This window comes from Coptis chinensis, chromosome 2 (assembly GCF_015680905.1).
Source record: "Coptis chinensis isolate HL-2020 chromosome 2, ASM1568090v1, whole genome shotgun sequence".
Classification (NCBI taxonomy): Eukaryota; Viridiplantae; Streptophyta; class Magnoliopsida; order Ranunculales; family Ranunculaceae; genus Coptis; species Coptis chinensis.
In genome coordinates this window covers 926,319-1,068,863 of record NC_141457.1, presented here as the reverse complement: position 1 = coordinate 1,068,863, position 142,545 = coordinate 926,319, and the positions used below count along the sequence as shown (strand labels likewise).

Below are 142,545 nucleotides of genomic sequence, written 5' to 3'. Positions count from 1 at the left end.
AGAATGGAAATTTGACTGGCTGAGATAAATCATTTTATTGTGATGTCTAACTCTGTTTTGCAGGAGGGTAGAATCTATTAATCTTTTATTCAATGACTTAAATATCCTACCCTAAGACGATGTGTTGGCTTAAAGGTAAGATGTATCAAACTCATATTTAATTAGGTTATCATATGTGCATTTACTAAGTGGAATGTAAGTGGTATTTATGTTGTGAGTTATTTTGGAAAGTGGAAATGATGAATACTGTTATATGAGATTCTTGAAATTGTATATTGGGGGTAAAATCTTATGTTGGAAGAAACTACATGCCGTTTTGAGAAAACATAACTAACTTGTCTTTCAAGTTGAAATGATTGTAATAGTATATTCTTTTATTTGAAATATTGAACATATTGTTTTTATATTTAGTCTTACTCATACCAGCAAATTCAATTTGCTGACCCATGTTTGTTTTATTTTGCAACGTGGGTGTGTTCTTGAAAACATAGATTGTGGATTGCAGTGGATGAGGACACGTGATTTGGATTTGATCTTGAAGTCTTCTGGTTTAAGTTTTTATGAAGTGTACGGTTTTGTTTTTGAGACAGATGTAATAGAGTTGATTAGTTTCTTTGTAGTTTAATAATGTGATTGAAGGATTGTTCCTTTTGGTTTTAAATTTGATATTAGATTTAAATATTGTTGTTGATACTTGATAATATGTTATTAGGGTTTCATTTCACCCCTGGGTTTTCAGTTGATTGAATAGGGTGACGATTTAGGGTATGACAGCAATTATCTAGTTCCCGTTCAGTTTTACTGATCAAACATTGTTAGCGTGCCATGCCATTACATTCACGGCTTCCATCCAAAGGAAAATTACAAAAACTACGAAAATCTGAATCATATACACCAAAGCGGACCAATTATTAGATATTGAAATGGCACGTAAATTAAAAATATGAGAGCCCTACTAACTAGCAACTCGCAGTATATTTCATGCATTCTTACTAACATGACATCTACAGAGTTTGGGCCTAAAGCCCACAGTTCCAGTTTAATTATGGATAAAAGACACCTGATTTTTTTATTTATGTGTAAAGCCCATCCGGTTGACTTTTGAGTTAGATTACCACTTTGCCCTTTAAGACAAAACAAATAACGCCAAATATGAAACCCGGCTTAACTTTCTCATGTGAACTTTGTCTTGAAATTTTGTGAAATTTCAATCGGTAATTTTGTCCTTAAAATTTCCTATTGATTTCTCTCCCGAAATTTCTCCCAAACACTGCAACATGGATGTCTATTAATATTACAACAACCACTGTCAACTCCCACTGCAACATGAATGTTACATTGTCAACTATACTGCAACATGAATGTTGCACTATCTATTACTACTGCAACAACCACTGCAACATGAATGTTGCACTGTCGACTATACTGCAACGTGAATGTTGCACTGTCTATTACTACTTCAACAACTACTGCAACATGAATATTGCACTGTTAACTCTACAGCAACATGGATATTGCACTGTCTATTACTACTGCAACAACCATTATCAACTCTCACTGCGATATAGATGTTGCACTATTAACTCTTCTACAACAACATGGATGTTGCACTGACTATTGCTACTGCAAGAATCACCACTGGCAACTCCTACTGCAACATAAATGTTGCACTGGCAACTCTACTACAACATGAATGTTGCACTATCAACTCTAATGCAACATGGATGTTGCACTGTCTATTACTATTGCAATAACCACTATGAACTCCCACTGCAACATGGATGTTGCACTGACAACTCTACTACAACATGAATGTTGCATTGTCTATTACTACTGCAACAACCACTGTGAAACTCACACTACATACAAGTCATTTTATTATACTCACACTAATGGACATACTTAGTAGAAAGTTTGTCGCAGAGATATGGATTAAAACAGTGACAGAATCAGTTGCAGTATTAAGGGCTCCAAACATGAGACATTCTACAAATGACAATTTGTGCATGAGGAAAGTACTTGTAACAAAGCGTGGTATTAGAAAAGCAAATTAAAAGCTTGATTTTTTTTAGTATAAAACAAAAAAAAAAGATGTTAGCTTATCTAAGAACAAGAATGTGTTTTTTATAGAAGTATCAGGATCACCAATTTTCTCGAGGATGACTCCTACAATTTCATACAAGTTTCCATGGTAAATAAGTCTTACTTGCAAAAGATTATCCAAGACTGGCGCAAAACAAGACCTCACTTTTGGCTCCTTATCTGAAATGCATTCAAATGCATAGTAATCAAATTATCACATATATTAACAAAGCCACTTTCTTCATGATGATTTTTTTTATGAAACTCACATCACCCTTTACAATTACCACAACCTTGCAAAAGCTATGAACCCATCGCAGGGCTTCTAATTTAACTGCGAGAGGAGAAGAAGCATGGAGAGACTTAACAAGGAACATGTTGTACTTCTTTAAATACTCAATAGCCAAATTAGAAGCTACATTCTTGGAAGAATAATGACCGACAAACTTTTCAAAGATCAAGACCAAAGACGAAGTCTTCTTGCTTAAATTTTTTCTTACAAAGAACTTACTTAAGAGTTCAACTTTACAAAGCTTGTTTAAGGTCCTTAAAACACTGACTTGAACCTCAATGCAATCTTGAATTGGTAACTCGAAAGGATCAAGCTTTTTAAGAATACTAAATGCCATTTTCATTAATCTCTCGCTATAGCAGCCCCCAATGGCCGGTGGCCCAACAAGCTCCAATCACCACTTCCTAAGGAAACATTGCCCAACAAGACCTTCAAATCAAACTTAAACACGAATTAAGCTCTTTTTCAAAATCCAAACTTATTTGAACCAGCAACTTTAATAGTTTTAGCTTCTCAATCAATGATGAAATCGACTATTCGACAACTTCATTACTCCCATGCTTAAGCAAGAACAGATACGTAGCTGCACAACCCCTTGTCACAAGGTGATTCGGATGCAAACGCAGCTGACTAACTAACGAATCTAACAATAGTATTTTCACCACAGCCAATGGAAGAATACCAAGCTTTTGTAAAGAAAGTAAATGCAGGTTCGTCTCCAAAATACCATGGATCTCAACAGACGAAACCTTACTAGACTCAATTATCAAAAAATTGACAAAGATGCAGAAAGAGATCTAGAAAAATTACCTCAAACTTACGATCTCTAAAAGAAGATCTCAATAACAAAGTCAAAAGAAAAGAATGAAATCATGACCACAAAATCTCATTAAATCACAAATCACGATCTCAAACTCAATAAAAGAGTGATCTTTTTGAAGACGAAACTACACTAAGAACTAAATAGGTAAATTGAGAAGAAAAGGGTAAATTTGGTATAATAAAAATCTCTAATTGCGTCAATGACCTTATTTCGCAATTTAACGTGGCCAGACATTTTTAATTCACATCTAAAATAAGCGGGTGGACTTTAGCCATAATTCCAAAAGTTAATGGGTTTTAGGCTAATAAAGACCGGAATCAGGGTTTTTACCCCAGTTATATGTGACATCTATATATTTCAATGAACGACAGCATTCTGGACTTCTAATATAATATAGTAGTACAGCAAATGGGGCATGTTCGACTACTACTGGTTCTGATCCATTCAAGAATGCAGATTCTATGTGTGGTTGCAGTGTCGAAGAAGCAAGATCTTCAGCCCAAGTTCCAAGTGACTCGAACAAAGTTTGCACCCACTATGCTCAGACGATGCATGGTTCACTAGATGATGATAAATTACTATTAGAAACTGGTGCTCCTTGTCGAGACTCAAGAATCTGGATTTCTAATATAGTACTGCGGCAGTTGGGGCACGTATGACTATTTTGGATCCTTTTCCATTCTTTGATACAGTATTGTAGACACCCCATTTTTGCACTCCAGGCATAATTCATTCACAATTTTGCCTTGAATTAAATTTGATCATATAAGGTGATTTGCTTTCTAGAGTCTTCTTTTCTACATCAAAACTCTTTCTTTTCATCTTCTTTTAGTGTCTTTAGACTCTCCTCATCATGTTCTAGCTATGGCTGAAGTTTCGTTGCTTTCTGAGTTTTGAGATGAAAATGACCAAAATGCCCCCGTAACCCTTTGGAGCCCAAATCTCATTTTTTCCACTCTTTCTTTGGATGAGATTATTTCATATTTGAATTCCCCTTGAAAAATCCTTCGAAATGAGTACAAGCTTGCCTAGGTTCCTTTTGGATTTTAGAAACCCTAATCTTGCCCTATCCCGTTTCAGCCCGTTGTGCGCACTGTAGGGTGCAACGATTTTTTGGAGTAAGATTTCGACCCAAGGGTATTTTTAAAAGTTCATGGACCTTCCTAATGGATTAATTAACAATTTTTGTGAAGAAGAGTTTGCCTAATTTGGACCCGGTCAAAGGGAATTTGCAGTATTTGAAAATATGGTCAAAGTGGGCCTTTTTGTGGATTTTGGACCCGTGCTCATGGACTGTGGATACAGCTCGAGTTGGACCTTTTTATTAGGGTTTCTAGCCCATTTTCAAGCCTCTAAAAACCTAGATAACCTTCCTTAATTGTTTGATTTGATTTGATCCCTAAAATCAAGAATATTTTAGAGAATATGCCATTTTGAAGCCAAGTTTGGAAACCCTGGATTATGGGCTCATTGAGGACGTATAGGGCTTGTTTTTTTGCCCTAATCCATCTAAAATATCCAAAGATCAAGGGCCAAGATCGCACCCCTTATCCCACCTCTTGAATCAAGGGCCAAATTTAAGAGGTGCAACCAAAAAGATATCAAGCCATTGGATTTTTTCTTCATCAATACTCAGCCATTGGATCAAACTCATTACCATATTTCCATCCCAAAAATCTATAAATATGGGTCTCATTCACTCATAAAAAAACAATCTAGAGCAAGCTAGAGCTAGGAATTCGGAGTTAATAATCTGGACCTAGTTATTCAGAGCTAATAGCCTTCTTTTCTTCAGTGTTCTTCATTTTTTCTTTCTAGTTCTTCATTTTAGCCTTCTTTTTCTTCTTGTCGATCTTGAGTAGAAACTTCTTTTCACCAAAAGTTGTTTTTTTTCCTCAAATCACCTGTTTCAATCCAAAAATCACAGTTGTCAATTCAAGATCAAGTTTATCATCAATCAATCAATCTACAATCAAGTATGAGGCAATATTCCAAATCAGGTGACATCTTTCCTTTTCCTTTTATTTCCTTTAGCATTGCATATTAGGTTATCTTTTTTTTAGTTTTATTATAGCATATAGTTATTAGTTTTTAATCCAACTTGGTAGATTAATTTTTCAAGCTTTCTTCGTTTGCCTATCTTAACACGCGTTACCCTCAATAGAAGTAAAATTTGGTTTTACCAAAGCGATTGTGGGTGCCTAACACCTTCCCACATCGTACCTTGACTCCCGAACCCAATAATCATCTAGTTTCGAGGGCTAGTCCTTCACATAGGTTTTACTCAACTTTTCCTTAATAAAGTTAGTGGCGACTCTAAAAGCAATTGCATAGACCTAGGTACACATTTTTGCGTGTACAAGTATGTATGAAACTTGTGCTTGCATTGTACAAGACGGCAGATTTCCTAGCCATCTTCCAGTTCGTCTAAACAGATTATGCACTCACTAGGCTCAAGCAATGGATTACCTGATGACGCCGGATCTTTGTTGACGACAACTTAATATATCCGAAACATAGCGGCGTGGTGTTGTAGTACTTCCTTCTATGCCTGACTCAAGGTTTATTACAAAGTATACTGGAGGAGCAGTTGGTTGTTGATAAGCACTAGGTATATGTGTAGCCGACGGCTGTGTTCTTGTTGGGGGACATGATTCTGTTCTGGTTGTCTATGGTTGTGACGGTTGTGTTCTTGTTGGAGGGTTGTGTTGTGATTGTCCATGTCCTGACGTCGTCTGTGTTCCCGTGGGAAGGTTTTGTTGTGACAACTCACGTAGAACTTGTTGGTATACGACTCAGATTTGGATAAACCACATAGTTAAGGTTTTGGTTTCCTATTCTAAATAGAATTCTAATTTGATACCCACCTCTATAAATACGAGACCAGTTGGTGGGATTTGTAAGGTTCAATTTGTGAGAGAGAGTTTGTGAATTCTTCGGGATTCATTTGTGAGTGATTATACTCTATTTGTTTATCTCTTGATTAGTAAAATTCTCCTCTTTTGCTTGGTGGATTAGGCTAACGCCAAACCACGTAAATCTCGTCTCCACTTCTATTGGTTATTCGCTTTGCATTGGTAAGTGTTTTAATTGATTTGTTTTTGTCGATTTCTATCACCACATTCAATCTTCTTTGTCCAATTGTCACGCTTCGCGATTCGTTTACGTAACAAATTGGTATCATAGCCAAGGTTCTACCTAGGGCTTTTGTTTGTTTTTTATTGATTGTTTTGTGGTATATGAAAGTTTGAGAAAGTATGGCTTACGGATCCTCCATCGAAAGTACTACTTCTATGACGCCTAAGGAGAAATCACCTCATACGACTTTGAATATTAACCATGCAAGGATTGATGTGGAGAAATTCGATGGATCTAACAATTTTAGTATGTGGCGTTGTGAAGTTATAGATGCACTATGCCAACAAGACTTGGATGATGTGTTAGACGAAAAACCATCGGATATAGAGGAGAGTGTTTGGGTTAAGAAAAATAGGCGAGCTTGTGGTATCATAAGATCGTGTTTGGCTAGGGATGTGAAGTACCTTGTTCTCAATGAGACTTAGGCCAAGGAAATCTGGAGAATCCTTGAAGAGAAGTACTTAGATAAGACAATAGAAGGTCGTGTCTTTATGAAATCAAAGTTGTATGATATGAGAAAGAAAGAAGGTATTTCATTGTCCCAGCATATGAACGAGTTTAACAAGTTACTTACCGACTTGTTGAACATTGAAGAAGAAACGAATGATGAAGACAAAGCTTTCCATTTGTTGAGATCTCTTCCCAAGGAGGAGTATGGGCATATAAAAACCACCATTATGTTCAGGAAGAAAGCTTTGAACTATTCTAAGGTGTAGTCTGCATTGACAAGTTGGGATATGATGAACAACAAGGAAAAGGAGTCAAGAGAGTCGACGAGCACTGCTTTTGTGGTAAGAGGGAGGTCTAATGACCGTCCAAACTCTGGTGGTGGAAGAAGTAAATCTCATTCCAAGTCGAGAGGGCGAAATCTAGCCCGTGATGAGTGTGCTTTTTGTCATGAGGTTGGACATTGGAAGAAGGACTGCAAGAAGTTGAAACACAAGCAGAAAGATACTGAGCAGAAACAGTCTAATGTCAACTTTGCTCAAGGAGGTAATGATTCTAATAGTTCAAATTTCTCTTTTCCTGTTACATCGAGTATTTGTTTCATTGATTCTAGTCATTGGATTTTGGATACGGGTGCTACCTATCATGTTTGTCCCATAAGGGAGTGGTTTACAAGTTTCAAGGAGCTTGAAAGTGGTGATGTGTTGATGGGGAATGATCAACCCCTATCGCATTATGGGGATGGGTAATATTCGTCTCAAGATGTATGATGAAACAGTTAAGGAAATAAAAGATGTTCGATATGTTCCTGCTTTGAAGAAGAATCTTATCTCTGTTGGTACTTTAGAAGCTAAGGGCTACAAGGTAGTCATTGACAGTGGTGTTCTAAAGATAGTTTCTGGAGCAATGGTTATCATGAAAGGCATACGTCAGAATAACTTGTACTATTTGAAGGGTGGTATAGTTAGTGGAAGTAGTAAGCATCGAGTATTCAGAGGCAAATTGCTAAGGAGGCCACCAGATTATGGCATATCGCCTTGCACATGCGGTGAGAAGTCCATGCAAACGCGTTAATAAAGCAAGGCTTGTTGAAAGGTGCTAAGACCTCGTAAGTTGGATTTTTGTGAGCATTGTGTTTCGGGCAAGCGACAAGGGTAAAGTTTGGCACCGCTATCCACCGTACACGTGGAACCTTTGATTATGTTCATTCGGATGTTTGGGGTCCTTCTAGGAATGCATCTCTTGGAGGGAACAAACATTATTATGTGACCTTTGTTGATGATTACTCTAGGCGTTTGTGGGTATATACCATGAGAAACAAGGATGAAGTCCTAGATATCTTTGTGAAGTGGAAGAAGTTGATTGAAACTCAGACTGGCAGAAAGATCAAAAGACTCCGAACTGATAATGGTGGTGAATATACGAGTGATCCGTTCTTGCAAGTATGTAGAGGCACTTCACATTGAAAGGTACGCCGCAACAGAATGGGGTAGCTGAGCGTATGAACCGTACTCTAATGGAGAAAGTGCGGTGTATGTTGTCCAATGCTAGATTGGGAAAAGCGTTTTTGAGGTCGCGGAGTTATGCATGCTACCTTGTTAACAAGTTGCCTTCGGCCGCAATTGGAGGTAAAACTCCTATGGAGGTTTGTCCGTAAACCCGCCGGGATTATGATTCCCTTCGTGTGTTTGGGTGTCCCCGCTTACTTTCATGTCAAAGATGGTAAGTTGGATCCTAGAGCAAAGAAAGCTATCTTTGTGGGTCCGAAAAGTGGAGTTAAAGGTTATAAGCTATAAGATCCGAAAGATAAGAAATTCATTTTGAAAGCAGATGTGACATTTGATGAGGCTTCTATGTTGAAGTCCGGCGACTCTCAAAGCCCAGGTGGAGAGTATGGCCAAAGAGGTATTGCAGCAGGGAGATTTATCGTCTTCACCTAGTCCAAATTGGTTCTCAGATCTAGTAGATTGGCAACCATGGATAGTTAGTCGTTAATGTTCCAAATTGAAGACACGAAATAGTGATTACAGTGATGGAACAAATGATGATGCAGAGGATATGGCTCCATTAGAGGAGCAGATGAATGTTGGTCCTTTGGCTCCAGTTTATGAGCCTATTGCAACTGGTAAATCTAAGAGAAATGTTCCCCCATTGCATTGGCTAAACGATTACGTTACCTATGCACTTCCCCGTTATTGAAAGTCTTGATGAAGATGTTCCTTCCTCATATTATGGAGCAATCCGGTTCTCCAAGTCGAAAAAGGTGGAAGACAAATTATGGATGAGGAGATGCAATCTTTTCATAAGAATGATACCTGGGTGCTTGTAAAGTTACCTACGGGTAAGAAGGTGATTGGCGGGAAATGGGTGTTTGCATTGAAAGAAGGATCTCTAAGTAATGAGTTACGCTATAAGGCAAGATGGGTAGCTAAAGGCTACGCCAAAGGGAGGGATTGACTATAATGAGGTGTTTTCTCCCGGTTGTGAAGCACTCCTCCATACGCATCCTTTTGGCCTTGGTAGCTCAAGATGATTTTGAGCTAGCCTAACTCGATGTAAAACCGCTTTTTACATGGTGATTTAGAAGAGGAGATCTATATGACTCGACCAAGTGGGTTTAAAGTTGTAAGCAAAGAGGATTTGGTGTGTAAACCTAAAAAATCGCTATATGGTTTGAAACAGATCTCGTGCGGTGAAAGGTACAAGTGGTTTGATCGGTTTATGTTAGGGGCTCAAGTACACAAGAAGTCACTACGATCATTGTGTCTATTTTCGCAAACTACATGATGGTTCTTTCATCTACTTGCTCTTGTATGTTGATGATATGCTTATAGCCTCAAGAAGCAAGATCGAGATTGATAAGCTTAAACGCCTTTTGTCCCTCGAATTTGAGATGAAGGACTTGGGTGAAGCTAAGAAGATTCTTGGCATGGAGATTCGAGAGAGATAGAGCAAAAGGCATAGTTTGTTTGTCTCAAAAGACATATTTTTGAAGAAGGTACTACGAAGTTTGGTATTGATGGGAACACTAAGTCTGTGAGTACACCTCTTGCCCCTCATTTTAAACTTAGTGCTACTATGTCTCCGAGTTCCAATGAGGAGCGTGAGTACATGACTCATGTTCCATATGCAAGTGTTGTTGGTAGTTTGATGTATGCGATGGTGTGTACTAGGTCAGACATTTCACAAGCTGTTAGTGTTGTTAGTAGATATATGCATAACCCTGGGAAGAAACACTGGCAAGCTGTGAAATGGATTCTACGATACATTCTTGGTGCTGTAGATGTTGGTTTGATGTTTGAGAGGGATACTAGTAAGCTTTGTGTGGGTTATGTGGACTCTGACTATGCAAGTGATTTGGATAAGCGCCGGTCCACTACTGGGTATGTATTTACTTTAGCTGGTGCTCGGTAAGTTGGAGGTCTATTTTGCGTCTTTACAGATTGCATTGTCTACGCATGAGGCGAATATATGGCGGTGACCGAGGCTATGAAAGAGGATATTTGGTGCGTGGTTTGTTAGATGACTTGGGTATTGTGCGTGGTCACCGAGATTCAATTGTGATAGCATGAGTGCTATATATTTGGCCAAGAACCAAGTTCATCATGCCCGCATTTTAAGCACATTGATGTCGCGTTTTCACTTTGTCGAGAAAATTTTAGAGGAGGGTGATATCTTACTCACTAAGATAGACACTAAGGAGAACCCAAATAATATGTTAACCAAAGTGGTTTTGAATCAAGTTTCAACATTGTTTGAATTTGATTCATACCCTTCATTTGAGATGATTTGGCTCTTAAGGGCATTGGTGAACTACGGCCGGCTTGATCTTTTAATAAGGGTATCGAGGCAGCCACTATGTGGTACAGTCGTGTTTGGTCCTTCTGGGACATTTTGTTATTTGTTTGGTCCTTCTGGACATTTGTGGCTTTGAAGAGGGATTTGCTATTCGGTTGATCGGCTCAGATTTGGATAAATCTTCACCGAGGTGGAGAATTGTTGGTATACGACTCAGATTTGATAAACCACCACGCTTAAGGTTTTGGTTTCCTATTCTAAATAGGATTCTAATTTGATACCCACCTCTATAAATACGAGACCAGTTGGTGGGATTTGTAAGGTTCAATTTGTGAGAGAGAGTTGGTGAATTCTTCGGGATTCGTTTGTGAGTGATTGTACTTTATTTGTTTATCTCTTGATTAGTAAAATTCTCCTCTTTTGCTTGGTGGATTAGGCTAATGCCAAACCACGTAAATCTCGTCTCCACTTCTATTGGTTATTCGCTTTGCATTGGTAAGTGTTTTAATTGATTTATTTTTTGTCGATTTCTATCACCACATTCAATCTTCTTTGTCCAATTGTCACGCTTCTGCATTCGCTTTACGCAATGTAACCGTGGATTCCTCACGAAAACGCATCGCGCTAATAAAAGAATCGGGAATGCGCTAGCGATCGTCGGGGCCGGGTATCATGAGGACGACGGCTGAATAATGTTCATGAGAAAGATGAGATGGGGAAGAGGTTGTATAATTTTTCATGTTGGTCGAAGAGAAAACATATTACAAGAGAATTTGCGCAGATGGGGTGATGGTTGTCCTATAAAGTTTCTGAGTTTGTGTCGGTTTTTAGGAAATTTAGAAAGACTCGAATTTGGAAGATAATTTCTAAATCGAATTAGAATTTCTAGTCAATCAAGAGGAGTTGATGGAGTTAAAAATTGAAAGCCTATTAATTCATTAGGATACAGTATATTTATTACTAGCTTTCGAACCCGTCCTACGAATTGGTGTCGTTATATTAAATTATTCTAAAAAATATTAGCAACTATGCATAGCTATGTGATATGAAAATTATATTAATCACTCATTCAAATTTCTTGCACCACTCTCTATAAAAAGGAAGCACCAAACCTTAATAAAACTCATCGGCTTCTTTTTGTTGTTAGGTTTAATAATAGAAGTTTGATTGAAGTTTTGTGAGAATACTCCAATGTGACGAAGATAATATTGAAGCTGCTTGAATAGCAAGGCATTCCCAATCATAATAAAAGAATTATGATAAACACTACCTTAAAATGCAAAACTATATTTGTCGAGATATTTATTCCCCCTACATATAATACAAACATGTTTTAGGGTTATTAGTTCAATGCATTTGCATCAAGTTTTTTATTTTTTATTAATTATTCTTTGAGGTTAGTTCAATGTAGTACGTTGCATCCAATTTTCAATTTCTCATTAATTATTCTTTGAGGTTAGTTCAATGTAGTTGCATCAAGTTTCCGATTTCCCGTTAATTATTATTTGAGGTTAGTTCAGTGCAATTGCATCCACTTTATGATTTCATGTTAGTTATTCATTAAGGTTATTTCAGTACAGTTCTATCCAATTTTCGATGTTTCATTAATTAATCTTTGATATTAGTTCATTACATTTGCATCCAGGTTCCAATCTCCCATTAATTACTCTTTGAGGATAGTTCAATACATCTGCATCCAATTTCTGATTTTCCGTTAATTATTTTTCTTGGTTAGTTCGATGTTTACAATTTCTAGTTATTTATGCTTTGAGGTCAGTGCGATCTAGTTACATCCAGCTTCCAATTTCCAGTTAACTATTCTTTGAGATTATTTCAATGCATTTGCATCCAATTTCTGATTTTTCGATAGTTAATCTCTTATTTTAGTTTAATGCAGTTGCATCCAATTTCTAATTTTCCATTAATTATTTTTTGAGGTTAGTTCAATGAAGTTGCATCTAATTCCCGATTTTATGTTAATTGTTCTTTGAGGTTAGTTTAATGCATTTGCATCAAGTTCCTAACTTTCCATAAATTTTTTTTTAGGTTAGTTCAATGCAGTTACATCAAATTTATAATTTTCCGTTAATTATTCATTTAGCGGTTAGTTCAGTGCAGTTTCATCTATTTTTCAATGTTTCGTTAATTAGTCTTTGAGATTAGTTCATTACATTTGCATCCAGTTTTCGATTTCTCGTTAATAACTTTTTAAAATTAGTTCAATACATCTGCATCTAGTTTCTAATTAATTACACTTTGATTTTAGTTCGATGCAATTATATCCAGTTTTTGATTTCCCGTTAACTATTCATTGAGGTTATTTCAATGCATTTGCATTTAGTTTCTGATTTCCCACCAATTATTCTATAAGGTTAGTTCAATGCAGTTGCATTCGGTTTTTCATTTTATGTTAATTATTTTTTGAGTTTAGTTCAATGCATTTGCATCCAGTTTCCTATTAATTATTATTTGAGGTTTGTTTGATATATTTACATACCGTTTCCGATTTTCCGTTAAATATTTTTCAAAGATTTGCATCCAATTTCTAATTTTCCTTTAGTTATTCTCTGACATTAGTTTAATGCAATTGCATCCAGTTTCCGATTTATAGTTAATTACTTTTTGAGTTTAGTTTATTGCATTTACATAAAGTTTTTGATTTCCCGTTAATTAATTACTCTTTAAGCTCAGTTATGTATTTGAATCTAGTTTCCGATTTCCTTTTAATTATCCAATGTGGTGTGTAATACCAACTTCTACTTATCCCATCTGTAGTGTCCTTACAAACATGACATAAAAAATAAATTATGCTTGATTTAATATATGGGGTCATCGAAGATTATTCAGTTCCCGATTTAATTTCCTGTTAATTATTTTTTAAATTATACATGACTCACTATGCGGAATCTTCAAAGATTATCTACGAACGGGTATTGTTATATTAATTATTCTGAAAAATATTTACAAATATGTAGAACTATTATATATTAATATTATATTTATCACTCATCTAAAATTCTTATAACATGAAAACGTCACTCTCCATTAAAAAAAAATCACATTTGATAAAACTCTTCAACTTTATTTTATTATTTAATAATAGAAGTTTGATTGAAGTTTTGTGAGATTGCCATTAAGGCTAAGTTCATATATATTGAAGTTACTTGAATAGCAAGGAGTTCCCAATCATATGGAAAAAAAATAAAATAAACACTATTTTAAATGCAAAACTATACTTATCGAGACATTCTCACAACATATAACCCAACTATGTTTTGAGGTTAGTTCAATATATTTGCATCCAGTTTCTGATTTTTCGTTATTTATATTTTGAAGTTAGCTCAATGCAGTTGCATCTAATTTTCGATTCCCGTTATTTAATTTTTTATGTTAGTTTAATACAGTTGCATCCAGTTTCCGATTTCTTGTTAATTATTCTTTGTGGTTAGTTCAATACATTTGCATCCAATTTTCAATTTATTGTTAATTGTTCTTTGAGGCTAATTCAATGCATTTGCATCCAGTTTCTGATTTCCCGTTAATTATTCTGTGAGATTAGTTTAATGCATATGTATCCAGTTTCCGATTTCTCGTTTATTATTTGATAAGGTTGTATTTGCATCTAATTTCCGATTTCCCGTTAATTATTGTTTGAGGTTAGTTCAATAAACTTGCATCCAGTTTCCGATTTCCCGATAATTATTTTTTTAGATTAGTTCAATGCATTTGCATCTAGTTTATTTTTTGAGATTAGTTCAGTGCAGTTGCATCCGGTTTCCGATTTTGCATCATATTTCCAATTTATATAATTAATTTTTCTTTGAGGTTAGTTTAATACAGTTGCATCCAGTTTCCAATTTCTCGACAATTATTTTTTATGTATTTGCATCCAAGTTTTGATTTCCCGTTAATTATTCTTTGAGGTTAGTTTAATGCAGTTGTATCCATATTCCAATTTTCTATTAATTACTTTTTAAGATCGATTAGTTTAATGTTTGCTTTTGCATCCAGTTTTCGATTTCCATTAAATATTATTTGAGGTTAGTTCGATGCATTTGCATCCAGTTTTCGGTTCCCGATTAATTGTTCTTTGACGTTAGTTTCATCCAGTATTATATATATTTTAAAATATTAGTCATTATTGTTTTGCCGTTATTTTTTTTTTCATTTTCTATTATACATTTTGTGATGTTATTTTTTGTATAATTTAATTTTCCACATGTAATTTGTTTTGGTTTGGTATATAATTTATCTAAGCCCAACGTCCACTTTAACTAAATCTCATTATATATATATATATATATATATATATATATATATATATATATATATATATATATATATATATATATATATATATTCCAATTAAATTTATGAATTTATAATTTTTCAACATTATAATGTATATATAAAAATTTCCTATATATAATGTATTATAATTTCCTATATAATGTATTATAATTTCCTATATATAAAAATTATAAATTCATAAATTTAATTGGAATATGTCGTAATTATTGTGGCTAGAATTGTGATTTTTAGAATCATTAACTATGAATAAATGTCTAAATCTCACAGTGAATGACGCATCAAATTGAAAGGGTTTTAGAAAAATCGTTTTCAGTGGAAACTATTGTTTTTAGCAATTTAGTTTTTTGTCTCATATTTTTTTTTCGTAATTAGTTATATTGTTTAGAAAAAGTTAGAGACTCGGTGAAACTCTAGATGGAATTATTTTTTCGTAATTAGCCTATATTGTTTAGGAAAAATTAGAGACTCTCTGAAACTCTAGATGGGATTGTTTCTTTATTTATATCCTACTTTTTTATGATTAGTAACACAATCACAAAAATCTTTGATTTTTTCAAAATAAAATAAAAAATCTCCGAATTGACAGGTTACCGAATTTCAAAACGAATAAACAATAAAAACGGTAAAAGTCTCTAAATTCTCAATATTTACAGATTTTTTCCGATTTTTTTTTATGATGGATAGCTTTCTATTAATTTTTTTAATACTTTACTTTCTAAATTGCAATTATTTGGAGGATATAGTAAGATATAATAAGATTTTACATATATATTTGTAAATTTTGAATTTGATATATGCTCAAAGTAACCCTGGCATAATGCAAAATCACACAGTGCATACTATTTTATGTTTTAATTATTTATGGTTTTCCTGATTTTTTTAATGAATTAACGATTTCTTCTTTGCCGAATTGAAACCGAATTCCAAATTTGTGACTATGATTAGTAATAGAGTTTTGAAAAAAAATGGAGTCTCTAAAAGTGCTCCAAAAAATAAATTGATAAGGGTAGCTATAATATATATCTAAACTAGATTTTTGGACCCGTTCAACGAACGGGGACCGTTTTTATATAATTTATTTTTTCATTTTATTATTATGTATCAAAAATCTTACTTTCAAATCCATTTTAAATTGAAATATATAATTCAACATATAAATCAAAATCTGTAAATAATTTAAAAAATGTATAATGATCGAATAGTTTTTTATGTATGTGTTTTATACTACTCTAATGGTGAAACTAAGATAGACTGTTTGGTAATTATTAAGTTTAATAAAATGTTTGATTTAGGTTTACTTTTGGTTTAATACTACTACTACCTAATAATATAAAAAAAAAAAAAAAAAAAAAAAAAAAACTAAGTTAGTTATGAAGACATTGATGTACTGATTAATTGAGAAGTCTAAGATAACCAACTATATGTGTTGTTTCTATTTGTTGTGATGTTTCTTTGATAGACTTGCAAGTTGAAACCAATTACTGGGTTTTGTAGCACCAACTATCCACCTTATTATATGGTTCAAAAGAAGATAAAGATAATGGACAACATATTAACACCTATTACTAACTATGTTCATCTAACAAAAATAAAATTTCAACATGTTAATGTATCAGTAATACATGTTTTGGATGTCAAACAACAAAAGTAAAAAATTGAACAATGACAACTTATGGTGTTACTTGACAAATGCTGGTCTCTTTGCTATCAACATCAATTCCGGTTTCATGCTTACTGCCAGTAAAAGTCCTACACAAACATATACTTGGTCACCTTACATAAATTACTTTTTGGTCATTACGATCTGGAGTTGCACGTTCAATTTTGCATTATTGGTCTATACATTGAACCTCGTCGAAGCTTTGAACATTTGGATCCACTTCACATACACTTATTTCTTTGAGATATTTAGACCTTATAATAACCATCGAGTTGCCGACATGTACCTTAATAACTTAATTGAGCTGCAACTCTATAGAACGGTCCCGTGTTTGTTGGTAAAACATGGTTATGGACACATCCAAAAAGCTAATAGATTACAAAATTGTTAGTACTTTACATACAAAATGGTAGCCCAAATCTTATGTCAATGTTCTAAAATATCAAATGAAGTCTAAACTCCAAAAAGGCGGTAGTTAACTACAAAACTAAATTAAAATTTTCCAAAAGTTACATATATGCACTCAATTGTAAAATTCAAAAATTGCAAAGTAGCATTTGAAGACTCAACGCTTACGCATTTAAATCTATTGGGATCTCCCGATTTTCATGTAAGAACATAAAAAACTTAATTATAATTGATTATACCTACTACTGCAAACAATATAAAAATATAAAGCTTGCAACAATACAACAATGTTCGGCGCAAGTTTCACAATATTCAATGTTCCACGTAAGGATGTCCGGCCATCATGGCACACTGTTTTATTCGTGTGCCCATTTAACAATAATTCAAATAGTTCTAATCCACATTTATCATTGAACTGAGATTCTATTAATCGATAAAAAAAAATGATGGGGAGCTACCTATTAACACAAAAAAAAAAAATAATGACCTTGGTGGGTTTGAACCACCATCAAAGTCACTTAATATATTGCTCAAGATATGAACATGACCTTGGTGGATTTGAACCACCATCTATCTCTTGAGATGTATTTTCACACTCAAGTGCTCTTCCATTGAGCTAAAGATCAATTTTAAGATATTTAGAAATATAATTTGCAAGGTAACAAAGTTAAAAAAAGAAAAAAAAAATGTGATACACAATTTATCTATGAAAACAATCATATACAAAATCAAACTAAATACAAACAAAGCACTGCCCTAAACCAAAACAATATAAAAGAATGAGATTTATTAACCTGTTTTTTCACCTTAATCTTTTAGACATGGATGATGTTGTCAATTAATTACGCTTAAATGTCAAAAAATACGTATTAGCCCTACTAATAAGATAAAATTCACATAGCACATAAGCTTGAATCTACTTACAATTTACAATCTGAGTGAAGCATCTGAGCAGAAGTACATTAATGATAGCAGTAGTGGATCTTATACGATGGATGCCTTGTTTCATATATGAACCATTAGTACTTATTAGTTGATCAATCAGCCTACCTCATTCTCTAACTGTATCATATGCATTAAAGTTGACCATAAAAAAAAATGATTTATTATTAACATAACGTTGTAGTTAGCATAAAAAAGTATAAGATGGTCTGAGCTACGTAGCTCTTTGGAGGTATAAATTTCCTTAAGATTCTAATACCAACGAACACCATAGACACTACATTGCCAATACCAATGATAATTGGGTATGGCACCATGATTACACTATGCATAATATCAAGCATGTCAAAATAGCAGGTCTTAGATATAACCCAAATTCTAATTTATGTCAAAACAAAATTGTACCATTGCTACTTCTTTTACTAAACTTAAAAAGTAAACTAATGCAATAAGCCAAACCATTGGTATTATAGACCAAAACGAACTAAATTGTTTTGTTTCAGTGTTGTCGTGAATCAGCTCATGTCGAGAAAGAGAAGAAGCAGTCACCTTTCTAATCCAAATTCAATAAGCATGTACATAAGAAACATCAGTCAATGGAATAAAGATAGTTTCTCGAGTGCTAACATGAGATCGGTCAATGGAATAAAAGATAGTTTTTCTGTTCGACTGCTAACATGATACTTCTTATTCCAATATCACTTAAATGTAAAAGTAAATAGTAACCCAATTATCCCCGATCCCCCTTATAAGAACCATTAAAAAAAAATTGAAATTTACCTTTTGAACATCTTTGGATTCTCATAACCACTGTTGCAAATTATGGTGCCATCAACTCAAACAGAAAAACTCTGCGACATCCAAAAAACATATGACGCCTTATCTTACAGAAGTTTCGAACACAAAAAAACAATACAAAACATAATATAGGGCTAATTGATTATGTATTTGGAGGCGAACATGGTTAACATGTTCTAAAAATTAGATTATAATCAGAGATGGAGAACATTGAATGTATTAACTGGAAAATTGATTTTTAATTATAGGATTGAAAAGAAGGAGTTTGATCTTAAAGAAACAGAAGGATAAAACGATTTTAATAAGGAAAACAATATTTCTTATGAAGGCTTTGGAGGGTTTAGAGAAAAATTAGGATTCCATGTATTGCAATAATAAATGAGAGTGTATGTACTTGTTCACTTCTCTTTAAGTTTTAGGCCCAGGGGATACAAACTATTGAAAAGAACACCTGCTTTATGGAATTAACTCATGAATGAAAGGCAAACACATTATTGCATAACCATATGATCGTTGTTGAAATAAGAAACACTGACTCTATCAAAAAAATTATATACGCTTTTGAAAAAGAACCTACAAATTCAAATCTCACATAAGAAAATGTTTGTTTAGTGAAGGCATAAAAAAAAAAAAAAAAAAAAAACAAACAAACAAACAAACAAACAAACAAACATCTTCAAACCATTGCAAGAATCAATAAAAGAATAACACGACAATCTCGAACAAATCCAACTTGAATGAACACAAAGTCAATGAATTTCATATGCAATTCCATACAAAATTAAGAGTCCACCTGAATCATGAGTTCGCCACTGTGACTCATCATTTTATTCTCTTTTATTATATTAAACAGTAAAAAAAGTAAGGGTTTATATCAAGTAATAAAAAGTGTTTATCTTTGAGGAAGAAGATGATCGATGCGTGCAACTATTGAAATGTGAAGAAGATGCAAGAACAGGAGATGGGTGGTTCGCTTTTCTCATTGGCTCCACCACCTAGTAGTTTGCCTTAGTTGAAAGAAACCGAGTTGCAATGCGATGGCGATGGAATTAATGCTTGATAATCACAGGAAATTGCTGATTTAAATCGGTGATTACCTAGGGAAGCTTTTTGTTTCTCTTTAATGGAATTTTTCCAATTTTTCTTGCCAGAGAGAGATTTGAGGCTTTTTTTTTTTTTTTTTTTTTTTGAGAGAGTTTGGCAATTTTCTTTATTTTTTGGGTTCTCTTGGAACGTGTAAAATATATTATTATTATTATTATTATTATTATTATTATTATTATTATTATTCGGTCTGAGGAGTCCATAGTAAATTAAAAATAGAATATGGAGAATTAAACAAATGCAAGTAGAACTATGGTGAAGAGTGTATATAAAGTGATCTTTGTAAATCAACATAAGTATGGTTTTTCAAGAACAATTTAATTTATACCATTCACATATTATTAAGAAAAATTATAGCTAGAGCACCGATAAATTTTCCCCTTCAACTTTTCTACAATTGTTTTACTGAATTTCGATAGCTAAATAAATTTGACATTTCCCATCTAGATATTCTATGAGCCAAACATTATCTATGTGGCAATGAGCTAAAGAGATATACCTTATGCATCATAGAAGCGGCAATGACCAGAAATGGAACCGACAATGAATCCCTGCTGGGAGAACAGAATACAAAATAAGTACCATCATGAACAAAATGAACTTCTAGTGATCAATAACTACTTAAAGATAGGACTTAAAAATATTCGGTAGAGTAAAACCTGTCTATCTGGTTGGTAACATATGGCAATTATTATATCTCGAACATCTGCCCAATCTACTACGACTCTCGCTTTTACAAAACTACCCAAATTTGAACTTTCCCGTCGATAGAGCCACTAATAAAGTAGCCGTCATTAACAGGGTTGAATTGAATGCACGTCACTGTAAACAAAAGCACCCTACATTAGAAGCAAGTCAGATTTGAGCTTATTGATACAAATTATATTAGCCTCAGGTTTATTCCAAAAAGCATTATTAAACAATTTCAATGGAAGTCTGATGTACTGAAGTCGGGATGGTATTTTCCCAAACAAAAGATGAATAATAACTTTTGTTTGGGTTTTGGAAAAAGGTGTGATGGGTTTTAGATAGTGTAACCACGGAGGTAGTGTATTCATCTCTTTTTTTTTCTCATTTTTTTTTTTCTCATTAGTGTTTAGAATACGTGGGGGATTTTGAATTGAGGCGTACAATTTTTGTGTCATGGCTGCTAGTTTGGCTCGATGCAGTAGTGGGGCTAATGTGAACTCTTGCTTTGTAGGGAAGAAGATAAGAGACAACGTAATTTGAGGAGAAAAGTTAGGTTTTCGATAGAATTTGTATAAGGTTTATTTAATTTGTTATTTAATTTTTTTTTTTAATTTGAGGAGTCTATAGAAAATTATGAATAGATTAGGGAGATTTAAAAAAATCTGGGGAGGTGTCACTAATTATTATTCCATCCAATTTTTTAGGAGCCAATCATATTGATTGAGGTGCAAAATAGAGCGATATGGTGAGGAAAGAGAATGTCTCTATATATATATTATAGCTCTCCCCTCCTCAATTGAGGGAGAGTTTTGAGAGTGTCCACGTGGGCAAAACTAATTACGATAAAATAGGGAGAAACTTTTTTTTTGTCTAACCCCAAACTTAAAAAAAAAAAAAAATGGCGATAGATATCTGAAAAACCCACGATTCAATTTTTACGCGCCATCCATTCCGAAAAAACCCAAAAATCCAACTTCCAAAACCCCAAAAAAACTTTCGTGATTTTAATTCTTTGAGTCTCCAAATTAAGAATTAACTAAATTAACCAAGCTAATGCTGATAAATATTAGTGCTGGCTACTCGAGGTTGCATGGAGCAAAAGAAATTGATATTGAGAAGGCTGCTCAAGTGAACAAGGGTTCTTGGTTAGTGCATTTCAACTTATCTTTAGTTCTCCCAACTCTGTTTGCCAAGTTATTATCTGCAAGCTACTTGATGTAGAAGTGGAATTTAATGTTATTTCTCTGTTCTCACTTGAATTGTAGTTTGGTTTTGTCTCGGCTTTGTTCTCTCTATCTCTAAGATTATAGTCTAGAAATTGGCATTCAAATTTATTGGAATTCGATATCCCAATTCTTTCCACTTAATTTATTGGATTGTGTTTTTTTATTGGACTAAAACATGAAATAGCAGTATGTATTAGAGTTCAATTTCGACTTGATCGGTCTCGAGATGTATTGTTTCCTCATTAACGTTTTTAGTAAACATTGTTTATCAATCGAGCTTTCATAAACATAACGCACCAGCATGTCCACAATGGTTTCAATATCTCGGGTCACTTTTTTGTGATGTACGTCACATTAACCTAATTAACCGATAGTTAGAAGTGGCATCAAGACGACATGTTATCCTTAATGTCAATCCAGATAGCAAAATCAGGTGACTTGGTCAAGTCCCTTTTATTGTCATTGACACCCCCTCAAATTCAGAAAACCAAGTTTCACTTCACAATGAGTTGAAATCTGCTGATGCTATTGTTTTGACATATGCATGTGACCAACCTCTTTCTTTAGAGAGTTTGTCTTCTTTTTGGCTTCCATTGCTTAGGCAATTACAGGTAATGTTTTATTTATTAATAATGTGTTTTTTTTTAGAGAAGGGTATTTGTTGTAATTATGTTTTGATGTGTAGGTGAAGGTGCCAGTGATTGTTGTTGGATGTAAGTTGGATGAGGTTGAGGATACTACGGGTAGACAGGAGAAGTTGTTGTTGTTGATGCAAGAGTATCCTGAGATTGAGACGTGTACTCTTGAATGTTCGGCATGGAATCTTTTTCAGGTGGGTTATGTTGTTGACAATGTAGTTTTTTTTTTAAGTAGTTGGGCAGTTTGAATGATGTGTTGTTAATTTACAGGTTTCAAAAGTATTTTATTATGCTAATGTTGCGGTGCTGTTCCCGACGTCACCGTTATTTGATAAGAAGAAACATAAATTGAAGCCTAGATGTGAGAGAGCGTTAAAACGGATATTTAATCTATGTGATCATGATAAGGATAATACTTTTAGTGATATTGAGTTTAATGATCTTCAGGTTTGTTTTCATCGGCTGATTCCTCGGCTGAGTACCTTGAAACCCTTGCATGACAAGCTGTTGTTCTGAATTCTACATAGCTGGCCGATAAGATTGTCCCGAAGGAGGCTGCACTGTTCTATTTAGTTGCATTGATGAACCTTTTAACAGTTGTTCACTTCGCTTTCGAACCGCCTCGAAAACGCTACAGCGCACCCCAAGAGGTTGAAAAGTGAAATCACCAGATTGTTGTGAAGGAACTAGAGCAGACCTCACTATTGATCGGTAAGGTGTTGGCCCTATTGGCCCAACTGTTTGATTAGGTGCCAAAGGAGAAGACTGGTTTGATATGATATGTAGGAGTAGAAGCAGAAGCCCGGCGCATGATTTTAGGAGTAGAAGCATAACTCCACCACATGGTTTATGGAGTAGAAGCAGAAGTCCACCATATGGTCTTAAGCGTGGCTACAATGAATGGGATAATAGAATCAGAGGTGGATCGGGGTTCAGCTCCCCGCAATGATTTTGCAAAGGGGGGAGATGTAGGCGCAGGCAGTGAGTTCAGGTTTCTTCATCAAGAGAACAATGAATCGAGGGGCGAAGGAATCCAGTGGCATCCCAAAGAGAATCTTGGGAAGTAGACATGAGAGGGGAGGATCGTATGGGCATCTTAATAATGTAGAGTGGGATTACTCAAGAGATATGCTTTCTCACGAACAAGAGTCCGAAAGGAACAATAGATCTTCGATCGATCAAGTGTAAGTTTTTGAGAGGCAAATGTCACAGGGGCTCATCATGCACATACATCCATGATGATTCTATAGCTGATGGCCGTGGAACAGGTGAAAGGATCCATGAGAGGGACACAGATGTATACTCAGGACGTGACCATAGGCTTGACCCACCCAGTAACAACATCACTCTTTGTAATTTTTTTTCTTCTGGAAATTGCCGTAAGGGGATAAGTTGCAGGTTTTCTCATGAAAGTGAAGTTCTTGATAAACCCAAAGGAAGGTCTGTAGACCAGCGGGGCCATAATTTGGGTGATGAGAATAAATCATGGGGAGGTCCAAAATGGGGTGACGAAGAACCTCTCGCCACACGTGGTAATGTAGAAGGAAGTTCACTAGACGAATCTGGCCGTGTCCAGGGTAATGGATGGGGTGATCAGAGGTATAACTATAAACCAGTTGTTTCGACTTGGGATGATGAAGCTGCGAATGACGTACTACAAGGAAGGTCTGCAGATGTAAAGAGGCAGAATAGTTTCGGTTATGAGAATAAGTCCGGATGAGGTCTGAAAGGGAGTGATGAAGTAGGTGATTCAGCTCATCATACTGTAGGAGGAAGGCCACTGAATGAGTGGTCTACACGCATTGGAGATAGCGGACCGGATGATCGGTATAAGCATAAACCTCACCGAGCCGGAGAGAGAGCATCTGCATTTCCCTTTGAATATAGCATCGCAACAAACAAAGTGATTTCGAAGTTTCTTTATTGTGTTTTCGACTTATTATTGATCATCAAAAAGGTGTTTGTAAAGGTCCTAAGGTGGATGGAGGCACACTTGAAGGTACAGATGCTGGGATAGAGCCGACTGGTACATTGGCCGTAGGAGTTGATGGCAATGCAAAGCCTGGGAATGGCAGTGGAAGTGTTAGACCAGGACGTAGTTGCACCTTTTTCCCCCATGCATATAGATTTTAATTTGCATTGTTTTGATGTTAACTTAGACGTTTCCCTTAGTTTAATGTAAATTTGTTTTTATTCTTTTCTATATTTTATAGCATTTGTCAAGACCACTATTGTTCCTCTCGGTAGCAACAGCTTTTTTCGATCAATCGAATCGACAGAGAACTTCGGATGCTAGCGGTGATTCTCAGCCAAATTCTGAACCATTCTCGAGAGCCTTTAAAAAACTCAAGATATAAGGTCTGAAAGGTGAAGGCTTTTAAGCTATATTTGGTTTTCAATAATAATGAATGAAGAAGTCGAACAGGTGCTTCTATAGTAGGTAGTAGGCAAATATATTTAAAGATAACAGTTTCCCAAAGAAGTATTGTCCCCGTTGAGTTGACATGTTCTTAACAATCTTAAATATATATATGTAGACATGTAGTGGAAGTTTGTAACATGGTACGTATGTATGTATCATAACGGGTTCTTTTCTTTTTGAATACAATCAATTCATAAAGCAAGTTATGAGAATTTCCCTTTTTTTTTTGCTATGCCTTACTCTTCAGACATTGTCCCGTTGTCTAAGCCACATACAACATGGTTGGTAAGTATGGGGACACCCTACACCTCTAAGTTTTACTCTGTTTGATGTTTAGAAGACGAGATAACAGATGAATCCAGCGTGGGTAGGCATATATTCTTATTGTTGTTGTGGCGCTGTGCTAATCAATTTAAACTCTAAACTGTCTGGATAAGTGGTTAACCATCTTTGATCCCAAACCAAAAAGTAAGCATACCAAATTAGCGGATCACGAATTTACATTTTCAAAACTTGATTATTGCATATTGTTAAACTAACAAATTGCATTGGATATATGTAAGTTATTTTGATAATCATAATCAAGTAACTAAACTAAGTAAACCTGCCGTTCTTTTTACAAAACAAATGAAATGAGATGCACAAACATAATCGAAATATACGTGTAATACAATTGTCTATAGTTGCCATTAATGGATTACTAAACTAAGTAAACCTCCCGTTCTTTTTACAAAACAAATGAAACGAGATGCACAAACATAATCGAAATATACGTGTAATACAATTGTTTATAGTTGCCATTAATGGATTAGTTAATTGATATGTATTAGTTATTGGATATAGATATGGATATGGATTAGTTAATAGATATGGATACGAATTAGTTAATGGATCAACAACAGAATTCTTATGCTATACAACTGCTGTCATATTAAAATATATATAAAGACATCAATATTTATGAAGCATTCAACAATAACCTATTGAAACCATACGCCAATATAGAGAAAGAAATTCTAAGAAAACGCATCAATATTCACGAAGCACACACCATCATCCTTCTACTGCAAGTTTGTTTTTTTTTTTACTAGACTGGAGGTTTTTCCCTGGTACACATCTTTCAAAGGACTCCAAATTCTTTCCACTAAAGGTTAGTATTTTTTTACTGTTAGTATATATTTTTTGGTACATAAGAAATACAAACACACTTAATCAAAGTTACTTTTGCAAAGGTAAAGTAGAATATTCATGTAGCAATTCAAATTGAAGAACTTTCTCTTCTTAATTGCCTTCCTACAGCTCTGATTTAATATAGTTCCGTAGGACACGGAAACAAACGATTGAGGTTTTGGATCTCTGTTGTTTGCTGTTTTGAATACTTTAGTGTGTTTTGGTCAGCAAAAGCGTCCCTTCTTTTTGGGAAGCAGGTCAAGGACCGTAGTCAAACTCTTTCAAGCGGCTACTGCTTCTAGAATGAAGGAGGCAGGCCGAAAAGACTACTACTACGACCATCGCCCATTGTCGCCATCTCTCTCTCTTGCCAAGATAACAGTTTCCCAAAGAAGTATTGTCCTGTTGAGTTGACATATTCTTAACAATCTTAAATATATATATGTAGACATGTAGTGGAAGTTTGTAACATGGTACATATGTATGTATCATAACGGGTTCTTTTCTTTTTGAATACAATCAATTCATAAAGCAAGTTATGAGAATTTCCCTTTTTTTTTGCTATGCCTTACTCTTCAGACATTGTCCCGTTGTCTAAGCCACATACAACATGGTTGGTAAGTATGGGGACACCATACACCTCTAAGTTTTACTCTGTTTGATGTTTAGAAGACGAGATAACAGATGAATCCAGCGTGGATAGGCATATATTCTTATTGTTGCTGTGGCGCTATGCTAATCAATTTAAACTCTAAACTGTCTGGATAAGTGGTTAACCATCTTTGATCCCAAACCAAAAAGTAAGCATACCAAATTAGCGGATCACGAATTTACATTAACCTTCACAAAGAAATGGTTCAAGAACCATGTATAAGCATTAAGCATTGAACGGGGTTATTAGCTTTAGTGATAAAAAGTAAATGTAACACTACCACGTGCACAAGAAATATCACTAAATTCATATATTTGTTTGATTCTCTACTTTAACTGACTCCTTTTCTTTCCAGGCTTCCAGCAGTATTCTATTCTACATGATTTCGGTTGACGAGAATTTATCCAGCAGAAAGTGATGGACACCAACAACAATCCAACTTGAAAAACTACATCTAGTGTATATAGATAGATATGCTATTTTCTAATTGGAGAGCCCATCTTTATGGAAAGACATTTGGGTGTTTTAGTTTTATGGAATTGCTTCTCTTTGGCATCTTAGCAAGTTAGTGTGACTTCTTCATATGTTAATGCAGATTGCAGAAGCAACACTTCAGCCAAGTGTGCGTATTGGCACTTAACATTTTACTCTCTACTTTTTCTTGTGCTTCAATCTTAATTATACGTTAACACTGATTTGGAATTCCTAAAGTTCAACATCAATTTCATTCCAGCCGGTGCGGAGGGGGGAGGATGGGACGGGGGATAGATTCCTGGATCCGCTCCTAACTGACCCAAATTTGAAGCGCAATATGTTACTGACACGGCAAATAATGGTTATGTATCATTCTTATGGACTCTTTTACAGTGTCTATGAAACATGTGGTTGCCCTTGCAGTGTACAAGAAGCAAAATTCCTTGCCCTCCTTTCTAATTGGTCCAACCAGATCATACAATGGATTAGGCTATGTTGTTTTGTAAACTGAAGTGGGCTCCTTGTTGACTATTTCTGAACCATTGCATTCATATATTAGTGATCGGAAGTTCAGAACCACAACAGTGTCATTCGGTTTCAGTGTTTGCATAAATAGAGATTACGGCTTGTTTAGAGGTTTTTTGGCTGGCACAATTATTACTGTATGACCAATAAGTTAAACTCAGAGTCATGGCCTCATAGGGAACAATTTTTGCAGTGGCGTACAAATAAAGCAGCTGCTAGATGGGGCCCAAAATTTGGCTGATCGAGTTCATCACACTAGCCAAATTTGGACCCCATCTAGCAGCCCCATTGGAAATTTGTGTAAGTATTGGGGCATTGGGTTGCTATATGGCCTTTGGCATCACATATAATTCCCTTATACAAACCAAAACTGAAAAGGTTGGCAAATCTCATGGAACAAGAAATAAAAACCAAATAGATATCCCTTTCTATCCTCACTTTTAGTCTCTTCTACTTTGTCACCTACTGAAAGAGAAAGTCACAAGTGTGATTGAGTTGTATACATGGCCCTTTGTGAAAAGAACAACCTTTTTCATTAAAGCAGATTGTTATTAATAGAATCTCAAGCATCCCCATGAAGAAAAGTATGTATGGTGCCTGTATAAAGGTGTTGGACGGTTCGGACATAATGAAACTAGTTGACAACTAAAATATGTTTAGAAGTTTTGTAGTTCATAAGTATGAAGAACTTGATCATAAGAAAGATGGTAATAATTAAGCTCTAAGTGAAAGAAGTTCAACAAGCAGTTGCGGATATTATTGGTGCAGTTCCTGGTAATCCTGCACAAGGCACTACATCTCAGTTTCAACATAATCTGTAATCAAGTAGTTCTATTCCATCTCTATTCATTTCCTTATATCACTTTTCATACTTCATGTTACTGGCCTTAATTACTTCGTTTTAGTCGATCTTGATTTTGCTTTGTTTAATGGTAATTGTTACTTACTGTTGTTGTTCTTGAGATTTTGTTTTCGATGAATAAGTATGTGTTTAGCTTGATTGAGCATTAATCAACTTCCTTTTCTCTCTGGAGTGGTTGTTTATCTAGATCATATAGCTCATAAGTTGCTTTTGATGCAACTGTCTGGGTCGTCAAGCATTTTCTTCTTACTGGTTATGCTTTGTTCTTAGGAATTATAGTAGAGATATGTTTGCTAGGCAACTATCAAGAACCTAAGTCGCTTTCTCCCTCATAATCATAAGTAACAATTCTATGGTAAACACGATGGCATGTGCTGCATTTTCTTAACTCCCAGTAATTCGTCAATCCTCCTCCAAGTAACGGTACATCCTTTTACACAATAATCCCATTCGAAAAATGTGTTCGGTTCATCATAGGTTTCCAATATCCAAGAACAACCTAACTGTGTCAACCATCTCTATTGAGACTCTGATGTCTTTGGTATTGAAATCGAAGTATGTCACTATAACCAGGGTCACACTCAGGATTTTTGTCGAGGGAGATCAGGCCGAGATGGTGATATAAGAAATAAGATATACCAGTTATGACTGCCACTGTCCAGTTTATTTTTCGATACACCAGTTTTTTAAGGTTCAAAAGTTCACTAGCTTCTAAGTCCATTCATGATCATATGTTATAACCGATATAAACATCAGTACAGTGATGATCTGTTGAGATTCATAGTTATTCACATATTGTCATTAAGAGTTCCTGTCTAGATAAACATAAATGTGCAATATAAATGAATATCCCCTCTTATCAAAAGTCCCTTCTGTATGTAAAGTTCTATCTAAATCATTAATATTTTTTACACAAACTGTGCTCAGAATTTTCTCTGTTTCCCCTGTTATCCTTAAAATCGATTGATCCAGGCTACATATAAGTACGAGTAGGTAATCAGTAAAGTTATACTGATGATTTCAGGTTCTGAATGATTTAACACACACAGAAGAAGAAAAAGAAGTGAGCTGAGTCAAACTCAATTTAGAGACCTGGTTTCAAATATTTGAGGACTAGTCATGGCATCCGGGTTAGAACGTGGCCCTATTGTGATCCTCAGAATGGAAGGTGAAGACCTACTAGAATTCATCAACAGCCCAAGATACGAACCTGAAGTAAGTGCCTTATTTTCACAAATACATTTGGCTAGTGGACCCGTCGTTGATTACATTGCGAAGGTCCTCCAACAACTTACAGTTGATCATGGGATGCCACCGATGTCAGATTCATGGGTAATTCTTAGAAAAATAGATGTCATTGCTTCCTTTGTAATGTCGTATTCTTATGTTACTTATTTAACTAAGATGTGCGCAGTTTGGTTGCCTACATTTCATACAAAAAATTATTGGCGCTCATTTCCCAGTTGATGTAGTAAGTTTTCATGTCAAAATAATCAAAATCTGGTTAGGTTGTGAGAAACATTGTGGAACCGGCTATGCAATCTGGTGCAAATATTGATGGAGAGTGTCCCGTCACTCTGGAGATGTTCTTGGAAGAGTTCAAGAAGGTAGCAGAGAGGTTGGTTCAACGTCTGAAAGAACATCCAGTTATTGTTGCCCATAGTGAGCAGATATTTGATGGAAGTGGTATCAGGAGACTGCTATCAAACAAATTTGAACTCAACAAGGTGAGTCTTCAACCGATCTGTTTTCTACCAATCATTTGCTGTGGCTTGTAGCCGACCCCGTAAAGTTCCTGCCATGAAGCATAATGAAGAAGTCCCACTAGGCCAAATCTGATCATTCTGTGTTTGGCATTTCTAGACCTTAGAAGGAGCAGTGAAAAACTTGGCCAGAGATCAAGATGGTAAAGTGCCCAAGGAGTATATTTATGTTGCCCTTGACTCGGTAGGTTCATCAGCTGGTCTAGCTCCATTTGGAACCATTGATCAGGTAATGCAGCATCTTACTCTCATAGCACTTTCTGATCTACCAAATTTTTGTCTTACAAAATTTGGTTTGTTATCATTTTCTGTTCGTCATGAACCACTCCTGTCGTGATAAACAAGTACATCTTTAGGGAGCATACGTGATAAACATGTAAATGATTTGATGCCAAACATCTACTCCTTGAATCTAATATAGCATATTTAAATTCCTGATATTTCCAACTCATGTGAAATCAAGTATAAGACATTACTATCCTATCCTACGTGATTTGTCAAGTGAACAGACCAGAAAAAAACGACAGTGCCATTAGCCCTATCAAAAACTTAATCACTTGGCTTTTCGTAAGAAGGCAATCTTCCAGTTAATTATCTTATGGAGACATTTGCAGATGGACAACATAGTGAAGGAGGCAATCCACGTACAGATGATTGAGGCGGATGATGAGGAAAAGATGAATGAAGAAGAGGAGTTGAAGAAGCTGATGGCGGGTATACTAGAGCGTATTATGTTGCAATTAGAGGGAAACTCCATAACAGTTTCATATAATTCAGTTGTGCACGACCCTCTTTCTTCCTCCACATCCACATCCACTCTCACGACACCATCCATGTCATAACTTATGAGAGCTGCATGCTCGTCACTCCATAATTTCCACATCTGAAAGGTATCAGACTCACGAGATTCTTGACTAATAGCATGGTTTTAATGCAGTTAATCTGAGATGTTTAAATCTTACAGAAAGGAGATATGGGCGGCTTTTCCTTGTGCAGTGGAAGTCATTCAATTTGTTCAGGGAGAATTCAAGCGAGTTTAGTTCTGAGTCAATTAATCATTTATGTTTTATGAACTTTTCCGAAGGACGTTCTACTTCTGATACTCTTTCTGTGTTGCGTTTAAATGTAATAGCTGTAGTTTTTCTTCAAGGATCTCTTAAGCTTTTGGTGGACTAAATGTTCCTACAATTTGACAACAGCTATAAAGCTTTACAATTAACTAGGCCGGTCAGGCAAATCAACTAGGCATATGAAGAGAGCCAGTGAATATATTGGTAACAGATGAAACTAAGAAGTTGAAAATGAACAAAAACCAAGGCAATTACAACAAGCTAGCAAGTCAATTACCAAGTGAATCAATCAAGAGCTTTAGTGCATCGTCAATGGCCCAGAGTCATTTTATAACTTATCTTCATGTTCTTTCTCATAATCAACAAAGATATAGAATCAGAGGAAACCTGATATGGGTTTAGATTAACAAACCTAAGGCCAGAGACAAAAGCCTCAAGGAATTATTCCAGGAGAAGTTAGCAAAACCTTTCAATCTAAAACAATAGACCAACCAATTGCAAGGGAAAAAAAACAAGAAACTGAATAACTCCTCCAATCAATTTTGCCTCAATCAAACTCTTCACAGTTGAAGTGTACAAGTCACAACAACAATGTGGCAGAAAGGTTTTGTAGATTTAAGAACAAACTAATCAATAATATGTTCATACAAAAATATTAGTATAAGTGCCCTTCGGACCACATGACTTTTTGGTGCTTGTATAAATAAGAGGACAACGCATCAAATTGGATCTATGTTATTTGGGAGAATGCAAAGTGCCACCATTGCTCTGACTGAATGAGCAACCGCTCCGCGTGCGCTGTTGGTACAAGAGCCACAGTTGATATACAAGCACTACTCTGTTTTCAGCTGAGCTTCAGTCCTACATGTTTTTATACAACTTGAATATGTATCCACCAAAAGCATTCATCTACACGCATGGGTGCATTCGATGCAGGACCTGTAGGATCATCAAAAGAGCTCCAGGAATTATTGTTCAAATCATCCCCCTTTTACGTAAAATCAAAATGGAAGTACCTCCATAGAATTAATGCAAGAAAAGAAAAGCAATTTTTTTTTTTTATTGGCAAACCTGTTTTAAATTAGACTAGTAACTCTTTTTGGTGCCGGCGGAGTTCGAGCCCCAGACCTCTGGTATCATCACCCAAAAGTTTTACCAACTTTGCTTGTTGGCACCTGCAAAGAAAAACAAATTAACCTAGCTATGCATTCGTTTCGAACAAAATGTTATGCCAGTCAAACTTTTGATAGAATTTTAGTTAAAAAAACGACAAATAGAAGGATACTATTTAAACACACAAAATTGAACATAAAAATGGGGATCACAACCACCATTCAATTCTTACCTAATAAAGTAATATACATGTAACCAAGGTTCTGAAATTTTGTAACCAGATGCCAATTTAGCAACCTGAAAATGACATGCATGTTGCAAGAGGCTGCACTCAAAACACAAAGATGTCATTGAGAAAATATTAATGATGTTAAAAACAAAGAATGGAAATCGCTATGATCTTCCTAAGATAGTTACATGGGTGACAACTTTTTATACCGTGTGATGAACCCATAAGGTTCTTCTCGTGGTAATATGATAAGGAGATGAAATCCGTTGAAATTGTGAGCATTAATTTTTCAGCTTTCATTCCATAGTCGGAATACAGCATATACACCATTTAAAACACGCTCTGTCATAATCAACAAAAAATATAAAATGACAAGGTCTTAGCCTCTGGAGGAATTCATCTACGTCTTCACCCCAAAGGCCTTTCTCAAAATACATTATTGTTTACAATCGCCATTTGCAGATGCATTTTAAAACAATGCCTATGCTCTTAATCAACTGTCATTTGCCCCAATACTATAAAGTTATTAGAACAAGGGTCTCAATGATACAAATTCACAAAGCTAGAGATATGAGAATATGAACATAATGGAAAAGATACTCCATTCTGAATCACGTGGGTTTCTGATTTAAGTAATGGACCACGAGATGAGGAATATTCAGCCCCACTCGTTTGAAATTGTAGGGACAAAGTTTCTGGTCGGCCAAGATGTTTTTTTTCTTTTGATTGGTAGAGTGTATAGGTATTATATAAGTTATTAGAAGTTGCAGGATGAGGTATCCTACATACATCAAGAGAAAGAAGAAAAGAAAAACTAGCATGATAAAGATAAATAAATAAATTATATAAAATATAAAATATAAAATATAAAATAAATAAAGGGCACATTGAATGTCCCCAAGACAATGGCCAAAAAATGAGTCCCATCTAACTCAAGACCACCAAAAAGGAGTATTACTCAACTCCTCCGAAAGCATTGCCCGACCCAAGAAACTTTATAACGGAAATGAATAGCTAGTCCACACGTAGGCTCTACCCTCAAAGTGCCTTCTTTTCCTCTCCAGCCACAAACCCCATGTAATCAACAAATGGTAATAAATTCCATAATTTGCACCACTCAGAAGAATGCACCCACAAACCAAAGGATGCTAAGAGATGCCGGGGAGCAACCCAATTAACCCCAAATTGATGAACAAAATAACACCAGAACTTCCTGGAGTAACCACAACGAATAAGAAGGTGACCAATCGACTCCCACTAGACATGCAGAGTAGACAACAGTTAACAATGATTTTTTTCCTCTTACTAAGGATTTAATATTTTATTCAAAGTTGCACACCACATAAAAAACAGGACATGGTATGGAAATTTGGGCGCCTAAATAAAATTTGTGGGAAGAGCAAGGAATAGGACAAGCACATTGAGAGGGCGGAAGATGTGAACAAATAACTGCAAGGGCAATTCTTAAAGACAAACGGCACAGAGTTCAAGGCTAGTAAGAAATGTTGTCCAAGATACTCAAGATGGCATAGTTGTTCAAGAAGTCCAAAATTTTCCAGAAGACACGATTGTTGAAGATGTTCAGAATCATTGCTTGAACCCAAACAAAATCAGAAACAGAAAATCACAAACTGCTACACACTTGCACCACAAATAAATGAATAAAAGACTACGCGTCTAATACAAATACGGACTAATAATTCATATAAGCATATTAAACCATTCAAAAGACAGGTAAACAGCAAAATGAAAATAACTTCATTCACTGTTTGGAGAAAATGTCTGTTTCAATCCAAAACAACCTAACTAATGCTAACGGATTACATTGATCAAAGGCGTGAATCAGCATAATGGTTTGGAAGGGACTCTCATATCAAAAGTTATAGCAAAAAGAAGACGTTCCTAAATGGCAAAAATGTGGTCTTGGAAGCTCAAACGACACAGGGTCTGAGAACAGCTAACCTACAGGTTTTTACAGTTTGACAATTTCCAATCAAAGTTGGGTCTACCCATGTTGGACAGACTTTTCCACCCACTGTACCAATGCCTCAACACAAGCACTGACAACAACATGTACAGCATCATCACAAAATCTAGAGAGAGTAACATGTCAAACGGTGTCGAGCCCAGGTGAAGAAGAATGTTTTGGATCATGGGTAGTAGATTGTGTAACCCTTCAGAACTTATGCCATCCAAACCTTAAACATTTGGCCTAAGCCCTGGATTGGTTAGATAAGAATTCCAAATCTCAGTGAACACAATTCAAAACTCAACCACAAAATACAATACTACTAGTTTACAGTAACAGGAACATAGAAGTGCATCTAAGAACTTTGGCAATAAATTTCATTGCAGAGGTATATTGTGAGGATACACTCAAAGTACACGGGTCAATATAATTTCAGAGAGGTATATTGTATCACAACTAATGAAAAGCTATGTCACATGGACATGCCATATTTTAAAAATAATTCGTGTCGCCGTGTTGGACATGACATAGACACATATTGTATGTGATATACCTCAATTTGCTACATTTCGCCGTATCAAACACTTTATATACTTGTCGTGTCAATGTAACTTAGGTGAAAGGCTATTAGCACAAGGTTCTTATTCATATGAAATATTCAAATCGTTCTTATTCATATGAAATATTCAAATCTAGATAAGAGAAATATTGCAAGAAAGAAAAACAAACCAAAGTTCATATTCAGGAAAGAAAAGAAAAGACAAAGTCTTAACCTTTGCAATCCATCTATGCATTCGCCCGAAAGACATTCTTGTATTCGACCGAAAGACATTCTTTCATTTGAACTTCAATATTCTCTTGAAGCTCGTCACCTAAAACAAATAAAAGGCCTGTCAGACAAGGAACAAATGAAACAATTAAGCATGAAAAAAAGACACAATCTTTAAAGCCAAACCTTCATTATTGGCAAGAGAACACTTTCTCATAAAAAAAGTTCCAAAATTATTAATGAAAAGAAAAAAGGGAAAACAAAGGCAGGATCTTAACCTCACAAGGGGGCATGATCCGAACCGGCTCTACATTATGTTTTGTGCTTCCATCCACGATATTTGAGTCTCCATTCATAGTTGATAATCCCCCTTTCTAGTTTAGAATAAATTCTTCTCAGTCCATCTAGATTGTTAGACCATGTCAAATGGATTCCTCGTGAGTTGCAGTCATTTATGGATTTCCAGAATTTTTCCACTGCCACCCTTACTGGCACTCTGCCTCCTCTGTTTTCTTCTACTCTGAGCACACATTTGAAGTCACCAAGAATCTGAGCACACATTTGAAGTCACCAAGAATCAGCCAAGGAGAATTGCAAGATATTCCCCTCATCTCAGTCCATAACCTCCTCTCATCCCTCATCAGACATTTTGCGTGAAGAAAAGTAATGACCCACAATAGTGATTTGTTGTTCAGACATGCTATGTAGTATTTACAGTTACCTGCAATCCTCTACCATATAAAATCCGAAGATTCCCCAATCATCATTATGGATAGTATAAATATTATACTGAGTAAGCCCCAGCCTGGCTATCTTCTCCATTTTTTGCCTAACTTTGGGTTCAGCTGAGCTCAAAAGTCCAGGACTGTAAGTTCTCACAAAGCAACTTATTCTTTCCACTGCATTATCTTTTTCCACCCCTCTAACATTCCAATAATTAATCTTCAATAAGAAACAACAACGGGGGTTTTGGTGACCTTTTTACCATGGGCAGCTGCTTTGGAAGGGGGATAGGCCTTATAACCTTGGTTCCCTTTCTTCACATTGCTTTGCTGCTTCCCAGCAGCACTTGGTTGTCCCAACTCCTTGCCAGAAGCATCAACCTGCCTGCATTTCAAAATTCCCACATCTTTCAAAACGCACCAGTTCTTGATGGTAAACCACATCAGAGAGTCCAGACTTGTTGAGATTCTCAACAGCTTCAACACCCCTCTTCTCATCTCTAGCTGTTAGTATGACCAAGATACCATTTGATGCTAGTCCAATTCCTTTATTCCCTCCCGTAACAACTGCACACCTGAAATGACCAAAAAATTGAACCAAACTAAAACTAAAGAAAAGAAATGTCTGAATATTGTGAGGCAATCTGTTCGGGGAGAAAGGACATTGGACTTGATAAGTAGGATTGCGGTTTAATATCACGTGACACTAGTGACAGGAAGAACGAGTGAATTTAATATTGCCAATTGAGTACTCTTGCCCATTGTCTTCAGTTTGGCAGCATTCACTATTCAGTATCATTTATCTTGTATATCATTCATCAAGTACGTAAACCAAAGCCAGTTTCTCTGGTGAATATGTCCAAGGTAAAAAAATAAAAATAAAAAAAACAGAAACGAAAAAATAAAATGGACAACAAAACGCTAACGGGAGTAATATTAACCTTAATTAAATACACATAAGATTTTTTTACATCACCACTGCAGTTGGTTTAGGACACATCAGTTTTGATAATTGCTATAAATAACCTGAGCTCTCTTGCCTTCCTTGCATATTCAGGAGAGGTGTCGGTTTCTGATTCACTGACATAAATTACATCAACGAGTGGATCATTGGTATTTTGTAATTTCGATGTTTGACAAGGCGAAGGGCTCAAAATATCAATGACCTCCGGTAAGGCCTTCCCTATAGGTAGTTGAGTATGTGCACCGCGACATTGAGTAGAACCAGAAACAGCATTGTTTTCTGATTCTATATCGAGCAACAGGCCTTTAAGTTTTTGATCAATGTCATCCATAGCAGCTGTCTTTTGTGGTTTCTTCGTCTTTGGTTTGAGATTCTTCTTCTTCCCTAGAGTTTTCTCCTCAAATTCAACTATCTTCTCAGGACAAGCACTACATCAAAAACCCAAGAGGAGAAACTGTTATTACACACCTTACTATAATTAGAGTTTATGGTCTAATTTAGTATGCAGAAGGAAGTTCCAAACTGTTACCACTCTATTAAATCAGCTGGAACAACAGAGCTTTTGAGTCCACCATACTCTTTCCAAGCCACCTCAAAGCATTTGCTTCCCTGCACTATCCTGCGATTGATGATATATAGGACATGTGACTGGCATCTGTGAATTAAACTGTTATACTCAGTTCCAGAGAGCAACTTGCACAATAACCAAAAACTAAAGAAATCGGCCAACACTTCAAATAGAACAAAGTCAATTATTATTATTTTATTAGCACATCCATCCGTAATAGTTCCAAAACCATATATACAAACTGAAACTATAATATATATCAAAAAATAGTTTAGCAGTTGAAGTGTCAAGACTCAAGTGTGCAGAGTTCCAAATCATGGCGAGCGAACACAGATCAAGTCATCCAAACATGAGACAACTAAGCTACCAAAATTTTCAAATATAAGTACCTCTTGCAGTGGAAGCTGGACTCCGAATTCTGATGATGTTGACCGCAGAATGGCAAATCTCTCTCAGAAATCTTTGGAAGAATATACTCATCTGCGCCCCAAACGCAATTATATATAACTCCAACAAGATAAGCACATGCATAGTTGGTGGTTTTTTTTGTCACAGAGGTTGGCTTGGGTCAGTGGAACATTAATTTGGATAAAGATTATAAGAATTACAATAAAATCTTTTACATGATGCTTCTATGACGTTTACTCATGCATCCTTCAAAAAATAGCATTTCCAAACGATGAGGAGCACCTGTCTTTTCGGAAGGCCAACCAGAGAACTGACTGCACAACTTTTGAAGTTCAGACCTCCGAAATGGATGATGAACAAGAACCCTGCTGAGGTTAAGACCTTATTAGGATCAAGAGTAACAAATGGGTCAACATGTAGAGCATGAGTATTTGCCAAACCAAAGAGTTACCAATGACCAGTCATATCATATATCAATGAATCAATATATCTATAGCTGGAAGCATATAGGCACAATCATTGACTACCCCACAGTTTAATAATAAGTAGTATTCCTAAGTACACACAACTTTTATAACATTCTTAGGTGAATAGCGTATACGTACACAATGGTGTTGTAGACTACGCAAGAGGGAAGAATTGAAGAGAGAAGTACAAGAAAATCATCCTAGTGCATACCATTTAAATGTTATTATGATGTGCAAACCAATAGAATACTGTGTCAAGACCAATGCACTAAATTTGGTCGAGATGACTCTACCTATGCACCGTCTCCGAATCTGGTGAGTGACATTTTGGCTTCAAATATGCATCAATCACCTTTATGAACTGATGATCCTTCTGCATGTCTTTCTCATCTGCTGATCATATCCAAATAAGAAGAAAGAATCAGCTGAAATTAAGTGTTCATCATTTGAAGTCAATGATCCAAGAAAAGGAATACAATTTGTGTCACATCTAACTTAAGTATCCCTAGAACGATAATACAGAATGCGTACGTAATCCATGCATTTATCGGTTACCAGATACCTCAGTACTCATTATCATATAGATGTTTGGGCCAACTGCAACTAAAAGTTATTTACAGAAAACCAAAAATGATGACCACTTCAAATGTCATTACAGTGAATGGAGTGTTTCAAAACGTATTAGGATAAAATCGAACTCCAAGAACAAAAATAATGAAGCTTCTTTGAGGTCACAAGAGAACTCACTGTACTCCCAATAAATACTTTTTTTTTATATATAAATACTTCAAAAGTCATATACTTGTCTTTTCTTTTCAACTCTACCTCTCTTATTTTCTCTTTGTTTCTACTAGTACAACCTCGAACCACACCAGCTTAAAAAATATAGATGCAGGTATGGCTTAACAACTTATCATTATCCAGACAAGAGATTTCGTTACTCACCAATATTTTTCTGTCTATAAACCAGAGTTCTCCTTGTTTGCGTAGCAATTACGAACTTCCCCTTGTTTCTTCAACCCTTTGGTCTTTTTGACAAATGCAAATCCCTCTGAAGCAACCTGCTGAAGGACATTATGATCCCCAAAAGATCTAACAATCTGGCATGCTGTCTCCTGTGACCAGCAGAAAAGCTTCAATTAATCAGTACAAACAATTTCAACTTGTTGGACTCTTCAACTTCTTACAGAAAAACACAAATACGCAATTCTGTAAATTGAGGGGGGGGAGGAAAACTTCTAGACACTGACTGTGCCTTAATACCCCATCATGTTTTTAATATCCAAACAAAAAAAATAAATTTTTTACGCAAGTGATTCTTTCTTACATACCGGGCCAAACCCATGAACACCATGAGAGTAGTCACTTCCAAGAAGTAGGGCCAGTGTAATCTGAGAGACAGAATTTGCAATTGTTCCGTGAGATTATTGAAAAGATAGATATCCTATACTGTAAAGCAAGGTCCAAACTTACGGGTACGCTGTACACTAAACTTGCTCACAGCCATGAGCAGAATCTCTTAACATACCACAATCATAAAAGCAATAATATTACGAACTTCTTTCAGTAACCAAATACTCTTGACAAATATCTTGAGCTGCTTAGTAAGCATTTTATAGGCCCACAGTTTGCAAGGAGATGTTTATAAATATCTAAAACAGAACATACAAGTGAGTTCCGTCCCAAACCAAGTTTTCTCTCAATATCTACCATTTCATAACAAACTACATGACCACCATCCCCTGAGTCATCATCAAAATATTTCATGTTTAGTACAATAACAGGGCATATGAGACGAATATATTCGACCATCCCGAGACAAATTGAGAGACGAGCATCTCGAAAACCCTGTACAGACTCGCTTACCTAGGTCAATATCTCTGTAGATTGTCTTTGCGCCAAAGAGGAAAACATCTGAATCTGCAGTAAAACATCCATCCTGGAGAATATGGCACAAAGCATTTTAAAATCTTTAGTACTTACCAGAGTATGATCAAAAGTTCAAAACTCCAGAAGAATTCAATCAACTTACACACAAGGATTCTGAGTTCAACAACACACATTGTGCTTCAGCTTCCTCAATGCTGTTTAGAAAAAAATTCAAATGAGAGAAGAAAAACAGATACTATCTCTACACTATCTTCTTTTCATTGTTATCAAAAAAGTATTAAATAAACAAAAACAAAACCTTTAAAAAACAGGTAACAATTGTGATATTACACCAATCCTACTCGCTAAACATGAGTTATAGTCTTGCATATCTATATTTCGACCAAATGATCAAAACAAATTAATGTTTGCAGGTATCATAGGGAAAGGTAGTGTTGAATCAGAATTCTGAACATACTTGGCACCCTTCATCCAATCCAGAAAACTTTTATGGCTAGTTTGCCTTCGCTTAAATTTTAAGATGCTTGTATAGCATATGCTACAATATACAACCCTACCAAAGCTTGTACTTGTACCAATTTCCAGTCTCATTAAGGTATTAATAAAATTTGTCTCTTAAATGATTCTGCTGATTGCTTTTTAAGATTACACATAGTTAATCTAGTTAGGAACATTGTGTATGAGAGCATCTCTTATAAAACTCAAGGAAAAACTCAAAGTAAAACAATGTCGAACGCACCCCAAGACTTGAAGCTTCAGAAAGTTCTCCCCCAAAGTTGAAAACAAAACAGCAATCATTACGGACTTCAAAGCAACTAACAAAACATGTCTCCAGGTAATGGCTTACATATTCAAAATTTCAAATACTCGATACACTTCCTAATCCATGTTTGTTCACACCAAGTTTCTTTTTAGATTTTGAAACCAGTTTAACACTCATTGCAACTCCAAATGAACAAATTACATTGTGCCCATACAATTAAAGAACATCACCACAAAAGGTGATGTATATCACTATAATTTTTCATAATAAATGTCATTCTCTTTATTATTTACTTTATTAAGTGCTTCTTTGTTGAAAAATAGAACTAGGGAAGTACTTTATTAAGTGCTTCTTTTGCACTCAAATACATTCCATGTGGGCGTCTAAACAAGCCTCCATATAGTTTTGACAAACCAAGTCCACAGTTGGAGTGTATATTATTGGAGCAAAGTTTTTAATGTTATCGATAAGAGCCTATAAAAATATAGCATCAAATTGGATGGATATGAGTTAATATTACATTAGAGAAGTGACCTTTATTTTGTCCATCAACCTTACCCGATAGTATAAAGTTTCATTCCTGTCGTGCAGTCTGTTGAGGATTCTCCACTTTGCTAAAGATACTTCATTTGGTGGCGCACCAAGGGTATGTTTCTCCAGTGATCTATATGATTCCACTAACAATTTCAGAAAAAAAAATGAATGAGTGAAAACATACCAACGATAAAGATGTACTAAAACCAATAAACGTCGAGATCAATTTAAATTAAAATAATCGAGATGTACTAGTCATGCACAAGATATTTTACACAATATTGTTTTCCAATAGTAAGAAAAATATTAAAGAAGAATCATTTCTGAAAAGTTTTCCCTTTAAAACAAGAAACACAGCAATGTCAATGACCAGGTATGAGATCATTGAGGGTATGTTGTTTTTTCTGTTCTTTTCTTTCCTTTTTGTGTGTGTTTCTATGTCTGTGCATGTGAGTGTGTGTGGTTTTTCACAAGCTGTGTGGTTATTTAATTGGGGACTTAAGCAGCATAATTAAAGCATGCTAAGACCTTTGATTTTAGTCTGGGCTATGAAAGAATCACACGTCTCCAGGAAATATTCTAATCAAAAGTTGGCAAAATATAAGAATATGTTCACAAAATCTAAATGGAAAAGAAAAATGTATATGTTAATCATGGAAAGGGATAAGCGTAGCATAATGTGAGAGTATGAACTTGAGACTGCAAAAGATAGTATGGAAAAAAACACTTAGACCCATCAGACTTACTGAAGCGGTCATATTGCTGCTCAAATGATATGATTCGAGGTGGAAGAAGGCCACGGAGTCCTAGCCGATCTCTTTCTGTCAGAGGGAAACCAGTATCCTGCTCCAAATACAACAAAGAAATAAATCCCAAATTAAACATCAGAAGAAGGAAATTTATTACAAATTCATATCTCAAGTTAAAACATGAAACGTTAATCGCCATAAGAACAATTACTAAATCTAGAAAAAAGATGACAACCATAGTAGAAAAATATAGCCACATTTGTACTTTGAAGTGTGCAACATCACTACATCAGCTCTTGAAATCACTCCAACTTCAAGCTGAACATCAAAAGTCTAGCATCAACCAATCAAATAAGCAAAAGAATGAAAAAATATCTGCCAACCTTATTGAACCAGGGATAGTGAAGAATATCGAAAACAACCTCGTTTGCCGACGGTTCAACTCCACAGAAGCTCGTGCAACTCTCCACATTCTTTTTTTTTATTATATATCTCACTTCAAAACTAATGAGTGAAGTGAAGTGTTAACTTCGAACTAGTTCTAGCTTAGTTTCTACCAGTATTTATTAGTTTGGTTTAGTTTGAAGTAGGAAGTGTGAATATTAAAGATTCTAGCATCAAATACATGCAAAAATTGGGATTCACCCCCTGAGAATTCTCCCCGGCAATCAAATAAATCCTTAAATAGAACAGATAGTACAATGAAAGTCTTCAATTTCGGCAGCCTAGGCAACAACCAATGTCACTAACGTATCCGCTGGATGGCTCTTGAAGTAGAAAACTGCAGTGCGCAGTTGAAAGTTTTGATTGACTCAATACTGGATGGAGTTTAAATTTAATCTGTAGTTGTATAACATATGCTAGTCTGGCATATTAAAATTATAGATGGATCCAACCGTTGGATATCTGTCGAGGAACGCATAAGCGTGACTGGTCATAGTGTTTCTACACCAGAAAAAAAAAATTGCAGTGTTTCCTCTGATTAGATGGAGGTCGATCCGCTGTCGAATAGATGTCAAATTGATTTGTATATTTATCACACACATTGGTTTTACACTTCAAAATTTTAGAGATATCCAACGGTGGGTTATCCGTGAGACATCATAGAAAACTAGCATATTAATATTGGTTAAGTCGTGAATGAAAATGGTTAGGTATTTAAATTGGTTATTGACATGATGGCGGTGTATGTTATATGGTGTTTATAGTTTTAGTATATTCTTATTATTATGGGAAGATTGGTGTGGAATGAAAGAATGTAATTGTTTTTTAATTATCGTAAATATTCAAATGTATATAGAATTGGTTATAGCTAGTTATTGGATTTTATTGTTGTATCTTGGTGATTTAAAAATTTTGTGATAAACGGTATGTGGAACTTGATTGTGCTCTTTCAGAGTGTTGCTCCTCGATTGGGAGTGTATTTTAATTCATGGGGCATTTAATTAATGTGTTACTAATAATTGAAATTTTTTATATATATGGTTTATATAGTTGATATTGAGGCGAGTTGAATGACTATTGTGTTTTGAATATTTATTAATGATTCTACTGTGTGAAAATATGTTTATTTTATGATGAAAATATTATAATAAATTATAACTCTTGGGTGTTAAAAAGTGTTGTGATAATTTTTAAATCTCTTCACGCCTCTTTGATGAAAATAAAATAAATGAAATGTTTATGACTAATGATGTCATGTGAAAAATCGCCTTAGAAATTAACTAAGACATTCGCCTTGCAGATAGCTGTATTCCTTGAGTGTACGAGAATGTAGGTCTTAATTCATTAAATATACGGGAATAACTTTTTTTTTTTTTTATGCCCAAAAGGGGTTTTGTTTATGCTCATAGAAAGGCCAGAGATCGTTGTGACTCACAAGTTACGAGTTTACAAGATGGAAATATGTTTCCAAATGTGATATCCCCGCTTGGGACATATGTCTTGTAGTGGTATTCGGTGTGAGAGAGGCACACAAGTACGTGTGATTTGACAAATGTGTGAAATGCAAATCGTGGAGTAGGAACTAAAAGTTGGATTGTGTATATTAATAAATGAGTCAACGAGAAAAGTAAAATATTGATTTTACGTATGACTGAGTTATTACATATGAATATTTATGTTTTATGATGCATATGATTTTGTATAGCATAATATGTATGTAGTTTGTGTGAATTGATACTCACAAGGGATGAATATACTCTCTGGTTGTGATATTTTCTCGTTCTCATAAGTAGATGAGTGGTTTTTAAGTAAAATATTGGTTTTATGTATAAGCGAGTTGTTGGATATGATTGGTTGTGTATTATGATATGATGCATATAATTTATTATAAAGGAATGTGAATATAGTTAGCGTGATATGATGGATATGGTAGTGTGACATGAATGTTAATATTGATAATATATTATGTCAGACTATGTATACCCATGGTGGTTGAAGTGAGAGTGAAATAGATGCATACTTTAAAAGATTACGTTTGAGAAATCTAACTTTGTTTTGCAGGAAAGTATAATTTATTAACTTTTTATGCAGAAACGTTGTCCTACCCTGACAAGGCATGATATATTAAAGATAATGTATAATTTGTTTGTTTACTAGTTTGGAATTATGTATAGTGAACTTGCTTGGAAGAAACTACACGTTGTTTTGAAAAACGGAACTATATTGTCTTCCAAGTTGAAATGGTTGGTAATGTTATACTTATTTATAGGTCAACTAGTATTACCCCCCTACTAGATGACCTAATTAGGATTCCCCTAGATGGGAAATTAGGGTCTACCCCCTAAACACACGATCAACTTGGATTGACCGTTAATTTTTAAGTCAAACAATTAAAAATGATACAACTGCCTTCATTGTTTTCAAAAATAAAATGTTCAATTTTACGTAGGTGGGGGCAGTTGTGTCATTTTTAGTTATTTGACCTAAAAGTTAACAGTCAAACCAAGTTGACCGTGTGTTTTGGGGGGGGGGGGGGGTTAATACTAGTGAACCCTATATTTATTTGAAAGATTGAATGTAGTACTGTATATTTTATTTTAGTCTTACTCATACCAACAAATTAAATTTGTTGATCAATATTTATTTTCTTTTGCAACGTGGGTGTGTTATTGGAAACATAGATGATAGAATGCATTGGATGACAACGCTGGATTTGGATTCACTTTTGGAGTCTTTATGGTTTAAGTTTTATAGAGTGGACAGTTTTGTTTTGAGACAGATATAATAAAGTTTTTATTGAATTCGTGATTGAAGGATTGTTCCTTTTTTGTTTTAATTTGATCTCATTTTTTGTAATAGGTTATTAGCTTTTCGTTTCACCCTTAGATTTTTAGATGATTGAATAAGGTGGCGATTGAGATATTTATGTCATGAATAATTCCCTATTTTAATTGTCTGAAAATTTGGGGTGTGACAACAGAGATGAAGGAGGAGAAGGGAGAAAGAAGTCAATTTGACAGCAACACCTCTACGTCATCTGATAAGTGCCTAAAATTGTATATTTTATATATAGTTTTATAGGCACTTTATAATATCATTTATGTTTAATTGTGTATTTTTAACGTAAAACCATACATTTGCTTTATTCCATGACATTATGCACATTTTTTTGTCATAAATGATTATTTGCATATATGTGCATGTCTTTGGAAAAGTCTCATGCAAAATATGTTTTATTAATTTGGTTTAATATTTTTTGTAGGAAATAAAGATGTTGGTCAAAGCCCGATCAAAGCCCGAGTCCATGAGCCCAAGATGATAATTTAAATAATCAATAAGTGAGAGCTCATGGAATAAATTGTGTTATCAATAATTGAAGGAAATGTTAGAGAATTGATAATTATGGAAGGAAATTAAAAAAAAAATGATAATTGCAACTACCACCATATATTATTATCATTTTCACCACATTAAATATCCTCATTTCCATTAATTATTTATTCATTTGGTTTTATTATATCAAATCATTCCTTAATACCTTATATTTTTGTCACCATATATATTTCCCAATATTCTCCATATTCTTGCCAATCACTCAATTCATAATTCAAAACCATATAATCCCATTTTCTCTCTTATTTGATTACCAATTTATATTTCATTTATTTTTCATACCTTGATAATATCTCTTCCATATTATATTTCCTAAATTATTTTATCTTATATTTTCTTCCCATATCCCAAATATTATTTTCATTTTGTGTGAAGACATTATATGCATAAAGATCTTGTTTGTGGAAGCTATGAATAGATCAGAGAATTGGCATTTATGAGACACCCATTCTATCTTCATTTTAACATTCAATTAGTATAAATTTTGTTTTGTAGTTTTAGTTAATTTAATTAGTGAGAATGAATGCTCTAGAATGTGTAATTTTTCGAATATCAACATCAAATCAATAAAGGCGGTTTCAATGTTCATTATATCAATTGTTTTTAATTATTCTTTCATGTTAATTAATAGCATGGAGGCTAAGCTTCCACCCCATGGTGGAAAGTAAAAGTTCTCCATGAAATTGTTGTTATTTTATTTTTGTATTTTTTGTTAAAATCTCTATTATATGTGTTTTTTTATGAAATCCAATGATATATCTTTTTAATTGATTTTTGCACTGAGGTTAAATGTGCATGGTTTCTATCACTGTAGAAAATACGGGGTATTTTATGAGGTATTTTCCATTGTTAATTTATTCTTTTTGTTAAAAATCTTTTAGACTCAACTTTATTAGTTATTAAGGGATTTTTGAGATTTTCTGTACTTCTTATTGTGGACATTAAATGCCTAATTTTGTTTTCATTTGGAGTAAAATAAAATAGATGACTGAATTTAATATTGAAATGTTTTATTATGTTATTAAAGTTATATTTTTCACTAATTTTAAAACTAGTGTTTAAGATTCACTGAAGTTTTGGAGAAATTAACAAAAGGTATAAAAATGAAATGTAATAATTGTTGGTGAGTTAGTAACTTTCTACAAAGGGTTTTGATAAATTGATATTTGAAAATTAATTGCTTTAGTTAGTCATTATTTTCTTACAAGTTATTTTTATTTTTAGTTTAGAAAAAAAATTATAAATTCTCAACAATTGTTTTAATATTAATTACCAAGTTAGCCATTGGCTTATGAAATCTTTTTTTCCCCATTTATTCACTTTAAGATTCTAATAATATTTTATTGATTATTTCGCAGCTTTTGAAAATTGTGTTGATTGACAAATTCTACACTAGAATTAAATATTTACAAAATTTGTCAAAATCATCATCTTCGTGTTTCTCATTTCAGAATCCTCTCCCTATAAATATGAATACGCACAATCATCACCTCGACATGATGCAGGGTGATAAAGTGGCTGTAGATGCTTTCAGCCTTATGTACGATGGATCTAAAAAATCATACACTAATAGTGGAAATATGGATGGGTATATTTCCCGATCTATCTCGTTGTTTTAAGTGCAGATTTATCTAGTTTAGTTGTATGTGGCATGATATGTATGTGTGTTCGTAGTTGTTGTTTGAGATTTTATATTTAATATAGTATGAAAAAGGATAATTTTTATGAGGTGTTAGTTTTTGGATGAGGACTTAGATGAGTATAATGGATGGAGAGACTACTATTCTTTCATTGTGAAGTGGGAAGTTTCAAATTTTTAACATTTTTTTGTTTCAAATCTTTTAACATTGAGATGTGAATGATTGGTTTGGGGATATAAACATATATTTTTGTTGTTGTTATTAGTTAGTAGGTTTAACAATTCTCTAAACATAAAAAAGTATTGCGAAATGTTGAGGAAGGATAATTTTTATGAGGTGTTAGTTTTTGGATGAGGACTTAGATGAACATAATGGATCGAGTACTATTCTTTTATTGTGAAGTGGGAAGTCTAAAATCTTTAACATTTTTTATTTTTTATTTTTGTTTCAAATCTTTTAACATTGAGATGTGAATAATTGGTTTGGGGATATAAACATATATTTTTGTTGTTGTTATTAGTTATTAAGTTTAACAATTCTCCAAACATAAAAAAGTATAGCGAAATGTTGAGGAAGGATAGTTTTTATGAGGTGTTAGTTTTTGGATGATGACTTAGATTAGCATAATGGATGAAGAGACTACTATTCTTTCATTATAAAGTGGGAAGTCTCAAATCTTTAACATTTTTTGTTTCAAATCTTTTCTTTTAATATTAAGATGTGAATAATTAGTTTGGGGATATAAACATATATTATTTTTGTTGTTATTAGTTAGTAGGTTTAACAGTTCTCCCAACATAAAAAAAAATAGGGTGAACTAGTATTACCCCCCACTAGATGAGCCAATTAAGATTTCCCCCCCACTAGATGGGAAATTAGGGTCTCCCCCCTAAATACACACAAAAAAATTTCGGTCAACCCATTTTGACTTTTTTTTTGTGTGTATTTAGGGGGGAGACCCTAATTTCCCATCTAGTGGGAGGGAAATCCTAATTGGCTCATCTAGTTGGGGTAATACTAGTTAACCCAAAAAAATATAGCGAAATGTCATCATTTATTTTTCAACAAAAGAACCAAATTTGACTCTCTCACAACTTCACAACAAATTTGTTTATCTTTTCGCCACGTGTGAACAAAAATTTAAAATTCGATAAGTGGCAATATTGAAAATAACAAAAAAATAAGGGCAATGTATTACACCACGTGTGCGGTCAGCTGGATTAGGCCAGACATCACAAAAATACAAAATTCGGTCAGTAGTAATTTCGTAATTTTAAACAAAACTGATGTCAGTGTGCTAAAATGAGAGAGAAGCGTATGAATTTCACTGTGGAAACGGACGATTTTACCCCCTCCATAAATTGTGTTATTACAAAAATCATTAAAATACATATATGTTAAAATACATAGTTTGTTGTATGTATTATGTTTTTGGATGGTGTTTTACAGGTATAACGTGGAGATATGATTTAATATTGAAATTACAGAGGAGACTCTATCAAAATTTTGAATAGTGTTATACATCTTAGTTTATTGTATGTATTATGTTTTTGGATGATGTTTTACAGGTATAACGTAGAGATATGATTTAGTGTTAAAATTACATAAGAGACTAAAAAAAAAAAAAAATTTGAGAAAAAACGAGGTTGATGTACAACTAATTTGATTTTAGTCTGATGTTTGGTTGTTTTAGACTTATTTTGTTAATATGTTTTTTGGAATTTTTAAATTTAATAGGTGGGACTTTTAAGTATATTGTTCTAACATAGTTTGGAAACTATATCAGAAAATATAATATTTTGAAAGGCTACTTGAATTATAGATTATTCATGACATAGTCCAGAAAAAAAAACAAATGAGTAATGATGTGAAATCCAATTGAATTTTTTCATTTACGAATAAAAAATATTAAATTCACTATTTGTCAGAACCTTAACTGCTACTTGCATGCAATTAGGAAACTGCATAGACAGTTCCATAATAACCATAGCCTACTTTAAAAGAGAAATTTGATGTAATTTGAGATCCCCATGTGAAAATCACCTCGGTTTCTCTCTTGCCATTTCACTTAGTAACATTTCAATGGATTCAGAGTTAGCATTGGCCTTTTCTTTTAAAACATTCATAGCTTTGAAATTGTCAATCACTTTCCTATTAATCCGTGAGCGGAGCGAACATTTTGGGAGAAGGGGGGGCTTATGGGACAAAAACCAACTTGGTTGGTTTCTGTCTGTCTGTCCTCATCTTTTCCACTCCTCCTTCTCCATCTTCCTCTCCCACTCCTCCATCTTCCCGTCTGTCCTCATCTTTTCCACTCCTCCTTCTCCATCTTCCTCTCCCACTCCGCTCACCCCCACTGCTTAGCAGTATACTAGTAATAGAACATAGTATTTCAATCTTTTAACTAAACATGGTTACGTGGTTTGCCTAATCTTTTATATGAATACTTTGAATTTTTTTCAAAATCTTTTAATTTTAGTCCAACTGTGGTGATCTAGTTTTTTTTCAAAAGAAAATTTATCATTAAATAATAAGATAAGATCGTATTTTAGTCCAACGAAGTGCTATGCTACGCTCACGCCCCCACTGCTATGCAGTATACTCGTTATCAAAGGGGGATAGGGGTAAAATCGTAAAGTTCTACTACGAGACAATTCGAGATATTTACACACCAGAGTCAAGTCTTGAAAAGAAAAAGTCATACTGGCCGGAAGACTATATTAATACGAAAATTTGATGAAGACGGGGCGAGTTGATGAGTAGAGAAAAATGGTAAAGAAGTGATTTTTATTTATTTATTTGATTGAAGAAGACATTGATAATGTTATTTGTGGTGTGCAGATCCGTTTTATATTGTTACAGAACAGGCAAGGCAAGACTCGTCTAGCCAAGTACTACGTTCCTCTCGAGGAATCTGAAAAGCACAAAGTCGAATACGAGGTTCATCGTCTGGTTGTTAATCGTGATCCCAAGTTCACTAACTTTGTCGAGGTTTATTTCTTTCTATCGACTTATTAATTTCAATTATTATTATTATTTATTAATTCATGGCCTTGCCAGTTTCGCACACACAAGGTTATCTACCGGAGATATGCTGGACTCTTCTTCTCCATGTGTGTTGACATTACTGATAATGAGCTGGCTTACTTAGAGTGCATTCATTTATTTGTCGAGATTTTGGATCATTTCTTCAGCAACGTCTGTGAGCTAGATTTGGTCTTTAACTTCCACAAGGTACCTTTTCTTTCACTTACTCTTTTGTCTCTTTTGTCTCATTTATCTGATTTTTATTTTCTCTGTAAAGGTTTATCTCATTTTGGACGAGTTCATTCTTGCTGGGGAGCTCCAGGAAACAAGCAAGAAGGTATCATATACATTCAAATAAATTAACTTTATATGTCTGATATCGGTATTGCCCTATCAATAATGTGTACAATTCAAACACTTGTACTTTTGCAAATGGTCCCTGGATTTTGACTTCCTAAAGCTAACATGTCCAATGGCCGCATCGCATTTGGATTTGCAAATGAATTACCAACACTTAAGATAGAATCCATGGGTTTTGAGGTTATTATCATGATCTTTATCTTGGCCACATCCCCACTAGAAATCTCGTTGAACAGCATCAATTTTTATTAGTGATTTTTTTAGGATGATGAAGCATGTATTCGGCGGATAGGGATGGTAGAAGTGACAGATTTGAGCACAATTCTCCGAGGTTGTGATAGGAGTTTTCCTTTTGCATTTGATAATGCGAAACTCTGTTCATTTGCATTTTCTCTTTTCCTAGGGAGAGAGGCACTCCAGGTGTTTGTCAGAATTTAGAAGAGGAGATTATTTGCTTGCCAAGGATTGGGCAACGTTAGATCCGTGATTGTGTTGGATTTACGCTGAAATGGACACCGGATTTTTCAAAGTTGATGGTTTGGCACGTGATGCTAGAGAAAGTATTGTAGTGTCCATCAATTCATGAGCCTCTATGGAAGAGGTGAGATTTCTGGGCTGCTGCGAGAGGCATGGATTTTATGGAGTATTCCTTGATTTATATGGAGATTGAGGAGACGGGTTCAGACTTCCATAGTTCCAGGCAATTGATTTTTATAGTAAAGGGGAGATGTGGTCTCCTAGACTGAGACGGTGAGACCTCAATTAGATTTGAACAATCAATAGGGAACTATTAAGAAGGATGGAGTAGTTAACCGTTGAAATAGAGTGGGAGATGAGTGCCCTTCATTTCTGTTTGAAACGTAAGTTCTTCATGATATCGAGTAAAGGTTGTCATTCATTATGGTCTAAAAATTGAGTGAGAGAACTTTTCTCGTTGAGGAATTGTTTGAAGGAAATTATTTGTTAAAATTAATATGGCGGGGGAATTGTATCACTTTCTTATTACCGACAAATTCAGATCTAGATCAGAATGGGTAATCATTTCGGATATACATTAAAGACAGCATTATGATTTAACGCAAGTTTCCTGTGATACTGTTTTTAGGATATTAATCTCAGGGCCTTATCAAACCGATTGCTTGCCCAGGAATTCAGTATCATTAATTTTCTCAGTAGAACTTTTAAAGAGATAAAAAAATTGATAGATCTGATTATCTGAACTTAAGGTTGAACGCCTGAAGGCAAGCTCTAACATTGTATCCAAGTCTCAAATTAATTCCGAGTTATTGAAACTGTACTTATTTACTTGAAAATTAGATTACTGAAACTAAGACTTTGAAGGTCGAAACTAATGGAAATTTAGCTTTGGTTTGACAAAGCTTGGTGCTAACACTCCTACAGACAAAACCAGACTCGACCGGACCCTGTTGGTGTTTTCTGGCATGGGGGTCGAGTGTTAGTAAAGGCTAGTGTGTTTTCACTTTCTTACGTTGTGCTCTAAAACTTCAAGTTGATATGGATGCCTTCTTATTGTCTTAAACCCTAACCTAGGTATGACTCTAATACCCTAATCTTAGGTATCACTCACACTTTTAGTTAGCGTGCCCAATAGGAGGCCCTGATGGACCGATGTCCTGCATCAGGCGGACATTCAAATATGGCATGTGTTAAATTTTGAGCATTTAACTCGAAACGTATTGGTCATGAGTAGAGCGGCCCAGGATAGAATATATCATGACACAATGCTTTAAATGCCCAATGTGTGTCTCAACATGCCCCCCTCACATGTGAGCATAACTTGAGCCAAACACGTGGATTGAAATTTATTAGTTGATGTGGAGTGTGTAGACAAATTCTGCCAAACACAATATCCTTCTTTGATACCCATGTTAAATTTGGAGCATCCACCTCAAAACTAATTGGCTATGAGTGGAGCTGCCCAAGATCTTATATAGATGACACAAGGCTTTAATTGTCTGAAGACTTTACATCTCAATTCTCAAGTCTCCACAGCATGAGTAGAGCACACCCTTTTTATCGAGTCCATGAGATATCAATGGCAGAGGGGAAGTTAAACCACGTATTCAAAGGGGTTTGGTTCAGCAGATATCCGAGATGTGTGAGTGTGTTTAACTCGGAATAAACCATTCCAATGATTGGGATTTTGTCACCTCTTTATATGGGAGAAATCACATTATGACTATACCAATGAGAAGTCCACTTCCAGTTTAAGTTGTGAAGAATTACGGGTTTACAGAGAATTTTCTGTTGAATCTCTCGAAAGTGAACAACTGTCACATGCCTCAATGTCCTGGTACATACCCTAGGACTTTGTGTATTCTTAGAAATATTAATGATTTCCATGCATCAAATCAATTTGGCAAACATTGGGAAAATGCAGGACTTAGATTAAAGTGACAAAATGATAAGAAATAACTGTATAGGGCATATAATCTCAACAGTTGGAGCTCCAAGGATGTTGGTATGTGCAGAAAGGTCTGTGATTCCATGATTCAGGGTTAGTTGGTGTCAAGTGGTATCCGAGCTTCCACGATTTAGTATTTATTGGTGTCAAGTGATATCCAGTTCTCTTTGATTTACATTCCTTCAGCTTCTCCGTGATTGTTTTTTTTTTCCTTGTTTGAGACTGTCCTCATTAGTGGTAGGGCTGCACCTGAATTCCTGCAAGTTGTTCGAAGGGGGTCAGCATAGTTGGATGACAAATGTAATATCGTACCTGTTGCTGTTATATTAAAATTGAAAAAATCATATGGAAAATACAAAACAATCTGTAGTTATGATTCCCAGATATTATACTTATCGCGTTTTAAATGTTACTTGACTTTTACTCGGCATGGAGTTTTCCTGTGTATGAAAGGTGCGGACATATGTGAAACTAGCCATTTAATCCTTGCTGTTGAAATTGCAGGCAATTATTGAAAGAATGGGGGAATTGGAAAAGCAAGAGTAAGAGCTCAGTGTGTTCAAACAATTCTAGTGAAGACTACCGTGTTCTCTCGCATACACGTGTTTCTGGAGTGGGGGTTTGTCATCTATTGATTATTTCCACTGTTATCATGAAACTCCAAGGTATGGAAGTGTACAAGGCTATTGTCGCGTAGATGAGCTTTCATTTGCAGGCTTTTCGTGTAATATTATGTATGTTCCGTGTGGTGGTGTACACATTATCCAATGTCTGTAACTGCATAAACTGTATACTTTCGTGCAATACCGTGCCTGCTAGGCTCTTTGCTTGATAAACCAACATATTCAGTTCCGCCTTTAATATGCTTTCAAGATGAAATTATTATATATAAATGATGCTTGTCCGCATCTAGCAGCGTTAGGAAACAGAAGGATTACTATATCCACTTCGTTGGCTCTCCTATGAAGTAAGAATCACCAAAATCAGCTGGGACCCTCGTCACTGTCTGAACCGTTTGAGTGGAGTATCCAGTAGAACACCAGATTTTTACCACATTCATTCATCTTGTGTTTAGGAGTTTATCTGATGTATGTCAGTGTTAAATGCCTCTGGATTGAGTGGTGGACCATCATACTGCTACTCCATATAAATAGAGTAGTGGGTGCCTGGGCTGGAGGCCACACCGAGCTTGTAATTATCAACTGTGCTATCTATATGGGCTTTACACGGTGGGATTGGTGGGCTTAGTCACGGACAACGTGTTCCGCACTGCTCTTCCTTGCGTAACCTTACAAACTAAGAACCGTTTTCTTTTTTACCAGACCAACTAAGACAGTTGATGCTTTGGATTGCTCAACTAAGAAAAAACAGGCAATTAGTTCCCCGCAGAAAATTTCAGGAAAAAATAAACAAAATGTACTATTCGTTTTCTTGTGCAGTTAAAAAGAGAAAGAAAAAAAAGGATACTATTTGATCATTCATGAAATCCGACAGAGTTTCATTCAACCAACAAAGAGAATTTCTTTTGAGTTGAATGTTGAATAGTTTCTAATGTGATAGGAGATCAGATCGCCTACATCAGGGTGGAAATGTGGTTAAACAAAATACACGTAAGCGTGTCATAAATGATGAAGCATGCTGATTTTTAATCGAAGTTTTATGGTAAATATGACACATATTTCATTCAAAGAGTGTTCGGACTCCCTGTGCTTATGTAGTCTGAAGGCCGGCGATATGAATTCTTCCAGTGACACAGAGACAAGACACCCCATTTATACATATTACGAAATACGAATGGTTATAACTTATCACATGCATGCTAAAATAACAAGTAGACATAAGAATATTGTGTAGGACCAAAGTATGCTTAGAACAGAATAGTTCCAATTGCCATACACCAAGGAGAAACGAGAACTTACATCATAATAAGTACGGTTTGTATCACAGGCAAGCTGTTATGTTATTTTTAGTATTGCCAACACAAGGAGATTAAGGCAACGCCAACATACACAAGTGAAGAACAAATTTAGTACGTAACTAGTAGTCATGGTTCCATGCTCTTCAGTACTTTAGCACGCCCAACATCAAACCAAAACATCTGATTTGCGTCCAACAAAGGTCCCGTCTTGTGATGACTTATTGAAGAACTCTATGCAGTCAGCAATGGCCTCATTGTAGTGTGAATTTGGAGAATAGTGATATGAGCTGCACGAAGTCTTTGGAGGCTCAGGGCGGTCAGCATGAGTACTCCTATGTCTTGGAACACTTCTAGCTGAAGGAAGTGAGAAGACAAAACGCATCAGAATCTTTCGAAAACGATCAAAGAGCTTCATGGATGAGAGAGTAGTACTAGACCTACATACTGCAGTAGGTACTTGCTCTTCTCCTCCTTTTATTTGTACGACAAAGCTCTCACTTTGAAGTCTATACATTCTCTCCAAAAATGCTCTCCGGGAAGTGTAATGTTATCATGTGTGTCGTTTGGTTTGGAGAATATAAACTAATATGAGTATACTGGCTGCTATTATGATATGGAAATTCATGTGCTCAAATCATTAGCTGGGGACTTAACTTGTCCTTCCAAACATACTTTGTTTACTAGGATTGTTAAGAGTATCTTCACTTTAAGTATTAGTTGGTGACCTACTTTGTTCCACCATCGGCCCTTAAGGTGTTCCTGGCCAATGGTCTCCTTAGAAGTTAGAACACTTGTGGGGCCAATAATGTGTAAATGTAACTTTGTGATGACACACTCAAAAGATTAGATCTTGGTGGGAATCTTGATTAATCCTGGTAATTTGATTAGTAAAGAATGGTTTGAATGATCTTTGATCGAGCACAATCGGACAGTACTGAAGCAATACGATTGAGCACATTTTACATACCTTTTGAAAATTAATAATACTGGAATACACAGTGAAATCCAAATCCCACAAAAGCTTCAATTACTGGATTGTACTACCGATATGCCAACTTGTACAGTAGACTTCCGATGCTCATAAGCATGCTATCAGTTGATCATGTGATACATGAACCTCAATTCTAAGCAGCTTTTGATACATTATAAATAAAGTGAGATTCTATTTTAAATGCATGTAAGACTCATTCTCTGATAAGCTTTTCAGGCTTCAGGAAAGGCATGAATGAGGTTGGTGGGGTGCACCAGAGTGATTATGGTGAATAAACAGATAAATTCATTAGATTTAACTAGTTTTTGAACCCGTCCTACAAACGGGTTGCGTTTTATAATATTGTTTTCATAAAAGGTTATTTTTAATTATTTCATTAATAAATAATTATTAACATTGTCTTTTTTGATTTTTTTTTCCCTACAATTTTATTTAACTAAAATGAAAAGAAAACAATACTTGTATACGTCACACGATTCATTAGTGGTAGAATACTTTAGTTCGAACACAATTAATTCTATTAATGAGTTTTGTTCCATGATCAGAATGAGCTTGTTGATTGTCATGAAGAAATGTGCATGAAAGGCCGGTATATATATTTAATTAAATATGTTTAGACACTTGTTAGCGTGTTTAGCTTGTGAAATGCATTGTTTTTTATTTTATTTATTTCTACAATTTATTCTATGTGTTATCTAATAGCAATTTTTTCCATTATGGCTTTGCCATTATTATTTTTTTATTTACTTTCTATTATATATTTTGTAACGGTAATTAAAAATACAGTTTATTTTATTTTTTTTTGGTAAAATTTTAAAAAATACTTATAGGTTGGGCCTGCTATATTGATAGTTAACAATCCAAAGGCCCCAAAGTCCACTTGAAAAAATAATATATGTACATTGACTGTTAATGGTTAAATAGGCCAAAGTCCAATTGAATTAATAATCTATGTATTGATTTTTGAAGTATAATCCATTGCTTGGGTTTCTGATTTTAAAATTATTATTGTTTTTCAACCCGTACAATTAATGTGGTTGGGCCTGTTTTTGTTTTTTTTTTCAAATCTATTATTTATGGGCTGTCAATTTTTAGGCTTTTAATGTTGTTTGATGTGCTTAATGCATAAGCCCATTTGTTTGTATAATGAACACGTGGTAAGATTTGATTTATTTCACCGAAAGATAACACGTGTAAACTCACACTTTATTCTTTTAAAAAATTCACTGATAATACCTTCATTTGCATCTGCCCATCGTTGATTGTACTGCAAATTTCCTTGTTTGCTTTTTTACAGATTATTATTATTATTATTATTATTATTATTTTATGAATAATTGATTTGAGTGTGCAGGAAGGATTTGCTTCTGTCAATAATTTATTTATTTATTGTAATGTTTGAAAAAATTGATCGTTTAACACATGACACTTTTACTAAATATATCTTCTTTAGTTGATTTTGAAATTGTATTTTTACTACAGATAATTATCGCACTAAGCTATATGGCAGACTTATATTAATTTATTCGAATACTTTCACGTTGGTTCCTAATTGATGGGGGTTTTAACTTTACTCACCGTAGTATATTTTATGTAATAGATGGAATTTTTTTTGTCTCAATGGTTAATTGCATGTGTCAGTAATGAATTTTATTTGTCACCTGAACTTTTGGGAACTTAAATAATTATCCTAAATCTCTATTGCATATTTATCTTAAGGAATATTTACCCATTGAGGAGACTCAGTCTGTTATGTAGCTTTGCAATACTATTTTCTTCCTTTTCCCCGAAGATTTGCATGTCGTAACTCATAAGCTATCACACCCCACCCCCAGAATTCTTAAGAGTAGATTAAGGATGAATTCGAATGCTGAAAAACACTGGAAGTAGCTCAAGGTTTCAAGAAGACTTGTTCAGATATATTTGTTATGTTCATAGATTATATTTCCCATGATTAGCTCAAGGGATGCAATGAATGCGTTCAAACACTTGCTTCTTATATTAGTAAAAATCTTTTGATTATTAGATATCATTTCTTCACCCAATCCTAAATGAGTGGTGTGTAGATATATATCCATAACATGTAACCCTAAACACCTCTAACTTTCACCTCATGCACAACCAATTTTTTTTAATACGTATATATTAAGGCCACTTGGGAAACTTTAAGTTCTGCCTCTTCCACATCTCTAGCTTGATGTCTTCTGTGAGCGGCTCCTTGTCCTGATGATCTATCAATGGCAGCATCAATTAAAACATGCATAAGCTCTTGCATTGTGTATATCTTAAGCTGCATGACTGCATGTCATACAATCATTGCATTCCAAACTTTATTTCTTGGATATACCATTGCTGACAAAAAAAAAAAATAATCAAATTTTCAGAGATGGCATAACTTATATGAAGCTTGCATAACTTATATAAATGCAAAAATATATTAAAAAACAAAATCAATTAACCAAAACCAATTTCATCCATAAATTGCACGAAGTAGGACGGACAAAATTCATACAATGAGTAGAGATGCTTTTCCAGATCCAAAGAGCACCAACCTTAGTATTGATAGTGCTAAATTTTGGTTTTAGATATGTTTAATCAATCTGCAAACAACCAAGAAACACTTTACTATGTGTATATAATGCTATAAGAAGTATCAAAAGTGTTCAAAGTTCAAACTTCAACTGCGAACGTACCATTTAGCAAAGCAATCCAATAGAGAAAACCTAAGTAATTAAAAACAATATAAGATTCAAATGCAAGATATAAAATAAATGAGAAGTATAATTAAGCAATATAAGGTCCCTTTTCTTTTTATACCTTTCGGTGCAGGTTCAAATTGTTCTCTTCCTAGTCCCTAACTATTTCTTCTTTGCAACTCAATCTCAAAAGGCTTATATATACAACTTCACTTCATCAATTTTAATAATGGATGACCAATTCAAAGAATAGAAAACAGTTCCTAAGATTCTTATCATCGTTACTTATTTGAAGATCTAATTGATAAGCCATAAAAAGGAGCGAATGATTCCCCCCTAATCCAATCAAAATGTTATTATTACTTATGCACCATGTCTTGGATAATTGGATCCCTACAAAGGCCACCAGGAACTCCGCCGCTTGTGATTTACTTCGCAATATCTTCACTACCAACTCTAATGTCGTCTTATACCTGTGTCACAATGTTTTTCGTGTTTAATATTCTTCACAACATACATGAGCTAGAAATGAGAATAACCACCTAGCTAAAACGTTGTGGACCTTCAATAATTGCAAAGATGAAAACATACCCCAGATTTCTGTATGGTGTGCTAGATTAGATGAAATCGAGTGGTGGGGATTCATTGTTGGATTGATTGAGCTCTGCAGCTGCTTAATCATAAAGATATCTATGAGTTTAGAAACAAAAAAAATTTAGAAGTATTTGCTAAATATCCTTAGCATTTTCTTATAATTACTAAGATAAAAATCTACGAACATTTGCTTATAAATTTGGTAATGAGTATATAATATCATATTTACATATTTATTTGTAATAATGCGGAGCTATGTATTATGTATGATATCGGAATATTATATTTTCCAGTAACGCCAAAGCTAATATCAAATTGTGATTTTTTTTTTCAATAATTTTGTAATAACAAAAAGACAAACACTATACTTACCATTACAGTTGTTATATTAGGTGAGCCAAGTGTAAAATATTTGTTATTGGTCAAATACAACCAATTCAAACGCTTCTGAGTATCTTTGTGTAATTTCAGGATTGCCAAAGTGTCCAACTATAACATTTAAAAAAAGCACCAAATTGTAATCAAACATGCAACTGTTTCAGCCCTTCACCAAAAAACTGGGAAGCACTCGACGACGTCCTGATGATACCAATGAACTACCTACTGATTATGATGAAAAACCAACTACTGGTGCCGTTTGTATCATTTCTGAGTATCACACAGACCTGCATTATTATATGGATGAAATGCGTGATTTCTACCTTGTTGAGGTAATTACTTGTCCTCTTCATGAACCAGGTCCGGGTAGATCTTCTTCTTCTCACCCTTCCATAGTTGTAGCAATACCAGCTGTTTACAGAAAATTGTTCATTTGTAGGGCTGGGGAGGACGACTCCTGGATCGAAATAGTAGATTTCAATATAGGAGCCTAGATTTCAATGACAGTTCGGTGAAGCCTTCTTGCCCCCTCATTATTTTCTTCATTCAGACTTCATTCCTAAATCCCATTTAAGCTTCCAAAAATACATACATTTTGTACCATCAGATTCTCCTAACCAATATGTATATGCATGTCCAAAAGAAATGAAAGATAGCTTATAAACACAATAATAAGTCTAAAGGTTAACAAAATGTTCATTATACAAATAGTTCACAAAGGCAACAAAAAAATTACGTGGTTAATCAATAGATTTTAGAAAGAATAAAGAATCACATTAGCACAACTGACAGTAAGTACACCTCACCTTTTCAATTAGAGAGATAGTATGGCTTCAAATCTTCCAGATCAATTTACCTTGCTCTTTCTATAAAATTAAGTCATAATTGTTGTTAAAAAATATAACGAATTAGTAACAATTTATGGAACAACGCATTGTAGTAATGAGATAGCTAATAGGATCGGTCAAGTAGCCAGCTATTACTCGCTAATTAGTAGGCACTTAAACTATCCAGTTTCTAATTTTGAGGACGAAGTCAAGTAAAAAAAGTACACTCCATTCCCGCTGAATACTCAATTTAATTCACAACAAAATAAGTCTCTTGACTAAAGCACATGCAAAGAAAACTCATGTGCTATTTAATTGATTTACAACCATAAGTTAAATAACAATTACACCATTCAACTTCCACTAACTTTATTAAAATATTATTATCGCACTCATAACGCATCAACTCGTTAATCTATAGACTAATATTTGGTATGACAACACCATACACGCAATTATAAATAACTGGGTTAGTGTCAAAATTTTCATCTCAAGGTTTTGGGATATCCCACTGTACATTGGTACTAAGTTTTAATGAATGCTTAGGTTGATACTGAACAAATAAAAGGATAATTATATTATTAAGAAAAGGAGAGAGCTCACCCGAGGTAGATCTGACCAAAAGTGAGATTTTATGTTTATTGCTCTTGTAACATAAATGTATTGCTGAACCTATTTGTAGATGAACATTCCAATGCCCATTAGCAATAACTGCAGCCTTCACTGTGATTATTGCATGGCCGTCACATTAGTTAGCATTTGTCATTGCAACACCTAACATTAATACCACACCAAATGTACTTAATAATCCATTCATCGCCAAGTAAAATGTAAGCAAACATAGCCTAAACTTAGGCCAGAGATAGCATTATCTCGATCTAACAACAAATAACCTGTCGTACTTGAGCAATTATCATGAAAAGAAGTACCTGCGTGTTATCTATATATAAAAAAAACCCCTTGAAAGCTTCAGTACCTAAACCTGGTTGATATATCCTCTAATCGGTTAATCTATTTTTCTAATTAGGCAAAACTGTTTACATTTTGCATATGATATGAAAGTGGTAAAATTTAAACCCACACATTTTCAACCTAATATATCTTGGAGCATGTTACATGCTTACAATTTTTTTGAGATGCGCCGAAAAAAGAAGAAGAAGAAACCTTACTTCATAAACATTAGGTGTTGGGGGAAACGTTAAGTTGTTCTCACATTGGTTGTCCATCAAATTAGAAAGTCGATGACGAAGAAGGTTCCAGTCAACATTTCTCACATAGCTACGGGAGGCATGCATAGAGCAACTTGCTGAATTGCAAAGAAACTACCTCCATGCTACATAAGAAGCGATAAAACAATATTAAAACACATTCAATTATGAGACATAAAATCTGCAGGAAGACAACTACTGATTGAAAATAAAAATACCATTGTTTATAAGGATAGAATATTACTTGGGTTGTGAATGTTGACGGTTATGGCTATGTTGCCACTACTTGATCTGTTATGTAGAAAACTTAGTCAAACCCTCAAAGGTCAACCTAAACGAAAAGCTTTTGAGACTTGTAAAGCCTTTTTCACCTCTCTTGTTTGCGTGCGTCTTGCTTAAGATTTAGGCGAACAAAATATTGCCTCTTCGAAGCCTGCAAATGAAGAGACACCAATTTAGGTGAACACTTACAATATTATTGGGTAAAAAGGCGCCAGCGTGAAAAATCCCTAAACACAATATTTTATAAAAAATAATGATTGTTAAAAAAAAATGAATACGAAAGCAATGATACCAACTCTAAAACGAAGAATATAAGGAACATGACTGTTGAAACACCCATTAGTATTACCAAATTAAATTCGAATTAAAGGTAGACCGTCCTTGACAGTCAGAGGAATGGCCGAAAGGAAAACCTAATCGTTGAATTGGTGTTTAGATTAAATGACATATTATATGCTATATATAGTTGAGATATTTGATGCCGAAAATCTGACTGTACAGTTGATATATATATATATATATTAGTTGAGATATTTATCCCCTGTAGCTTAAGATATATCTCCGACACTGCGTCAATTAATCTGCTTACCTTAGTGTAGTGGTAACTTGTCGTAATTGGATAGGATGACCAGAAGTGCTTCAGTAATTCTTGTGTAGATGCCGAGTGATGCAGGGCTTCCTCTTTATTTCCCTCTAGTAGTCAGTCAAGGACATTTTCCTGAGGGCACTTGCCAATGTGATACTTGGTACTTGAGTGATGTTGAGTCAAGTCTATTAGAACCTTAAGTGCAACATCAGGCCTTACAACAGGATCACTAAACCCATTTTATCTCATATCTTAAATAAGATTTTGCAAAAAACCGCAAGTATGCTGAGTGTTCAAGTCGTGACTGATTGGTTTTGTGCTGAATTCTGCATCTCCCACATTTCTAATAGCATGCTGAGAATCATAATATTGTCGAGGATCCTTAATAGAAAGAGGTGCAAATGGAAGCTTATGATGAGGATCTTGCAAATCTTCAATTGCAACCATCTGGTAGACCATTTCCATCCTTGCTGCTTGAGTTGCACTCTCATCCAACTCACCCTGTTTGGACCTAGAAAGTGCTTCTGTTGCTACAGCCTAAGTGTTTCCTAATGCAACATGTTCGGCTCTTCCTTGAAGAACAACTACTGCATGCTGGTTAAAATTATGTGAGAGATTGTACTCATCACACTCTAAGTCAATATCTCCTTAACTTTCATCACGATGCATGTAATCATCGCCTTGATCAGCTTCCATGTCTAAGGTTGGATCAACTCGCTTGAGCTTCTGGCGAGAATCATTGGCTAACGTTTCATCACCCTTAAAAAAAAGAAGCAATCACCTCATCATTATCAGCTGCAGCCACAACAGTAGCAACATTGCTTTCCCTGTACAGATACTTTGCTTGACAATATTTTGTCCAAAACTCAACTTCTGAGAACTTGTAAGGGACAAATTTCATATATGCCTTGTGAATGACTGGTTTTCTAGCAAATATTTGATCAATGATCCCCGCTGTCAAGTTAAAAGTGACTTTGTTGCCCCTCCCATCTATCACTGGATTGATATCTGTAATCATATCACTTTTAAACCTTACTTATTGTTTCATAGCCTTGCTGGCATCAGTAGAAAGCAACTCCTTTCTTGTTACCCAAAATTCAGATTCTGACAACACGTACACCACTGATTACAAATTGTTTGTGTAATTTCTGCAACTCATTATTCTCTTCAAGCAGCTTCATACGAAAATCCATCCCAACAGTACTAAGTTGTTCATCAAAAAATATCTCAGAAACTGGTTTGGGATCCTTCCGACATGATTTCTTAGATTGAAGCTTATTAGTAAGGAACTTGCTGATAAATTCACAGCAAACATCGTGCTCAGAGAAATTTTCAAACTCAAAATTGCAACGCCCCCATTGATAGTAGTATCTAGTATAAGATTTAGAATAGCTTCTTTGTGGTTCCCCTTCATGTTAAATAGGTGCTTTTGGACTGATTCTAACCCAATGGTAAGCTTCACAGAAGTAGGATTATTAGGTGTAAAGATTATTCTGTCTTCCATCATTATCAGCACGCCCTTCACGCCAAGATCCTTTACCATGGTCATATAATTACACCGCACAACAACTTCAACGAATTGATTACTATTAAAAACAATGCTCCAAACCAAAATCAATCACTTGAATTCTTCATATTAATAATATAATGAATTATCAAAGAAAATGAAAAACTATCGAATACATTAAAACCAAGAAGATAGATATTTCTTTGTTATTATTCCATCGAAATGTGATATCTACTTTCAGTTTTCAGTAACATACAAATTTTCTACTCCAGATAACCATTTAAGTTTGAGAGGTACATCTGTAAGCTTGTTCCTCAGTCCTTAAGCAATTTCATACTACTCCATATTCAAAGAACACAACCATTTTTAAAATACGTCTGACAATAATTTTTCAAGAACAAAAATGTATGCCGGAAATAAAAAAATTTCAGTAGCATACCAGCTCTCTAGTTGCCAAATCTAACTGAAAAAAGAGCACCGCGATATCGTCATTAGCGTTTTCACTCTTATCTGCTACTAAGTTTTCAAAGGAGAGAAAACAATAAATCAATTCCAACACAAAGTAATTCCTTAGTAATGTGTCCTTGCTAATAATTGTTAATTTTTCAGGCGACCAGAGTTATTTTCTTCTTTCATTTGGTGTGGGGTTGTTTATGTGGGATTCACATGGGTGCTACCCACATGCGAACCTCTTTACTCCTTTAGTGGTAAAAAAAAGTTGATTAGAGTGTCTGATGAACACAGTTATGCATTTGAGTTGATGGTAATTTACTCCGATTCCCAGTCGCTGGTGGTAATCATAGATTTGGTAAAATATCAAGTAGAAATTAGTAGAACACTCAACACTGGAGAACTCACGACACTGAATTTAGATAATGTGATGACTTAAAGAAAACACATGATTGAAATAAGAGCAAACTCACCAATATGGTTCTCAGATCATAAGGCAGCAAGAGGGAGGAGGAACCCCTATTAGCAAGAAACCCGATTCCAAGTCATGCCTTTTGCATTGTAGCACTCGTGAGTTCTACAAAAACTTCAGGCTTCTTTATAAGAGAATCGTAGGTGCTTGAGTTAGGCATGATGCCATCCAGCTTATTAGTAATACGTCTCTCACCATCTTCTGGCATCCCCGTACGAAACCCATTCATCCCCAACAATAAACGTCACAATTGTTGGTTGAAGACCTTTATCTAGCATCTCACGGAGGAGCTCGAGGCCCGGCTCAAAATCACTTACCTAGCCTGTTAATTAGATCATCAAGTTTCCTATCCAAAAAAAAAAAAAAAAAAAAAAAAAGATCATCAAGCCCTCCAAGGAAAGTGGACGATAGAAAAGTTGGGGTGGGTTTTTTTGTGAAGAATAGAGGAATTTGTTTTGTTGGGGTTTAGTGTTTTGTGCACTGTGAAAGTTTTATTTCCTATATTTAGTCTCCGGATTTGTCTCCTGATTTTTCGGGAGTAAAGAGGGTACTTAAAATTTGATTACGTGGACACCCTCATAGACCAGGAAAAGAGACTGCTATTATATATATATAAAGATTTAATAACTTCAGAATAAGTTAAACATACAAATAGAATGTTTCTCATTGTCTTGAGAATTGCTAAGGAAGGTGTGACCTGTAAGGAGATTTTAATGAGTCTATATGTTATATATTGTTGTGAATATATAAGTGCGGAAACGCTACTTTATTACAAAACGGATCAATCTTACACAAAAGATCGATCATTCACACTGCAAGACTTCAACACCCTCCAAACAATATCCCAACACTTCCGATATCAAATATAAAGCGATATAAAGTAAAAACAATTAATGTAAAGGAAGAACAAACCACAAGACGAGATATATCGTGGTTCTAATTTACTTCTACTTCTACACTCAATTCCAAAGCTTTTACCTGATGTCCCGAGTAATATGAGATTACAAGTCTCTCAATTCACTCACAAAGAATGAACACTCAACTCACAAAAAGAATGAACACTCAACTCACAAAAATTTTTCTCTTATAATCTCTCTTTCTTGGTTTTGGAAAAGGTTAGGTTTTCAAAAAACTAATTTTGTTTTTATACCAAAAAACCAAAATCTCTAAGCATCTTGTAGAAAGCCCACAAAAGGACTGAGCGCTGGCGCTATTCTTCGAATGCTGGTCGCTTGGCTCTTGGGACCACGATGCGCTGAAGTCGCTTCACTCTGGGTTGGCCTCGACCGTGAAAACCAGAAAAAACTCTTTTTTCTCTACATATATTTTGCTCACTAATATGCTTACAGGGCATGATGTTACTTGAAGAAAAAGATTGAAATGAGGGGATAGATAATACTCTACTGACCACTGATCATTAGTGCACTGTTTATGTCGTACTTATTACTCCAAAGAATAAACTGTCATGTAGAGGGAAAGTTGCAGCGTCCCAATTTGCTCACCATGATAACAAAATATTGACTTTTGACTGGTTGTCTAGTAGATATGATTGTTGTCTAGTAGAACGACCAACATTCGCAACTTAGGAGCCTAGGAGGAGTTTTGTTTCTGGAATCACGGTTCTGTGGGAAACTAGAGCTGCGAAGGAGAAAGAGCTGTAAAAGCCTGTAAACCTGTAACTCTGTAAGTGTATACTCAATGTGGGAAACAAAAACTAAAATTACTCAAGAAAGGTAAAAATATATATATCCCTATTTATATTTACCTGTAGGCTGTAACAACTAGATTGGATACTAGCCTCCAGCGAACAAAAGCAAAAATAAAAATAAAATAACAGTTGGTCAACAAAATAAACATTTTTCTTTATTTTTTTCGCTGAACCAAATAATAACAGGAAATAAGTTAATGTCAGACATACACTTTGAAAGAGGATCCATACGTTGGGTGTGGAGTTTCTGACAAATTCCAAGCTCCAGATACAAGGTCTACTACAGTTCTCTAGAGCCTTTATCACTAAGGGATTATCACCCTCAAAGAGAAAGTCTGCTACTTCAGGTGTAGCGGCCATGTATCTTAACTGCAACTTCAACGCTTCCTCTGCACTCCTAAACCTGAATCTCCTAATCGCTACTGTGCCTTCCCCAGTTCCATGCTCTAGCTCCTGCTCCAGCTCACCCAGTGATCCATTTTTACACATAGTATTGTGAGGAGTCACAGGAAATAAATAATCCAAGTCAGATAGGTGCACAGAGTTAGAGTCAGAAGAAGCGGAGGAAGCCTCAGTGCTGTGCTTGTTGCTTGCCTCTTCATTTGGATACTTGTAAAGTTGTAAGCATTTAGCTCCTTGTCTCTGGCTTGTTCTAAATTTCTAATTACTCATTCTCTATCCTCTGTCTCCCTCAAACTTGATATTGTTTCTTGTCTCCCACATATAGTGCATAAGGATGCATGCCATAACTCCCCTAGCTTGCTTCCTTAACCTCCTCTTTGCTGCAACAACTTCAAAATCCCTTCTATTCAATCGCTTATGGACCAACCAGTTATCAGATCTCGACCAACTGCATTCAACAAAACAAAACTGCGCCATTGGAAATGCTCATAGTAGGATTTCTAGTAGAAAGGCCCATGGCCTAATAGCCTCTAATGTGTCTTACGCCAGGAAGCTTTGGAATTTGGACTCTCTTCCTAATTGCATTGCAAAAATGAGATGTGTATGCTTTGTTATTATTCAAGTTAAATGATAGAAGTTTATATAACGAGGAAAATACAAAACTAGAAGACATGCTAGACAAGCTACTAAATTTCTTTAGTAACTGCCTTCTAGTTTAGTTGGTAAAACCTTTGGGTGATGATACCAACCCCGCCAGCATCAAAGAATTACTGATCGATCTCATTTAAAAACAGGCTTGCCAATAAAAAATAAAAAAACTACTAAAAATTTCCATACATAAGCAACAATGAAACTGACATTCTCAAAACCCTAAATTCTTATCAAGACTTCACAGTATGACAATAACGCATTGCTTCGACAGACAAAAACATAACCAACCACCTACTTGTTATGTTATTGGAGTCTAATTGCAACCGCCATCACATGAAGCCTTATCCAAATCGGTTTTGGTTTTGATAACTATTAGTTCATGGATTTGGTTATGTACTAGGACTCTAAGTGGAGTTGGTTATCATAACCAACTACTACACACGATATTTATCTCAATCAGTTTTAGTTTCTCTTTTGCTTTAGGACTTGTATTAGATGAGAGTCTATAAATAGAACCCTATCCTTAGAGTTTTAGTATCACACATTAGAGAGAAACTTGAGAGCATAGATTACAAATTAGGTGAGCTATTTTGTGAGTGCTTTGTGTGAGATTGATTGAGAGAGATATATTAGTGTTTGTAACTACTTCTTGATAATAGTGAATTGTGGTGCGCTTGTGGATTAAGGCAATTGCCTAACCACGTATATCTGTGTGTTCCTCTTCTTTGTTTTTTTCTTCTGAGTTTTCTAGATTCTAAATTCATCGTGTTGGTTGGGGTAGATCCTTAACAATTGGTATCGGAGCGTAAGGTTTTACTGTGGATCTTGGGTATTGATTGTTCCTGTGTGAGCAATGGCGAATGACGAAGGAAAGCTGAAGATCGAAAAGTTTGACGGAACAAATTTTGGATTTTGGAAGATGCAAATTGAAGATCATCTATATCTTCCATTGATGGGATCCAAACTTGAAGCAATGGATGTGGATGTTTGGAACCTGCTTGACATAAAGACACTTGGTACAATTCGGTTATCTCTGGGAAGATGCAAATTGAAGATCATATATATCAGAAAGATCTATATCTTCCATTGATGGGATCCAAACCTGAAGCAATGGCTGTGGATGTTTGGAACCTGCTTGACATAAAGACACTTGGTACAATTCGGTTATCTCTAGGGAAGTCGGTAGCATTTAATATCAAGACTAAGAAGACCACTGTGGATCTCATAAATGCTCTCTCTGCTATGTATGAACAACCATTTGCTGCTATTAAGGTACATCTTATTATAAAGCTCTTTACTTTAAGGATGTCTGAAGGAGATTCGTTCAAGGAACATCTTAATAAGTTCAACGAGACCAGGGATCAGTTAGAGTCTGTTGAAATATCTTTTAGTGATGAAGTTAGAGCTTTGACCATTCTTGGTCGATGCCGCCAAATTTGAAAACTACGATTCTTTGCCATCGGTGGCTCTGCTCTGAGTAAAACTAAGTTGAAGTTCGATGATGTAGTTAGTATGATACTGACCGAGGAGATCCGAAGTAAATCAGATGTTGCTTCAACTTCTGAGTTTGCATTGAGTTTTGAAAGTAGGGGTAGGAGTTCATACAATGATTATGATAAGAACAGATCTAAATCCAAAGGAAAATCTCAAGTTGATATATCCGAGATAGATTGTTATAACTGTGGCAAGAAAGGACATTACTCTTATGATTGTCGGTTGCCCAAGAAAAAGAAAGGTAAGAAACATGGAAAGAATAAACGCTAAGAAGTCAATATGGCTGAGGTGTTAGATGATGCATTGATTTGTTCTATGGAGAGCAGAGACGACTCCTGGGTGCTGGACTCGGGTGCTTCATTCCATACGACCTCAAATAAGGATATGATAGAAAACTATGTTCCAGGTAATCTTGGTACAGTCTATCTGGGTGATAACAAGCCTTGCAACATTGCTAGTAAAGGCAATGTACAAATCAAGATTGATGGGTCTGTATGGAAGCTAAAAGATGTAAGGCATGCTCCAGATTTGAGGAGCAACCTAATCTCAGTAGGGCAGCTAGCAAGTGAAGGTTATACTACCCATTTTACAGGTGAAAGTTGGAAAGTAGCAAAAGGTGCATCGCTTATTGCACGTGGAAAGAAAGATGGTACTCTCTATTTAACCACCAGTGGTTGTGGTTATGTTGATGTTGCTGATGACAAAGAAGATCCAAACACATGGCATCGCAGACTTGGGCATATGAGTGAAAAAGGAATGCAAGTCCTTCATTCACAAAGAAAGCTACCAGGTTTGAAGTCTACTGGGATAGACTTATGTGAGAACTGCATATATGGGAAGCAGAATCATGTTAGCTTTCAGAAAGTGGGAAAAACTCCAAAGCATCAGAAACTTGAGTTGGTTCACATAGATGTCTGGGGTCCTTCATCTGTCTCCTCTCTTGGTAGTAAGTCATACTTTGTGACTTTCATTGATGACTCTACTAGAAAGGTATAGGTTTATTTCTTGAAGCAGAAATCTGAGGTTTTGATGTATTCAAGAAGTGGAGAGCTATAGTTGAAAATGAGACAGGGTTGAAATTGAAGTGTTTGAGATTTGATAATGGTGGAGAGTACAATGATACTAGTTTCAAAGAGTATTGTGCTGAAAACGGTATTCGAATGGATAAGACACTGCCAGGGACTCCTCAACAGAATGGGGTGGCTGAAAGAATGAACAGGTCATTGACAGAGCGTGCACGATGCATGCGTATACAGGCAGGGTTACCGAAACTATTTTGGGCCAAAGTAGTTAGTACAACATCTTACTTGATTAACCGTGGGCCATCAATTCCATTAGATCACAGGTTACCTGAGGAGGTCTGGGGCGACAAGGAAGTAAGTCTCTCTTATTTGCGAGTGTTTGGATGTGTGTCATATGTGCATATCAGTGATCAGTCTAGGAGAAAACTTGATCCTAAATCATTGAAGTGTGTATTCATTGGATATGGTGGTGATGAGTTTGGTTATCGATTTTGGAATTACCATAATCGAAAAATCATATGGAGTAGAGATGTGGTATTCAATGAGAATATAATGTACAAGGACAAAAATGACACACATGTTGGTGGGACTAACTTTGTTGACTTGGAAGACGCTGAAATTAGTCATGGTACAGTGCAACAATAGGTTACTGATGTTCCACAGCCAAACACAGAAAGTGGTGATGGGGTTGCTACATCACAGACTCCAGCTCCAACCAATGATCTTAGGAAGACTTCTAGGCAGCATGTGCCGAGTCAAAAGTATCCCACATCCACTGATATGACTTACTTGCTCCTTACTGATGGTGGTGAACCCCAGTGCTATGATGAAGCAATGAAGGTAGAGGATGCGAGCAAGTGGGAGCTTGCTATGAAAGATGAGATGGACTCCATCATCACAAATGAGACATGGGAGTTATCTAAATTACCCATTGGAAAGAAGGCCTTGCATAACAAATGGGTATACCGAGTAAAAGAAGAGCATGCTGGCTCTAAAAGGTACAAGGCCAGATTGGTAGTCAAAGGTTTTCAGCAAAAACATGGAATTGACTACATTGATATATTTTCTCCAGTGGTGAAACTTACTACTATCAGAATGACTCTGGGTATTGTGACAGCTGAAGGTTTACATCTAGAGCAGTTAGATGTTAAGACCGCATTTCTTCATGGTGACCTAGATGAAGAAATTTATATGCACCAACCGGAAGATTTCATCATGAATGGTAAGGAGGAAATGGTGTGTAAGTTGAAAAAGAGCTTATACGGTTTGAAATAGGCACCAAGACAGTGGTACAAGAAGTTTGATGGTTTCATACAAAAGAACGGTTTCTTCAAGTGCAATGCTGATAATTGTTGTTACTACAAGAGATTTGATTATAATTATCTTATTTTGTTGCTATATGTTGATGATATGTTGATAGCTGGGTCAGATATGAATGAAATTAAAAATCTGAAGAAACAGTTGGCAAGTGAATATGTTATGAAGGATCTGGGTGCAACTAAGCAGATTCTTGGGATGAGAATCAGTAGAGACAAAGAGAAGGGAACTTTGACATTGTCTCAGGTTGATTATGTTGAACGTGTTATTCGAAAGGTCAACATAAGTGATGCTAAACCTGTTAGCACACCCTTGGGTAGTCACTTTCGGTTATCTAAGGAACAATCTCCCAAGACCCAGAAAGACATAGATTTCATGGCTAAGGTACCATATGCCTCAACCATTGGAAGTCTAATGTATGCAATGGTTTGCACGAGACCAGACATTGCTCAAGCAGTGGGAGTTGTGAGCAGATTTCTTAGTGATCCTGGAAAGCAACACTGGGAGACAGTTAAGTGGATACTGCACTACTTGAAAGACACTACTAATGTCTGTTTGTGTTATCACAGAGGTGATATAAGACTGCAAGGTTATGTTGATGCAAACTTTGCATGAGATATTGATCGCAAGAGGAGCACCACTGGCTATGTGTTTACTATGGGTGCAACAGTCGTTAGTTGGGTTTCATAATTACAGAAGATAGTTGCTTTGTCTACTACAAGCAGAGTATGTTACAGTCACTGAGGCTAGCAAAGAGATGATATGGCTCCAAGGCTTGCTGCTGGAAGAGTTAGGTTTGATATAAGATGAAAATGTGTTGCATTGTAACAGTCAAAGTACAATACATCTAGCGAAGAATTTAGCATTCCATTCGAGGACTAAACATATTGATGATATACGTTACCATTTCATTAGGTCACTTCTGGAAGATGAAGTAATAGTACTTGAGAAGTTTCAAGGAAGTCGGAACCCAACTGATATGTTGACTAAACCAGTGACTATTGAGAAACTAAAGCTCTGTTTAGCTTCAGTTGGTCTTCTAGCTTGAGGATCGTTGTTGAAGCACACCATGATGCACCAGTTACAAGGAGTACAATTACTTTGTTTATCAGTCTCCAAGTGGGAGATTGTTATGTTATTGGAGTCTGATTGCAACCGCCAGCACATGAAGCCTTATCCAAATCGATTTTGATTTTGATAACCATTAGTTCATGGATTTGGTTATGTACTAGGACTCTATAAGTGGAGTTGGTTATCATAACTATCTACTACACATGATCCTTATCTCAATCAGTTTTAGTTTCCCTTTTGCATTAAGACTTGTATTAGATGGGAGTCTATAAATAGTATCACACATTAGAGAAAAACAGAGCATATATTATAAATTAGGTGAGCTATTTTGTGAGTGTTTTGTGTGAGATTGATTGAGAGAGATATATTAATGATTGTAACTACTTCTTGATAATAGTGAATTGTGGTGCGCTTGTGGATTAAGGCAATTGCTTAACCACGTATATCTGTATTTCTCTTTTTTTGTTTTTTTCTTTTGAGTTTTCTAGATTCTAAATTCGTCGTGTTGGTTTGGGTAGATCCCTAACACTACTCATGGCCAAATGCCAATTCATAATGCCGAAGAACAGAATTTAAGGTCTATAACAGTTGTGCAACAAATCTTCAGGTACAATGCAACTACGTTCAACTCTTTTGTATTTGCCTACAACAGGTGTGAACCGGCCTATCAGCAAAAATTTGGCTACCTTCTATAACGAATAAGCTCTGAAATCTATCCAACAATGAATAAGATGAACAGACCTAGCAAAACCCAGCAATTTGTTTGCCCATACATGGTCTCAGGTCTCAAAGTCGCAGCAGCCAAGAAAACTTTCCTTCCCTCCAAAGGACTCAACTTACGGGGAAAAGGTGGAACAACCTCCATCTTAATCAGAGTGTATTCTTGGGAGCTGGACCCCTTCACCCGTGATATGCACAGGGTGAATATCGAAAGGGGAATAAATTGGGTATCTCATGTCCTTGATGTCCTTGACAATCTTGCCATGTCTTTCAACTGCCACCTAACAAAAGCATCATAGAAGGGATTCATATATGTCTGTGGTTATGAAGGAGCGGCGCCAGTCGCAGCCAAGTCCGAAGGCTTTAAGGTAAAGTCTGCCCAACATTTGCCTCTCCAGCTCTTTGTGCTCTTCCACAAAGCTGTCAAATGAATGTGGGTCTCCGAACCTCTTAACCTCGCGCTCTAGTTTATCAGCAGACGCCTTAATGGGCATCCCAGTGCAATGGAAAGCAAAAGGCAAAAGCACACTGGCACCTCTCAATCTATGATAAGCAGCCGCAAATTTCAGTTTCGACAACGAGAACGCATGACCCAAATGCAGATAGCCATTCATATAAGGATATGGGAAGTTTCCAAAGAACTTTTGTCCTGGTTTAGCAGGCTTTTCACAGGACTCAGCCGTCTCAGCGCTAAGTACAGGTTTTGAAGTGATGCGGTCGTGAAGTCAGCAGAAAGAAATTTTGACCATGTGTCCATAGTTCTGGTCCGCACCCTATACACCTTACAGCAACTGTGTTTGGGTGGACACTTCACACTTGGGAATAATGAAATGACTAGTTCAGTATTTTGTTTTTGTGCATGTTGGGTGTGGGCAGCAATAATTCTACACTGACACACGGAGAATTTGACACAGTGATGTGGCACTGCAACATTAATATTGCAATATGAAAAACCACTATTACAACATCAATGTTGTATCGAGAAGTATCACTGCAACGTCAATATTGCACCGAGAAATATCACTTTAATATCAATGTTGCACCATGAAAACCACTACAACATCAATATTGCACTATGAAAAATCAATTAAATAGATGGTTTGCTATGAAAAAAAGATGAGAATGACAAAATAAGAATGAAAATATGATAATGGAAAGAGAATAAATGTTTTAAGTGAGAGAAAAGAGATTTTTAGCTCTTATTTTCACCACTGCAATTTTGATATTGCAATATGTTACGTCATTGTGTCTTGACTGTCATTTTTCGTCAGTGTAATATTACTCGTGTTGGCAGCCCTTTGTAAGATTTATGGTGATATATATGAATATGATAACAGGGTCCAATTTAGGGAATGTGGAGACGTGGAGATATATATATCTCATAAGGAACTAGCGATTGGATTATTAGTAATAAGTTGTTGTTGGAATGTAGTGTTCAACCATATTTGGCCTCTTTCCCCGCCCCCTTAATTAGATTACTACCCTCTGACGATTTAGTAGCATTATAGTGAAAGAATGAACTTCACGTAAAGATTTTAATTTAGGTGGTCGGTTGAATTGAATAGAGTTATGGGGAAAGCATGAAATTAATAAAAGATGTAACTGTACTGTGCACATGTAACCATGTGACACCTCTTTCCACCACTTGAGACAAATTGCCACCCCTTTAAGCTCAGCTTAGCCAGGATCATGAGCGAGCCAAATACTTCAGAACAGTGCCCATGTTGCACCAATTTTCCATACCATGGGTGGACTAAGAACTATTTGTTCACCAACTAACACTTATTAAAACTGGTGATAATCAATATGTATACATTGATAACTTGATTATTCTTGTGGTCCCAAGACCCCCAGCTAGGAGTTCAGGTATCATGAACCAGCAGGGAATCAAACAATGATCTTCCTGATGTTATAAACTTGATATAGTCATTGATTGTGCTAAACTGCTAATGATATGTTCAACTACCACATGAATCAACTCTTGAAGCCAAGACTTATCTCTATTGTCTATGCAATCGATTCCCAGTAATATCTTGCTCGACTATTAGCCCTTCGTAGACCAACTTGTTTTTACACGTTCACTGATGCCTTACGAGTTGTTACTAACTTCGAAGCAGATAGTATGGCCATTGTACTTGCAGTTGAGATTGCAGCACGACATGGATGGAGGAAAATATGGATTGAAGCTGACTCTTCTACAGCTATTTGTTCCTTTAAAGAGAATAAAGTTCCTTTAGCAAGTGAGGCAGAGATGGGTCAGGGCAACCAACAAGCTTCAGGAGGTTAGGCTAACTCATGTATTACGAGAAGCGATTGTTGCTACAGAAGCAGCAGCAAAAAAGGGATCACACTTGGCAGTAGGCCTGAGTTTGCAAGAGTTATAGAATGCCCTCATAGAACTTACTTTACGTTCACCCTAAGGTTCTAATGAGACCATGTTGTAAAAGGATCCTCCCTACACTCTCTGTAACATTCTTATGTTATTCTTATAAAACATGACAAGCTAGAGGAACGCAATGGTCTTGAAAAGGAAGAGGCTCGAGGCATGCATCCTCTGCGGTCTAGAGCTAGCTAAGAAGATGCAGGGTAGGAAAGATTTTAGCCAACTGCCAAACATAGCACTTGCTATGGAGCAACGAGTAGATCAGTATTTTGGGACTTGGGAAGCTTAAATTTACTAATATACTAACATTGTGAAGGTTCTGTCCTCTTGAGAAAGCCTGAATTAGACCAATAAAATGGGATGTAAATTTCATATATATCGATGAAGGGCTAATGTTATCGTGGATCCCAATGTTAAGACCTTACTCATATATAATCCTCGATCAATGTCTCATATCCTATCCAACAACCTAAGAGTATCATATTAAGCATTCCATATTAACTAGCTTAGTAAGAACCAACAGACTTGATCCAACTCTTCTTTTACGTTTGAATCTCTTACATGGTTTGTATCTTTCAATTTTCACATACTAAAAAGTAGGACTAGCTCACTGGACTCTAGAGTGCAAAGAAGGCATAGGGTCCCATTTCCTCAGAGATAAGGCGTGTTGTTCCCCAGAAGACCAGAATCCGGAAAAACAATCTTCATGCATGGGCCTAGATATCTAGAGGAAAATGATTAATTGGTTTGGGTTCGATAAAAAATCTTTAAAATGGATTGGTTATTGGGCTGTTGGCCATTTGTTTTTCCTTTCAGTGCACATTTTTCGCTTCATTATATGAAAACACCAAAGCTCCTACAAAATAAGAAAATCAGAAAAGCTTGGAAGTGTTTAGCTGTTTCAGCATAAAAACTGGAAAAATCTGGTCAAATGCAGTATTTAAAATTTATAATAACATCTAATTGTTTGATAATATTGAACTAGTTTAATGTCAAGGTTCTCTTGAAGTTGAGCCGAATTAACTGAGCCAAGCTTTCCAAGTGGTCTATGAGGTAGTTGTCCACCTCTAGCTAGCATGTTGAGCATTTTAAAATACTGATCCATATATTATATTATTTGCGTAAACATATATTCTGACTTCAATTGAAAGACCAACAACTAACTCCAAGTCTCCAACATAGAGGAAGATGAAAGGGAGAAGAAACATGAAGAGCTCACTATGCATTCCTAGGCTAAGAGGCATCAACAACAGCAAGAACACAAGGGTTTCACCCCTTTCATTGTTGGAGCGTTTTCGAGAAGCCGTCTTCCGTTTGATTATGCTAACAGCCCTTTCCAAGACCACCCGTGGTTGCGACAATGGTTCAGACCATGTACCCAGGTCGCGGCCTTACTATCACCAAGACCAGCATAATAGCGATGCTGTAGCAGACTGTATAGAATTCATCAAGAAGTCCGCGTCTCCTGAAGAAAACCGTGACTCTTATGCTAGTAGTTCTATGAATTCTGATGATCAAAATGTTTTCCCGGTGTTGTCTGTGATGTAATGTAGTTTTGATTTGGTGATAGTTATGTGTGAGATGAATGTAGATAGTTCACAGAAGTGTGTCAAAAATACAGTTAGCTGTGCAATAATCTTTTCTCTTTTTAGATTTTTGGTCCTTTTGAGAAAGCAGGTATCTCTTCTCATTGAAATTAAAGTGACCGGGTGTGCATTTTATTGTTGTATAGGCTTTGATTTCTTCTTTCTCTTATCATCTTATCAAAATTACAAGTGTGCTTGTGGAAACAATTAGATACTATTGTGACTTCCACAATTTATTTGTTGAAGGAGTAATAGTTTCATACTTTGATTCATGATTCAGTAAGGTTTAATTTGGAGTACTTGTTTTCGGTGAGGTGTAACTCAATTTGACAGAGAGAATGATCGAAGGAAGAGCATATGTGCATTAGTACATAGCATGTCATCTTAGGCTTAAAATGTATGTATGATTTCCAGTACAAGTACTCAATAAGAGCTAGAAATGAATGAATGCATGATCCAAATAAGTGACTCGGTCTACTACCTGTACTAAAAATTCTACTCCAAGTTTCAGCTATACAAATTTGCTGGGGTGACCCCTAAAAATCACAAAGCTGAGTGGTATTCGTACAAAGTACAAAACTGATGACCGCACACTAACAGCCAGATCTATCGACCTCCAACTCTTCATCAAAATATAGACGTATAGTATGATTTGTTACACTTTGTACCAATAAGGTAATTGAACTAAGCTAGAACATAACTATCAAGGGCTTCAATTTAGCTTTAGATAGATATATCTAGAAGAGGAGTTCATTAATCAATTAATGAAAGAATCAAAGCAGACTTTCAACAATATGTCCAGATATGTTGTGCTAAGAAAGGTGTGCAACTGCCTAAAGGAATTCAACAATGGTGGGTGTAAAGGCGTGTTTTAGTTGAAGTTGAACTTTACATACAAGGGAGGAAGGAGAATGGGATTGAATTTGGGAAAGATCGAGTTCGTTGATGAGCGAACTGCCTACGTATCTTGCTCTCGATTCTGGGGGGAGAGAAGAATCAGGTCTGGCATAGTTCAGACGGAGAGTATTTATAGGTGATGAAAGTGAATCTTCACCCAACACGTGTAAAGATTAGTACAAATATAGGGTGGAGATTGCCGATTCGTGTGAGAACTGTGCTAGTAGGTCTGCTATAATGATGGGGATTAGTAGCATGGGTTAGTCACTTGCGGCAGTGGTCAGTAGTTGGCGGCAGTGATTTGCGTACGTGTAGTTTTATACATGATTGCTTCTAGAAGGTAAGCTGAGTCATGATATAGAACGATCTGTGTAATGATACGACCTGTTCTAGAGCGATCTCTTGGCTTGTGGATGCGATCTAGTGACATAGGTCGGCAAAGTAAGTCAGAGGTCGGTGTGGTATTTCCACCATGCTGAGCACATGCTTGATATTCCTGAAGGAGAATATCACTCCCTTACACAGCCCCCTCTCAGTAGGTCGTGCCGCTCGGTGAAGCGATCTGCTGAGAGAACACAGTAGCGCGTGTGGAGCATGCATAAAGAGACAAACTGGTGGAAGTGAAAATACCCAATGAACTATGGAGATCGATTCGTGCTATCTGGTGATCGGATGTGCGATAACATTTGGCACGTGTACGGCACGTGAGCAAATCTGAGCAGTTACAAATAAAACGTGACGCCCCAATTTTTCAAGATTTGAAAAGACAGGACAACTTGTTGGAAGTCGTGTACGGCTAAGGCTAGGATGTAATTATAACACTTTGGGAACTGGAGGGGCGGTTATACAAAAACCACGCTGGCTATCTGAATTGCCATTTTGTTGCTTCGCTTTGCAGAAAAAATCTCACTACCCTAAGAGTCTTCAGGTTAGTTTTCTATCATTGTTGATCTTACGCTCTCGAGCGTCTTACGTGGTTCACGACAACGAGTGTCCGTAAGACTTCGTGGGTCGTGACAACATCGGCCGAAGTGATCTTCCATTCGTATTGGTTGTGTGAGACATGGTGGGGCGATTGCTGGGGTTTTGATATGTGGATCTGCGACTGTTGGAGCGACTTCTGGATTCCTGACTGGTGGGTCTCCAACTACTTTAGAGACTTTCAGGATCTAGATTGGCGAATGGACCTTCTTGCTGGATCCCCTAGTGTTCTGTTTGTGTGCTTTGGCACTGACTTCCGCGACCAAGTCTTTGGCCATTGTGTAACTAGTGGGCTCGTTCCGTGTGTGGACAAGTGAGTCGGTGGTCTTATTCGTTAAGAGGATTTGGTTACAGTGATAGGCCTCGAGCTGGTTGCTTCGAAGCTCCATCATACCCCTAGGGCCTGGAAAACGGAGAACTTGATGTAGTGTTGACGATATAGCCTGCATCTGATGAATCCAATGTCGTCCTAAGATGGCATTGTAGGACGACTTAATGTCAAGGACGCCAAACGCCGTATTGAAGTGACTTTATTTTATCTTCGCGATCCCAATCGAACCGGTGAGTATGATATCACCAATTGGGTCGGCTCTAGAGCCGTTGAACCCATAAAGAAGAGCAATCAGATCTACGAAGACTGACTTGGGCAAGTTCATCTCTTGAATTGTATGATAGTCCAAAATGTCGCATGAACTACCAGGGTCAATCAGAACATGCTTGACTGTCCAGTCACTGATTTTGACGTGGACTACGAGCGCGTCATTGTGCGGGAGACAAACATTATTGAGGTCGACCTCTATGAAAGTGATATCCCCTGTGTTGCGACTTGAACTTCGCAGGGCAGGTGCCGCTTGTGAAGAAAAGTGGTAGATCTCTTGAAGGGCACCCACGCGCCTTCTTTTCTCTCTAGACAAACTAACTGTCATCTGGAAAAGTGAATATGAATAGTTCTTTCATTATCGCGATCGGAAGAGTGTTGACATCGCTCATGACAGGAACGATCTCTGGGACGCCCTCTGCTATATGGGTGAGCCTGGACATTGTGGCGATCATTGCAAGGTGGAGACCTACTGCACACCCTTCGAGCCATAAGTTTGTGGCGCAGATCGCCATCAACAATGTTGGTGTATTGCTTGATATGGCATGCTTCAATGAGGTCCTGGAGGTAATACTTTAGCCCCCAGCATGGATCAGTTTCGTGACATTTTGCTCGGTGGAAAGCGTAGTAAGGCTTGTCAGATCGATCTGTCGGTTGCCGCACGTCCCGTCGGTAATACGCAGCTCGCTTGATCTTGTCCAGTATGTAGCTGGGATATCGTGTGAGGACAGCGAACTCTCGGTCGTTGTTTGTCATGTTCCCTGGCTTCTGCTCTTGCGGTCTGGACCGCTTTTTGGTAGGTGGGGCATCGTCGGAGATCGCTGCGACTTCCTGTTCCTCTATTAAGCCGTGAAGTTTCAGGCTTTCTTGTAACTTAATGTACTTGTCCACTCGAGCGTATAGCTCGGATAGCGTTTCTAGACGTTCCTTCATCAGCGACTTGGAGAGGTCCGTGTTGCGCACTCGACAGGCGTTGGAGAATGCCAATGTGGCAAAGGATTCTTTAAGACCATTTTCCATGCATAACAGTTCGGCTTTGAACCGTCCTAGAAATTGGCGAATGGTTCCATCTTCACCAAATGATAGCTAGAAGAGTGAATCCATATCAGTTTTTTTACATTTGTTGTGGACGTACTGACTAGCAAACAGATCGGTGAGTTGCTCGAAGGTCTTTATCGAGTCTGGCTCGAGTGAAAAGAACCAATCAAGTGCGCTATCTTTGAGACTGGTGGGAAACAAACGACAATGAAGATGATCAAACTCTGGTGCACTATAAAGTGCGAGACTTTGAATGTAACGAGCGACGTGCTGACCAGGACACGTGCTGCCATCATACATTAGAAAACGTAGTTGTACGAAATCTGGAGGAGATGCTCTACTAAGTACCTCAGAAGTGAACGGGGATGAGCGGTATGTCTTCAGTATTTTCTGGATGATCTAGGTGGCGTCCTTCTTGATTGCGCTTTGGTCGATCCGTTATGACAGTTCGTTAATCTGTTGATTAACCTCGTTAATGCCATCTTCTGGTAAGGTACCTGGTGGATTTTGCGTGTCCACTTGAGCGCGTAGCGTAACGTTCTCCTGCCTGAGCAAGGTGATTTGCTCGTTCACCATTCCTAACTGATCAGCTAAACCTTGGATTTAAACTTCGAGGCTTGCCATGCTTCGTGGGCTTGAGAACTTTGCTTTTTGGTTTTAAGATTATTTAAGTGGTGTCTCAAGAAATCGAGACCACTGACGGCGCCAATGTAAAGGCGTATTTTAGTTCACCTTTACATATAAGGGATGAAGGAGAATGAGATTGAATTTGGGAAAGACCGAGTTCGTTGATGAGCGAACTGCCTACGTATCTTGCTCTCGATTCTGGGGTGAGAGAATAATCAGGTCTGACGTAGTTCATACGGAGAGTATTTATAGGTGATGAAAGTGTATCTTCACCCAACACGTGTAGAAATCAGTACAAATGTAGGGTGGAGATTGCTGATTCGTGTGAGAACTGTGCTAGTAGGTCTGCTGTAATGATGGAGATTAGTAGCATGGGTTAGTAGCTTGCGGCAGTGGTCAGTAGCTGGAGGCAGTGATTTGCGTATGTGTAGTTTTATACATAATTGCTTCTAGAAGGTAAGCTGAGTCATAATATAGAACGATTTGTGTAATGATACGACCTGTTCTAGAGCGATCTCTTGGCTTGTGGATGCGATCTAGTGACATAGGTCAGCAAAGTAAGTCAGAGGTCAGTGTGGTATTTCCACCATTGAACACGTGCTTGATATTCCTGAAGGAGAATATCACTCCCTTACAGTCGGGTGGCAAAGCGGACTTTCTAAATAGGATAGGAAACCAGATATAACTTACTTTAGATTTACACATTTTTTTTCTTCATTGTAATCTTTTGCTATTAATTTATACAATTACCCTTCAGCAAAACAAAAATGAAAGAATCAAAGGCTGGTAGAACTTTAGAAGTCATTATTTATCCTGAATTTTTTTTGTATTCCAGGAGAAAAGAAAAATAGTCTACATACAGAGTACAGACAAAGTATATATAAACATCTAAACATTATAAAGTTCTCATACTTTACATAAAAGTACATTCCCAATTCCTTTCAATAGATTTTTAAGAGAGGAAAAAGAAGTTTTTAAAAGTCATAACATCAATGCACTTAGAACATTATAAAATCAGTTTGTACACCACCAGAGCCCAATTACAGTGCTTCTTCGAAGTTACAAGAACTTAGCCAGAAACTTGCTCACAACATGAGTTGCGGCGATGTAATTTGTTCTCTCAGTTGGGTGGAATGCATCCCAGAATACGTACTTTCCTGCATCTGTACATGTAAACGGACTATATTGATTGCACAGGTAACTCATTTCAAACATTCCTGTTCCACAACATCCCTTTGCTGCATTCTCAAATCCTATAGTACACAATAACACAAGTGAAAAAACTCTCAGTCTGGTATTTAGCAATTGGAATAAAAACATCGTTATCATAAGCTTGAATATATAACAAAAATGACCAACAAACAACTAGACCAAGTTTTAGACTACAGAGTATGGTTCGCCGAGGTGTATCTAAACATATAGTGGTGAGTGATGACTGATGTGTGGAATAAAACAGAATGCGTTATTTGTCAAACTTTGGGGAATCGTATGATATTTTCCGGTGGTAATGGTATTGGTATTTTTGGCTTTAAGTGTCTGCATATTGGTATATACCAATATTTCAAGGGACGGCACTGTGAATGGACCCAAATAACGCCAGCATTCATGGTTACGTAGCAAATCAAGATTTTTTTTTTGAAAGTAACACTCACCATAGTTCTGTGGCTTCTGAATGATATCAAACAGGATACCATAAGTATCTGAAAAGACCAAAGCAATCCCATGTAGTTCTTTGTTTAATTCTACTACTATGTCTTGTAATTTCCTGTTGAAGTCTGTAGCAACTTGATTGTATCTCTCATTACAACCACCACTCCAGAAAACATAATTTGACGCTCTCTCTAATGGTAAGCACCCCATGGGGGGAAGCCCAGTTAAAGATATCTTTCTAGCTCCAAGGTTGTACAAATCCTTAACAAAATCTCTGGCGAGTCCAATGATGTAGTCTTGAAACTGCTCCACGGTGAATTGAGATGCTCTTATGCTGGTTGGTCTGTAGTAATTCTCTAAGAAATCATTTGTCCCAAGGCTTACAAGATACAATGCCTCACGCACTGTCTCGTTCGCCTTTTCGTCACCCAGGTACTCCTTAAGTCGCTTTTGGTAGTCTCTATAGTACTCCAATTCTCTCCATAGAGGCATTACGTTCTAGAAGTCCAATGCCAATAACACAAATGTTAAGATCATTCATTCTAATTATATAGTCAAACTTACTGTATATTTTATGTATAATTGCGTTATATGGTAATATGTATAATTTACCAGAACACTAGATGTAGCAATGTCGTAGCCAGTTCCGGCAGAAGCAAAGTTAACACCAGTTGCGAATTCTGAAATATTTTGTGATATATCCAAGTATGCTGGTACTATCGGCTTGCACCCAAAGGCCTCGGAAATGAAATCACCAGGGACCTTGCCATTTGAAAATCGTCCAGTCGGTTTACCTCCAGCGAAATCACGTCCATATGGCCTGAAATCGCTCTTAAGTGCTGTCAAAAGATGATTATTGTTACCTGAATCAACTGAAGAGTCACCGAAGATGATGACTGCTGGAACTTTTGCTCTGATGTGAAAAATTAGTAATAAGAATTGGGTTAAAAAGAGCCATGGCATGGTGCAGTAATGTGCCATATATATTTTGAAATCTCAAATGATATGTATGGAAGTAAAAATAGTAGTTTTTATAGCGAATAATGTGATGAAAGTGGTAGGGAAGAAATCAAGAAAGTCGGGTTTGATTGAAAGTTGGAGGGAGATATTTGTTGTGTTCACTTGTGCTTCTTGATTTCGTCTAGCAAATGTCACATTTATACCTTTATATATGCACCAAACTTCTCTCTCCTCTTACTTACATGCCAGCTTACCTTAACCAAACTTAAACATTGATTGATAAGGAAGAGACAACGATATTTACTAATTAACGTCACAGTATTTGATCCAGCAACAATAATTCTATATATCTGGGCAGAGGGGATATTGTTCCAATTGCCTGCTTTTCTCCTATTCATAGTAGATTATGAGATATTATAGGCCTAGAAAGCGTTGGCAACTCGTTAAATGGGCTTGTTATTATTAGGATTTGTCTATTTCTTTTATAGGCACTTTCTATACTATTTCATTATCACCACTCAGAGAACAAATATTAAGCATAAAACTATTTTTAGGCGTCACCCCCAAATACACCTTAGTAAAAATTACCAGTAATATTATACCGACCGATTTATTTGATTTACTATTTGAACTTACTAATGTGTCAAAAGTCCTAATTATTAATTTACATAAAGATACGTGTATGTGTGTATGTGTGTATTGCAAAACAAACTAACTTTATCTAAATAGTGTGTTTAAAAGCAGGTCCGTAAAGCATTACTCAAAAATTACTTCCCAAATCTCACTAAGCATAAAATTTACAACAATTTGCATAATTTCCAAGGCAAAAATCAACAGTATCTAATTAGTGAGTAGAAAAACTAAAATTTCCAAAGTTTGATATGTAGACAAAATATAAAGACCAGGACATAACCGTGCGTACTTGCTGTCAACAACCGTGGGATTGTTATGCGTAAATCTCGAATTGTGATTCTTTTATTTTGTGACATCACAACACTCAATTCCCCAATTTATTAGCCTCCTTCTAAAAACATTAAACCCCAAAAACCCTGATAAAAAAAAAAAACACCAATGAAGGACAAGATGATGATGGAGAAGAGTGAAGATGATAATGTTGAAAAGTGTACTAGTAGTAGTAGAATAACATGGGAAGGTTGCAGTGTATTACTAGACATCAATGACGGGGACCGTTTAGTCTTTGCCCGTCTCTCCAATTCATCGTAAAGACCAAATCTTTATTTTTACTTGCATTCATTCAATCAAAATATTTAACTAATGTGTTTTTATTTACTTATAGGACACTGAAAATTGGTGATAAGAAGTGTTCTCTTGGTCAATTAATTGGTTGCCCATTCGGTTCTACTTTCCAACTTGATTCTACTGGATCCAGTGCTCCTTACTTGTCTCGCATTCTTGTCGAAAACAATAATCAAGGTTTGCTTTGCTTGTTTCAAGATTGTTGTTTATGGTTTGTTTTATAGTTTATATTTTTGTTTTGTGTGTGTGTGTGTAGGTGATATTGATGTTGTGGAGGGGAAAAATGAAGTCGAACTAAAAGAGGAGAGTAGAGATAATAGAGCTTTAGTTGATAATAATTCTGCGCAGAGTCTTTCCGGTCAAGACATTGATGCATTGCGAAGGTTAACTCCTTGTTGATTTACGAGATTTCCTTTGAATAGTGTGTTTCACTTCAACATGTGTATGATGATGGCTATGGAATATATTGTTATTTATGTAATTGTACTTGTTTATTTGTGTCTGGCTTATATTCCTTTGTTATCTTGTTGCCAATTGGTAATTGTTAACTTTATGAACGTAGGCATTGTTATAAAATGCATGCAGAGACACTATGTAATTGATATATTATGTAATTCATCTGGGTTTCGCAGCAGGAGGAAATGAATGAATTACCATCCTTCCCTATTAAATTTCGCTGTGAGGCTCATTGACAAGCAAATATTTATAATACAAGTATTAAAAGATTCATGCCAAGTTATGAATAAGGGGAAGCATAAAAATTTAAACGTCAATATGGTGCTTTTACATGGAGGATCTGGAGTAGTTTGATAATAAATCGAGAAATCAAAGTTTATGTGCTAATGAGCAGCTTGATGGCAGTGCAGCAGTTTGAATTTCTTTGTGTCACACCTGGTTAGTAAATAAGCATAAGTGTCTATGTCAGTCCCTTTGCACTTCTGCATGCCAAATGTCACTTGTAAACTGGTGCATGGCTTTATTTAGTTGACACATCATTAGTTTCTTATTTACCAAAAGTCCAGAACTTTAACTGATTTGTGTGGGAAGCGGTTAAGTTGTATTATAGGGCCATGTTGTGTTTGTATACTTCCTCTCTGGATAAGGTATACATCTGCAAGGATTGTCCATACATGTATCATAAAACATTGAAGATATTGTAACTTTTCGCTACATTTTTGGTTCTACTGCATCAGTAATTACTCCTTACTGCCTTACATATGTGAAATCGAAATGGAACAAGTTGTTTTGTTGCTTCAGCTCATTACCTTTTTTTCTAAAGATGGCACCAGGTGTCCTATATGGGCCAAAATTATGTTTGTTTTGGTATTGTCTCTCAACAAATAGCTATTGTATTCTGTTTCACTTTCACGCACATTTGTTTCCTGCTCATGGAAACTTCTGATGAGAAATGAAAAACAAAATCTAATTGTGGGTTAATTAGATGTAGATCAACTTCCTTTTTTTTTTTTGAGCCTTTACAGTGATCATTTTCTCTGTAATTCTAGTTAACTTGTTGCGGTGGGAATTGAAAAAATGGTTCAAGCTGTTCTATCCAAGATTTTTGTTGTTTGTTGTACTTCTTTCTTTAAATTTCTGTTTCAAGCTTCTGAGTTGTGAGTTCTGACTAATGATTACTATTGCTGCAGGCAGGGTGCAACAGGTGATCAAATAGTTGAAGCACTTATAGCTAACAGCTCAACATTTGAGAAAAAGACTTTGTTTTCACAAGTAAGTTCGATTTAAGGTATTTCATATTTAGAAATAGCTTTCTTTCTGGCTTTGCTAATTTATATTTCATCTGCAGGAAAAATACAGGATTAGAAAGCAAAAGAAATATGCACCTAGGGTGCTATTGAGGCGACCTTTTGCTCGAAGGTAGTTTCAAACTTTTTTTTTGGGGGGGGGGTGTTTGGAATGCTTTTGACTTTTTAAGCCCCATTGTGATGTGCACTTGTTCTCTGAGTTTTTTATTCCTCAATTTCAAGTTCTGGAATTTTTTCTGCCATTTTTAATTCAGATTCTTGTATGTATTCTATATGGAAAACTCGTTTTTTTATTCACATAGAGCTCTCCTCTAGAAGAAACTCCACATATTTGGAAATAAACATTGTTTTTATCAATCTTCCCCACTAACTGACATTGTAAGTGTGTATTAATCCTACCATTGGTGATGTGAACATGCTAATACTATTTTGGGAAGATATGGATTAGAATATTTCAGTATATGAATTCTGGAGAGGATTCATATTTCAAAATATTTAAATGATCACACAGCCAAGAAAGAAAAGATATGAGAGGGTATCTGAAGGAATTGAATTTGGTGATGGAAACATAATGCTAAACGTAGGCAGGAATTCCTTCTCTGGAAATTTTAGATTTTCCCACCTTTAGAAAGAAATGTATCACAATCCTATACCCTCTGCCTCTGGGGAAATTTCTTTGAGATTAACAAATACAACGCCACCGATACTTAAATCTCAGTAGATTAATCATGTATTCTTCCAATGCAAAATTTCGTTTTATTTTTCTTTGATTAGTAAAATTCTCTCATTCCTTTCAATTTGAGGATAGAGTACAATATCGTACAATTCACCAATAATGGTAATAGGTGGAGCAAGATGCTACAAGTCCATTCCAAGACACGTGCATGAAACATAATAACAATGCGTATTCTCAAGGAAATTTTCATCGGAAATATTACCATGAGAAAGTGTATATTGAGAAAATTTCCAAGCAATCAAACAGAGCGTAAAGAATTAATTATACAAATTTTTTATTACTGTCATAGCTGTTACCTAAAGAAATGAAAGATTAGAGATAATAAGAAAACATAAGCTTGTGTTGTCAGTCGCAAAGGGAGGAAGTGTGTTCTTCTGATTTGCTTGAAGTCGCGTGTAAACGGAATAAGAAGTGAACCAAAAGGGAAAACGGAATGAGCTTGTCTGAGATTTTCAGGCAATAAGAAATACCCTCATTGTTACTTTCTTCTACTGTTGTACTTCATGTAGATTATATAAATATCCCCAGTTCTGTTTTTAATTGTTTATAATTTTTTATATTGCTCGGCTATGTGTATTTGAAAAATTATTACTAAAATAATTAAACAGCTAGTGTCCTTTGGTACTGACTGACTCCAGCCTTCCTTTATTTGCTTTGCAGTATATGTGAAGCATACTTCAAGAAGTATCCAGCTAGAATTGGGTAATAACTGCTTAAAATCTCCTCTAAATGTTTAATTACATGATTATTCTATTTGGGAAATCACTGTGTTGATTTTTATGCTGAAACTTGAAATCAACTTCTTGCCACATTTGTGGGGTTCAATGTAACTGTCATTTTGTTACTGTGTTAGGCATCCAGACACGTATTTTTGTTTTTTGTTTCATATCTTTCTTTTTCTTTTCTTTTTGCGGATCGCTAAGTATAATTTGTTAGTTGATATGAAACCAATCAAAAGAATGTAGGATGAGGCGTCCTACTACTACAACGACAAAGAAAACAAAGAAAGATAAAAGCAAAAAATTACCAAGCAAAGGTCCCAGATCAACACATCAAGGAATCCATCTAAACATAAAATGGCTGAAAGGAATATCCCTCATCTCATCATGCACCTTGGACCAAAAGAATAACAGGCCCTCGATAGACTAAAAGAAAACATTTTTTTTTTTTACATATCTTTGTAATCATTTTGTGGTCTGTAGCTGATATTTGCACCATGATTAATAGGAAACCACAAAAATGTTGGTTTTTTAAGGATTCACAGTTTGATTTTGTGGAACTCTTACTTGTTTAAGCTTCTCAGGTACTTGAGGATGGATACTTTATCTCTTCTTCTTTCGATGGCTAACGTTAGTCCATATTCAGATGTCCTTGTGGTGGATATGGTTGGAGGTATCCTTACTGGGGCTGTGGCAGAACGTTTGGGAGGTATTCTCATTGTTTTTTGTTTTCTGTTTTTTGCCTGAAGTCTTTTAAAAGGAAAGCAATCGTCAGCTAGAAAGTTAAGATTGATTCGTCTAGGCTTTCTTGCTTTCAACTGGTTTGTATTAGTTGTTATACTTGTGTATTTCACGACTTTATTCCATTCCGTTTATATCTCATGCCAGAGATCTTAGATGTGAAAGATCAACTTTTTTTAGACAACTGACACAAATAGTTGGTTCATATTTCCATACGAAAGTGTTTGATGTTTTCTCTTTGATAATCAATAATCAGAAACAAATTTGATCCGTAAGCTTACAGGTTATGAATCCCTTTTTTGTGACTGTTTGGTTTGTTTATTTTTTCCTGAAAGGTTGCATTGGGTTGCTGCAAAATTGTTTTTTCTTACAATATAGTTAGAGATTATTTCCTCAGTCTTGTTTGGTCCTCGCAATCACATTGTTTGTTCAACAGGTACTGGTTATGTATGCAATACATATTTTGGAGTCACGCAGTACCCAATGGATATAGTTAGGATTTTCAACTTCAACAATATTATCTGCAGCAGGTATGTGCTCAGTTGTGCGCTTTGTGCCTTTGTTGTATTAGGCAGTGAGTTTTTTCATGCACTTCCGTTTTCTTCTTTGTGACAGGAAGCTAGTAGTATGGCATTTTGTGGTTATCTTTTGGATAGTATTAGCTGCGAGTTGGGTATTTTGCTACTTATTACTAATTCTAGTACAATGAAAATGTGCAGATTTTAGTGGAATATGTATCTTACTAAATCCTGGCCTTATGCCAATTGCTTAGGATTTGTGTTAGAAGATACGAAGGGTTATACCTCCTTTAAGTATTGTTTGAGTTCTAAGAGGATATCTACCCGAATATTTTAGGCAGTTTCTATTATTGTAAACCCTTATTTTTCATATATATATTGAAGTGATACAAGGTCAAAACTAGTAAGGCCGTATCCCTTTTTTTTTTTTTTTTGATAAATATGCATCTTATTCATATGAGAAGAAAGAAAGAAAAAAGTGAGTAAGAGACTCACCAATACAAGGAGGTGTTAACAAAGAAGTAACATAGAAGTGAAAAATCCTAGCTAAGATACACCTGAAATAACAGATCCCCACTCTAACATTAAGTTCCCAAAATAGTAGTCCCTTCTCTCCGAAAGCATCAATGTCCAAAGCCACAAGTTCGCTTTAATGTTACGAATAGTGGTTTCAATAGATGTGGGCTTGCTGTTAAAGATGGCATCATTCCTTGTTCTCCAGATAGACCACCACGTGGCATAAGGAACTAAAGGCCAAATGCATTTCCCATAGGCCGTAGTATTTGGTGACACCCAACTATGAAGGCAAGAGAGTATTGAATGAGGGCAGATAGTCTGGTTGATATCAATGCCCACTGGTTGTAGTATGTTTTGCCACACACCTTTACTGAAGCTGCAGTGTAGCATAAGGTGGTCTGCAGTTTCATCAACTTGAGTGCACAACACACACTCTACCTCCACCTCCTTACCCCTTGTGCGCAGTTGATCCGTTGTCAGTATCTTTCCCTGTAGTAAACACCAAAGGAAGAACTGCACTTTAGGAGGTACACCACTGCGCCACGCCATCGATAGGAGCTTCGGAGTTATAGGTTGTGGTGGGTAGGGAATGCAGCTGGCCAGTAGATTGTAATATGATTGAGAACTGAAATTACCGTTGCTAGACTGCTTCTATACCCATTTATCCTCTTCCACCGAAGGGGTTAACCCTGCAAGAGCATCCAACATGCAAAATGACACCGTCTATGTGCCACTCCCTTACACCGCGCCTCAATTTGAAGTTCCAAGTCAATCCATTGTTCTCCCAAACCATATGATCTTTTACCAGCCCATCCTTGTCACTCGCATATCGAAAAAGCTCTTCAAAATCCTCTTGGAAAGGTTTATCCGTGCACCAAGCATCCTTCCAGAATTTTGCTTTGTGTCCCTGCCCCACCTGGTATGTGACATTTTATTTAAGCTTACCTTTGGTAGCGAGAATGCCACGCCGCAAACTGCACCCATAAGAACTAGAAACATCGGGTGGCCAGCCCCCCCACCTCTGGCACACCAAATTTGTCCTGAATGATCTCCTTCCATAATTCTGGTTCACCTCTGCCGTATCTCCACACCCATTTACCCAAGAGGGACATGTTGGTCAAGTGTATATTTCTGATGTTCAAGCCCCCCATCTCCTTAAGCTTACAAACATTCTTCCATGCCACCAGATGGTACTTTCTACTCTCAGCCGAAGAACCCCATAGAAAATCTCTCATGATTCTCTCCAATTTCTTAGCTACGCTCATCGGAATGGTAAGAAGCGAGAGGTGATAGATAGGGATGGCAGCAAGTGTGCTTTTGATGAGTGTGAGTCAACCTCCCTTAGACAGCATCTTTCTTTTCCAACCGCTAAGCCTCTTGGCGCACTTTTCTAGTACAGGATCCCATACTTGCTTGTTTTTGTAACCTGCACCCACTGGCACCGTATCCCCTTTTTGTCCAACTTCTTCTCCATTAACAAAAATATTAGTGCCTAGTATTAACCATGAACCAACCATTCATTCACCGATTGACAGGCTGTGAGTAGTTTTGCCATTACAAGTTGTTACCGATGCTAGGCACTAGTAAAGCGTCTGGAAGTCGGATCGACGTGGTTTTGTGGGGGGAGTGGGGAGGAGAGACCTAAGTTTGCTTGCAAACGGTTGAAACCTGGAGCTTTACTGTGGGAGCACCGGTCCACCACCCTCTTGGACCCCAAATCTATTGGTTAGCTGTCCAAATTGCTTCTTTGCCATTTCAGGAATGCTTTCTTTTTGTTCTAACTTTTGATAGGAGATTCCGTTTTCAAACCAGTTTGATGATCCATACCCTTGATCAATTGTAATCATTCTGCCTTTGTTGTACACCATGGATTAAATCGGTCGTTGCCTTTGAAAAAAGTGGAAGCAGTTACTTTTGTGGTATTTATTGTCTAATGAATGGTAGAATATGCTTATAATAGTTATTTATCAGCATTTACTATATGACGCGTAGTAATTGATGCTTTTGATTGTTGTGGTGCAGCATAGTGCGATCTCCTTTTTCTGATCTTTGTTTAGCTGCAAGCAACAATGTTGAACATTTTGGACAGCAAGAAAATTTGTCTTTACAATCTCAATCAAATGGAGATGAAAGTTCCTCACCCTCCTTATTTAAATTAGAAGCTGTGGTGATTCAAAATCAAGTATCTTCTCCGTCATGTTTACATTCTGTCAGCAATGCGCATCCATCTTTTTTATCTGGAAATGAAAATCTAGGTCCGGCTCCTACTACATTCATGGATGAAACTGATTCATCTTCAGTTAGCAGAGTTTGCAAACCCACAAAATCTGGAGAAAAGGCAACGCAGGAAGTCATTAACTTGTGGAAAGCAAGTGGTTTTTCTAGGTAAATAGTAAATACAGGTCTGCTAGAACTATTGTTATGGGTTAAAATACCAGTTAATATTCAATATAAACCTAAATGTATACTCATATTTGCAGCTTAATTATTGCTGCTCCAGAGCTGGATACCTGGAGCACTCTTCAAGATCTTTTACCGCTTTTATCGTATTCAGCACCATTTGCTGTGTATCATCAGTATCTACAGGTGATTACCTCATGAGTGTTACATTCTTTCCAGCAAAAAAAAAAGTGTTACATTCCTATATTCGTAAAAAAAATTATTCCTAGTATGATAGTTCTGTCAAATGCTCTTTCTTAGACAAAATTACGTTAGGCAGACCGCAGATGAAGACCTGTAGTAACTTCTGATATAGATCTTTTGTGTGTGTGGAATAGTGATAATAAATACTGCAGAATTCAGTAGAGTTAAAAAAAAAATCAAAGAAATTGCAATCCTGACTCAAAGATAGACAGATAGTAAAAGAGAGAATGACTAAAAAATACAATGAACTTTCTATGTTTTAAAAAATACAGCGAGCTTTCAGCTTGTTTCAATTGATACATTCCATCCAATTAATTGGACTGGATGCTTATGTGGACTGTTAAAAGAAAACCCCAAATTTGTCTTCACCAAAATATCGTGAGGTGGATGATAACCAACATTGTCCAACTAATTTATTTGATAATAGACACATCACATTTCACTGTCCACATAAGCCTTTAAATCAATTTAACGGAATGTATCAATTGAAACAAATTGAAAGTTCATTGTATTTTTTTAATAATAAAAAATATGTTATATTTTTTGAAACAACATCCAAAGTTCGTTGTATTTTTTGGTCATTAACTTGTAGTGAAAAAGAAGGAATCTAGAACAGAAAAGAAAAGATAGTGTCTTAATATGTAGCTCATTTTCAATAAACAAGTATGTAGGAATAATATTTTTTGCGTACGTACTTAATGTGCCACCTATATCTTATCCTTGAAGATACCTGCGTCATTCTTTTTGACATCTTATGGTTTCTAATTTGAAATGATTATAGATTAGGATTATATATTCTTTCAGGGGGGGATCTACCGAACTAGCATAAATTCTGGATAATGATGTAGACCTGGCATACAACCATTTGTTTGAACATGCTGGTAGTTAAAAACATGTGAAACTTTACCCGATGGAATGATCAACCACCCAATTTGTAAATATACTTGGGACTGCTTGTCTTGTTACCAATAAAAACATGTGATATGATGGTATGGTGCCATGTATGTCATACCATAAGGACAGACGATGGAGCAAGGTTTGATTGATGTATTTTATTGTACTCAGTCTATGGAAGGAAAACTTCTGAAAAGTAAATACTGGGAAGTTGAACTCTTTCTAACAAATGTACCAATTGAAAGATTTTAGGTCACCCCATTATAACATTTGGGCTTATATCTGATGTTAATCTTCATAGTGCACATATTGTATACTGGTCAATGTGATTCAATGCAACTGTCTTACGAGATAACATTGATCTGCAAATGTTTGTTTTTTCCATAATTAGTTTTTGGATGCACACCTTTATGGAAAAAATCGCTCAATGACATCTTTTCTGTTTGAGCGCAGCCTCTTACAACATGCATGCACAATCTTCAGGTTGCTAAACTTGCAATTGGTTTACAAATTTCAGAACCTTGGTTACGTGAATATCAGGTAAATCTAATAGCGGTGGTTGTGATTCCCTTTTTTCTTAAAGTTCAATCTTAGAGCGTCTTTATCTTCTGCTCTTCTTTCTAGACGTATATCAAAAGGATATTTCTTAAAGTTCAATCTTAGGATGTCAAAATATTTGGGCTTGATGCGAACATAGAGGCAAACTTACTTGTATTATCTTGCATTAAAATCTATCTGGGTATACTTCCCATTGGTTTAGCGATACAGGTGGTTGATTTGTATAGTAATACCTGGAGCTCTTTTGGTAACCCTACAGGTTCTGCCATCGAGAACGCACCCATGCATGCAGATGAGTGCTTTTGGTGGATATATTTTAAGTGGGATCAAAATATGTAGTACTGAAGCTCAGCAGAAACCAGAGTAGTGCTTGAATGTGTTACCTGTGATTCTTCTACCAATAGTTCACATGATTGTCAATTCAGTCAGAATGATGATGGCACTCTGCATTCAGGACTTCATTTGATCTGTTGTCCTATATTTGTAGGTATCAAAAAGCCATATGGTCCAAAGGGGATGTATACTATCGTTTTTATCAACTAAATTATTGGTCACTGCAAGAGGAGCTGAACAAGACTGCCAAAAAGTAAAAGACTGCCAAATAATAATAGCGATAATAACATTCTTCTCAATAATAGCAATAATAATTTGAGACCTTGTTGGTTTTAGCTTGTACACTACAACAGTTAAGACCTTGTTGTTGAGGCAAAATTGATTTGAGAGCTTTTATAGTTTCTTATTTGTATGTTCTCTTATTATTTATTATTTATTATATATAAAAAAAAGAAGATGTAGAATGATTGGAATAATAAGGATTTTTTACCCTGAAAGATGATTTGTCTATTATTACAAAATGATTTTTTGCTATGGAATAATTCCTTGATTACTTTGGTCTTGATTATTTTGTCTGTTGCCTTAGATTTCGTTAATGCTAAATTTGTGGTGCGCGAGATTTACGGTGACTAATGGTAAAAATATGTACTCGCTATGGGCACTTCCAAAAAAAAACATTTTATTACAAATTTGTCATTGACCTAAAAATCATAATTTGTATTGGGCACTCCGAACTAAATCAAGGTAACATGTAGCCAACCTGTTTAGCCTTTCTCTTTCTCTTTTCCCACGTTTCTAATCCCTAATTCATAAATTATACTCTAAATCCTAAACTTCGAAACGCTAAAATGGAATACCCGGACTTTTTAGAACATGAAGAAGATAGAGGAATTGAAGATAACCAAATGAGAGAAAATGTTGAGAGTGAAAAAATTGTAATGAAAACTAAATAAGTTGCAATGGGAAGTGAAGACGAAGATGATATGATTAGTCAGACAATGGAGATGCCAATAAATCGTCAATGACCAAGACAAAAGGTAAACCTAGCTAGCTAGATTATGTGTTTGTGTAAACCCGAGATTTCCAGTCCTAACGACCCAGCCACATCGCATTTAGTCATCCCGAACGACTCAACCATATCGAATTAGGTGAGTCCTAAACGACCCAGACACATCGAGCTGGGTAAGTCCCAAACGACCCAACCGCGTCGAACTGTCTTAGTCTCAAACGACCCAACCACATCGAACTGTATTAGTCTTAAACGACCCAACCACATCGATTAGTTTCACCATCTGTATAATACATCACTTAACAATTGTTCTTCATGCAGAATCCTTTGCGGGGTTCCGAAAACCCTGGAAACTCGAATGACGTGGATGATGTTGAACCGCTTTCAATGGATACAACAAAAATATTTATTACAAATGAGGTACATATTAGACATTGATTTTATTTTCTAAATGAAATAATATTAGTGTATTAATTGTTGTTTTCTTCATATCTTTAGGTATTTCATACACATAATGAGATAATTGGTTGGGCAACTGCTTGGGGAAAACTATGTAATGTGGTTGTAGTAATTGGAAAGTCGCAGAATGCTAAGGGGAACCGAGTACCAAGGTTGGATTTAACTTGTGAGAGTTCGGGTGTGTATCGTTCACACAAAAAGGTAGGTGAAGACAAGGCTAATAAGAAAAATACAGGAACCGCAAAACGTGGATGTCCATTTAAGTTAAGATGTTTTTTCCAAAGCGGCAATGTCAATAGTTGAAAATTTGTTATTGTTAATAGTGTTCACAACCATCCACTGACGAAGACCCTTGAAGGACATGCATTTGCTACTCGGCTGACCGTTCCATAATTCGAGTACTTGTCAAAGACGACTCAAAATTCAGTTAAGCCTAAAGAAGTTTTGAAGTCCATCAGGAATAGGTATCCTGAAAACCTATCCAACATATATCAAGTCTATAATGCGCATAAGGTGAGGATGTTGGATATGAACGGTTGCACGCAAATGCAGAGATTGTGTGAGATGTTAGCAAAAAACCATTATTTCAAGGAGGTGAGAGAGGGTACGAATACGGATGAGATAACGGGGTTACTATGGCCCATCCAGAGGGTGTTAAGTTGGCTCGAACTTTTCCAAAAGTTATCATCATAGATGCCACCTACAAAACCAATAGGTATCGATGACCTTTTGTACAGTTTGTGGCGGTGACTTCAACCTGGAAGTCTTTCACGGTCTGTCAGTGTGTTGCTTCGGTCTGAAATAGAGATAGACTATGAGTGGGCTTTGCGTCAGTTTAACGGCTTAATGGGTGATGAAAGGCCATCTGTGATCATGTCTGATAGGGAGTTGGCCTTGATGAGTGTCGTTGATATTGTGTTCCCTGACGCATACAAACATCTCTGTAGATGGCATATCGCTACGTGTATCCTTTAGCAATGCCATGATTTTTTCCCAACCACATAACTTGTTGAGAAAGGTCAATTCTCGTGGAACACTGTAGTGAAATCGAGGACTGAGGATATCTTTAACCGTAGATTTGTTGTTTTGGAAAAACAATATAGGGTTGAGTACTTCAATTTTGTTAGTTATATACGAGAGAGGTTAGTTTTGTGAAACCTACAATTCCACATGAAAAAAGGTTGGGCACCCCCTGATAAGTGGATGAGCATGCCCTTTGCTGAATTTCTATTTGCTTCAAGATTTAATGTCGTTCATGTACATTTAGGAAGTATGTACTGCTATCTTATCTTGCCACTAAGAACCCAAGCAAATCCTGAAATAGTGAATAAAGTGTTGGGTACCGCTTACATACATGGATGTCGTTTTGTCTATGTTGAACTTGCTGATGATTGTCTGGTTCCAAAACCGATGCGAATGGGCATAGATCGAGCTCGACACTTAATTGCAGATAGTTGGGATACTGCATTACAAGCAAAACAAACGCAATTTACGGCATTGAATATTCCCAGTTTAGTATTGGAATACAAGCACACTAATGATGGGTCCGAAACACCAATAGTACATGTTATCAAATAAGTCTATTTAATTAATGTTCATGTGGTTGGAATTGTAATTTGGTTTTTGATACAATTTTCTTAAATTTGATGGTATTCTTTGGTGGAATTTGATGTATGGATGTATATTTGCTTGATTTGGATGGTTTAGATGTATGTATATGTGTTGTTTGGTTTGATATTTATAGTAAATTGGTTTTGTTTGGATTTGACAGGGTAGTATATGATTTTGTTTGGATATGGCCAAAAATCCAAATGAATTTTGCCAAATTTTTGTCCCAAACGATGTGGCCATATCGAGAAATATACTCCCAAACGATTCGATGGGATCGTTCCAGAGCCAAAATTCCAACATAATCAATTTTTTGGTCTCAAACGACCTCACCACATCGGGGGAGTCAGTTCCAAACAACCTTGATATATCGTTCCAGAGCCAAAATTCCAGCAGGTTTGTTTCAAACGACGTGTCCATATTGATCAACCTTCGTTACAAATGACCTGGACATATCGATTATCCTATGTTCCAAACAACCCACCCACACCGCTATAATCATTCTCGTGTTCATCCATTTGTGCCTAATATTGGATTAATGAACTCAAAATTCAACACAGTTTATGCTAATTGAACATTATAAATTGTAAAATTGATTGAAACTTTAAAAATTCAATTAACAATACTTAATTGAACAATATAATCGATTAAAGTTGATGAATTATCGACCAAATTACATCGACTCAATGTATATCTTAGCAAGTTCAGGGTTTTGACATATGTATTCAACACAATTTACGCTAATTGAACATTACAAATTGTGAAATTGATTAAAACTTTATAAATTCAATTAACAATACTTAATTGAACAATAATCGATTAAAATGGATTAATTATCGACCAAATTACATCGACTCAGTGTATATCTTAGTACGTTTAGTGTTTTGACATATGTCTTATAAGTTTATAACATATCAACACAACCAATCAAGATAAAAAAATTGTAATTTGATTTGAAAAATTGAATTATGAAAAATTAAAATCATAGCAAATTTTGCATGTAAGACTTATCAGTTATGAGATGGTATTAGCACGAAATATATGTATGACCAACTTAAGGTTTACATAAACAAATTGAATGAGAATAACTGTAATCAAAGCAAATCTAATATAATATTATTATTTTTAAATATAAACTTGTTATTTTTCATTTTATCATTAAAAACTACTTGCACCAGATTTAGGGATTAGGGTTTATGAATAAGTGTTTTCGTATGAAAAATTCGTGTCCAAATCGAAATTTTGAACATATTTCATAGAATAACTATATTAAAATAAAAAAATATTTAAATAGTAATAATTTTAAATTTTCTAAAATTATTTGAAAACTTGCACAAATATCAATTAATTTGTTTTAAAGTATAAAAATTTCAAGTGTACTTTGGAACGATGTGATGGGGTCGTTTGGACTTACTGTCCCTCGATGTGGTCACATCGTTTGGAACTAAAGCCCATTGATGCGGTGAGATCGTTTGGTGCTGAAGTCCCTCGATGTGAGGAGATCGTTCACGACCAAAAAAATGATGCTGCTGGTATTTTAACTCTGGGATGATATGACAAGGTCGTTTGGAAGTAAATTCCCTGATGTGGTGAGATCGTTTGAGACAAAAAAATTGATGATGTTAGAATTTTAGCTCTAGAACGATCCCATCAGATCGTTGGGGAGTGGATTTCTCAATGTGGCCACATCGTTTGGGACAAAAACTTAGCAAAATTCATTTGGTTTTTTGGAACTTTAATTTCATATCCAAACAAAATCATATTCCTGTCAAATCCAAAACAATCAATAAAGATTAAGACAAATATAAAACAACCAATAGAGATTAAGACAAATACGAAGACATCCGTTTAACTTAAAAATACATCAAGATCCACAATTACATATATCAAATCTCATAATACATTAGACACCAAATACATTAAATCCAAACACAACAAAATTCCTATCTAAGATGTATCAGCGCAATATCGTCCACCAAAGAACTTGCTAGGTCAAATTGTATGCATTCATGAACTCATCCCGTGCTTCCTCTGGAATCACAGTCCCACCCAATTAAAGTCCCCTTTTAAGCAAACAAGTAGTTTCATCGATGATGGGGTGCTGCCAAAATTAAAATGCAAAACTACATTAGTATATACATTTCCAAAAGACCAAAAGAAAAAAAAAAACTAAAGTTCGAATATTAACTCACCAGATTATGAAATGGATGACTCTGTAAGAAGAAGCTAGTGAATAGGAAGATCACGGTTAATTATTCGAATATGAGTTTGCTTTTCATACCAATACATATACCTATTCTCACACTCTCATGGATAAGTAGCAGTATGTCATCGATTTTGGGGTTGTATCACGTGATTTTGTCATCTACCCCAGTAGGCATGCACAATACTATATTTCACGTCGTAGCCGCATCCAGAGAGGGTTCTTGTCGAGGTCTTTGGTCTTGGGGGATATAAGGGTACAAATTGAACGTGTCCCAACTGATGCATAACCCTATAAACCTTGTAATGCTCCACAACATCAATAAAACATATAAATCCCTCGAAAAAAACTATTTCATCCATCGGGCGTGTGGCCTGGACATTATCATAGGGATACCATTCAACCTGTCAAATAGCATATGATTGAGGAAATCAATCATTAACCACGTACTCCAATAATCAATTAATAAATATAATTATTTACAAACCCAAAATACTTACATCGGAATAGGTCAAATCATCAAGTATCGCTCGAGTATATAGTTCAATGCTTCTGTTGTGTTAGCATAACTCAACTGAGTAACTGAGTGCTTATGAGTACGCGACATGCTCAAGTTATAATTCAAGTTTAGGAATGGCCTGAACCTCAGGAAATACTAATAGATCATGCCTAAATTAATATAGACATTCAATTAACATTTTAATAGATAGATAAAATTAACAATGAAAAGAAAAACGAGAATACTCATACATGTAGGAGAGTTAAATAGTCTGAAACACCATTCACCTTGGCACTTGTCGCAGTCCCAAGTATGCCAGTAGGGCTGCACCCCACGCGTAGTCTCTAATCTAGTTAAATTTCAAAAGCAGCCTCAGATAACAAATAGGAACTGCAATTCCAGGCGTGTTGGTGAAGGCAGTACATCTAAAGAAAAATAAGAGATAAGCTCTCACAACAAACTGCAACTCTTTATGGGTTGACGCTTTCTTCACAACAACCTCATTTCCATCGCGTAAATCTTGATCCGTCACCTTCTCAGCAAACTACTTCAACAATAATTTCATCATAACTTTGGAAGTGAACTTATTGGCTTTCATCTCCGCATCTATCTTATTGTCCATGGGTATGCCAAGACCTATGTGGAAGAGTTTCTTTGTCTGTTCCAGACTCAAATCAGTGGCCCCATTCACTGCTTTGCCTCTGATCGGAACTCCTAGGAGTTGGGAAACATCGTCCAACGTGATTGTCATCTCGCGCCCATGGCATATGAAAGATATTGGTCTTTGGATGCCACCTGTTTACAAACGCAGAGACCGACACAAGATCATGTTGCCTATATCCACTGAATACTATAGCACATAAGCTGGTCCTTTGAAGCTCCTCGTGAAAATTTGAGCAGTCTGAACACTCTTTGATGATATCCCATTGTACCAACTTGGTTAGGTGCCCATTGCGCTTTAACGCTCCTCGATCCGCCTAAAACGTACAACAAAAACTTAGTATTAAGGTATGCACAAGGTTTCATAATAAAAAACTTAAATACTAATAGATACTATATGATATTACCTGCCCCTCCTAAACACCGCGAGCCATGTGCACTGCATAGTCATACAAAAGATTTGACCCGTAAGGGCCACCTCCATAAATTTTTCTCTGGAACTCCAAATCATTCTTAGACTTTCTCACAATAACCGGTGGAGGTACATGGGCTACCTCGACATCGTCCTCCTCCTCACCCACCTCTTCATCCTCCCCCTCCTCTCCGTGGCGTACTATCTCAAAACCTTGCTCACTGGAGACGTACTATCTCACACCTACCGTAAAGCAAATTTTGGAACTGATGCGAAGAGAGGTTTAACTATGAACCAGGGAGAAAGTTTTTGGAGCCCAACCATTACATTAAGACATTAGAAATCCCGCATTGGGGTGTGGGGTTTACAAGTAAAAAGAGTTCAAGGACTATCTTAGAGACTATGGAGTAGCATATGGTTACCTTATTCAGGTTAAGAAAAATGAATCAGAAAGGGTAACAGCCGTATCTTCTCTAAGGGTGGGGGATATGTAATGCATGTCCAATCCAAATTGATGAAGTCATACTACAACGTGCACACTTGTGTTAGAGGATTTCAATGCTAGATAGGTGGAAGTTAGAAGACTTTAAATCAACAAATTTATAGAGGTATTCGGTGAGTGTTTGAGTTGATCAGTGTTTCTATAGCCGAGAGAGGTTTTCAAAAGGCATTGAGGCACAGTTAGGGTGTGTTTGTTATGATGGAAACACTATAGAAAGGAAATGAAAATAAGAGTGATTCACCTTTTCCATAGTTTGTAAGGCGTTTGTTTACCCATGGAAAGGAAATGAGCTTTTCCATATGGAAACAAAATCATGGAAATAGAAAAGGTTTTGTGTCCTTAGCTAACTCCTGAAATTTTTGTGGAAATGAAAGGAAAGGAAATAGATAGATAGAGCGTTACTACTAATACACCCATGACCTAACAATATAATTATTCCTTTCCATAGCTTTATACCATTTAAAATTATTCCTTTCTATTCCATTCCATTCCATTCCATAGTGGACCACCCATTTTATTTTCTTTCCTTTCCATGAGTTAAAATTTAACAAACACACTCTTAGTTAGTGCGAGTGAGGCTCTATAATCTCGGTAGCACTGGAAATCATATATGCATGACACCTACGTGGCATCTTTTAATTTGGCACCTAGAAAGAGAGTGGCACCCAGGCAAGGAGTATAAGTAAAAATGTAAAGCTAATAATAATAAGCAAAATTTTTTCCCATTTGTTTGCTCTGAATGAAGCCTCGAAAAACAAAACACTTTTACCTTAAAACAACGTTATTAGATTATTAATAATTCAAATCAAAACCCTAGAATAAAATGAGTCCAATTCAGAACTTCGAGCAACACGCTCGCCATCTCCTCGAACTCAATCAACGTAAGCCCTCTTTTTTTTTTTTTTTTTTTTTTTTTTAATTGTGATTTTATATTATTATTATTATTATTTATTATGTTTATTATTTGTTCTGAACACAGCAATACAAAAGAGACTGCAAATGGCAATGGAAGTGAGAGACAGTCTAGAAATAGCACACACAGCAGAGTATTTAAACTTTTTGAAATGTTATTTCCGTGTCTTTTCAGTTATCTTAACTCAAATCACTACACCTCAACTTACCGATAATCATGAACACAAGTTACGAAACATTGTTGTCGAGATTTTGAATCGCTTACCACACAGTGAAGTACTCAGACCTTTTGTTCAGGATTTGTTGAAACTTGCTCTTCAACTACTTACTAATGATAATGAGGAAAACGGATTGATTTGTATTCGCATTATTTTCGACCTCTTGAGGAATTTTAGACCCAGTCTCGAAAACGAGGTGCAACCCTTTTTGGACTTTGTTTGTAAGATTTACCAGAATTTTAGGGCTACTGTTAGTTATTTCTTTGAGGAAGGTGCTGGAGGGTTGATGAATGGAGTCGGGAGTTTGACTGGAGATGTTGATACTAAGTCTTCGTCGTTAGATGGTTCCAGTGCTTTAACCACTGGGTATATTGCCACTGGGCAGCTTAATCCGAGCACTCGCTCGTTTAAGATTGTTACCGAGAGTCCGTTGGTCGTGATGTTTCTGTTTCAGTTGTACAACCGGTTAGTACAGACTAATATTCCACATTTGTTGCCGTTGATGGTTGCGGCGATATCTGTTCCTGGTCCTGAATCGGTTCCTCCTCATTTGAAGAACCATTTCATTGAATTGAAGGGTGCACAAGTCAAGGTATGTTTGCTACATTATTGTTGCTTTACTAATTCAAGTTGCCCTGTTTCAGTCTTTTAATTTGCAACTTGGTTCTATACCTCATCTCACTCTAACTGGAAAACGGAAAAGTATTGGGATCATGACAGATTAGCTATCAAAATTATTTTCTTTCATTTGTGTACCAATGTTTTCCTTCGTCCTTTTTGTTGCAGACAGTTTCTTTTTTAACGTACCTATTGAAGAGTTTTGCTGATTATATCAGGCCGCACGAAGAAAGTATATGTAAAAGCATTGTTAATCTGCTTGTTACTTGTCCTGATTCTGTATCTATTCGCAAGGTAAGAGTATGATGAATTTACTCTTGTTGCCTTTTTTTTTTTGTTTTTTTTCCCTTTCTCCTGTTAGTGAAATGTAACTTGTTTGACGCAGGAATTACTAGTAGCTCTGAAGCACGTTCTTGGAACAGATTTCAAGAGGGGCTTATTTCCTTTGATTGACACTCTATTAGAAGAGAGGTATTAAGTATTATAATAGTTTAATTTCATTAATGAATCTCCCACCATTTCTGTTTCATTCAACTCAAAATGGAGTGCAATCATAATACATCTCATATGTGTGGGTGGATTTACTTCCCGTAAATTCCCCACTCTTTCTCGGAAAGTCTTGCGATGTACTTGATGTTATCAAGTTTAAAAAATTTGCTTGGCATAGCTTTTGAAATTGCATATGATTTTGAAACATTTTTGCAACTGATATATATGTATATATATTTTGTTTCTGGATATTAGGGTTCTTGTAGGGACTGGGAGGGCGTGCTTTGAGACACTGAGACCATTGGCTTACAGTTTACTAGCAGAAATTGTCCATCATGTTCGGGGAGATCTTTCCTTGTCACAGGTTTTGTTTCTTGCATCATTAGATGAATTGTTATGTTAGTTTTGCGCTTATTTGTTGGTCTGTATTTAGATTGGATCTTGCATTCTTTTGCAATAAAAGATAAAGTATACGTTAAAAGGTAGTTTTATACAACAGTTATCAGACGAACGATTTTATATGAAGCAGACTGTTGGGTGTTTTTTAAAAGAAACATGCAAAAAACTTCCATGTGGAAATTAGAATGTTAAGATGGATGCTAAAAGTGACTAGATGAGATAGGGTTAAGTTTGGATTCACACTGATGAAAACTAATCTTAAAGTGTGTGGTCGTATACAACTAAGGCCTACTATGCACACTTTGAAGAGGAAGAGTGGAAGACTAGTCCCCATACAAGGTAGCCTTGAGAAGATGTAAAATTACTAATATTTATTGCGAGTCCCAAAATACTAGTTTTTTAGGTTTTGAACTCAACACAACCCTAAATTTTTAGGTCAGAAGTGTATTATCTTATTATTACATGTTGCTATCGTCTCATACATCTGTCACGATATTTTTGTAACCTATAGAGCATGTTTTGATTTCTTGATTGTTGTGCAGTTGTCGCGAATCATTTATTTGTTCTCCAGTAACATGCATGACGCATCCTTGTCCCTCAGTATTCACACGACTTGTGCCCGCTTAATGCTTAATCTGGTACATATGCACTCCTCTCCTTCAGGATTGATTCTGATTTAGGTTTGATTTGATCTAGTACTTTTGTCTGGCTTGTGAATTGGGATATCTGAGGCATGAATCAATTTATCATATATCTTAGGTGGAGCCTATATTCGAGAAAGGTGTTGACCAACCATCGATGGATGAAGCTCGGGTTTTATTGGTATGACTCGTGTTTTGCCTATATCTAGAGCTGGGCTCATTAATTGGACTGATACCATCTTTGCATTTTTTTCTTTTTTCTTTTTCAACACTTATATTTTCTCGATCTGGAATAAAATTTGGTTGCCACTTCATACAGGGGAGAATTCTAGATGCATTTGTTGGGAAGTTTAGCACTTTCAAGCGCACTATTCCTCAGGTATGCCAACTATCAAACAGAATTATATGAAGCATGAAATCATAGTAGGGTTTTGAACTACTCACATTTATGGTTTTTCTTGTATGGGATAAAGCGCCACTTGAAGTTGTAGGGCTGCAACTAATTGCCACCCATTTTGTGTAATGGTGACCTATGTATTTACGAGTACAAAAGCAGAAAGGATATGAAAATGTATAATGCACATACTAGTAAGAGACTAATCCTTGTGTGTCAGAGAAATATCTGTCGGTCCACTCCATTTCAGGACCAAAATGTATACCCCAATTTCTCATTTTTGCTATGGTTGAAATAATTTTTTTCTTAACCCAAACTGTAAATGGCTGTAAAGCTGTTAAGCTCCTATCAAGTGTAAGTGAGTTGTACTTGTCTTAGTGCCTGCTAATTGATAGCTACTTTGTAATTATGTGTTATTTGTTTTAATTGAATGAAATTGTCTTTTACTGATTGGAAATAATGATTTAAAGATTTTCTTAACGAAGAGGTTTTTTGAGATTGCGATAAGACATGCGTGTAAGCGAATTGTGGGCATGTGCTGAGCACAGGCCTCAAACTCTGAAAGGCTATTTTGAGATGAAGATTTTTTGTCTTAGAGAAGAAGTACTTGCCTCGATTTGTTGGACAAGAAAACTAGTTTGAGGATAAATTAAACCACCTAAATTCTCCCTAATCAAAACCCTCTTTTGTTGTTGATAGTTTTAAGATGAAAACCTCGAAAGTTCTCCAACTCTTTAAGGTTTACAAGTTCTTTTAGCTTATATATGATTTCTTATGTAACACTTTCTATCCGTGTTAATACCCACCCACGTGAGTTTAGATTGCCCCATTTTAATTTTGGTCTTAATACAAACCTAAAAGTATGAACCAAAAGGCAATACAAATAGATCCATTTGTTTTTATTTTTATAAATTGTATTCTCCCAAAAGTACTAAATAATTTCACTTGCAAATAATGATTTTAATATAGAATCGAGGTAGTGATTCACAAGCCCAGTGATGTCCCTCGATTCGTCTTTGGGGCAACTTGCAATCCAGAGGTTAGAGACTTAGAGGTCTATTTGAATAGGTAGTTTAAAGTAATAAAATTGTAACTGGAAAAAAACTTGGGCTCATATTATTTTTAAGCCCACACTTTCTAACGCATTTGTGTTTAGAAGGGTCGGAGGCCCAGACACCCATTAGTTACATAAATTTGACAAATGATTGAAGAAAACAACAAGGAATGCCATAAGGCACGACCATAAGTAGCATGTATAAGCATGCACCTGCACCTGCATGGAGTTCACATATGCATGAATTAGGTGATCATGGAAATGACTCTTCAACCATGGTCATCCTCAGAAAAACTAGTTTTCTCGGAAATCTGTAATTGGATTTATTTTATCTTATATGATTATAATAAAATGGAGTAAGTTAAATGCTTCTTCTTTTGAATAGTAAGGTATTCAGCAAATATTGAATGTCCTCCCCTTTTTTCTTGTGAATTGTGTTATCCATCGCGTGCATTTTCTTATTTAATGATGGGGATAAATATCTCTCTCAATGGTTATTGATGATGTCATTGTTATATACTAGCTTTTAGAAGAAGGTGAAGAAGGAAAAGAACGATCAACATTGCGGTCAAAGCTTGAGATCCCTGTGCAGGTTAGTTGGCACAGTTGTTCTTTTTAAACCCTTCTTGGTTCTATTTTAAATAGCTCTTTCTGCTTTCTTTTCAAAATGTTATTTATTGTCTGTGTCCTTTCAGCTTAGGTAGGGGACTTGGGGTCGAGGGTGGTCTATGATTAAGTCCTTACTATTGGTTATAGGTGTTGATGTAACATTGCATACTATATTAATTGAATATCTTTATTGATATAAAAAATGTTCCGTCTCAATTTCTAGTTTTGTTTTATAATGTTTTTTTTTGTGTACTCGCTGGTGGGGTGTGGCGTGTGTGTTTGTGTTAATTAGCTATGTGAGATAAGATTTGTGCCTGTGCTTTTTTTGGTAATTAGCTATGTGAGATCTGATTTTACTCTCAATTCCTTTGCAGGCAGTCTTAAATTTGCAAGTCCCTTTGGAGCACTCTAAGGAAGTCAGTGACTGCAAGCATCTGATTAAGACCTTGATCATGGGTAAATTATTTATTAATTTTTTTGGCGTGTATGTTATTTCTTATTATTTAGATCAGCCCTAAAGTATTTGCACTGTGTGTCTCTGCTCTTATAAAGCACGTAACGGATTTTTTTTTAATGCCATTTTTTCATGATACCGAAAGTACCCCTAATAAATATAACACCCTCAGAGAGAAAAAGGAAATTGGGCCTACTGCCATTGGACCCACTATCACATGTTATACGTTGAAGTGTTCTCTATTTAATAATCCTAAGTTGAGTTAAGAAATCGAATAAAAGTACAGTAAAATAAAATAAAAAAATTTGCTGGTCCAGCTCACTTGTTGTGGGCCACTAGTTTCTCTCGTATTTTGGTACACACTTGTGAAATGGTACCTTTATGTATGTGATGGTGAATTGATGATCGTAGTCATTGGTGCAAATGTTTCATTTGAGTGAAATTCACGTTCATCATATTATCTGCTGATCTTCCAACATGTACACTGTTTATTTGCTAGTGATGGGGTTGGGTTTGGACAATTATCAGCTTAACATGGAGAGGGAACATGAAGTTGATCATGTAGACTAAGAGAATTTGCTCGCTAGCGATGACATAACTGCTAGTGATAGGGTTGACAATGGGGATTTCATATCAACATTCGGAATGTAGTTAGTTGGGACTTTGTATGTGGGTCGTCATAGGGGTTTAACTTTAATTAAGGAGTTCTTTAGCATGGGCATTAGGACTTGGGATGTGTCTGGTCCTCCAGTGTACAGCTGGTGTATCATGTAAGTGAGTTTCTCTCTCACATTGTATCCTCTTTACATCCTCATTAATAAATTTTACTTGTCGAAAAAAACGTACACTGTTTATTTTTTCCGATAATGAGTCCAACGCATATAGAAACCGTTGGCATGGAGTTCTTCACTGGGATCACGTGCAAATAGCTAGTCTCTGTTAAGGGAAGAAAACTAAGAGTAAGAGGTTTATAACCTAACAAAAATCAAAAGAGAAAGAAAACAAATGGTTTTCTTTTACCTACCTTTAGTTATTTATTTATTATTTTTTCTGATCTGTAAAATTCATTTCATTAATATGACATTATCTATGTGACAAAACTGAAATGATTTATACTTGGCGGTCCCAGTTAATCCTACAGTGGTCTGAATAGTGGTTAGGATTTGTTCTCATGCCTCGATTGATGTTTAAATCCACTAACAGTTTAATGCCGACATTTATATCTAGCTCTTTTTTAGTCAAAATTTAGTAGAAGCATTAAATTCACCGATAATTAGGAAAAACATTAAATTTGAGAATTTAGTAGGTTAGTACTGTGTTTTAGAGTAAGGTCTTAATAAATAAGGAAACTTCATAGTTACCAAATTATACAACCAATTTACTAGCAAGTATGCAGCGTATGCTACCATTCTATATATTTTGTGTACATTGATTTTGAAAAAGGTCTTAATTAGTAAGGAAACTTAGTAGTTATCAAATTCACAATTAAAAAAACACTGATTATTTATTTTAAAAATGCAGAGATGAATACGTACATGTAATCTCTATCTAATGGCCCACAGTAAAGGAAACACCATAGAAACTCAAGAGAAAGTCTAGCATGGGACTTCCATGTTTCACAACTTCAATCCCCAATATCACACCTTCATAGATGTGTCAAGAATTACATAGATATATTACCCATATCTAACAAACAAATAATCACAGTTACAATGATTAATTTCACCGCTTGCACTAATGGTTGAAGGTTCCTTTGTTTATTTGTGCACACCAAACATGCTCATAGGAATCAGTATTGTAATTCTTTAACTTATGATCAAGAGCTAGAAACGAGTCTATGCTAGAAACAGTAAAGAAACAAGTCTATTCTTTACCTGTATAGTCTACGAACACTTTTACAAGATCCACTAATATATATAACAGAAAATCCTAAGTGCGACGGTATGAAGCTGGATCTTATAACAAAACTCCCTATTTATCATCAATCCAACAAACAACAAGGCCTAAACCATCACAAGAAAATTCAATATCTTGGTACAAATGGTAGAGAATGAACCAGTGTACCCTAGAGATGAGGTTGCTTTAGTAGTTCCTATATCTAAGGCATCTAAGGAAAAAATGGTAATTTCCAGAGATCAGATTCTACACCTCGAACAAATTGTGTACGATGCCGTTACATGCCAAATTGCTAATGAGATATGGAAATGGTCTTTCAAGTCAGTGGGTAGGCACCATTTAACTGAATAAGGGCATCTCCAATGGGGGGTGTAAAATTTACACCCACAATCTCAAAAAGGCCATTCCAATGGGAGATGTAAACAGTAGGAAATAGCTATTAACTTCTAAACGGAGTGGGTAAGTCCCCATCTTGGATACAAGTTGGTCAAAGGCTTGGGAGTCGCTCCAATTGACGCGCAAAATTTAAAATATGTCCGGACATCACTCCAAGTGGTGTCCCTCTTTAGTTCTAAAAGTGTTGATTTGTAATTTTTAAGCTTGGGTGTTAAGTGACGCCCGAGTTTAAAATTTTATATTTTTTACATTTCTCCATTGGGAACTATAGAGTGTGGATATTTGTAGTCTATACAGTAGTGTGTAATTAGAGTTGTAAAATCCTAATGGCACCTAGGAGGAGCCTATGTAGAGTGTAATTTTACACCCCCCATTGGAGATGCCCTAACGGCATCTAAGTATTTTTTTAGTCCCTTGATCAGCAAGGTGCCAGCGAACAGTCGTGTACTGGTCTACTACGTCACTTCGGGAGGCATGTCTCTGCCTGAAAGGGCGAAAGGGGGTGGGGTGGGGGGATGTCAAATCATCATATATTGATTTGGGATGGCAAAGGGATAAAACCATAAAAGTACTAAAAAGAGCAATGCGGTCAAAGTACTAAAAAGATAAAAAAGAAAGAAAAGAAAATGTTTATACCCTAAAATTGTTCAAAGGCTACACTTGGATGTCTTGCAGGAATGAAGACTATAATCTGGAGCATTACACATGCACATTTACCTCGAAATCAGGTATTAAGAATCAGTAAGTAAACAGCTTTAGAATGCAGAAATGACGTTTGTCATCTCATATGGTCTTCTTGTGGTTCAGGTTTCACCATCAACACATGGAGCACATCCTCAGATGCAGGTTTCTCCGCAATCTAGTATGCCACTTTCCCAAGTATTTAAAGGGATGAAAGAAGACGAGGTATTACAAGTGAAGATTGTCTTTCATTTTAGATATTTAGTCATGATCAAGTTGATCTGACATTGTTATGGTAGGTGTGGAAAGCTTCCGGTGTTCTAAAGAGTGGTGTACATTGCTTGGCTCTCTTTAAAGAGAAAGATGAGGAAAGAGAAATGCTTCATCTATTCTCTCAGATTTTGTCCATTATGGAGCCCCGTGATCTGATGGACATGTTTTCGATGTGTATGCCTGAGCTTTTCGAGTGCATGATTAGCAACAATCAGCTGCTTCACATATTTCAGGCTCTCTTGCAATTGCCAAAAGTTTTTCGGCCCTTTGCTGATGTTTTGGTCAATTTTCTTGTTAGTAGCAAACTTGATGTGCTGAAGCATCCTGACACACCTGCAGCAAAGCTTGTTTTACAACTTTTTCGGTGTTTATTTGGTGCCGTGGCCAAGGCTCCAGATTGCGAACGTATTTTGCAGCCTCATGTGCCTGTTATAATGGAAGTTTGCATGAAAAATGCTGCTGAAGTTGATAGGCCACTTGGATATTTGCAGCTTCTCCGTACAATGTTTCGGGCTCTTAATGGTGGCAAGTTTGAAATTTTATTACGAGACCTGGTTCCTTCATTGCAGCCGTGTTTAAATATGTTATTGGGTATGGTTGAGGGGCCCACTGGTGAAGATATGAAGGAGCTTGTTTTGGAGCTTTGCTTAATTTTGCCGGCACGCTTAAGCTCTTTGTTACCTTATCTTCCTCGTCTCATGAAGCCTCTAGTTTTTACTCTAAAAGGTAGCAGCGATGAACTAGTGACTCTAGGTCTAAGGACACTTGAATTTTGGATTGACAGTTTAAATCCTGATTTCCTGGAACCTAGTATGGCAAATGTGATGTCTGAGGTGATTTTAGTTTTATGGTCGCACTTGAGGCCTTTGCCCTATCCTTGGGGCAAGAGAGCTTTGCAGCTCCTTGGTAAGTTAGGTGGTCGTAACAGGCGCTTCCTCAAGGAGCCCCTTGCCTTAGATTGCAAAGAGAACCCAGAGCATGGGCTCCGTTTGGTTCTTACCTTTGAGCCTTCAACCCCTTTTCTGGTACCTTTGGATCGCTGCATTTCCCTGGCTGTGGCCACAGTCTTGCACGCCAGTCCCGGCATGGATTCTTTCTATAGAAAGCAGGCTTTGAAGTTTCTTCATGTATGCTTATCATCTCAGCTGAATTTGCGTGGAAATTTTACCATGGAGGGAGTTACACCTGGACTGCTGGCTTCATTGTTAGAGTCATCAGTGAATCCCTCCTTGCACCGAGCTGAGGCAGCAGATGTGAAGGTTGGTTTTACTATATTTTTTCCAGTTTGCCTTATTTTTGTATTTTGTTCTCTATTTTTATTTAAACTCTTGGATAAAATGTATTCATTGGTATAATTTGGAAATTACATTAAGAAGGTTAATTTTGAATGATCAACAAGTAGCTAATTCTCCATAGACCCAGCCCACCGAGTACAAAGAAATTACATGTACGTGGCGGTTTAAAATTATTGACCTCCCCCCCGTTCTTAAGAAGCCCCGATTACAACAAGAATACCTACAATCTACATGTCAATCTCTCACCCAGGCCTTACTTCCAAAGTTTGAACCACCCCTTTGTTTCCCATCAGTGGGGACAAAACCCTGGTTAAAAACTGTTTACCTTCTTTCAATGATGGATATTGCGCTTTTGCCTTCGACTCAACTCCACCCATCCTTGCCGTGCAACACTTTTGGCTAGAAAGCTTATGGTTATTTGTTTTATTCTTTATTCTCCACATGTTTTTCAACTAATGTTTGCCCAATATGAATTCTTATCATATATATTTTAATCTTGATCAATGTTTTGGTGTTGGTTAATAATGTGACCATGGCGTACATGTATTTACTCTGTACTTGGCGGGCTGGTGTCTAGGGAGAATTAGCTTATGGTTATTTGGATTTTTCTTTACTCTCCACTTGTTTTTCAACTAATGTTTGCCCAATATGAATTATTATCATCTATATCTTAACCTTGATTAATGTTGGTTTTAATTTAATCATGGCGTACATGTAATTACTTTGTGCTTGGGCGGGTTGGTGTCTATGGAGAATTAGCTACTTGCTGATCATTCATATATAATCTTCTTGATGTAATTTCCAAATTATAAATATGAATACATTTTTTCTACTAAAAAAAGATAAGGTTTTACGTTTGAATAGAACGAGAAATTTGGTTGTTTAAAGAGTTGAACCAGTATCTTGGCGGTGTAAATTTCATGCGACAACTATTTTCACATACTACTTGTACAAGTTGGTAAAACTATGGATCTTGCGTAGTTGGACTAACACATCAAGAATGAAATGGTTCTGTAACGTGCTGCAATAGATTTGATACTTTTTTGTTCTTCTTCACAGAATAGAGCTTATAGATGACAAATCAAGTGTGTAGTGATTATCAGATGTATCAGTTTTTCGTTCGTGGAATACAATTATTGATTGTTTTAGCCTGAGTGGCACTGTTGCATCTCTTCATAGAGGTTGCTTACGGATTTCTTGCATATTTCCAAGTAGAATAAACTTATATTGCTAGCTGGGACTTCATTTTGTCCAAGGGCTGCACAACTATTTTTTCCTGGAAGTTAAAAGACTGATGAGCCGTTTGTGGAAGAAGTTTAAAAAATTTAATCCACTCTTCATCTTGTTTTAATTAACACAAAGTCCCAAGACACCGTAGCAATACAACTTATCTATCTTGTCCTAATAAAAAAATAGAAATAGAACATGAAAGGAATGGTTTTGCAGAAAGCCAAAATGAGTTTCTACGGAAGAGATTGACAGGCCCAAGCATCTAAATTAAAATTTTGCGATTATATTATTCCAATGCAAATAAAAAGGAAAACTGTGCGGACCAATCCGAAGTTGAAAGCCTCCTATCGATCCAAAGTTTTGAGCTATTAGTAGGTAGTATACATTTTTTATATGACCGGACAGGTCATATGATTATACTTTTTGTAAGCCTGTTCCATGCTGCCCTTTTTCATAATCTCTGTCGATTTTTATATTTAACTTTTCTATTTTCCAAATATTTTACAGGCTGACTTGGGTGTAAAGACTAAAACTCAACTTATGGCTGAGAGGTGCGTTTTTAAGATTCTCTTGATGACCACCATTGCTGCTAGTGCAGAGCCAGAACTCCACGACATTAAGGACGATTTTGTAGTTAATATTTGCCGTCATTTTGCGATGATTTTCCATCTAGATGTGTCTTGTGCTAGTTCATTTGCAGCTCAGCTTGGTTCTATGCTTTCATCTAGTAGTAGCATGAGTTCAAGGTCAAGAAATGCTACTACTTCCAATCTAAAAGAGTTGGATCCATCAATATTTTTAGATGCATTGGTGGATGTTCTAGCAGATGAAAACAGGCTGCACGCTAAAGCAGCTCTGGATGCTCTTAATGTGTTTGCTGAAACACTTTTGTTCCTTGCACATTCTAAACAGACTGGTGCTCTGACTTCAAGGGCAGGACCTGGCACTCCTATGATAGTTTCTAGTCCGTCAGCAACTCTTGTTTATTCACCCCCTCCAGTTGTTCGGATCCCTGTGTTTGAGCAACTTTTACCTCGTCTTTTACATTGTTGCTATGGTAGTACATGGCAGATGCAAATTGGTGGTGTGATGGGACTTGGGACTTTGGTGGGTAAAGTCACTGTTGAGATTTTATGTTTTTTTCAACTGAGGATATTCCGTGGCCTTGTATATGTTCTTAAAAGACTTCCTGTGCATGCTAATAAAGAGCAAGAAGAGACAAGTCAAGTGCTTGTGCAAGTTCTCCGTGTGGTGAACAATGTTGATGAAGCAAACAGTGAGGCCCGTAGGAAGAGTTTTCAGAGTGTTGTTGAGTTTCTTGCAACAGAATTATTTAATGCAAATGCATCTATCATTGTGAGAAAGAATGTACAAACATGCTTGGCCCTTCTGGCTAGTAGGACCGGCAGTGAGGTCTCTGAGTTGCTCGAGCCTCTGTACCAACCTTTGCTTCAACCCCTTATAGTGCGGTCGCTTCGGTCTAAGAGTGTTGATCAGCAGGTATAGCTTGCTAACAATTTTCTTCACACCCATATTTATACACTTTTATTAATCACTTCAAGCAATTGTTTAAATTTACAGGTTGGGACGGTTACAGCTTTGAACTTCTGCTTGGCTTTAAGACCACCTCTTCTTAAATTAACGCAAGAATTAGTTAATTTCTTGCAAGAAGCTCTGCAAATTGCTGAGGCTGATGAGACTGTATGGGTTGTGAAATTTATGAATCCTAAGGTGGCAACATCACTGAACAAACTTCGAACAGCGTGCATTGAATTGCTATGTACTGCAATGGCATGGGCAGATTTTAGAACACCAAATCATTCTGAATTGCGTGCAAAGATCATTTCTATGTTCTTCAAATCTTTAACCTGTCGCACACCAGATATTGTTGCTGTAGCAAAGGAGGGTTTACGTCAGGTTTGTTGAGTTTCCCGTTTGCTTTTCTTACAAGTACTTTTATAAATAGATCTTATGGATGGTTTACTCTTCGAACGATTGTTAGAACACTCACTCACTTTGCCACTTGTCTATATTTGATCCCATCACATGTGCATTTTTTTTAGTGTACATAGTTTTACTTTTATGCCTTTCAATTTGCAACTTGGCTATTGAGTCTGAGAATGAATCTTCCCACTTCTCTACACTATAAGATAGCCGGACCTTTCAGAGCCACAAATTTTAACCGTATTATGTAAATCTAATCTCCCTTTTATTGATATTTAGGATAACCTCCTTCCTATGTATTTTACTGATAATAATCCCCCTCAGTTAATTATAGAAATAATTACCTACCTGAATTAATTAATTAATTAATTAATTATGATTACCTCCATGCTAAAAAAACTACAATTGGTGCGTAGCATGGGTCTAGATACTTGTTATTGTAAATGTGTGAGATTCTTATCTCGAGAATATAGCATTCAACCCCGGTCCCAGCTTTTAAATCTGTTGTCTTTATTACACAACCTTTTTTCAGGTTATCCAACAACAAAGGATGCCCAAAGACCTTTTGCAAAGCAGCCTGAGGCCTATTCTGGTTAACTTGGCGCATACAAAAAGTCTCAGTATGCCTCTTCTGCAAGGCCTTGCTCGCCTGCTTGAACTTCTCTCCAACTGGTTTAATGTCACTCTGGGTGGTAAGTTGTTAGAGCACCTAAAGAAATGGTTGGAACCTGAAAAACTGGCACAATGTCAGAAGTCATGGAAGGCTGGTGAGGAACCAAAAATTGCAGCAGGTAGTCTCATCTAGTTTTATGTCATTTAGCGACATTATATGGCATTTCGACCTATATTTATACTGATCACGTTAACTATTTTGCCAATGCAGCTATTATTGAGCTTTTCCATCTTCTTCCTCCAGCGGCAGGCAAATTCCTAGACGAACTTGTCACCTTGACAATGGATTTGGATGCAGCACTACCCCAAGGACAATTTTATAGTGAAATTAACAGCCCATATCGCCTACCTCTTACTAAGTTCTTAAATCGTTATGCAACAGATGCTGTGGATTATTTCCTGTCTCGGTTAAACCAACCCAGATATTTTCGGAGGTAGGTGTCAACCTGTAATTTATTGAAACATTTATAATTGTATTGCCTCTTTTGGTCGTCAACCAGTATTGCTTTTGTTTATGTTATTCTACAGGTTTATGTACATATTACGCTCAGATGCCGGCCAGCCCTTAAGGGAAGAACTTGCAAAGTCACCTCAGAAGATTCTAGCTAGTGCTTTTCCTCAATTCTTTACCCAACCAGAAGGGTCAGTGACTTCTGCATCAGTAACTCCAGCTGATTCCTCAATGAATGATGAAAGCAATGTTGACCAATTATCCGAAAGTATCTCTAATCCACCTTCTGCAAATCTGAATGCAAGCACAGATGCACATTTTCAGGGACTTGCTCTTATTTCAGCATTGGTTAAGTTAATGCCCGAGTGGTTGCAGTCTAATCGTGTTGTGTTTGATACCTTAGTGCTTGTTTGGAAATCTCCAGCAAGAATCACTCGTCTGCAGAAAGAGCAGGAACTGAGCTTGGTGGAAGTAAGTTTTCTTGCTTATGCACGACAATGACTTCTAGGTTCTATTTTTTGAGTAAAGATGTCTTTGCTTTGCTTTGGATGAAAACAAGCAAAAAGATAAAGATGTCTTTGCTTTGCTTTGGATGAAACAAGCAAAAGATAAAGATGTCTTTGTTTTGTTTTGGATGAAAGACAAGCACATCTTTGTCGTTGATTTTTTCTCAAGAACAATCATTTTTGCACACACATACATATTGCTGAAACGGTTAGGATATTGACAATGGATAGTGACGTTGCCGGTCGCACATATATCTACATCCCATATCTTAATCTTGTGACTCGTTCCTTAATAAGAAATGTGCAACCACTATGCTTTAAATAATGAATTTGACTATTTTTTGCTCTTATCATTTTTCTGTTGGTATATCTTTCATAAATTTTTGTAGTAGTAGCAAGTAACACAATATTCCTTTTCCCTTTTCTCTACTCAATTGGTACCTCTTTTCCCCTTCTTTAAATTTAATTTAATACATGCATTCTTAAAATAGTGTGTGAATTACTGTATTTATGTTGCTTGAATAGTTGAATGTAAGAATCAATTTTCAACATGGTTTAAATACGCAGGTGAAGGAGAGCAAATGGCTTGTCAAATGCTTTCTCAATTACTTGAGGCATGATAAAACAGAAGTCAATGTTCTGTTTGATATGCTCTCCATTTTCTTGTTTCATAGCCGAATAGATTATACTTTCTTGAAGGAGTTTTATATTATTGAGGTAGGTTCTATATACAGTTTGGCAAATTTTTGACTTTTCAGTTGATTGATGTGAATTTGCAATGTCTCTGTTTGCCAATGATAAACATTTTTTTGGTGTTAGGTTGCTGAAGGTTATCTTCCAAATATGAAAAAAATGCTTCTCTTGCACTTTTTGCAACTTTTCCAATCAAAACAACTAGGTCTTGATCACTTGGTTGTTGCGATGCAAATGCTTATTCTTCCAATGCTAGCACATGCTTTTCAGAATGGACAAAGCTGGGAGGTTGTCGACCCAGCTATCGTGAAAACAATTGTTGACAAGCTTCTTGATCCTCCAGAAGAGGTTTTTTGTTGATTTACATGAGAAATTTCTGCTTTAGCTTGTTCATCTCCCAACACTTCATAACAGTGAATACCAACTCGTGTTTTTTGTCGGCTTCTTAGGTAACAGCAGAATACGACGAGCCTCTTCGAATTGAACTTCTGCAGCTTGCTACATTGCTTCTCAAATATCTGCAAAATGATCTTGTACACCATCGAAAGGAGCTTATTAAATTTGGATGGAATCATCTGAAGCGGGAAGAGAGTGCCAGTAAGCAATGGGCCTTTGTCAACGTTTGTCACTTCTTGGAGGCCTATCAGGCTCCGGAAAAAATCATTCTCCAGGTAGCTGTACAGTAAACTATGAATGCGGTTATCTAAACATTCATAAAAAGCTTTGTTCACATGCATACCAGTAGCTGGTGGTGATTTTTGAGGGGGAAGGGAAGGGAAGGGAGAATAAAACATTTCAAGACTTTGTATGTAATTGGGTTAGCGTTGTCTTGTAATATTAAGTCTGAGTTCGTGTGTTAGTGGAAGACAATTTCCCATTACTGCCCTACCCCAGCTTACCCTGAAATAAAAAACAATTTAAACCATGGGAGCATCTTGCTAACTGTGGAATGTATCTTTTGGATAGTATTGAAATATATGTATTACCGTTTCCAATGAAAAAAAGAAGTTGGCGCTTATTTGGTTGTATAAGTAAAATCTTAACTTTCACTTTTAGAAAATAGTAAAAACAAAGGGGAACAAAAAAAGAAGTAAAGAAATATAGAGTTCATACATATTTTTAAATGTCCTGTCTATTCTTTCATGTACATAATCTCTTTCTTATTACGCGAAGCTACATTAGTCTTATAGTTCTTTTACAATAGTCCTATATCTAGTGAAAAGGCATCCATTGCTCTCTTGGAGTGCAGGTTTTTGTTGCTCTTCTTAGAACATGCCAGCCAGAGAATAAGATGCTTGTTAAGCAAGCCCTTGACATCCTAATGCCAGCACTACCACGAAGATTGCCTGCCGGGGATTTTCGTATGCCTATTTGGATACGCTACACAAAAAAAATTCTTGTTGAGGAAGGGCATTCAATTCCTAATTTGATACATATATTCCAGCTCATTGTTCGGCATTCAGATCTCTTTTACAGCTGCAGAGCGCAATTTGTACCACAAATGGTAAACTCTTTGAGTCGCCTTGGATTGCCATACAACACTACAGCAGAAAATAGGCGTCTTGCCATTGAGCTTGCTGGATTGGTTGTTGGTTGGGAAAGACAGAGACAAAGTGAAATGAAAGTAATGCCTGACAATAACGTAGAGGGCTCTAGTCAGAGCATTGATGTATTTAATCCAGGGTCCATGGCTAGCGATATAAAGCGTCCGGATGGATCTGCATTACCTGATGATTTAAGCAAACGAGTTAAGGTTGAACCTGGACTTCAGTCACTTTGTGTCATGTCACCTGGTGGTGCATCATCGATCCCCAACGTAGAAACACCTGGATCGTCTGGCCAACCTGATGAAGAATTCAAACCTAATGCGGCAATGGAAGAAATGATTATAAATTTTCTTATAAGGGTAAGTCTTTCTCTTATTAGTCGATATATTTTGATCTCTGTTTTTTGGATAAAGAAAAATCGTCTTCTTAATTCAGTATCTTCTTTGTTTATCCCAAAGCTTCTCATGGCAGTCTGTTTTTAACAGCAAACTGTAGGTGGAAGATGAGGAAAACTGTTTGTTTTTTGTTTTTTGCTTTTCCTAACATAAGTAAAAAGTGTAGAAGTCTCATTTTAAGTTACTTTTATCAGTCAATAAGAAAATGTATGCTTGTTTTTTGGCATATGTTCATTATTTGGCGCTGCAACTAATTTGCCTTTTTTCTATAATTCCTTCCTTTATAATCTTTGGTAAGTACTTTCTTACCACAAAGAAACTAGTAAGTTTATTAGAACAATTGTTATGGTATTTCCCTAGGGTATTCTGGTTGGTCTCTGGATCTGCCTCTATGTGGAAATTGGCACAACATGGTAATGGAGTACAAACCCTTAGAGGTAGAAGATTCGACTATTCGGTTCAGCACCATCGCTGATGGTTAGTGTGTCCCCCCGGTTATTTTTATTTTGTGCATCTTTTCCTTTCTTATACCCATGGTATATATTGCTGTATGCATAAATATTCCCTATTCTTACTCGCTGTTCTTACTCCCTTTTTTTTGGACACCCATACATATGACATTTGTCAACCCAACTGTAGAGTTAGATCTCCTTGTTCTTATGGTCATCCTCACAAAATGTTTACGCAATTGGAAACTTGCGACCCTTCGTAAAATCAAAACAACGTAACGGTAATATCCAGTGCTTTGGATTTTCAATTTTAGGTGAATTGTCCAAAAGGTTTGAGTATCTAATTGGATTACTGTTTGGTGAGGATGATCTTCATCACATGCTGAACTAAATGCACAGTAGTGTATACTCTGAGTGGGTCAGACAACATGGAGTATAAACAGGGAGTAAATTTGGAGAAATCCTAGATATGTATTGTTGTTGCCTTTCTCCATGACTCCAGTAGCTCGAGTATAATGGTTCTCCCAAACAATAAAGTGATATCAAGAACAAACTCTATGAAGCAATTGAAATGATTCAAATTAAGATTTTCTCATCTGTGTTTTTTTCCCTGTAGTTGTGATCTATAAAATTTTATGTGTTTGTTTGCAAGTAGTTTGAGATAGCAGCCTGGTTTTACTACGTTCCCAAATGAAAGAACATAGGGGCTGTATTATATGCCTCTCGACTCATGTCTGGTACAATTTGATTGCTTTACTTGGTGAATTATTTATTTTGTCTCTCTTCCCAGCATCAGGCTTCTTGATTTGAATTCTTTAGTCATTTCTCTTATGTGTTTTAAAGATACATTTGTGTTCTATTACGATATAAATTGACAATCACATAAGCTTATTTTATGCATTAATTGACTGAAGAAAATCCTCTGCCTGGATGTTCCCAAGCACATCACAAACTCATGCTCATGTTCATCACTTTTCTTCACAAATAGGTTGCGGTGGTCATAGAACCCAAGGATAAAGAAGCAACTTCTATGTACAAGCAAGCTTTGGAGCTATTGTCGCAAGCTCTGGAAGTGTGGCCAAATGCCAATGTCAAGTTTAATTATCTAGAGAAATTGCTGAGCAGTCTCCAACCATCTCAGTCGAAGGACCCAGCAATGGCTCTTGCACAAGGACTTGATGTTATGAACAAGGTTTTAGAGAAGCAACCACATCTTTTCATACGGAACAATATCAACCAGATTTCTCAAGTAAGCTTCCAGAAGTCTTATTTATTTATTTTGTTTTTGTTAGATAATATTTCTAATATACTGCCTTTTCTATTTGATATACTTTTGCTAGATACTTGAGCCCTGCTTTAACCATAAATTGTTGGATGAGGGGAGGTCGCTGTGCTGCTTGTTGAAGATGATTTTTGTAGCCTTTCCTCTAGAAGCGGCTAATACACCACAAGATGTGAAAATTTTGGACCAAAGGGTTGAAGATCTCATAACAAAGCATCTTACTGCTGTGACAGCCCCTCAGATATCACTCGAACCTAATTCAGCAAACGTCATGATTAGCTTTGCACTCCTTGTCATTAAAACATTGACAGAAGTGCAGAAAACTTATATTGATCGGTTTATCTTGTCCTTGGCTCGTGTCCTTCAACGCCTTGCACGAGATATGGGGTCATCTGCTGGTTCTCATGTTAGACAAGTATGCTACTTGATCATTTAGATACTCTTTCCTTTGTTTATAACTTTATTAAAAAAAAGCTCTTTGATGCCCATAGGAAGTCCTTACAATTTTATTATTGGGTGCTGACTATCAACTTTGTCTCGTAGTACTGGAATTCAAAAGGATAACATATCCGTAGTCTGACTTGATAGAAACATATATTTGAAGGCGTCCAGTGACTTACTGGTCAAAACTTGGGAGGTTGGGCCCAAGGTCTTGGGTTTGACACAGGGAAAAAAGGGAAGTGAAGGTCTAGGGAATAAGTTCTAACTATACAAAAAAACACACACAAATATTACCTACAATTTATTGTTATACTATTAATTCAAGATCTCCTCAGGCTCCCCCATAAATGCCATGACTTCAATGTTACCCCGGCTTGCCATCCAATCATTGAGAAAAGTCATGCCTTCGGGACCGTGGTTTGGCGGCCAGCGCTTCCATGATGACCATGCCTTTTACACAATTAAATTCACCTATGAAGCATTTATCTGTTTTTTTTTTGGTGTTGTCCAGTCTCACCGGGAAGGTTTCACAAATATGTAGATTTTATTGATAACTGACTAGTGGATTTAAAGATATACACCATTTAGAATTTCGAAAATAACAAGTACAACAACGTCCTCGCTTTGTCACGTGTAGCTGTCATTCGTGGCCACATGTTTTATCATTTTCTATTGATAATTCTTTACCATCTAAAGTCAATACATCAACATTTGTGCCATTCCAAGGGAAACAAATTCAACGACAAGGTGGGAGTTAACTCTATTAGAAATTACATGCTATGTGGCTGTGTGCTGAGGGGAAAAGGTATCATAGGTGTTGGATCACATGGGCATGGAAATGGGGATCAACACCATTGGTAGATACACCAAATGGACACCCTTACCCAAAAGTGGTCCTACAGTAGGAAATGAGTGTTGTGTTGAGTTGTTGACCATTAGCTACATTGTAAAACTTGAACACATCTTTTTACTATTATATATATTGTAGACTTAGTAACTTCATAGGTCTTCATTGTTAAATCTGAACTCAAACAAAGAGAAAAAGGAGAGAGTTTAGTTGAAGAGCATGGATTTATAATGCATGGAGGTTTTCCTTTTATCATTGTTTTATGGCGGTTTCCATGTGTAACTGTTTCCTAGATTCAAAATTTACAGTCTTTGTGTGTTTGCTAATCCGATCAGTTCATCGATGGTCGGTGAGTATGATGGTCCTTATGATGATCTTGCACGTATTTTGTGTGTATCTCACCGGCGGGTTTAAAAAACCTTGCAAATTGACTTGGGTTACGGGTGTGGTTTTGGCTGTATTGACTGCACTTTTTGGTGTAACTGGTTATTCCATCGAAATGGAATGCTTTTTCCTTTTTATTTATCGCGAAGTATATTACCATTGTGTTGTGCTAGACAAAAAAACTCTTGTCTGTCTCCAACCGTCCATGCATCCTTACTTAGAACTCTCTAGACTGGTGGGCAGAGTCTGTTACCATCTTGTCCCAGCTTCTATTAGTAATTGAGAGCAATCTCCTTGTTTCTATGATAACTTGTTTACAAACATAGTTGGTGTATTAACAATCTGGAAAGTCTAACACCTGGTCTCTACTCTCATGTTTGCATGTTATGGCCCATGATACCTGGATATTTAATATGCCGAATGCATCTGTATCCATATACTAGGGCACTGGCTCCTATAATAAATACATTATGGATATTTCTTTGATACGTATGGTATCGTATCCGCATTTATTAGCACAACACTAGTTTACTTGTTTTGCCGACAGAGATTTTAAAATACGTTGTTCGGTTGTTGCAAAAATATTAAAAAATAATAATAATAAAATATACTATTATAGAAACTGAGAAAAAGTTTGCAATCGTATATGTTAGATAATATACATGTTTATGCTATGTCACATGTAATGCAGTCATAATTGCAATTGACATAGTACCTGACTGAGTATGGTAGAAAACAAAAAAACTGTATCAACCTATCAATTGGCATAGTCGTATCTGTATTTGCATCTAAGATTTTAGAAAATGATACTGTGAGAACTTCATTTTCTATGAGCTACATGACATGATTCTCAATCTCAGGGACAGAGAGCAGATCCAGATTCTGCTGTTAGCTCTACTCGTTCAGCTGCTGATATCGGATCAGTAACTTCTAATTTAAAATCTGTCTTGGAACTTATCAGTGAAAGGGTCATGCTTGTTCCCGAATGCAAGCGATCTACAAGTCAAATACTGAACACGCTGCTGTCAGAGAATAATATCGATACCAGTGTACTTCTTTGTATACTTGACGTACTGAAGGGTTGGATTGAAAATAACTTCAGCAAGCAAGTCACAACTGGTATTCCAAGTGCTGTTCTCACCCAAAAAGAAATAGTTTCTTATCTTCAGAAGCTCTCACAGGTTGATAAGCAAAACTTTTCCCCAGAGGCTCTTGAAGAGTGGGAGACCAAGTATCTTCAACTTCTCTATGGAATTTGTGCTGATTCTAACAAGTGAGATACATGTTCTGAGTTTTAGTATGTGAGATATCTTTTGATCAGGGTATTTCTATTAACAATTTGTACTGATTATCTGCTTTCTTTACAGATACCCCCAGTCCATGCCGCAGGAGGTTTTTCAGAAGGTTGAAAGACAATTCATGCTTGGATTACGAGCAAAAGACCATGAGGTTAGACAGAAATTTTTCTTGCTTTATCACGAGTCCCTTGGGAAGACATTGTTTACAAGGTTGCAGTATATTATCCAAATTCAAGACTGGGAAGCACTTAGTGATGTCTTCTGGCTTAAGCAAGGACTAGATCTTCTTTTAGCTATATTGGTTGAGAATGAGCCGATTGCACTTGCTCCAAATTCTGCAAGGGTACCGCCTCTGGTGGCAGAATCATCTCTTTCGGATTGTTCTGGAATAATTCAGCAATTTACTGATGCTCCAGTGGATTCTGAAGGAGGTCCGCTAACGTTAGGCAACCTTCTGTATAAGCATGCACAGTTTCTGAACGAGATGAGCAGACTTCAGGTTGTTAAAATATTGTTTTTTTCGTTTTAAATTTCAACTAGAGTATGTGCACATGTGTTGCATGTCCAACTGAAACTAAAATCATAAAAAGTTAGATTTTTATGTTACTCACTTTTCTAGGTTGATTGCTTATTTGTGAGTATGCCATTTGGATAATAGGAAAGTGGCTCAATTACTATTCCTAAGTATGCCACTTTAGACAAGTAACTTGAAAGAAATAGACAAATCATATCCATTAAGTGTCTCTAAATTTATTTGACTAAAGAATGTATCTTTAAATTTTAAAATTTAGTCTTTCTTATTTTTATGGGGAAAGAAAAAGTAATAGTTTATTTTCCAATTAGCAACGAAAGGAAGAAAGAGTTCTGTATACGCACATTGTAATTTACTAGTAGGCCAGCTCACATTCCTATCTTGTTATTTGAGGCGGCGGTGTTTTTTTTTTCTATCTATTTTTCTAGTAATTTTTGTACCGAGGTCTACCCATTTCTGTATTCATATGACTATTGTATCATATCCCTTGTAAAGTAAGGACCACTGAATTAAAACCCATGTGAGGATGTTAGATCAAGTCTAATGTGAGATGAAGATCACTGGATTACATTTTATGTGACAACCATTGAACCAATACAGAATAAATTACTGTAGCTCACCCATCTATCTTTAAAGTAAGTAAGATAAAATATGGTCACCTAATATTTTGTCCTTCAATTTAGCCGGGAAATTCTGTTTGGTAATCTCCATTGACAGAACATTAAATGCATGTGGGACCGTTGGGTAGAGAGTTAGGGAAGAGTGGAATACAAAGCTCATAAACTAATTAGAAGACAACGTTGACCTCCCTTCTTAAGCTTTAACTTCTCTTTTCAAGTTTGATGGTGAATAAATCTGTACCTTTATGCGAAAAAACTTTTGATTAAAGCTTCAACTGTTAGTAATGGAAGTTTTGGCATTATATATAGAATAGATTTGTCATTTTGTATCTTGGTCCATGAGCTCATTATATTCCCATAGATTTGGACAATGAATGAAATCCAATTTCAAATTTTTTTGGGGGACATGGCCTATGAAATACTGGTACTTCTGTGCAAAGATATGGGGATGGAAAGTAATGACATCAGGTCATACAAAATCAGGCTTTCTCTTAAATGGACATGTTCGTGGGGCAGCTTATATAGTGTCTTGAACAGCTTGTATAGTGTCTTGAACGGCTTTTTAATTTACACTTATTAACTTGTTTGTGGGCAGCTTTTATACGACACTATATAAGCTTTGCAAGACACTATATAACATGTCTGTTAACGGACAGTCCGTTTAAGAGAAAGCCTGCATACAAAATACATAATAGACAAATAGGATCTAATTCCTCAGCATAGGCGCCTAATGTGCTGAATGGTTTAGATTGACCATCCTTAGGGTCGTCTTGATGGGAAGTTAATATTGATTATATTTTTGTTTCATTATGAGAGTAATGTTTGTTTGTTTTATTTTGGTTCTTTTCTTTTTATAGGTGTCAGATCTTATTATTCCTTTGAGAGAACTTGCTCATGTAGATGCAAATGTAGCGTACCACATGTGGGTATTGGTATTTCCAATTGTTTGGGTTACTCTTCAAAAGGAAGAACAGGTCGCACTTGCTAAGCCAATGATAGCTCTTTTGTCAAAAGATTACCACAAGAAACAGCAGGCGAGTAGACCAAATGTTGTGCAAGCGCTTCTAGAAGGTCTTCACTTAAGTCACCCTCAACCTCGAATGCCAAGTGAGCTTATCAAATACATTGGGAAGACTTTTAATGCTTGGCATATCTCTTTGGCTTTGCTAGAAAGTCATGTAATGTTGTTTATGAATGACACAAAATGTTCTGAGTCTCTTGCTGAGCTTTATCGGTTACTCAATGAAGAAGATATGCGATGTGGTTTGTGGAAAAAGAGATCCATTACAGCTGAAACTAGAGCTGGCCTTTCGCTAGTTCAGCATGGTTACTGGCAGCTTGCTCAAAGCCTCTTTTATCAAGCCATGGTTAAAGCAACTCAAGGCACTTACAACAACACAGTTCCAAAGGCTGAAATGTGTCTCTGGGAAGAGCAATGGCTTCACTGTGCCTGCCAACTTAGTCAGTGGGATGTGTTGGCAGACTTTGGCAAGAATGTGGAAAACTACGAGGTGTTACTTGATTGTCTTTGGAAAGTTCCAGATTGGCCATATATGAAAGATAATGTGATTCCGAAAGCCCAAGTAGAAGATACTCCAAAGCTCCGTATAATTCAAGCCTTTTTCTCCCTTCATGATAGAAACACAAATGGTGTCACAGATGCTGATAACGTAGTAGGAAAAGGTGTTGATCTTGCTTTAGAGCAGTGGTGGCAGTTGCCTGAAATGTCTGTTCAGTCCCGGATCCCACTGCTGCAACAGTTCCAGCAACTAGTTGAAGTTCAAGAGTCAGCTAGAATTATTGTGGACATTGCCAATGGTAACAAGCAACTTTCAGGAAATTCTACTGTGGGGGCTCATAGTGGATACATGGAACTGAAGGACATCCTTGAGACCTGGCGTCTGAGAACTCCAAATGAATGGGATAATTTATCTGTTTGGTATGATTTGCTTCAATGGAGGAATGAGATGTATAATGCTGTCATTGACGCGTTCAAGGATTTTGGTTCCACAAATCCACAACTTCATCACCTTGGTTACCGTGACAAGGCATGGAACGTCAATAAGCTTGCTCACATTGCCCGTAAGCAAGGCATTTATGATGTTTGTGTTACAATACTTGAAAAGATGTATGGCCACTCAACCATGGAAGTCCAGGTATGAAAACTGTGAACTGGATCACGTGAATGCTTTAATACCCCACCCTTGTACCTTTTTCACCTCACTTCTGACACACGTGTATTTTATTCAGGAGGCCTTCGTAAAAATAAGAGAACAAGCAAAGGCTTATCTGGAAATGAAGGGAGAACTTACTAGTGGTCTTAATTTAATTAATAGTACTAATCTTGAATACTTTCCTGTAAAACATAAAGCAGAAATATTTCGTCTCAAGGGGGATTTCCTATTAAAGCTAAGTGATGGTGAAAATGCTAATCGTGCATATTCCAATGCCATCAGCCTTTTTAAGCATTTGCCTAAAGGGTGGATAAGCTGGGGAAATTATTGTGACATGGTACTCACTTTCCACATAATTTTTCATTTATATGCTATTCTCCTGAATGTTTATTTGAAGTGGCTCCTTTAATCATTCCAGATCTACAAAGAAACCCAGGAAGAGTATTGGTTAGAATATGCTGTAAGTTGCTTTCTTCAGGGCATCAAATTTGGTGTTTCCAACTCTAGAAGCCATCTTGCCCGAGTTCTTTATCTTCTCAGCTTTGATACTGCAAATGAACCAGTTGGAAGAGCATTTGATAAGTACTTGGAGCAGATACCACACTGGGTTTGGCTCTCATGGGTCCCACAGCTATTGCTTTCTTTGCAAAGGACAGAAGCACCCCACTGCAAACTTGTTTTGCTAAAGATTGCCACTGTGTATCCACAGGTACACTCTATAATCTTCTAGGTTTCATGGTGACTTGAAATTATATGAGCAAGTCTACATCTTCTAATTACCCATAAAAAGGTTTACATTTTGTAACCAATGCTTACTTGTTTCAAAATTATGCAGGCTCTCTACTACTGGTTACGCACATATTTATTGGAACGCCGTGATGTTGCAAACAAATCTGAACTTGGAAGAAATATAGCAATGGCTCAGCAGAGGATGCAGCAAAATGCTGCTGGGGGCAATGCAGGCTCAATAGGCTTGGCCGATGGGGGTGCGAGGGTTCAGAACCACGTTGGTGACAATCAGGTTCACCCGGGTCCTCAATCTGGTGGGTCTCATGACACTGGAAACTCTCATGGACAGGAACCCGAAAGGTCTACTGCTGTAGAAGGCAGTATGCATTCTGTGCAAGACCAACCCCTACAACAAGCTTCTTCAACCGTAATTGAAGGTGCTCAAAGCACAATAAAGCGCAGTGGTCCAGTTGACTTAGTTGCATCTGCTGCTACTGCATTTGATGCTGCCAAGGATATAATGGAAGCTCTTAGAAGCAAGCATGCCAATTTGGCAAGCGAACTTGAGGTAGATCTTCTCAACAGAAAATTTAAATTATTTATATATTGTAAATCATACCAACCATAGTCTGCAATTAACAGTAAAAATGAATGGTTGGGTAGAAATTTCGGATCTGACTAATCTTTTTTTAAGGTGTTACCATAGATAGAGATTAGGCGCTGAAATAAGTGGCCCATCTAAATTAATAAAGTGCACCAACGATCACCAGTTTGTTTACGTGTCTAATATATACGCATAAACTCCACCCTAACAAACCTCCTTCCGTAGTCCACCACAAACAAATAAACCTGCACAATGAATTGAACGCTATTTTTGGTGAAGATAATCTCTCAACTCCGGAGATCATCCCCAGTATTCTATATCCCATAGATTTTAATCTTCTGGCAAGGTTTCGACAGAATTTATATTTTTGGAATTGTCTCGACATGACCTGGACTTTTCATTGACGCCAATTTTTGAAAGAAAATTATGAATTAATGCTTTGTTGGCTAGTTGAAAAGGCATTTATATCGTGTGCATGTTGAGTGATCCCAAAGGCACTAATAATGTAATGAGGGGCATAGTAGGAGTTACTGCTAGTATATTGCAAGTCTTCCTTTGGGTAGGACATGGTAATGATAACGTCGAGAATGATATAGAAGACGAGGTTAACAAATTAAAAGTAGACAGAGATGATGCTGCGGATGACGAATACAAAGTTGACTTAGAATATTTTGGAGCGGAGGATGTTGTTGACGATGATGGTTATGATGTTGATGAAAATTTACTGTGGTGGGTGGATGTGCAGGGCAGTTTGGTTGGTGATTAATAGATTATATTCGTTAATATAGCAAGCATCAACAAAACATAACATAAGATCATAAAGCAAAATATGGTTATAGTTGGGTCTGGTGGTGTTGCCATGGTTCTCTGGCGGTACTTCGGCTTCTTTTTGCCTTATGTTTTTGTTTTCCTGTAATAGGTTTGTTCTCGTGTCTGTTAAGTTGGTTGGTAGTATGTGTTGTAGCTGTACTTGGTTCTTTGGGCTATGGTCCTAGGAGTCTAGCTTCACGTTACCTTCTAGGGTGTTGATATGATTATCCAATTATAGCAAATGTTATCTTCTACCGGAAAAATGAAATAAGTAAAAAAAGGGAGGGCATGATATGTTGTCTAAGAAGCGCCTGTCAAGTTGGGATGCCTTGGGTTGTGTAAATGCAATGTCCCTCACTTTTGTTTTGTATTAATACTCTTGATCATTGAAATTCTATATGTAGAAATAACAGCAATTGAATGGGTGTTTACTTAATCTCGGCATGCCAATTTAACATAGTTATCCCTTGTTGTTCAGTTTCCAGAGTGAAAATTTTGGGTATACATGTAAAAATGTTTGAATTTTTTTGATTTGCAGATTCTTCTCACAGAAATTGGCTCGAGATTTGTAACCCTTCCTGAGGAGAGGCTCTTGGCAGTTGTTAATGCTCTACTTCACCGCTGCTACAAATACCCAACTGCAACTACGGCAGAGGTTCCTCAGTCTTTGAAAAAAGAGCTTTCCGGTGTCTGCAGGGCATGTTTTTCGGCAGATGCCATTAACAAACATGTTGATTTTGTCAGAGAGTATAAGCAGGACTTTGAGCGAGATCTCGATCCAGAGAGCACATCTACTTTCCCAGGCACTCTTTCTGAGTTGACTGAAAGATTGAAGCATTGGAAAAATGTTCTTCAAACCAATGTTGAGGATCGGTTTCCTGCCGTGTTGAAGCTGGAGGAGGAGAGCAGGGTGCTGCGCGACTTTCATGTTGTTGATGTAGAAGTTCCAGGGCAATATTTTACTGACCAGGCAAGTTTACTAACTGCTAAAAAGGACATACTACTCAAAACCAAAATCAGCTTGAATAAAGACATTGTATAGACATTAATACAAAGCATCTAACAGTAATGTATATGAGCAAGGCCCAAAAGATCGACATGTACCGATATAGCAGACCCCTGGTTTTTGGATCTATAGTTGATCTCAATATTTTGAGGCCATGGATGACATAGATTTGAAGTTTCAATTTCCTTACCTGATTTTCCGTTACATATTACCGATATCCTTGGACATAGGTAGATACGTGCCAGGTTATTGTGATACGTGGAAATATGGCTTACTATAACATACTCTCAAATGCCCAACATGGAAAAGAATGATGGGCTGAATTTTGGTGAATATGGCCTCTCCACAGGATGGAGAATATCACTAAGTTCAGCTCAATGCGTCTTTGGACTTTACGGGTCAAAAGAGAGTTGCAAATCTAGAATTTGTCTAACCTTGTCAAAAATGTGTTGCAAAATTGAGAAATATGACCCTCAAAAGTTCTGTATTAAAAAATGAGTCTTGGTTAAGGTTAGGCATATAAGTCTATGCTAATATTTGTAATTTGTTAATGTAGCTACTGATATTTAAGGCACATAGATGACTGGTCAAAGAAACAGATTGTCCTTAAACATGACTCTTATACAGTAGCTGGTTGTGATTTATGAAAGTAACAGAGGCACAGCTAAAGAAGTATTCCCATTAAATCTTTGCCAAACAAAAGGCACTTCATCAAATCTTTGGCTATACGCGATCAGGATGTTGACTTGTTTAGTCCCTCATGTTTCTTGAGTAATTGAGATTCACATATTGATTCTTGTTTTCATGATTCCCAGGAAGTTGCACCTGATCATACAGTAAAGCTGGACAGGGTTGGTGCTGATATTCCAATTGTAAGACGACATGGGAGCAGCTTCCGCCGTTTGACTCTCATTGGTTCTGATGGTTCTCAACGCCATTTTATTGTTCAGACATCTTTAACGCCTAATGCTCGAAGTGATGAACGCATTCTTCAGCTTTTCCGTGTGATGAATAAAATGTTTGATAAACACAAGGAATCAAGACGACGCCACCTTTGTGTTCACACCCCGATCATTATCCCTGTTTGGTCCCAGGTGATGAATCTTCTCTTTGTCCAGCTCTTGCTTTATTTAATATTGATTGTGGAAATTTAAGGTTTCTAACTCCATTCGGTCTGACCATGACTAGCAGTAGGCATGGCTTGCCTGCTGAACACTTGTTACTGAAACGTGACAAATATGAGTCAAAAAATAAATAAGGATGACTATGTATTATTATTAACAAAACTTATTATTATTATTATTAAAATTATTGTTTTACCGACCAAAAAAAAAAGAAAAAGTGGATGACTAAGTATTAGTAAAATTATATTTAGCTATTGAACAAGAGAAGATGAATACATCTGGAGAAGAAGAGAGGAAAGAGTATACAGTCTTAATTAGTTTTGGCCTTCTCTCACATAACTGTAAGTCCATATATAGGAAAATACTAGATTTTCATATTAGAAACTTCCTAAAAGATTAGGGGTGGACTGGGCTCTCGGTTGATGTCCCGTAGAACTCTAACAGCATTTAAACTCTTGAATAAAATTTTCCTGTTCGTCATTTTACTAGGACATCTTTTAGGCCAGACCTGACCAATGTACAGCGTTGCCATGTGTGCCACAGATTGGGGAGTATAGTTAATCATCTTCCTACATGGATGTGAGTTATTCTTATTTTTATGTATCTTACTCTCTGGTAATTAAAATGTCTACCTATTCCAGGTTCGAATGGTCGAAGATGATTTAATGTATAGCACATTTCTTGAGGTCTATGAGGTCAACTGTGCAAGAAATAACAGGGAAGCAGACCTCCCAATAACCCATTTTAAGGAGCAATTAAATCAAGCCATCTCCGGGCAGATCTCACCTGAAGCTGTTGTGGATCTCCGTCTCCAAGCGTATTATGATATAACAAAGACACTTGTTAATGACAATGTATTTTCACAATACATGTACAAGACTCTTCCAAGTGGGAACCATCTTTGGGCTTTCAAAAAACAATTTGCTATTCAGCTGGCTCTCTCAAGCTTCATGTCATTCATGCTACAGATTGGGGGAAGATCGCCAAACAAGATTTTGTTTGCTAAGAACACTGGAAAAATATTTCAGACTGATTTCCATCCTGCTTATGATGCCAATGGAATGATTGAATTCAGCGAACCAGTGCCTTTCCGATTGACGAGGAACATGCAAGCATTCTTCTCCCATTTTGGAGTGGAAGGTTTGATTGTGTCTGCCATGTGCTCTGCAGCACAAGCTGTGGTTTCACCTAAAGTGAGTTCCGTGGTTGAAATTTGTGGTACTATTCAGGACGAGTTTACATATAGGCGCTAACTGTTTTCACAATTCGGTTTTGCAGCAAAGTCAGCACTTGTGGCACCAGTTAGCGATGTTTTTCCGTGATGAGCTGTTATCTTGGTCCTGGAGAAGACCTCTAGTGATGCCTTCAGCTCCGATTACTGGAGGAGGTGGCATGAATCCCATGGATTTCAAGTTTAAGGTCACCACGAACGTGGAGCATGTTATTACCCGTATCAAAGGAATCGCCCCGCAGTATGCAGAAGAGGTAACTACCTTTACTGCTTTAGAAAGACTGCTCTGTAAGACCCTTCATTTATATACAATATGGGAGAATAAATATCGTATAATTACAACATGATTATTGATAGGGTTGTGTAACCCCATTATGAGTGAGGTTTAAATTCCTCAAGTCAATTCTGTTTTAATGAATAAAATGTATATTTCATTCCCAAAAGTAATGTTATGCGGTTAGGATGGATCCACCTTAGCAAGGTGCTAAAAGTGGCGCCTAGAACACCGACAAAGATACTACCAACTACCAAGTTACAGCGTAATTTGTTGGGCCAAACTGGCTACACTTGCTTCTCTTGCTCTTTTCACTTCCAGAGCCCAAGAGGAACAGAGACAAGGAACAGGCCCTTGTGGCCTCCTTGTGGATGAGGAAGGATTGGAGCTGTCATGGTATATAGTGACAATTGTAGCATTGTGGAAGTCTTACGATGATCAAGTTTATATGGAATCAATAACGTGTGTGTGACATATTGAAAGGAGCCTGAAAGATCTTTAACAATGATCCAGCATTGGTAGTTGAGGAATTGAATGGCAACAATTGCACAAATTGGTAACTTTGTATATCTGATACTTGGATCTTATTACTTGTGGTGTCCATGATGAGTTACAACACCTTTGATATACTAGATCACAAACCAGAAGTTTTATACCACGGTGCAGAATGTCTTTGAATCAATACACTCATTGGAGGTCAGTTGGCTTGAGGTTGTTTGAGGACTATCCGATGTACTGTGAGAGTATTTTGTAGGAGCTGGTATTAATGGGTTTCCAAACTACGAATTTATCCACAAGAACATTATCTTTCATATGTAGGGATTAGATGTCGAGGTGTCAATGAGTGCTGAGGGTTTAAGAGAGCTTTTACTTGGGGTCTAGGAGAGAGTAGGAAATAATCTACCAATTACAATCATGATGAATGTGCTGAGTCGAAACTGGTGGTGCAACCAATGATATGATGTATCATGTACAGTTTCACACATTATAACATTAGAATACTCTTAACATGAGCTGGAAGTGCACACCCTCCTCGATACAGGAGAGACGAATTTTAGCAAGACTTTTACGTACTTAAGAACAAAATGTATGGCAGAAGGAAAGGACTTGGACATGGATCCTATCATCTGTTCCCGACTTTTGTATTCCGTTATACTATTAAAGTATTAATCAAGTTGTATTTCTTTTTTGTCATTCAGGAGGAGAATACGACGGACCCACCGCATTCAGTACAGAGGGGCGTGACCGAGCTGGTTGAAGCTGCCCTGACACCCAGGAACTTATGCATGATGGATCCAACGTGGCATCCCTGGTTCTAACTTTGATACTCTTTACATAGTGAAGTAATCGAAGTAATTTAGGAGCTTTCTAGCCATTATGTAAGCAGAAGATGTCAGGCCAGTATTGTATTAACGGGGTGTATCTTGTATATTTGTACAGATCTATTAGTTGAGGGAAGGCTGATTGCTAGTCTTGTACAGTGTTAAAAGCTTTATAATAGCAAATGCGCATATTCGTGTTAGCAATTTTGCCTTGAGATCTTTTTAACAGGAAGGAACAAGTTAAAAATTGGTCATGCTAATGCTAGTTAAGATTGTCAGGCAATTGAACAAATTGGTACGGGCATCGTAACGTCACTTATGGTTCGTATTCTACCAATTATGATTCCAAGTTTCCCTGTGATAGCAAAACTGGATTCATATCAGGTCCCTTATGACTTGCGAGTTTGATTCTAGCCTTTAACTTACAATCATTTTCAGGTACTACAAACGATCCGCCTAAGTTGCCTAGTTGGAACAAGTTTTCAGATATGGAAACTCTCATGAACTAATTACAGTTCGAGATGCACTCAGGAATCAGGATACTCTGAGAATATATTGCATAAAATGATGATATTTGTATCCTAGGATTCCAAGCTAGTAAACATAGTTCGCTACTTCCCTGTACATGCAAATTCACTCTGGCAGCCTTTGCTGACACTTGACGGTACAAATTCATCCAATTTTATTGACATCTACCACAACAATTTAAACAAACAACTGAAACCCGGGTTCCATCTTGTTGCCTTTAACTGGAAGATAATCATTTTTCATTGACAGAAGGCAATGGCAATCTTATAACAGATAAAAAAAGCTTAGTGGTTTATACACGTAGACCCCTGCACTGGTGAACTGATCGCTGCTCAAAGAGGAGCTACGTCTGCTAAGTTCTTTATGTAGATAACTATGCTACAGCTCCCAAGCGCAGCACTGTTACTGTTGTGTAATCTGCGTATTCCTTCTTTTAGTATTTGCATCTCCTCAACTTCGGCAGCTCAGATTGCTTCCTGCAAGCATGATTCAGTGACAAATCCACAATAATTCAATGAGTGTTACGAATGTCAAAACCTCCACGATTCCATCACTAACAATCTTAGCTTAGTAGGGTGCAACAGAATGCATAGACAAGTGCAATCCAGTACAGAATGTAACAGAAAAACGAGAAAACCTATACCAAAAGAAAACAGAGAAAAGTATCATAACAATTAGTAAAAGCATAAAAAGTCATAAGTTTGAAGGTATCGTATCGTAGTAAACGCAATAGCTTACAAGGTATACCTCAAGCAAGGAAGCCATGTTGGAAGGCTATATGGAATGACAGAGAATATTGTACTAGGATTAAAATGTCTCCGTGCCTGAAAGATAATTGCTTGCATACCATAACTTCACCAAGACAACCTGAGGATTTGATGGGCGAAAAGCCAAAGGATGCAAAACCATGTCCAGATTTAAATATCCGTGGAAACTAATATTTCAAGCTTGAATAATCAATATTGTGCTCGAAAGACCATTTAGCTCCATTACCAAAAACTCACACACTGAAAGATGTCGAAGACCTCTCAGCATAATATAATGATCAGTATATAGACCTCTCAGCATAATATAATAATCAGTATATACTAGTCGTTTTGTTTTACAGCTCAAAAGTGCAGCATTAACATTATTGTTGTACCGCTTGATGTGCCTTTCCTTATTCTAGTACTTTTGAGCCCAAACATCGTAAATAACAAGCCTAAGGCAAAATTGCGTGTAATACAACAAAAACAATTCAGTGTATAAATAGCAGAAAGACTTTCTTTTTCGCCCTACAACGTACTCGTCAACTCCATGCATTAAATTCTGAGGCTTGGTTTCTTTGATAACTCTTCACACTTCCAATACAGCAATCTTACACAAATTTCTAAGGCCCTTCCGAAAGCTGGCAAAGACCAATTGTTATTTGCCATTGCTGAAAACAAATCATCTGATACACTATGCATCTGCAACGCGATGCTGCATAAGAGCAATGAAGAATGAACTAGGATCCATAGTCTTATTCCTCCCCACCTATGTACGTTCAGCACTGCAAACAACCTGGAGCCCTCCACCACCTTCATCGTAGCTGCGTAAGGATGGGGAAATAGCAAAGGGCTGCTGTTGTTGGGAACCCTTTGCATCACACATCTCCGGAAAATAACAGGAAAGGTTGGGCCGAGCACAATGGTTGAGAGGAGAGTCATGCTGTGAGACTCCAGGCCTGCACTGCATTGCCAGCTGAGCTGCCCATTGTTGCTGCTGCCCACACCAGAGATACTGCTCCATCTGTTGCTTTGAGCTGCCCACCGCGTGATGTCCCCAGTGATAGTATGGACTACTCATATTTTGGGGTAACTGAGACTGCACAAGGTAACAACCAGTCAATCCTTTTGTGAAGGCCAGAACATAGTGCAGATGGCAGAGACACATTCATCAAATGTTGGGGCTTAGCAAACTAATTCTTGGAAAAGTGTTTTTTCTCAGTTTGGTAAAGAAGAAACAAAACATTAAAAAATTGGCACTTCTTGCAACCTTGACCACGATAAAAAAAATTGAAATAGAAAATGGGTTAAAATGAAGTAAATGCTCATTCAGTCATTCAAGGCCCCAAACCACCACCACCACCCAAGACCTCCTAGTAAACCACCAGGGACCACAGCTGAGCTGCTGGACACTTACCCTAAAGACCAGTGACCAGTCATATGGCATATTGGCTTTTCGAGCCTCAATACTTAATTGAAAGATAATTCAATTACTGTTAATGGGTTGCATTTTTGGCAATGAGGAATACATCTTTCTGCAAACAGGACAAACATATATGAACAAGATAACACTGCAATTTGGTCATTCTAATTCAAAATAAATCCAATCTCTGCAAATTATGCATATTAAGGGAGAGAAAGGAAACAAAAGTCTCACCTGTGAGGAGACAAATGGAACACTGGGAAGGGTAAAAGCCATTAATGGACTACGCTGAACAACTGGAAGCAAGTAAGGAACTTGTGCTTGCGCCGAAGAGACCAATTTAATTCCACCATGATAACGATCGCTGCTGGTAATAGTAGTAGTAGTAGTAGTAGTAGTCGTAAGAGGTTCCAAATCACCAACTCCAGCTGACAAGGACAAAAATATGGAACTCTGGGAAAAACCATAAACCATTAAAACAATGAGAAAGAGAAGAGCACTGACATAATAAATCTTGGAGAGTTACCTTCTCCGAAGTGGAAGTTCCAGACGATGAAATGGGTATCCATTGCTCTTTCTGGATCATTTTCCCCTTTAAGTTGCCACTTTGCAATTCATTGGGGCTCTTTTCAAGTGCAGAATGATCAGTGCCACCTTTTGATGTAACTACATTCAGAGCATGTGTACCGTCTACACAAATGACTTTATTCAAACCAGTTCTCAGACCATTCAAATGATTAGTTGCGCCAAGCTCTACTGATTTTAAATGATCAGGGAGAACAGGACACCTTGGTCTTTTCTCTGCAGTTCGGTAGGCCTGAATAAGACGGCTTATATACACATGGGCTGCACAGCGTTTCCATGATTGCCTCTGATCAACGACGACTGCCTTGAGCTGTAGAACATTGAAGTAAACTCATCAAATACCTGTGGTTAAAGAAATAACATGATAGAGATATGATATAACAGAAGGTTTTTGCATTTCAAGAAAGTCCCTCACATTTTCGGTTAAAACACTAGTTGTGGTTGTACCAGTTCTACTAGATGGATCTAGCCGAACTTGGCGTTCGGTTGAAGGGAACCTGAGAATTTCATTTGCATAAGGGTCCAAACAGAAAGAACAACACTTTTCTGAGTGATCTATAGAAATAATGTGATAACTTACCATGTGCAAGGACCATGAACTTCAAGTCCATGAGAGACTCTCAACATGCCTGGCCAAAATTGTGCAGCTCCTTCAGGGAAAGTATCAAAGTGCGGCACAGTTAGCCTATTGGTAATATTGGTTTCCGAATACAAAGAAATTATTATTTTAATGCAGATTGACATCTAAAGTAGCTCCAAATACCTTCAGTACAGGCTGAAATTGTTCCACTTCCCTTGTGCCCCGATGCAGGTAGCTGTGCCTCTTCTATTCTCACGGCATTCACAACCTGGAAATATACCAAAGCCCATTCTTACTTAGATCAAAGTGCAATCTGAGAAAATGCGAGTTGTATTTGATAATGGAGGATACCGGCCACAGCCCATTGCGTAGTTTTTGTTTGTGAAGATGCACTTTGTGTTGGGCCAACTGAACTGATCTGCTAAAAGGATAAAACAAAAAAGGCACAATCAGAGGACTGTAATCCTCCAGTTCAGTTACAAGGTGAAACAGAAACATACCCACCCAGTTCCATGACAAAATTCAGTAAAAACACCAATCTCTGTGGGATCGGTCAATGGTATGTCTTTCGTGTTAGCATCTCTCGACGGCAGATGAGTCCTTATAAAATCGGCTAGAACAGTGGAGCCATCCAAAGGCAAGTCAAATCTATTGTTCCCAGTTCCAATAGGCTGACCCATAACAGTAAGTTGAGGCAAAGAGTTTTGATAAGAAAATCCTTCTAAGTTTTTGGAGAGACTGGCAAGCTCAGTTGTAGAACATATGCGTTGACACGCTGTGCTAATCTCATTTGGAGCTGCAGAACCAGATAACTCAATTGGCTTAAGGTTTAAATAGATTGAAAGACAAACCCAACCTTTGGAAAGAGTAAGTAAAAGAAGTAGACCTTGAGTGACAAGCTCTGCACTCGCATTGGCTTCTTGCAAAGGAGACGAATTAACATCTGAAGTTTGTCTATTTGCTCTAGGCATGTCGTTGGGAGACATTTTGGCCAGGGAAAACAAGGTTTCTGCAACTTCTTCCTCGTCTTTGGTAATGGGGCGCAAGCCAGTCTGATCTGCCGCACCTTCTTGCTTCTGCAATAACAATTCAAACTGGTAAACTACAATGCACAACTCTAAACAGATGAACACGCACAAACATACATACAGAGAGACAGACTAACCAAGTTCTGTTTGAATTTCTTTGCACCCTTGGGACGAGGCACTTTGGTTTCCAGTGTAGCATGGTGAAGCTTCTTTATGTCTGAACAAAGTGGAGAAACAGCAGTGCGGCTCCGCTTGTTCATGGCTATAAAGATAAACATCCAATCCTCCAAACATTTATTCTAACGAATACAGTAACTTTGCAATTATATTTACTGAAACTGGTGTCAACTTCTTTCATATTATAAGCTCATCAAACTTGAAGACATACAGAGCTGAAAGAAAATTGATTTGGACACATTTTTTAGAGAACAGTAGAGTGATTCTTACACTTTAATAATTCCAAACTTTTTAGGGAATCCAGTTCTACTAATGTTCAAGAAAACAAGCAGTACAGAAAAAGAATCAGGAACAATGTTGAAATTGAATAAACATGGCATACCTGAGCGAAGCTTCCGAGGAACTTTAGCATGATCTACGACAAAACGATCTATAAATGGCTGAAACAAAAACAGCCCAGAGTTTAATTCTCGACAAGTATTTACAATAACTAAACTAAAAAGTAACAAGCACCTACCTTAAGTTTCTTGCTACTACATGGGGAGTCCTCTTCACTCCCAACTCTCTTGGAATTACTACTCACATTCTCAACACCATTACAAGCTGCAAAGCCACCCAAGGAGAAACAAAACAAATTGGAACAAATAACAGCAAATGTGTTGAAAGAAATGAAAAGAGAGAGAGAGGTTACTTTTTCTGGATTTGTACATTTCACACCATATATCAAAGTGTCAAATTCCTTTCTTGTTCAACTAAAAGATACATGAAAAAACTAATCTTTTATTTCAAAAACAAAACTTCTTCTTCTGCCATTTTTAGCTTTTGAGTTGGTGTCTTGTTTTGTCTTGCGTGCAAAACGCATTTCTATCACGTGCTCCATCGATGCACACCATAATCTCACATCCGATTTCGTCCGACACATGTCAGTTGGGTCCCACGTTCTTGTCCATTTGTCTAGCTTTGTTTTCAGCCGTTGGATTTAGCACTTTTTGAGGAGAACGCTCTTTTTTTTTTGTAACTGAAACAACCTTTGTTCCCACCATTTTTTGTTTTTCATCTACTGCTTCTGCCACGTGTCAATCTTGCAGATTTTAATAATATATATGTCAATAGGTTTTGCGTCACAAGATTAGCATTTGGAATAGTATTTGGAAGTGATTTTTCCCTGAAAGATGCTCATAAAAATATATAGAAATATGGCGAGAGTGAAGACATTGCATGCTGTAGGAGGATTCAACTCCTCAACATAGCTAACAATTTTCCTTTGTCCTAGCAATAAGTGTTTTTGCTTAAACATTATTAAGGCTAGGCCATCTTTTATGCTGTTATTTAGGAAATAAAAATTCATAAAGAGATCACTTCCACTTAAATTGTTTTCAAAGATATTCGTTAAGTAAATGTTGGACATTTATGGGAGATAAATCTTTCCTCCAATTATAGCACAATTGCCGACCTTAAGATAGAGTGCGCAAATCTCAATGCAATGAGGAGTCATTATAAAATCAAAAGTAATATACTATCATCTTCTCATTTTATTCACTCTATCCCCCTCCCATCATGCTATCAAACTCAAATCAACATCGATACGAAATCACAACAAACTAATAGCTTTAATAATCTTCACATTTTTTTGCTATAATCAAAGTTTTTGGAAGTGTACAATGCGTAGTAACAAATATAATGTTTTTTGCAAGTCTTTCTACTACCCCATCTTGAACAGTGGAAAATGCTCCCAAGAAGCCACATTATCACCTTTTTTTTCTCAAAAGTTGACACATCAGTTTTTGCCCAAAAACAATGGTTCGACATAA

General features: G+C 36.5%; 7 protein-coding genes, 1 long non-coding RNA gene and 2 pseudogenes across 36 annotated transcripts; 4 read left to right on the top strand and 6 right to left on the bottom strand.

Annotated features, from left to right (window-relative positions):
• Window positions 1-27,989: 27,989 nt before the first annotated feature.
• LOC147514286 (uncharacterized) lies at window positions 27,990-31,402 on the top strand. 3 transcript variants are annotated; one of them, XM_086582351.1, is made up of 6 exons: window positions 27,990-28,417; window positions 29,487-29,794; window positions 29,971-30,189; window positions 30,326-30,454; window positions 30,840-31,115; window positions 31,190-31,402. In XM_086582351.1, exons 2-5 carry the CDS (start codon window positions 29,582-29,584, stop codon window positions 31,065-31,067), a joined length of 789 nt encoding a protein of 262 aa, XP_086438477.1. In that variant the 5' UTR covers window positions 27,990-28,417; window positions 29,487-29,581; the 3' UTR covers window positions 31,068-31,115; window positions 31,190-31,402. The 3 variants fall into 3 exon arrangements, with proteins under 3 accessions (XP_086438477.1, XP_086438483.1, XP_086438470.1); XM_086582357.1 differs by having other exon boundaries at window positions 27,990-28,425; XM_086582344.1 differs by having other exon boundaries at window positions 27,991-28,374.
• Window positions 31,403-37,006: 5,604 nt separating this feature from the next.
• On the bottom strand, window positions 37,007-43,565 carry LOC147514285 (single-strand DNA endonuclease 1-like; annotated as a pseudogene). Its single transcript, XR_015207645.1, has 14 exons — window positions 42,706-43,565; window positions 42,438-42,534; window positions 41,716-41,834; window positions 41,134-41,631; window positions 40,537-40,588; window positions 40,371-40,443; window positions 40,173-40,246; window positions 39,836-39,895; window positions 39,466-39,619; window positions 38,798-38,897; window positions 38,320-38,402; window positions 38,019-38,109; window positions 37,591-37,716; window positions 37,007-37,489 (listed from the first exon to the last, which is right to left on the bottom strand). The product of XR_015207645.1 is annotated as a single-strand DNA endonuclease 1-like (transcript).
• A 6,533-nt stretch (window positions 43,566-50,098) lies between these two features.
• On the top strand, window positions 50,099-54,590 carry LOC147514284 (AP-2 complex subunit sigma). Its single transcript, XM_086582335.1, has 5 exons — window positions 50,099-50,689; window positions 50,759-50,908; window positions 50,978-51,151; window positions 51,222-51,281; window positions 54,234-54,590. Exons 1-5 carry the CDS (start codon window positions 50,687-50,689, stop codon window positions 54,273-54,275), a joined length of 429 nt encoding a protein of 142 aa, XP_086438461.1. The 5' UTR covers window positions 50,099-50,686; the 3' UTR covers window positions 54,276-54,590.
• A 1,054-nt stretch (window positions 54,591-55,644) lies between these two features.
• On the bottom strand, window positions 55,645-56,318 carry LOC147514283 (uncharacterized). Its single transcript, XM_086594360.1, has one exon. It carries the CDS (start codon window positions 56,159-56,161, stop codon window positions 55,814-55,816), a length of 348 nt encoding a protein of 115 aa, XP_086450486.1. The 5' UTR covers window positions 56,162-56,318; the 3' UTR covers window positions 55,645-55,813.
• A 2,313-nt stretch (window positions 56,319-58,631) lies between these two features.
• LOC147514282 (uncharacterized) lies at window positions 58,632-66,202 on the bottom strand. 22 transcript variants are annotated; one of them, XR_015207567.1, is made up of 11 exons: window positions 65,640-66,202; window positions 65,156-65,229; window positions 62,713-62,774; window positions 62,586-62,632; window positions 62,347-62,466; window positions 61,737-61,907; window positions 60,630-61,172; window positions 59,926-60,004; window positions 59,332-59,807; window positions 59,151-59,238; window positions 58,632-58,990 (listed from the first exon to the last, which is right to left on the bottom strand). It is a non-coding gene; the product is annotated as an uncharacterized LOC147514282 (long non-coding RNA). The 22 variants fall into 22 exon arrangements; XR_015207575.1 differs by lacking the exon at window positions 65,156-65,229 and adding an exon at window positions 62,063-62,115 and having other exon boundaries at window positions 60,630-60,881; window positions 61,113-61,172; window positions 62,586-62,774; XR_015207522.1 differs by having other exon boundaries at window positions 62,586-62,774.
• An 8,114-nt stretch (window positions 66,203-74,316) lies between these two features.
• LOC147514281 (leucine--tRNA ligase, cytoplasmic pseudogene) lies at window positions 74,317-74,637 on the bottom strand (annotated as a pseudogene).
• An 8,355-nt stretch (window positions 74,638-82,992) lies between these two features.
• Window positions 82,993-84,915, bottom strand: LOC147514280 (GDSL esterase/lipase At4g26790-like). Its single transcript, XM_086594359.1, has 3 exons — window positions 84,396-84,915; window positions 83,786-84,281; window positions 82,993-83,386 (listed from the first exon to the last, which is right to left on the bottom strand). The coding sequence occupies exons 1-3, from the start codon at window positions 84,762-84,764 to the stop codon at window positions 83,193-83,195; spliced, it is 1,059 nt and encodes a 352-aa protein (XP_086450485.1). The 5' UTR covers window positions 84,765-84,915; the 3' UTR covers window positions 82,993-83,192.
• Window positions 84,916-85,589: 674 nt separating this feature from the next.
• LOC147514279 (eukaryotic initiation factor 3 gamma subunit family protein) lies at window positions 85,590-95,858 on the top strand. 3 transcript variants are annotated; one of them, XM_086582251.1, is made up of 13 exons: window positions 85,590-85,963; window positions 86,041-86,177; window positions 86,257-86,383; window positions 87,647-87,728; window positions 87,805-87,875; window positions 89,160-89,201; window positions 89,803-89,927; window positions 90,396-90,489; window positions 93,016-93,378; window positions 93,474-93,579; window positions 94,984-95,070; window positions 95,348-95,473; window positions 95,576-95,858. In XM_086582251.1, the coding sequence occupies exons 1-12, from the start codon at window positions 85,815-85,817 to the stop codon at window positions 95,453-95,455; spliced, it is 1,491 nt and encodes a 496-aa protein (XP_086438377.1). In that variant the 5' UTR covers window positions 85,590-85,814; the 3' UTR covers window positions 95,456-95,473; window positions 95,576-95,858. The 3 variants fall into 3 exon arrangements, with proteins under 3 accessions (XP_086438377.1, XP_086438368.1, XP_086438375.1); XM_086582242.1 differs by lacking the exon at window positions 95,348-95,473; XM_086582249.1 differs by having other exon boundaries at window positions 95,348-95,858.
• Window positions 95,859-103,494: 7,636 nt separating this feature from the next.
• On the top strand, window positions 103,495-135,921 carry LOC147514278 (Phosphatidylinositol 3- and 4-kinase family protein with FAT domain-containing protein). Of its 2 annotated transcripts, none has more exons than XM_086582221.1 (35): window positions 103,495-103,654; window positions 103,753-104,495; window positions 104,690-104,815; window positions 104,907-104,992; window positions 105,266-105,374; window positions 105,952-106,047; window positions 106,169-106,231; window positions 106,370-106,429; window positions 108,022-108,090; window positions 108,482-108,563; window positions 111,529-111,581; window positions 111,661-111,759; window positions 111,834-113,066; window positions 114,840-115,832; window positions 115,914-116,249; window positions 116,809-117,067; window positions 117,160-117,382; window positions 117,477-117,870; window positions 118,473-118,622; window positions 118,725-118,946; window positions 119,048-119,269; window positions 119,848-120,504; window positions 121,978-122,238; window positions 122,330-122,686; window positions 124,804-125,216; window positions 125,311-125,740; window positions 127,251-128,549; window positions 128,644-128,904; window positions 128,986-129,276; window positions 129,403-129,864; window positions 131,249-131,680; window positions 132,532-132,810; window positions 133,482-134,033; window positions 134,119-134,325; window positions 135,545-135,921. In XM_086582221.1, exons 1-35 carry the CDS (start codon window positions 103,597-103,599, stop codon window positions 135,662-135,664), a joined length of 11,697 nt encoding a protein of 3,898 aa, XP_086438347.1. In that variant the 5' UTR covers window positions 103,495-103,596; the 3' UTR covers window positions 135,665-135,921. The 2 variants fall into 2 exon arrangements, with proteins under 2 accessions (XP_086438347.1, XP_086438355.1); XM_086582229.1 differs by having other exon boundaries at window positions 131,249-131,684; window positions 132,536-132,810.
• Window positions 135,922-137,210: 1,289 nt separating this feature from the next.
• Window positions 137,211-141,583, bottom strand: LOC147514277 (uncharacterized). 2 transcript variants are annotated; one of them, XM_086582203.1, is made up of 13 exons: window positions 141,426-141,583; window positions 141,252-141,337; window positions 141,117-141,174; window positions 140,695-140,819; window positions 140,416-140,605; window positions 140,034-140,325; window positions 139,881-139,950; window positions 139,713-139,797; window positions 139,530-139,599; window positions 139,365-139,446; window positions 138,891-139,259; window positions 138,599-138,817; window positions 137,211-138,040 (listed from the first exon to the last, which is right to left on the bottom strand). In XM_086582203.1, the coding sequence occupies exons 1-13, from the start codon at window positions 141,442-141,444 to the stop codon at window positions 137,711-137,713; spliced, it is 1,995 nt and encodes a 664-aa protein (XP_086438329.1). In that variant the 5' UTR covers window positions 141,445-141,583; the 3' UTR covers window positions 137,211-137,710. The 2 variants fall into 2 exon arrangements, with proteins under 2 accessions (XP_086438329.1, XP_086438337.1); XM_086582211.1 differs by having other exon boundaries at window positions 139,881-139,947.
• Window positions 141,584-142,545: the final 962 nt, after the last annotated feature.

Excerpts from the sequence above, each read along its gene's own strand:
- LOC147514286 (XM_086582351.1), top strand. The coding sequence starts at position 29,582 with ATGGCATCCGGGTTAGAACGTGGCCCTATTGTGATCCTCAGAATGGAA. Across the intron at positions 30,190-30,325 it reads ACAAATTTGAACTCAACAAG|ACCTTAGAAGGAGCAGTGAA; the intron begins GTGAGTCTTCAA and ends TGGCATTTCTAG. Across the intron at positions 30,455-30,839 it reads CATTTGGAACCATTGATCAG|ATGGACAACATAGTGAAGGA; the intron begins GTAATGCAGCAT and ends AGACATTTGCAG.
- LOC147514284 (XM_086582335.1), top strand. Across the intron at positions 51,152-51,221 it reads TGGTCTTTAACTTCCACAAG|GTTTATCTCATTTTGGACGA; the intron begins GTACCTTTTCTT and ends TTCTCTGTAAAG. Across the intron at positions 51,282-54,233 it reads TCCAGGAAACAAGCAAGAAG|GCAATTATTGAAAGAATGGG; the intron begins GTATCATATACA and ends TTGAAATTGCAG.
- LOC147514283 (XM_086594360.1), bottom strand. The coding sequence starts at position 56,161 with ATGTATAGACTTCAAAGTGAGAGCTTTGTCGTACAAATAAAAGGAGGA.
- LOC147514280 (XM_086594359.1), bottom strand. The coding sequence starts at position 84,764 with ATGGCACATTACTGCACCATGCCATGGCTCTTTTTAACCCAATTCTTA. Across the intron at positions 84,282-84,395 it reads TTGCTACATCTAGTGTTCTG|AACGTAATGCCTCTATGGAG; the intron begins GTAAATTATACA and ends TTGGACTTCTAG. Across the intron at positions 83,387-83,785 it reads TCAGAAGCCACAGAACTATG|GATTTGAGAATGCAGCAAAG; the intron begins GTGAGTGTTACT and ends TGTGTACTATAG.
- LOC147514279 (XM_086582242.1), top strand. The coding sequence starts at position 85,815 with ATGAAGGACAAGATGATGATGGAGAAGAGTGAAGATGATAATGTTGAA. Across the intron at positions 87,729-87,804 it reads AAAAGACTTTGTTTTCACAA|GAAAAATACAGGATTAGAAA; the intron begins GTAAGTTCGATT and ends TTTCATCTGCAG. Across the intron at positions 93,379-93,473 it reads AAAGCAAGTGGTTTTTCTAG|CTTAATTATTGCTGCTCCAG; the intron begins GTAAATAGTAAA and ends TCATATTTGCAG.
- LOC147514278 (XM_086582221.1), top strand. The coding sequence starts at position 103,597 with ATGAGTCCAATTCAGAACTTCGAGCAACACGCTCGCCATCTCCTCGAA. Across the intron at positions 103,655-103,752 it reads TCTCCTCGAACTCAATCAAC|CAATACAAAAGAGACTGCAA; the intron begins GTAAGCCCTCTT and ends TTCTGAACACAG. Across the intron at positions 117,871-118,472 it reads AGGAACTGAGCTTGGTGGAA|GTGAAGGAGAGCAAATGGCT; the intron begins GTAAGTTTTCTT and ends TTAAATACGCAG.
- LOC147514277 (XM_086582203.1), bottom strand. Across the intron at positions 140,326-140,415 it reads TGCAGAGCTTGTCACTCAAG|CTCCAAATGAGATTAGCACA; the intron begins GTCTACTTCTTT and ends CTGGTTCTGCAG. Across the intron at positions 139,951-140,033 it reads GAATTTTGTCATGGAACTGG|CAGATCAGTTCAGTTGGCCC; the intron begins GTGGGTATGTTT and ends TTATCCTTTTAG.